Below are 144,179 nucleotides of genomic sequence, written 5' to 3' on the forward strand. Positions count from 1 at the left end.
CGTGAAATGTGCAACACAAGGCTAAGCTAATTGTGTTTATTTTTAGATGCAGTGTCCTGAAACTGCACTGATGTCGAGGTTACTGGCTCCAGGCTATTTTCAGCATGGATTTACATACATCTGTACCATAAAAGCTCAATCAATCCTGACCATGGATTTCAGAGGAGGGCAAAATATGTTGAAGAGGTTCATTTTGCCTACTTAAATACTTATATTTCACTGTTTCTTTTTAAAAGGCCAATAAACACGTGACACCTCTGATGAAGGCTACAGAGACAGAGTAGCCGAAACTTGTAAGGTAAAAAGTAAAATTCACTTTATTGGCCTTTTAAAAAGAAACAGTGAAATATAAGGCCAAAATATGATTTAGAACAGACGCTGTAGTTATTGACTGCTACCTGGACTTTATTTTGACTTCACAAAACCTCCTCAGTGCCCCAGTGAGCTGGACTGCTAGCTGGGGGCGGCCTTCCAGCCACTGTGGTCTAATTTTGTTCTTTTCTTACTAAGAAAAACTGAACGGTATGTGTGCAACCCCGTCATTTTCTCATTCACCATTTTAGCTGTATGTCTGGCAGCTAATGCTAACGCTACAAATGAAGTCCAGTCAAGAGAATGATTTAAATAGCACACAGATACACAAGAATCAGCATTATTAGCTCTAAACTGCTTTGTAGAAGATGCTATACTTCCAAAACATTAGCTAAAATGTAATAGCAAAAAAGAAACACCAGTACAATGGCTATCAATGTATAAACAGGGTGCCAAAGTGTATAAAGAGAGCAATTTTTATATGAGTAACTGAAGACGGATCAGAAGAAATACACAGTATACCTGACGGAGGAGGAAAAAAATTGTAGTGAGTGGGGATATCCACAACTCACACAATTATTCATACTGCAGGTCTCAAGAAACTTCACTGAAATGTAAATATCAATAAGTACTAACAAAGTAGCACAACAAAGTTGGACTCTAAGTTGGTGAAAACTCAAAGTCAAAGATTTGGTCCAGGGACTATCTGACCCAGGTGTGAACTGAAGGTAGAGCTTAAAATAAAAAAGCGGCCGTCTGAAATGCGGGGCAGAGCCAGAGGGAAATGCAAAGAGGATGTTAAATGTATGCGCCTCACTTACTGTGAACAGTGACCCGCTCCTGGGAGAAAGCCCTCCGCTCACCGTCAGATGATGTGCCGCATGAAGAGGAGAAAGAGAGGGCACACACCTGCGCTCCTTCCTGTGTCCACGCCTTCTCTCGACTTCCCATGCTGTCCTCTGGCCATGCACACGCACACACACACTCACACGTACAATAAAAGACAGAGGGAGACTGCTCACACCTTCTTCAGCCCCCAAAGTGTCAGGATGATGAGCAGAGGTAACCTCTCAGTGGAAATAAGATAAACAAATTCGGCATCACATCTGCCCCTCACACCTTCGTGTACTTTGGGATTTGTCTTATATGCAGTGACAAATCTTCAGCATACCATGATTTTGTAGATGGTGCTTTCCACAGTTTGGGGAAGGAGCTTTCTTGTTTTAGCATGACAACTGACCTGCTCAGGGCGCTGACATCCAGACTATGCAGCAGATTGAGGAGGCACTAGAATGTTGACTGTGACCCAGGTCTTGACTGAGACTTCACTGATGGCACCCCAGACGGGATCCAATGAGACTAAATCACAGAGACACAGCACAACCCTGCTGTGAGCTACAGTAAATGCTGGCGTTTACAGATCTTGTTTGCTTTGGAGGTGTGCTGTCAGCTGTTTAATAGAACCTTCATAGTAGGGTCACCTGTAGAGCAGGGGAATAGTGAGAATATGATTAGCTGCTAGCAAACATTCTGCACATGATGATGTTTAGAAGGTTACATTCACTACTTAAGCAGAGTTTATACATCTGCGGGACATAGACGCCGAAACCTACGCATGTAACACTTTCAGCAATGGCAAATGAAACTTTTGCTGAAATTCCGCCGAAATTTTGCCAAAGACGAGACATACTTTTGTACGTTTGTATCTCCGAACCTCCTCAGTTAACCCTTCCTCCATATTTATTGATCCAAAAGAATCGATTTGAAAATTGCAGAGACGGAGAAGCAGCTGGAAACACCGCAAAGCGTAGTTACATTTGTGGGGGTGCACGTCAGCTACGGCGCTCTGAGTAGGGGTCTGCGTTATCGCCGTCGTCTCTGCATCAACTTGACGCATTAGTATAAACCACCTGTTAGCTTACAGCCAGTTTGTAGTCATCTCATCATTAAACATTGGAAAAGATTGACCTGATGGTGTCACCAGATGTTAAGAAATGAACTCTTCTCGGGTTGATCATCTGGAGACAATGCATCTGTACTGACATATTTCACTTAAAAGTGGCAGGCTGATCAAACTAACGCAGCACGCACGGATTAAAAGCATTCTGTATATGGTGGTTTGTTTGGGTGTCCATCTACGGTTAGTCACGTACTACATCTTCACTGTACAACTTCAGCGCTTCAAGTCTGAAAATCCACCATCCCTCTGCGGCTCGTTTACCTCAGCCGGCCTTCTCTGCCTCCAGCTATTAGTCGTCTACAAAATCTCTCACTCCTACTAAAGGCAACACCGCCTCATCTCCTACAACGCTGACCTCACTATCACTTTCCTCTCCTCCCTCACACGCCGTGCAAACACACTGAAACGCCTACGCAAGGGTAAGCACACCCAGACACGCACACACAGCTTTAATCTTCACTAATTGCTGGCGGTGGGTATTTATGAGACTGGGTTGTTTTCAGGGGAAGCAAGCAGGTATGGAGGAGAGGGAGGGACAGGGGAAGAGAGCATTAGGAACAAGGCAGATGCAGACATGAAGCAGGAGAGGGGGTGAATGATTGCATCCATCGAGGCCTGTGTGGAAAGTGTCAAACACACCTCCTCGGATCGTAAAAGATGGAGGCGACGTGAATAGAAGCGTTTTATGAACCTGGGAGGAAAAACACTGCAACAGCTGTGTCGGTGGGAGATGTCTGAGTCGTGCAGAGTCCAGGATGGAGCCAGAGGAATCAGTCAAGTGCGTGGCGCTCGGTTGCGTCACGCTCGCTCCTTTCAAGGAGGAATAAAGGTGTTAAGTTGAGATATGGCAGGGAAACAGAAGCAGTTAAGTTTATGGTCTCACAGGTCTACTTTCAGTTGCCTCTAATGATGATTTATAGTACACTGGTGTCCAAACCTCAGCTCACTTTAATTTTGCTGGTCTTTGTTAACGCTGTTGGTTTGTCTTTGTCGTATATCTTGACTTCTGAGGCCGGCCTGTTCTGATATTGCTTTTATTGGTCATTTTATACCGTTTGCTACGGTTTAGGCTCATGTTTGCCAGAGCTCACTGGCAAAACCGACATTTGAACTTGTTTCATGTCCAGACTGAACACTGATTTTTTATCCTAAAGAGAAGACATCAGAAAATACAGCACAGTTAATCCAAGAGGCGTGCATACCAAATACCATTGATTGTGTGTGCGTGTGCTGATTATATAAACTATTCTCCCACAATGCAATGCTCAAAGGAAATGAAAGAGATTTAAAAGTTTAAAGAAAAATAAACTGTAGGTTGCAGTGAGGAAAAATAATATGGTTTTTAACTTATTATTGAATACAATAAAGGGTGGCACAGTGGCGAGGTGGTTAGCACTGATGCCTCACAGCAAGAAGGTCCCGGGTTTGAATCCATGGGCCGATTGGGCCTCTCTGTGTGGAGTTTGCATGTTCTCCCTGTGTCTGCATGGGTTCTCTCCGGGTACTCCAGCTTCCTCCCACCATCCAAAGACATGGTTGTTAGGTTCATTGGTGATTCTAAATTGGCCGTAGGTGTACATGTGAGTGTGAATGGTTGTCTGTCTCTCTGTGTTAGCCCTGTGATAGACTGGCGACCTGTCCAGGGTGAACCCTGCCTCTCGCCCGTTTGTTGGGGGCTGCTTTGTTAGCCATCTTCATGTTGTAGCTTTTTTTCTGTCCAACATCATTTTAATTTCATATCCATTGCTCTAGCTAGTAATGGATGAGATATCTACAGGATACATAGTATAAAAAACAGGTTTAATCTCCAGGCCCATTATTGAGTTTACCTTCTCTAGCACGCAGCTGCTGTGTTATATCCAAACACAAACATGACGGCTCCATGTTGTGAAAATGTGAGGGTTTGCTGCTTTTATAGTTTTATATCATTACAAGCAGAATACTGTTTGACGAGCACTTTAGATGTTAAAGTCAATGTGTACAAAACGCATAAACAGCCTCGGCGGAACAGGTGTAGCGGAAAGTGCTGATGGCTCGCAGCGAGAAGGCTTCTGGTCCAAACGAGTCGACTGGCTGTGGATGCGTGGGTTATCTCCATGTGCTCCGGCTTCCTCCCACCGACCAAAGACATGCTTGTTAGGTTAATTGGTGATTCTAAATTAGCTGTGGGTGTGCATGTGAGTGTGAATGGTTGTTTGTCTTTTTGTGTTAGCCCTGTGATAGACTAATGATCAGTCCAGAGTGTACCCTGCCTGTCTTTGCTTTATGTTTTTCCACGTCTTCAGTATTGTTTCTGCATTGAAGAAATAAGTAAAAGTAAAGAAAAACCCTTGAATGAGAAAGCGTGTCCAAACTTTGACTGGAACTGTAATTAATAACTAAGACTTTAAGACTGAGCAAAGTGAACTAGCCAGTGTTGAATATGTGGTATGGCCACAAAGCTCCAGAACATGCCAGGTTACTGCCGCGTGAGTCAAGAGTCATCTCCTGTTTCCACCGTCAAGATCGAGCCGTCTTTTCATTGAGCATGCTTCCTCTCTCATGTCAGTTTCTCTCTGCAGGACTGAACTCCACATGACACCACCAGATTGCACCACTATTACTGTACAAATATCTCATACTTGAGTCGTGTCCCGATTTCTCGTAATCAAGGTGCAGGCTCCTGTGCTTGACTTCAGGCTTGTTGTTTTTTTGGCATCAGGAAAATTAAAAAACCGAACTGCCAAACAAGAGTGGCTTCACTGGTTTCATCAAAGGAAAGGAAAGGGCTGGTTGGCTGTGTACAGTGTTCCCACTCATCAAAGGAAAGGAAAGGGCTGGTTGGCTGTGTATAGTGTTCCCACTGTCTCCATATGCCATGGGTATCACAGTTGTTGTCTCTACGTGTCAGCCAGGCTTTGCTCCTAATACCCTACAACATAGCTTATCTGCATGCAAATAAGAAAATAAGCTACTGCTTAGGTGTTTGTCAGGAGATCATTTGCAGAATACTCTGTTTATTATAAAGGTGTCCCAATATATAAGTTGAGCTGAAAACCTTGCAGGATACATCCTGACACAGTCACACACACAAAAGCGGTTTAGGGACAACTAAAAAAAAACATGAAGAACAGCACCTGGCCTCCAAATTCACTAGATCCCAAACTGATCAAGTATCTGTGGGATGATCCACAGAGGCCCCTCCTTTCAACCCATAGGACCCAAAGGCCCCCATTAACAACATTCTGTTACCAGACAGCAGGACACCCTCAGAAGGACCATGTCCATTCTCTGATGAGTCACAAATGTTTTGGAGGCACAAGGGAGACCTATACAATATTAGGAAGGTGGTCATAATGTTAAGCCTTATCGGTGTATTACCTAACACAGAAGCCCACTAAGATGCAAAAGCCTTCCTTGACATCGTCCATGCAGGGACCCACTTCACTTGTCAGGTTGTGTTACCTTATTGTGTGCTGCTCAGTCGGTGCACTGTGAAGCACACAGGCTCTTATAAACTCATTACCAGCCTTTCACTGTTGACGTGGCGAGTCAAATGGCTTGCTGCTGACCCATCTGCTGGTGCTGGAGGCGCACGGCACACACCTCTCTACAAACACTGCAGGCACAGATGAATGAGCACGGTCACACACATGCATACGAGTTAGTGCTAACCTCACACCATCAGAAAACGCATCGACAGGAATACCCTCGGATAAAAACGCAAGCGCACACACCAATACGTCAGGGGAGCATTGTGTGTGTGCGTGTGTGTGTGTAGGTGTACATATACTGTGATGAAACATTCAGCAGAACATATGGTGTGTGGGACGCCGTGTGCATGGAAAGACGGAGATAGAATTAACCGAGCTTATCTGTTGACCCAGTGAATGTGAATTCATTACACCTGGCTGTGATCTGTCTTGGCAGCGTGGGAGATCAGGTGACTGCATGGAGGGAATTAAAAGCTTCTCATTGTCTCGAGACAAACAGGCTCGTCATTGTCTGGAACCAGAATTACCTTCTCTTGTTTGTCTTCCTTCGCCAAACACACAAGTTTACATCTATGTGTTTCCAGACTTGTACACTGTATGAAGAGCAATGAAGACTTTGATGGGATGTAATAGCATATATTAAGCTTAGAAGAAATACCAATGAGTCATTTTTAGTGAGGAAAAAGCTGCCTCACACATCACATGGTGCAGCAACGATCACCTCACGACTAGGGACCTGAAAACAGTAATCATGACTTTTGACTGCGCTCATCTGAACATATTTACCAAACTTGAAATTACCTCCGAGCTTTCCTGCTACAGTCTATGCTGTTTACAAGAACGAGACGTGCAAGAGGTTATTGTCAATACCCATTGTGAGTTGCTTCCTTAAGTGAGACGCACATTGGGAACCCTAACCCTAATTCTGAACAGTCAAGGAACACTTGCACAACTAATAGGGTTTCTGGTACAGATCAATCACAGTGACCTTTGGTCAGTTTGGAGAAAATCCCTTCCAAGCTTTAACATTTATGGTGTTGACAAGAATGACATGTAAAAAAGGTCACCTGTGAGTTATGGTTTTCTAAATGTAACCCCTCGAAGCGTTCCCCTTGCTGCATATGGTGTTCACTGCCTGAAGTGAGTTGTGATTTCCTAACCCTAAGGCTGTAACCACGCTAAGAACACTCACACATGCATAGAACAAACTGGGTTTCTGGTATTGATCTGGTACCATCATAGTGACCTCACTTCATCCAAGAGTCCAGTGTGTGCCAAATACGAAGAAATCTCCTCCAAGCTTTCCTTGTACAGTTTATAGTATCAGTAGGAATGGGCCACAAAAGAGGTCACCGTCACTACCTGATGTGAGTTGTTCCTTGAACTGAGCCATGTCATGCAACACTAAGAGCCTTAACAAGTGAGGTACACTCGAGGATATACAGAACTACAGGTTTCTGGTATAAATCTGGCACTGACAGTCACTTTGACCTATGACCACTAAAATCAAATCACTTTATCTTTGAATCAAAGCAAACATCAGACCACAACTGTTACTGGCATGGAAGGACAAGAAGCTGATGAACCATCTAGACTGAGCTTCACCTAGATACCAAAGAGAGCACACATCATCAGCAATATACATGACAAACACAGGACTATTTAATGAACATTTTTGCCAAATTAGAGAAAATCCCCTCCAAGCTTTCTTGATACTGTCCCTTAGTCTTGACAAGAATGAGATGTAACATAGTTCAACATCACTAACTGATATGCGTTGCTGCCTAAAGTAAGTTAGGATTTCCTAAACCTAACACAAAGACCCTAACCAACTGGGGTACAACTGTGCTTGAACAGAACAATTTTACTTTCTGATTCAGATCTGGTACTGACAATTATAGCAACCACCAAAATCTAGTCACTTCATCCAGGAGTCCAATCTATGCCAGATGTGAAGAAACTCCCTGTGTGAAGAAAGCTTTCCTAACGCAGTTTATGATCATGGGAACAGGACACAAACAAGAGGTCACAGTCACTACCTTCCCTGAACTGAGTCAATCACCATTAACACTAAGAGGTGCACTTGCATATGCACAGAACTAATCAGGTTTTTGGTATGAATATGAGTCAAAGGGAACGCTGTGCCAAATTTGAAGATATTCTCTCCATGTGGTGAGCATGTAAAGCCTCTGGAGGCATGGAGGCATAAGAAGCTGATGAACCATCTAGGATGAGCTCACCTGTGTGCCTGACAAAGAGAGCATGGCTAATCTGCAATTAACATGACAGTGATAGGAGTATTTGATGAGGAGCATGCTTATCCTGTCAATTGCCTGCTGATCTTCCTCAGTCTGCCCAGTCTATTCCAGACATTCAAATGATCTCACCAGCAAAAAACAACATCTTAACAACTGTATAATCTTGCGTGTTCTGCCTTCATTACCTGCTGCTAGAGTCCATGATTACAGTAATGACGATGCATCACGACTTGGCAGCAACGTGTCACTGGAACTGTGATCCGGGGAGTTTCAGGCCAAAGGAATGTTCGGTCTCTGCTGCCATCTGCTGCCAACAAGCAGTAATAAAAAGTGTACCTGGGATCACATCGGCTATGTCTTTGCTGGGTCTTCCTGAGCTCTTGTGGATCCTACACAGAAATTATCACTATTAAATGTACACACAGAAAAAAATGCATCAAATAAATATAATTTCCAGTAATCTGTTTTTTGTTTTTTTTATGTGAAGTCAATTTTATTTATTCTGATTCATGTTTAGAAAATATACTCATTTCCAGGCCCGCAAAACCAGATTAAAACGATCCACTGACTGATTTAAATACTCTTGAAGAGATGGTGCATGGTAACACATTTATCAATCATCAATGTCAGCACACACCATAACATACTTACAAACACAATTATCAAATGATTATCACAAATAAAAACATGATTGTTAACTGGCAGAGTTACCACAATGGTTAGTGCAGTTTTATAGTCAATATATACATCTCATTAGAATAAATACAGTACAAACTCACTTTTGGTAGTCACGGATTGTCAGTAAAAGACAAGGAGGGGATGGAAACAAATATTTCAATACTAAATGGTTCTTGATTCATGAGCACACTGGAGAGACATTGAACTACTGTATGTGCAGGTTCCCTTTTGCCTGAGAAAACCATAACAAGTGCAAGCAGTTAAAACAGAAAGCGTAAAGTACATGCATTTTCAGCAACAAATGTCTACATGGATTAAATGAAGGAAAAGAGCTGCTGTTGAATCTTTGTCAGTTGAGTCCACAGTTTTAAAAGCTCGTCTCTCTCCAGTCCTCTTTGCTCCAATCGTTTCTTCCCAGCAAACTCCTCCCGGTCCGCAGGTAATGTCATAATGCGTCTCTGTTCTCAAGCTGAGGGCTTTCATAACCTAAGCAAATGTAATACGAGAACATGACGTTAAAGCTGCACTCATGAAATGTTAATAACAATGGATCAAATTGTTTGTGTGCAATACAGAAAGAGCCAGCCTCAATGACTAACACATGATTATCACTCAAACCATAAACAGTCGGAAAAATGGACAACACATCTCCACTTCTTTCCATTTGTCAGACCGACTGAGTATTCTACGGATACGGGCAGTACAATACTACGCCCTGCTCTACCTCTGACACTTATGATTACACACAAATGTTGGATTACACACTTTTGCTTGTTTGTTTTTCTACTCTCCCGTTCCTATGGGACCTCTTAGCATAGCGGTTGTTATGGAACTGTCATCATGCTGATGTCATGTCCTGTTTTTGTAATTTCAAATGATGACATTTTTTTATTTTAATGCTTTAGTTCAGCCCAAGTCCCAGTCACTAACACTGAGGCGGTGGAATTTCTAACCTATACTGCAGCCAGCCACCAGGGGGAGCTTCACATGCTTTGCCTTCACTTTTGAGGGGCTGTCATGGCAGCCACACACTAAGATTTAAGGAGCATTTATGTGTCTGCCCACAAACTCCTTCAATCAACCACATTTTCAACAAGCTTCCATTAATAGAGCACTAAAACCCACTATGCACTACCTATCTGACCCAAAACAGAGTTGGTAACAATTCCCAAATATAGCAGATACAGTATATTTTCCACAGCATCTGGTGAAGATATTTAGTTGAACTAATAACCTCAAATGAATGCTAATGCAGCTGTTTGTCTGCTAGATGTGTAGTAGAAGTAAAGTGAAATGCATAAGAGGTGAAATGTTATGTTGTGTCCCCCTGCTTGTTTTTGCTGCCCCCAAGTGGTCAGAAACCTGCACTTTTTCAGTATCTCAGTCAAATTAGTTTTAGAACCTCAACCTTGTTCTTAGTTGTGGCAGATGGCGGTCTTCAATAAAAAAGCTGTCAATTAAATATGTTAACAGATGGCCATCTCAATTTTAAAAGTTAAAAAATGTTCAAATACAACTTCATGTTTGGCAACTTTGGATCAGATATGACTCACCACATACTGAAACAATCCCTCCAACACAGCCCTTACAGCTCAGAGATTTCAGATTGTGGACAGGAAACAAAAATGGGACATATGTGCCAGTTGCCTGGAGTCTCTGCTGGATGCTTAGTCTAGCTAAATTCAACCAGAGAGGTCACAGAGGACCAGTTAGGGCTCACATATTCTGTACAGCTAGTTTTTATGTCACCATTTATGACATGTGGACCCTTTTATCATTCTCACAGAGATGGTAATTGAGTCCCCTGCAGCACATTTTTGATATATGCTTCTGTATTACAGGGGTAATTGGCAGCGGTTTTGCCGTGTTGTTAGTGCCCGCTGAATTCTACTGCCCCGGGGTTTTCGTCATCAGTGCCAAACTGCTCCGAGAAGGAAGTGATGATGAATCAGCTAAAACGAGCTGCCAATTATCGCAATAATAGAACACGGTATCAAAAAAAATGAATTGGTTCCAATTAAAAGAGCAGTGATAAAAGGTCCTCCATTCAAAAATGGTGAACTTCTCATCTAATAACACATTTATCCAGGCAATGTCAGATCCGGCTGCCAGCTGCAATGAGGCATATCTGGAAAACGGCCAAATGATGTCTTTAAATGTTGTTTCATGATCTCTTTCTTTGGTCAGCCATCTATCAAACAGCAGAGCAAGCATGCATTTAATATGTACGGTATGACTCATCCATGTAAAGTGTAAGGAAAAAGGTCTACACAAATTTTGTGCAAGAAGGGATTTAAGGATTTAAGTAATTTAACACAAATAATATTAGCACAAATCTATTGATGTGATTAATATATGTTGTGCACAAACTCAAAGATGATACACTGTTCCTGGTACGTGGTTGTCATACCACACATATTATCAGTAAGTGAAACAGATACATACACCTGGTCCCAGCAGGGTAGTCCAGAGATCTGTTTCTGTACTGGGGGAAACAGGGCTTTTTCACAGGGTATCTGCGATCTGAAGACCTCTCCAGATCGTAGGGGCTGTCCCGTTCCATTCCTGAGGGGAAATGGCATGAGACACACACACACAGTGGGGTGTGGGAACTCAAAAAGGGGATGCAGGATAACAACAGACAACACTGTGGACAGTCGACTCGGGAATTCTACAGGCTCACATCACTGCAAAAGAACATCGCTATGTGCATTTGTATCCAGGGGTATAACTGCATGCATACTGTTTACTGAACAGTATGGTCATAAAATATATTCACAACAGCAGGGGTGCAGAAACAAGCACAATGAGACGTACAGTACCTATGTCAAAGGAGTTGGACTTCCTGGTGTGATGTGATGTTGCTGGAAATCCATTATGGCCTCCCTCCTCATCTGTGGTCGTGACAACAATCATGATTATCACCTGTTCTGTCCACCTGGCCTGACTAACATCATTAAAAACTGAATGCTAGAAAGTTGGCAGTTTATTTTAACAATAGAACGTGGAGTTTACCATTAATAGTCACTATAAAAATGAAATTTACATACCACGAGTTATTATGGGTTATCCATTTCCCCCGACTGAAATCATTCCTATTAGAGATTTCAACTTACATGGACACTAAATCGAATAATCTAATGAGATATATGCATTTAAATGCCCAAAAACATCTATCAAAATATATGTTTTTCAACATTTGCAGAGTGGTTCTGCCCACCGTGGCTAGTCCAATGCGCTCAAAATTCACTGAATTGCTTCAAGAGAGGACCCTGACCAAGTACTGCTACCCAGCTTTTCTATGACAGCGCCCACTCAATTTGGGTTTCATTCGTCTTTTCAAACACTTAAGCAACCTGTTTTGCTACAGCCATGTTTCTGTCCCTCAAGAAAAATGTTACACAATGTGGGGAAGACCCACAGAAAGAATATTTGTTTTACCCCTACGGAAAAACAACCAAATGCTTATTAGTCGCTAATATTTTCCAATTGAATTTAGGCTTAAACAACACCTCTCTAACAGACTGAAAATAAAATTCCAGTCTGTATGAGGCATTCTTATTGTGACCAGGCTAGCTTTCTGATTATTAGTGGAATATGTAAACATATTGACTGTTACCGTACCATGACTAATGACGGCAGAATCTGCCGTTTCTGTCCCAGGTTTGGCAGATGCAGGTGGGCTTTCCCTCTCAGTGGTCCCCTCTTCTTCAATGATGGGCTGAGCTGGAGGCACACTCCTCTGACCACTGGTCTGATCTTCTCTTGGAGTGACGGGTGAGGTTTTGGGTGAGGTCTTGGTCTTTTCCGGGGAGGTCTTGTCCCTTGTGAGGTCAAGGCTGGGCTGATGGAGGAGCACAGTGTCAGGTTATGGGATGTATCACAAAAACCTAAAGACATTTTCTTTCACAATACAGCAGACACACCTTATTTGGGATGAGAGGACGCTGAGCCTCAGGATCTCGCCCTCTGTGCTTGTCTTCAAGCTTTCTTTCACTTTGGTCTTCTTTACCCTCCAGCCTTCCTGCCTCTTCTGGTAAGACAAAGACCAGTCAACACATACTTGCAATGATCTATCAAGACTTTGTTGGGAAATTTCAAAGTAAAAGCCCTGAATTGGGAATACTGACAAGAAGCAGGAGTACACATTTTAAGTGCACTTAGAAATATAAGCCTTGGCTCAAAGGACAAAGAAAAGTACAAAGTAAACAACAAACAAACCATCTACAGATATGGACTGGACTGTTATTTATTTTCTATGTTAAGAGCCTGCTGCAACTTTTTAGACACAAAAAAAAAGGATATGCCTTTTGGGATTGCCACCTGTTTATACGGTACGCTTCTACGTATGTGCATGTGCAAGCTGTCAGTGGTCGTCCACTTAATGAAGAGAAACAGCTGGAGCTTTAGTTAAATCCTCCTTGCTGTCCACACATTGCAGAAAGGCTGTCAATCACAGGATAAAAAAAGGTTCATTCCAGCGTCGTTCCTCCATTTCTAATATCGGTGGACTTTAACATTGATTTTGTGACATGACCAGTTTTGGCCTCTGGCTACTGTGTTGATCTCTTTATTCCCTTTGAATCAGACTGCGGTCTGAGCTACTGAGGAGATTTTGCTCATTAAAAAGTCTAGACTTGACTCTAACAATGGTCTTTTCTCTATAAAAGGTTCCTATACCTGGACTAAGCTAATCACTGTCCATCACTCCTTAAACTCACATTGACAGACAAATATGTGCTTTTAACAATGTCTGCCTCGGCATTAAGGTGCTTTCTGTTAATTGGCTGAATTTGTACATGGCTTCTTCTAAGCTTGTAAAACGCTGGCTACATTTACATAAACAATAGTTCTTCCACTTTAATTCTAATCAGAGATTCCCAACTAATGTATCAATGGAAATTAAATAAAACAACGATCTGATGAGATTAATTTGTGTCCCAAGACACCAATTACAATATAAGTTTTTTGAGTGGTTCTACCTGTTGTGGAGTGTGAAATCTCCCAGAAATATAACTGAAGAAGGTTTTTCCTCCCTAACCTTTCTGACAAGACTGAATTCATTCAATAGAAGAAGATGCCCATGACAGCACTGCCCAAAACAACTCCAGCCTCATTTATCTTTTCACTCTTGTACAACTTGTCGAAAATTTCCCACAAGTACAGAAAGAATTGTATTTAATCCTACCAGTGAGAAACAATGGGGTCATGTGTTTTAATGACTCAGATTAATCCACACAAAAATTCCTAAGATCAGGCCAGATGGGCCAGTCTTTATCAACTGAGATGAACTATTAATAGAATACTAGCGTCCAAGTTCGTTGCATCAAGTGATAGAAAAATAATTCACTGTAAAACCAATCCGTAAATGTATTTGTACTATTTGTAGAGTCCTTCATTAATGTAACATCATCATCTGAGGTCTCATTATAAAGAAGAAATGTTCTTCAGATAACAGTGTGTGATTACACAGAGACACAGCATCATTTGCTGCCTAAGTTGCAGTACCTAAACTCTCCTGCAGGTGTCTCTGCCTCATGACAGCCAGACTTGGCTTGCTGCTCTGTGGAGGCGGCTCTGGCCTCAGCCCGCAGGGTGACACGGTTCCACTGTCGCCACTCTGTACGTCCTCCTCCATCTCAGTCCTCGAGTCCGTCAGAGGCACGATCCTCTCCTGCCTGCCCGTCTCCATCTGTCTGTCCGTCTGTTGTTTGAAGGACACCACGTGGCCGTTAGTTCGAGTATCTGTCGGGGCATCTGAGATGGTGATCGATCCGTCAGCATCTTGGTCTGTCGCTTTGATGTCACAGGTGCTGCTGCCATCAGAGTCCTCGATTTCTGCCCCGATGCAGCTGTACACCATGCTGACCAGATCTGTGGACTGGACGAAGATAAATCAGTTGTTAGACTGTGTTGTTGATGTACTGAATCACATAACTCTTTACTCTGGTGGCAATAATGGTAATAATGGAGTTTTTCGTCAATTAAATTATGCCTCATTTTGCAGGGGAAATCTGTTTAACATTGAGAGTCTTACAAATCTGTTTGGTTCTCAGAGAGAAGTGAGAAGTGTTTGAGCACAGATTTAAAATAGGCCATATAGTCCTCCACACTTGAGGCGAGCCACATAATTCCAATCCAGAAAAGGGCTGGGAATAGCAGGTGGTGGGCACAGCATGCAGCAACACACCGTGTCATCGCATGTGAGACTATAGGAACTGGGAGCAGGATGCTCACAATTTCAACCCTTATGATTTAGACTGGAAGCACATGTAGGAAATGTGACTGAAATAGAAACTCCATTGCATATTATTTAATTTTAAATTTGTCTCAAGCAACTGTACACATGTTTTTAATCATACTGCTCAGAGAAATGTGATTCCATGTCACTGTAGCATGCTTGATTTTGAAAAGTAGACATGATACTGTGACATGGCAACAAGTTCTTGCATCCTTATGACCGTCTCTCTGCCATTTGCTGCTCTATTTCATAGCAGAATAATGAAATGTATCCCAAAGGAAGTTTTGGAAGTTAAATATACATTTCCAAAGGCTACAGCTCAGTTAATAAATCTCCAACAGCTCCAGGGCACCTGTTCTACAGACGTCAGTAGCTGCTTGAGTTGACCGAGTTTAATTTGGGATTCCAAGCGTCGCTTCAGTGTAGTAATTGTGACTTTCCTTGACACTGTACCTGTCTTTGGATGAGGCACGGGGGGCTGGCAGCTCTCATCCTGTGTACAGGTACACCCTGAGTTGGCCGAGGCGAAGGCATGGCGCCGTTTGCTCCAAGAACAGCGCTCTCCGGCCTCACAGCGTCTTTGGGGTGAATCATCGAGTAGACGTTCTCTGAGGTGCTGAGAGGGAGAGAAAAATTATTTTTATGTATGAATCAAATACTGACCCGGAGGCCTGTCTTTTAATTATACCGTACATTACCGTACCGTACATTTCAATCTCTTATCAGATTACAGTAGCATAAACTGCCTATGCCAACAGTGTGAAGACAATGCAGTTAATGGAAGCGGAACAGTCCAGATGCTGTCATACTTGCTGCATGGTGTGCTGTTCTTAGATGACAAAAGAAATGTACGTGGAGGTTATCCCAGTGAATGCAGCAGCAAACAATCTCTTTGATTGCTTAGCAACAATCTGTAGGTGAAACATCACAAAACAGGGAACTGTTTTTGAAAAGCTATTTCCATCTATGGCTGGCCTTCAGATGAGTCATCTGCTCTTCTCTTTTTTTTCTCCTCACACTGCTGCAAGCCTTGCTCTCTCGGTGTAACTGTGCATTTCGTGCGCCACGGCAAGAATGTTAAATAGCAGAGGCAATGGTACCATCGGTTTTGTCAGCACATCTATGTGCTTAAACACAAACTGTAGAGGAGTCATTGAGAGCCATTTTGCTTTGTTTTGAACAATTGTGTAGTTGTAGTGTAATTGTAATGTTTGCAAAGTTTGCCTACTGGGAGACATTCTCCCCTCGACTGTTAATCTGTTAAATTCCTTTTTCAAAATAAGTACTTTTTCCACCATTCTATAATGTCTGCTTTTTAACTATGGTGCCATTACATAACAGCAGCTCAAATGTATGCGGCGCCATAAATTCGAAGCAAGAGGAAAACAGTTGGAGATTAGGAAATATTTCTTTCCATTAAAATATTTATGAAGCTGTGAAGTGACATTAATGCCCAGCGCTGGATTAATTTAACAGCCATCTCATTCTGTGTCGGCACACTTAAACGTTACGTTCAGCTCCAGTGCTGCACACTCACTCCAAGTCCTGGCTAGAGATGGTGGAGTTGCGGTTCTTGCGGAAGCCGGAGAAAATTGACAGCACGCTGCGTCTTTTCTTCCTCCTCAGTGACTGGGCCTGATGGAGCGATGACAGCTGACTGAAGGAAGAGGAGGAGGGGGAGGAGGAAAGAAAGGAGGAGGGTTAGGTTATTTGTTAAGACCAATAAGTAATACCGACAAATACCAAATACAAGAAATCGGATTTAGTAGTGAGCACTTGACTCCCGCAAAATGCACTCTGAGATATATAAGTTAATCTCAGTGTTAACAGACTACAAAGGTGTGAGCCATTTGCCGCCAACAGGGACCGCACTTTTTCTTCTACGTTCCCAGTACAGATGCTTTAATATATCTGACAAGAAGGCATAGCTTCCGCTGCCTCAGTGAATCTTTTTTATGCCCGGCTGGTGAGCATAAAGCACACACTGTCATTTAACATTACAAGTCTTGGACGTGGTTGGAGGAGACACAGCGCCATCGGTTGAAATGTGACAATATCTTACAAAATTAAACCACCTTTAAGCCTTAACCTAAAGTGGACAATTATATATGTATCTTTAATTTAAATTTTTTTTATGTTTTTAATAATACAATTTTTATGATGTAAAAAAAAAGTAATTTGACAGAGATGTTAACATTACTAGCATTAATTTGGAATTGTTTTGTCTCTACCGGATGAATAATACGTAAATCCGGAATTCACTGGCTTTTTGGCTCTGTTTTTGGGAGCTATTTTCCTCCCGAGGGAATGTTTTTTGCAGCTGCTAAGTGCTCAGCTATGTACACTGTGTCTATATGCAGTTTGGTGATGCCAGGTTGCGTCCAGTACATTTTAAGAGCTTCGTCAAAAACACCTGCCTGTTGAAAGCTGCATTATAAGAGTAAATTAAATCAGCTTAAGTAATTAGGTAAGCTTCTGTGCCCAAAAGCCAAAACAATAAGCTGCAAAATGCCAATATGCAGAGTGGGGAGATAATTATCTGTTTATTGCCTAAAATGACTCCTTTCACAAGTAAGTGGTCTAAGACCCATCAATAATATGGAAATATTGATCATTTTAAAGATTGATGTCTCTTTAAAGAGACCCAGGGAAATCAGTTCAATAGCAGAGCACAAGATTAAATACAGTGTTTTTCTGGGATTGTATTGTTCATGTTTGATGTGTTTTTTCACATCATGCATAAACAACAAATTAACATAATGGTCGTGGTTCAATAAGTAATTTTAATCAAAAGACGTGCTGAAAGTTGCTAAATTACACAATTACACACAGTTACTAAATTATTAGTGGAAACAGCGCACCTCCCTGACTTAGTGTAGTTTGCTGTGGCGTAGTACTGAATTTTTCAATATGCATCTGAAATCAATGTTAAGCCCATGCTGTTGTACAATAGCTTTACCACAGAGAAGCTGTCTTTAATACAGGGAAAGAAAAGTTGTTTTGCACCACCACTGCACAGATTCAAGGAAATTTTGATTAAAAAAAAAAAGGGCTGTGGGCTGTAACAGTAAACAAGATGATTCTATCTATAATACATACTGTATAGGTTGGAACTGTTCTCATTATTAAACAAGTAGAGCTAAAAATTATGTTTATTCCCAGTGCAAATGTAACCCCTTCACTTTATTGGGGAACAAGTGCTTCAGGAGAATTCTGGTAATTCATCATTGATAGCACATGGCCTTAGAACGCAAAAACATTGCCCATCAGAACGTCTAATAATGCTATTTTTTATCAAGCAGTACTGTACGACCTTTCCGTGGCATAAAGGAGGGATCCTTGTTTTAACTAATTTCAGGAAATACGTTTCTATTTTTGGTGTGTTATTTTCTGTCCAGAGCACATGTTCCATAAGGTAAGACCAATCTGATTCTTCTTGATTCATACACAGTTCATCTGATGTATCCTAAAAACCCACAGGATTTATATCAGTCACTTCAGCTATGGTTAAATACTGCACACAGGATTCTTTTCAGTTCAGTGGAATGGGAATTGTACTGATATAATTTTGAATCTCCAAGAATAAAATGCAACACATTTTGCTCATATAAGGACTCTGAGAAGACATGACTATGATAACTACCTTTTTGCCACTATTTATGTGAAGGTTTGAGGCTTTTGGAGACAGTCCGTGACTAATCCACATGGCACTATTGACGTGTCAACATTGCCAGAAATATTGAACATGGAACTGCTCAGGTGAATAGCACAGAATTTACATAAACCTGCATTAACTGATATTCATTTCCCCTGCTTTGAGGCAGGAGTGAAAAATAGCATCACCTTCTAATGTGATGCGCAAAACTCATGAGCAAACAGTCGCCAATTTTGCAGACACAAAGAAATTAGCCTTTGATCGTCATTGTGTCTCTGACTTTTGCGACTCTGATATTTACTCAACTCTTAGCTTGGTTTTTGATCTCTACCAACTCCTAATCAAGTAGTTCTTAAACTGCTAAATTCCAGTATGTCCAGCTGCTATCTTTATGTGGTTAATGGAGTCCTGTGGAGATTTTCTGTAAACATCATTAAGGTTTTCACTGAGTGTAACTAAACGGCACTGTCTTTCCCCTCGAAGCAGTTTCTTATGTATTTGCAGAGCGCACTTTTCTTAAAGTCTTTTCTGCGTTGTTTTCTACCTTGAAGTCCTTCTTCCTCAGTTCAAGCCTTGCTTCATTTGGCAAATTCACATTTACATAGAGATCAGTGGAATAGTGTGAAACCATTGCTCATCTGTGCATTTGAAGGCAGCATTAGTGGTCAAAAACTCAACATGTTAGCAGGTTAGTATCTGGTTGTTACAATCCCTGTTCGTGTGAGTTGCCTAATAAAACCCCAGTCATTTAAAACGGGAAACTCTACAAGTCCAGTTACCCTTATTTCAGCTGTGTGGATGAATGAGAACTTTCACAGACTAATTTTAAGCTCACATGCACAACTAAAAAAAGCTCTCTGAGGAAACCTATTGAAAGTTTTCACACTTACTAGAGTGCAACGAGATTTCAATAGAAACGGAAGGGATTTCTTTCGACAGTGGTAGAGAAAAGATAGGCACTTCACAATTGAGACCGTTGTTCATCTGTTTGCCACACTAGTGTCTGCTCAAAAGCCTGCGAGCGGCATGAAACCAAGCAGCAGCGTTTCTTAAAAGGGAGCTGGTTCGAGAAGAACCGTGCCTCTGACACTGTGCCTCCTGTAGCAACTGAAGTCCTCTTGCCCTCTAGTGTGTATGAAGAGCCTTTCACTTTTCATTACGAGAATGAGTTTGGTTTCAAATGCTCATTCTGAATAATATCTCTATGGACCTGCATGCAAAACTAGTTGCAGGTTGTAAAACCCAACGAATGGACAGACGAATACTAAAACACTGAGAGCAAAGGTAACTGCATTGCTGGGGAACAGTAAGCTGAGGGTTCACCATTAGGAGTAGTCCTTTTCATCAATGATTCATTTCATCTATTGTTACTGTGAAAATACTGTTTGTAGCTGCTCTGAGGTTGCACTATAAAGCCAGCAGCAGCAGGTCCCACTCACCAACAATTATTTTGTTGTAATTATAGGATTTTGAAAGGCTTTCTCGGTTCTAGATGGATGTGGCTGATAACTACTACATAATTATCACATACTGTCTCACATAATTACAAGATGAAGTTCCAGCGTTTGTCATTGAATACGCCCCTATTAGACGCCAAATAACAGAATGTGAGGTTTTACTGATCCACCAGATGTGAAGTGCACTTCCCTCAATGTTTTAGGTATTGTCCTTACGGCCACAGTAATATGGAGATATTTACAGTACATTTTACTGACTGCAAAAATAAAACTGTATTCCACCTGTCAGGGAGAACTCTCTTGCTGTAGAAATCAGGCAGTCCATCCTCCAGCATACTGACTCCCCCGTTCTCTGAGCAGTGCTGCACACACAAAATAGGAAAAAGATTGAATAACAGAGCAACAGTGATCGATATGCCATGTCGACAAAAAGCTGAAAGACTGACAAAGGGTATTATCATTTCAAATGGCTGGCTGGCAAACCTGAACCCACTGCCAACAGGAGTCTGTTTGTAAAACAGCTAGCGATAGAGCTTGTACTGATAGAGAAAAAAGAAAAAAAAAAAAAAAAAAGGCTCTTACAAAGTCCCTAAACAAACACACCACTAAGTTAGCTGGCTGCCCTGCAGCCCCTGGGAGATGGTTGTGCATGATTACCATTTGAGTCACAGAGACATATGCGACAACTTCTTTCTTTAGAAGGAATATATCTTTGCAAAGTGCTGCTGGCAGTGAAAACAAGATGAACAACAGAAGTTCACACAAAGCAAGAGATTAAAAAAAGAATTCTATGCAATGCACGTTGGGTTTACTTTGTCACCTCTACCCTCATTTTTGAGTTCTTTTGTGGAAACACTGGGTCTGTTAAAACATATACAATAATGCCTCAGGCACAACAACTCACCAAGGTTCCATAAACAGAGCCCACTGGAACAGATCTTTATACAGGTCTCATAAAGTATTATTTCATGCGTTAGTAGCTGCTCTTCAGATGAAACCATTGGGCTGTAGCGGACACTGATCCTTGCTCACTGAAGTTCAGAATAAAGTTAAAGATCGCCAACTCACAGATTCAGGAGGAAGGTGTCCTGCTCTGTGTCTCCGTGGTGGACGTGGCCTGACGTGGGTCACGTGCCGCAAGGGTGAGCCGTTGGTGGGGAGGGTGGACAGACACTCCCATGAGGCCGAGTGGGTAAGAGGAGCAGAGTGCGGTGGAGCGGAAGGTGTAGGAGAAGAACTGGGCTCATCACCTAAACCTATAACAAGGTGGGAATGGATGGTGAAAATATTACATTTTCATGTCACATATGAACTGCAGCACACTGTATATTAAAATATTTTGAGTGCCATTATATGAAACATGAGCTTGAGCATTTTCAGATATAAACATACTATTAGCAAGAGCATTGGTGTAGGCTGAATAAAGTTACAGCTCGTTTAAATGAGTGTACAACATGATCACTCATTAAATCATGGCATGTGGCACACCACTTAAGTAGTTAATATTGTTTTTGGTCATTGAATAAAAATAGAAAGCCAATTGACCCTTGCCTTGTCTTAATTGTCTAATATTTTACACTATAAGAGCACTTGAGGGCAATTAGCTGCAAGCCGTAGCAGTCAACTCACTCAGTCTGGTGGAGACGGGACGAATTCTCCTAGTTCTGGAGCTCCGCTTCTTTATAGCCATGGTGTCCTTTTGAGAGAGAAGATAGAGAAAATACTTGAACATGCAGTAGATCCCTTTTAAACACTTAACAGTCCACATCAACACATGGGGACTACACAGAAAGCCAGTAACAGGACTAGAAATGTGGTAAGGGTAGTAGTATCCCATCATTAGAAAATAATAATCATGTAAATACTTATTATGATTATCACCAACAGTGACAAAATTATAGCAAGCTAAAAGGGGTGCATTTTACAGGAAATGAATCTGATTTGCTGGATGGGTCAGTTTTCCTTTGAAAAACTTAAGAAAGGTTTTCTTGCACATGCAAAGGAAATGAACAGCTGATGGAAAAAATGTTTTCCTCTTCAATAAAGAATATAATACACGGCACAGGTGTGATTCATTTTGTCAGACAGTAGCAACGCAAGTCAGTTCAATTCAGTTTTTTATGGTACGTCTTTAAACTGGTTTTACAGAACCCAGAGGAAGGGGATCTTGTTGACATTCATATAATGTTACAGTAACAACAGCACATATAAGCACACTAGTAAAATAGAATATTTATATAGGCCTACAAAAACTGTCAAAAGTGTAAATCTGTAAAATCTGAGAACGGTACCAAAGTCCAATGGCACGCTTTCAAATGCTGTGTTTCAGTTTGCAGAATACAGGAAAAATATGTTAAAATAAGTTCTGACATCGCTAAGTGATATTTTTTACTTTTGCTTGAGCAATTAATTGAATATTCATAACATTCTTAATAAATTTGGTGCAATTTTATTAAATAATTGCAAAAGTGGTATATTCACGTATGGTAATCACACATATACATCTGGGATAAAGGAATCTCATATTACTAAGCATAGAGATTATCCCAGCATCTGTCTCAAGCACTTACTATTCCCAGGCTGACGCCAAAGTCATCATCAGGGAATTCCAGAGACTCCATTATTCTGGACTGTCTGATAGTGCGTCTGCCCGTCCCCACGTCATCCCAGCGCTTTGCCTGAGACACCTGCCGCAGCTGATGCAACACAAACATCAAAAACATCCTTCATGGCATACACACAAACGCTCACTGTCATACAGCGAGGAGCAATATCCTTAAATGTAATCTCAGAGGAGAGGCGTGTTCGCCCTTGTGCCCACAAAGCTCACAGATATAACAAAGGGTACTTTGGGCCCATGAAGAATATGAATATAATCCAATTTCTTGATTATCAAAGCCTAGGGAGGCTGGATAGAGGACAAGCAGGCACTGCAGACAAACAGACAGGGGAATGAGATGTAACGACAGAGGCAGTCAATGGAATGCAAAAACAGAGCAGGGCAGGCAGTGTTATTGCTGGAAGTCTGTTTTCGCCTGCTTTTCCACTCGCAAACAATTTGATTTCATCAGGCGGAGAACCCGCAAGGTCCTTAACTAACTCAAATCAAGTTATGTTGTCTCTGAGGGCAATAGTCTCCTTAAAAAGATGTTGTATATTGTAAACATCCATCCTGATGTTGTAATGACAGCGGAAGGCAAACTTAAAATGACTGCACATATTTGAACATTCAGAGATCTGTATACAAAGCTTTCAAGACATTAGATTCTAATGGGTCACTGCACATACCAGGAGAAGCTTTTTATAAAGGACTGCAAATTATTTGCTATTCTTGATCCAAATGACACTTCCACAGTACAGATTTGTACGTTAAAGGAAATGTTTTCATTGGGCCGAGTGCTGACTTTACTGACATTTGAGTGTTATCTCAAGGCATCACTGACTTTACAGCTGGAAACCTCTGTTCTACACCGATGTGGCTGGAGGCAGAGTGTGGGAACTTGGCAACATTTTATCGGCTGTCTGATTTATTCTGTTTTATCACAGATCACAAACAGTAACATTTCCATTGTAAAAGGAACAAATAGTTTTAAAAACTGTTTTAGACAAACACCACAAAATGAAGAGAGCATGAGATCCAAAACACATTGCATAATCACCGAGTGTACACAGTAGTGAAAGGTTTTCTTAAAGCTGCAGCAGGTTACCCCTGAAGGAAAAGTCATTTTTGGTGAGCAGCAAGAAAATACATACACAGAAACACTGGAATGTCTTATCAAAGTGAGATTTTTTGGAAAGATTCAAACCAATTAGAAAAACTCTGAGGTCTAGTTTGGATCAATACACACTAGGTGAGGCAACATTGGCGCTTGTTTAAATTCCAGATTTGACATATTTCCTCCTGAAAGTGCTTCGAGCAGATTTGTGTTGACCCAATTAGAAGAATAATTCAACATTTTGGAAAAATATTTAGTGAAACTGTAATGAGTTACTGTGAGGCTGCTAGGTAACCAGCAAAGTCTTTAGGAAGTTGTAAGGCTAAATAGACCGACACCTCGCCAATCTGCGCCTTGATGTTGTAAAACTTTTATCATATCGAGCAAGTAAAACATCAGGGGGTAATTAGTGAGCTTTATAGGTGCTGGTTGGCAGATATTTTTTGCCCTTGGATAGAGCTGAGCTCATGCTACATGTTTAATAGACTGCATATCCCAAAATATAGAAACATTTCCTTTTATAAAAAAAAAAAGTGCTCTGAGTTTAAAGCAGAATATGTAATGCTTTATGAATAATATATTCATGTAATTTATTGTAAGAAATAATTATTGCAAAAACTTAAAAAGCTTTTTCCGTAAACTCTGTCAATGGATCACATTGGTTTGGTCATGAAATGTTACCATGATGTTTGCACTTTGTAACAGCACTTTGATGGTGGCTAACATTTGACTACTTGTTTTTCTACTTTGACAAAACAGACTCCAGCTTTAAACAAGAAGAACCACTTTTTTCTACCATCTACATGAAGGCATGCAGTAAAGGGATATTACCAGTACCAGGGTTTTATGAGTGGTGTAGAGCTCTTGTAGAATCTGATCCACTATGGAGTTGGTCAGATAGGAGACCACAGAGAGCTTCACCTCCCTGAGACACACAGGAAGAGAGAAAGAAACGGGGTGGAGAAAAGGAGTTTAATTAGTGTCTTGAGGCTGAAGTTCTGCCCACCGTTAACTTTTAAACCCGTTCTCTTTCTTACTCCAAGGCTCTGTTGATATCCTCAGCTGCTCTCTCCATCAAGGCGTTGCGAATGGCAGAGCGAGGGATTGAAACTTGTTCCGAGATAGACGAGAGAGGCGGACTGAGCCTCTCAGCGGCTGAACAGGACATGGGGCACAGCTCGCGGCATAGAGACACCATGGAGTCCACTACCACCTAGAGAAACGTGATGCAACACATACATTATGTACATTTAATGAATTATTTCTGTGTTTTCATCAGCTTGCTTTCGTTTTCTGAGCTATGCAGCTATCTATTCATCAGTCAGTATTCCAACAACTCATATGACTGGTTCACACCTTCCCGAAGACGTTCAAATCAAATCATTTCGTCTATATCTGTGACTGAACAGTATATAGTTTGTGCTATTTAATTGACCTTTTAAATTAGAAATACAGGTTTGTGAATAGCAAACGGCAAAAACAGAAATATAAATTATGCTCAAGTAAGTTGAAATTCAACAGAAAGTATCCCAGATTCCTCCTCAGGGTGTGCACATTTATTTATTTATTTATTTATTTATTTATTATATATATATATATATATATTATGGCCTTTGTAGTGCTACTGAATCCTGAGGGGACCAAAAAGGAACAAAAAATATGTTAAACCCTTCCTTCCCGTGAATGTAAATGCTACATTTCTTTTGAAGTCAGCAAACCTACACCACACACACAGTCACAAGCCATTAATGGGCAATTTAAATGCAACCACTCCAGAGCTCAAGCACTGTTTAAAATACGAATGCATCAGGGAAAGGATGCTTCCTCGATTACGGTCACGGTTCAAACCTCAGCCTACCTGCAGTTCTTTGTCAGCAGCTTTGGCCAGCTCTCCGGCCAGAGTGTCCAGGCGCTGTCTGACTGGACCGTCCACAGACAACACATGGGCCAGCTCACACAGAGATGGGTACAGCTGATTAAGACACACAAGGAGATTATTTATTCAGCTAAAAGCAACAAGACCACAACTGAAGAATATGCCATCACAAAATAACAGTCAAAATTGAAGGGTACATACCAGAAAATGCATGTCAAGAAAACTAACTCATTAAGTAGTTTATTATGTTGGCTATATATTATTATACTTAAACGCGTCTCAACTGGTTTTATTTAAACATTATACTAATTTGTAAACCATTAAAGATAAAATAGTTTACATTGGCTGTTTCTATGCAGGGAAAAGGTTAGTAACAAACTCAACTATGACGGTCAGTAATGGTGTTTCTCTAATAGTCAAATGACAGTTCTATAGTTCTGTATTTGTGAGGACAGTCATTTGACATAGTAATGCATTACTATAGCCTTGTGGCCTCAGCACTCTGAAAGGTTGTGAGAACACAAGGACCAGTTAATCAAAATCTGACGGTCTAAAACTCAAATAGTAGTAGATAGGTAGTTGTACAAGTACACTCACACACATACACACAGAGTCCACTCACAGCTCTTGAGTTCCTGGCTTCTTTGAGGATTTGTCTGGCCGTCTGGACCTCCTCTCCTTCCTCGCAGCCTTTCAGGACACAAACCTGCTGCTGCACCCGCACACACAGACGCTCCATCACCTACGCACATGCAAAAATGGATGAATAGTATTAGTTTTACAAATGCAAGCTATTCAGTCCACTAACGAAATAAAAAACTTGAATTTTCCATCCTCTCAAGCACAAACACAGACACCTGTTCAGCAGTGCTGGTGACGAGGCCTTGGTTCAGTCTGAGAGCCTGCTTCTGAGAAAAACGCTGAGTCTGGTTGTTCCTAAGCAGGGCACGCTGGATCTGTCACACATAAACCCACAGAAAACAAACAAGGAGACAGAGGAGTGGAGATGACAGGTGTTTACACAGTGGAGTGTGCTGGAGACAGAAGACAAGTCCATTTGCATGGTAATAAGGAGATTGGAGAGGGAGAGTTTTGATCCCCGGAAATAAATGGGATGCCTTTGATTTATTTTCTTGACTCAGCAGGTGGAAGTGTTCACTGCATCATCATCTTACAAAAAGAAAAATGGAATCAAGTGTTGCCCGAGGAGTGAAACAGGCAATGTGCAGACAAACAGAACCCCAAGCTAATTAAAAGCTTTATACAGTACATATACGCTTGTAGAAAGAAGGGCTTTGATAAGAGCCAGGAGATCAGCAGGCTTCTCTCACAGCAGTAACTGATCCAATGTTAGCAGAACCTGTAGGCAGAAATCCTGCTACAGTAAACACATGAACATATATACTCACTTGCCAAACATTAGTGAAAACGAATGCATTCTAACGTCACAGTCCTGCACTAAATTCACCTTCACGACTGATGTAATGTTCAGTTTATGTTGACGCACGAACAATAGTTTGGGGTGCTGTTAAATTGTTTTGAATTAAACAAAAAGTGTTTCTGTTATTTAGCCTCACCCACGGACTAAAATGGAGTTGTCAATATAATAGGAACATGTGTTAGTACAACATAACACACTTCAACAGTACCATAGACTGCAGCTTCCAGAATGAAAACACATCTGAATCAATCATTTCTCTCAGTTATTTGAGAATATTTATATGAGAATGCACTGTCACTAGTGTACCTAATGAACTTGCAAGTAAGTGCATCTTCACTGCTGACAGGTTTCTAGAGATAGAGTATCAGAAATGCTCCTTTAGTCTCCAAGCCACTGGGGAGAAGGGATGTTGTGCGTGACTGCATGTTGCTGCCAGCTCAGTTGCCAGTCAGTGTAAACAGACTGGATCTGTTAACTGCAGCATACAAACTGACTGACAAACAACATCTAGTTAGCATATACAAAAATGCATAGTCTCCAGTAACCTCAATTACATTAAGAAGTTGGCCCTGGCTGTGGCTCAGGGTGGACAGACCAGGTTAAAGCTAAAGCTAACATCGCTAGAGACATCCAGAGAACAGTGGAACAGTTAACCAACATACTATGTGTAGAGCAGAAATATAAAATATTTTATTGGTCATTTGCTCACCTAGAGTAATGATAAAATACATGTCAAGAGAGCACACCTCTGTTGCTATATTGCACCAGCTAGCTAAATCTTTGTCTTCAGTATGCATCTTGCAGGTTCTATGCATCTTACAGGCAGAGTGGACATATATTAACTTGAAGTTATGCCTACAGTTCGTTTATAGAAGGAAATTGTCTCTAGGTTTTGTTTTGTACACTAAAGACTTTGGCAAGTACCATTTGGCTTCCCTTAAAGGGGAGGTAATGTGGCGTAAAGGAATGACCATTTTGGATCTAAAATGACCGAGGAGACAAAGCAGCCTACAGGGAAGAGGTGGTTCAGCTGGTGTCCTGATGCCAGGAAAATAATCTCTCCTTTAACACTGAGAAGTCTAAGGAGATAATTATCGACCCGAGGAAGAGGAGAGACCAGCACGCCCCACAACACTTCAACAGAACTCAGGTGGAGAGGGTGAAGACCTTCAAACTCCTTAGCACTCACATCAGCTAGGATCTCACCTGGACTTCCAATATGCGGCAGATTGTCAGGAAGGCTCAACAGAGACTCTTCTTCCTAAGGAAGCTGAGGAAGTTTGGAATATCCTCTAAAAACCTCAGCAACATTCACAGATGCACAGTGCATTGCACCCTGACAAACTTCATCACAGTGTGTCATTAAAACTACACAATTCATCCATGTAGCAGCCTTCCTACCACTACAGAACATTTACAACACCCGGGTCACAAAGAGGGCACACATCATCAAGAACCACACCCACTCACGGCACACACTGTTCACACTTCTGCCGTCTGGCAGATGCTATAGGAGTGTGAGAGGAAGGACAACCAGACTAAAAACAGTTTCTATCCACAGGCCATCAGGCTATTGAATCACTGATTGACTGCAACTTTGAACTTTTTAACACACACCACCTCATTGCCACATCTGCACATATCAGTGACAATGTGACATTTGCACATACCTTTTGCACTGTCCTACCACTGTGATAGTATTGCACAACTAATTGCACCATGCACATTATACTCTTACTCGCAGGGCGCGGATGGAATTAGAGGGTGACAATTTTTCGGGACTCCCGCTCGAGTCCCGCGGTACGGGAGTGAAGATTTTCTTATGTACCAAAGGGGGGCCCAGCTGAGAAAGTTTGGGAACCACTGGCTTAGAGTAAGTTTATTTCCTTCAGTTCCATTTAGTTTAGTTTTTTTATTTTAGTATTTTAACTTGCAAAGTACTTGCAAAGTAAGAACTGCATTGCTCAGTGTAACCTTGCTGTGTGACAATACACTTCTTGAATGATATAAGACAAGTTTTGTGTCCACACGAAAAAAAAACACTAAAAATGAATTGTTCCACCTGAACCACAGACGCACATCAGCAGAGTTCTAGTGACACATGCAAACATTCAAACAAAGCTGTCTCTGCGGTGCCACCGATAACAAAAAACAGCAAAAAATAAGCATCTGTCTATTCCATGTTTCTGAACTCTATTTAACCCAAAACTTACATAATCCTTACAATCTTGCACCATCCTGGTTTCAAGCCTTTTACACCTGAAGTAGATAGTGAACCTAACCAACTGAGACATTCAGTGGATTGAAGGGTGCAATAACAGGTATATTCATCAGCGATCAAACATTATTTACAATGACAGTGATAGTCATCGATTGTAATTTGAAGTACTGTTTCCTGGTCTTTTAAACGGGAGGGAGCAGCAGCACAGTTCAGTTCAGTTATTCACTTGTGATCTCTTCTACATTTGCAACCAAAACTTTCTGAAGGCATTAGAAAGTTTTTGACTGCAATATCATACGCAGCAATATAATCATCTTTGAAAACTTCCACATCTAATGAGGACATCCTGTGCACAAGCAAATGAAAGTCATTCATCAAAGCCATGTCAATCAGTGTGACCCAAATTCTCAGGTAACAGAGGTATTAACCATCTGATCTACATGTTTATGACACGAAATCACATCCTAACATGACAAAGCACTTCTCACCTTGCTTAGGGCTTGGTCTGTCTTCTCCGGGGCGCTGCGGTATGCCTGAGCCACATCACTCAGTGGGAGGGGCATGTATTGCAGGGTGAAGTTGCTATGTGATGGTGAGAGAGGGCAGAGAAACAGGAAGGAAAGAAACGCAATATTACCCTTGTAATAATAAACTGGAGGAATTACGATGTTAACAAGAATAAACAGAAGATGCCCAGGGCAGTTATAACTGTCGTCTCCAATCAAACAACGTTCTGCACACAGACGCAGACATACGGGTATGAACTTCACACCCGCACACATATGACTGGCACACATGTCAGAAGACTGTGCACTGTTTACTATTACACAGTGTTTCATCAGAGATGGTTATCTGGCTTTCATACGGGTGTTTGAGTGGTCCGGTTTATGTGTGCATCCGCTCAAAGACGCTGGTGTGTGTGTGTGTGCGTGTGTGCGTGTTTGCCTTACTGCTCCAGTGCTCTCGCCACATCTTGGAAGCCTGTCGCTGTGGTGTTGTTGCGATCCCACGTCACACTCCTGAGAGGGATCAGACCAGCAGCAAATACGGTAAGACAGGCAGCGAGGGGAAAAAGAAGAGGATCAGCTGGGTATAATACCACAGTTTAAGTACTTCTCCAACAATACAGCTGTACAAGCACAGAGGAACTAAGACATTTGTCAGGATGTTCTTTTCGGTATATGCATAGGATGAGTTTGTATTACCGGATTTGAAAAGCATGAACAACTGCCATGGACCTAATGAGCTTCTGTTATTTCACAGTGCAGATTCTCCACCTACACTCGACTTTGTCCAGATCCTGTTTGTTTATATAGACAGTCATTTTCTCTTTCCTTTCATCCATTCTCCTCCCCCTCTTCCTTCTCCATCACACCTTCCCCTGACTCGTTTTGCCCTAGAAATTCAGTCAGTAAAACCTAAATCTCTCTCCTTAGGTGGTCTCCCTCTCCCATCTCTTCATAACTTTCTCTTTCTCTAGGCCAAATATAACATTTTCCTCATCCCACTTCTTCCTTCTTTCCCTCAGTCTCAATTCTGTCCTCCTTTGCCACTTTCTCAAGTTTCCTTCCATGCCTCCGCCCTCAACACATCTCCAAACCATAAATGTTCACTCAGTGTCTACTTTTGCCTTACTTAGGTTGGTTAATATACACAGTATGCCTGAAGGCTCTTTCCCTCCTGCCACCAATTTGCCTCGCTATCCCGCAGATTACACAGTACTAAAAATCTTACTGAAGTCTTACTGCTATATGGCTTAGTTCCTCTTCTCTGTCTTTGAAGCACTGCCTTATACTCACTGTTCCACCTTTCAGAAACCTCAGTGTATCCTCACCTCAAACCATACCCAACATATTTTTTATTTTTTTTCTCTCTGACCCTATTCTTTCATCCGTCCTCTTACATCTTCTTTTCCCGACTTCCTCCTCTCCCTCCTATGCACATGCGAGTGTTCTGATCTGAATGGATATCCCTCCGTTCCGCCCTCCTTTACTCCCATCAGACTACTCATTTAAGAACCCACCTGAGCGTTGTGTTGATCTGCAGTGCTTTGCTGAGCATCTTAGCACCGGAGTCCTCCAGGAGGTTGCCGCTCAGGTCCACCTTCCGTAAGCAAGCATTGGAGCCGAGGGCATTGACCAGCACAGTGCCCCGCTGGCGGAGCCTCGAGTCAGCTAGAGAGAGGGACTGCAGGGCCTGGAGGATGCAGGGAGAACATGGAAGAAGATAGATGAAAGAAGATTAGAAATGTAGACCTTTCAAAAACTTAAATAAATATGTACAGAAGCAACTGTGTTAAAGGAAAAGGTGTGTGCGCCTTTCCTTTAACAGAATTTGGGGAGTAAAGAGTTTTGGTCATTAAGAGATGAAATAAAAAAAATAAAAATAAATAGAAAACATCATCTATGTATGACATAGATTTTTCTTTCCAAAGATCTCTATGAGTTTACCCATGCTTATTAACGGCCATTAATTATGTTTAAAATGTTTTCTTTTTTTTTTTTAAATGAAAATCAATAATGAACCTGGATAAACATTTAGATTTTAACACGGTTAAATCTCAAACCCTCAGCAGTTTAATCACTTGTGGGTTTTTTTTAAATTACTGTAATTGCTATCATTTTTATTATTAAAACTCGTTAAAACCATCTTGCTAATCATACAAATTGGATAATTCCTGGGAAAATATAAAAAGATTTGCTGATTCTGATGCACTATGCTAACACATATTTCAAATGTATTCAAGATGAGCACCATGACGCCCATCTACCAAAGTATTTTCAGCCGTACAGTCTACTATTTGTAACCTAGCTCTTGACTAGGTTTAAAATAATATTTGAAACCCACTTTGTAAAATCCTTCTTCACAAATACTGACACTGCTTTCACGTGGGTGTGATAAATATAAACCTGGAACTATAGCAGGCAGTGTGCGAGGAACCCTATTATCAATTTCACATTTCAGGTTTAAACAAACAAGATGTAACAAGTCAATCAATGAGCTTTAGAGGTGCTGGTAGGCTCAACTTTTAGGCACAGTCAGCCTTTGTATTTAAGTGAGCTAAAGGTTTCCTGTAGCTGTAGTTTTGTTTTCAACCGATTTACTTTGTAGGAAGGTGGAATCCTCTCATCTCAGGAAGAAAGTAAGTTTATTTATAAAGTTGCCTATTCCCATTTTAAATTGCTGCCTTTTTGGCTGCGAGGAATTCTCATTTTCTCACCTATGCCGCCAGCAGCTCTCTATGACTCATACTTGAAAGTGTTAACATGGAGCTTACACCACTGCCAAATGTCTGCAGGGGACACACAGATGATTTTAATGTTTGTGTTGTCATCACTTACAGTAATGCATGAGCTGACTGGTAGGCTGACCTCTGACAAACCGAGGGTAATTCTTTTAAACGCACACACTTACGCCCGTCCTTGCCTGCATTAGCGCGCTTGCACACAAATCTGATCTCGGAGTGAGAGCATCGTTGTGAGCTATCACCATCAACTGCAGTAAATAATTGAGTAAGCTACTTGTCATGCTGAATTTGCAGAGCAGAGACAGCCTCAGGAGTCTCACGAATAAACTGAGACCAAAGAATCATCCGTTGGGCCCACAGACGACATGACACGTGTTTGCACCTTGCGCGTGAGGCAGGTGGGAGATTGAGCTTAAATGCACATGAATGAGGACGCAAGAATTTAAATGGTGACGTGTGTGTGTGTGTGTGTGTGTCGCCCCACAAACATTTTGAGCATGCACAAATCTGTGAGGAGCATGTAGGCGTGCATCTGTGCATAATACCACAGAGAATTTGTGCGTGCGTGCAGAATATGTTACATAATCACACTCACACACTCTTCTTCTTGCACCAAATGAACTAGTTTCTGCAGAATTTCATCCAGCGCCCTGAGGAGGCAGAAACAAGAGGAAAACATCCATCATGTGCATCATCTTCACGACCATCTGTACTGCTGCTTCCCCGCGTGGTCCCTACCTGCCCTTGATGTTGAAGTTCTTCCCTAGCATCAGGTGTTTAAGGGAGGGGTGCCGGGAGAATGCTGGGATGACAGCCAGCAAGTCTGCATCCAAACCTGCACACAACACACACATTGCTGAAGTACAAGTGCAGCGCCAGCAGTAGCATGCCCTATGGAGCTTTTGTGAAAACCCACTCCCAAATAGTTCTTTAATTATATCCTTCTTCTAAGCACTGGTCAAAGAACAAGCATGACACTTGGAGAGTTAAGATATTAACAGGTACTTGAAACACAAAAGGTTGTATTATTACTAAATGTCCAACTGATGATTTCAGGGCTGTCATACATGTGACTCATCATTCACTCTGCCAGGTGTTCATTTCTGGCCATCATAGATCATGTTTTATTTTATTTTTTTTCACATGGTTGAACAAAATCTTACTGCCCACTAAAATTCCAAAATACTTCCAATTAACCCCACCCTCACTCACACCCACTCACCCTTTCAAAAGCTCCAGGACGGAGGATGCTGCAGATAGGAGACGGTTTCCATGGCAAGATATTTCAACGGCACAGACCGAAACGCCTCATTCACAGAGCAAAAATGTCTGCGGTTAAATAAGCTTGCGCGCCTCTAATGCGAGCCGAGTTTATTGTATCACCGTTTCCTGTGACGTGACGGAGCAAGAAGGCAGTGGAGCTGCATTATGTCTTATGTTGAAGGAGACACACGTTTCTGTCAATTCAAGAGGTTTTATTAAAATGTTAAATTGATTAATGTTTAGGAAATGCTGGTCAGTGAGTACATTTGTTATACTTTTGTCAGTGCAGAATGGTTGGATGAAACACTTAGTTTTAATCACTGCAATATGAAAGAATGATCTTGAGAGGCTGAGTGTCAAATTAGTCGAAGAAAGCGTCATCTTCAACATGACAAGCATTCCTATACAATTATTTTCTACTGTATGGAAATCTAGTCACGCTTGCAAATTCCGATTAAGGACAATGTGCACAATACACTTATGAATGAATCATTGTTTTATGGAGCAACGCATTAGTTCAGGCACTGAACACTTTCTTGCATCAGCTGCTTCATTCATGTGTCACAATCACGTCTGATTCATCAGCTGTTTAGCTGACAAATAAATTTCAGTGACATTCACGCCAGTCATTATAACATAAAGCTTTTATTCTGCTGATACAATTGTGCCAAAACCATTTGGTGGCGCCGTTCCCTCCATTACTCCGACCTCCTACTTAAGTGATTAACTTTTAATCCCCAGAATGGGGCACTCTCCAAGAAACAGAAACAGATACTCCAACTTTCATAATGCAACTTAACTACAATGCTGAAAGTGGAAAAAGAATAAATATAGTTAATTTAAAGACTCAAAGAAAAATTGTTTTGGTAGCAACATGCCAGGTAACAAACTAGATAGAATGCAGAAGTCAGGGTTAACAGAAACATATTACGCAATTTGACTTCTGCTGCAGTTTTACACTTTTATTTTTCTTAGTTTAAAATTTTTCCACAGTTGCCACTGAACACAGCAAATGCTTAACTCTATGAAATCCCAAATCTCTAGTAGATAACACAAGCTGTGTGTTAAAAGTCCATGCTGCATAGTAAAAGGGAAAGTTGCCCCCAAAACAGACATGACATTTCTGCTTTAACAGAATGAGTAATGCTTCATGTGTAAAATTTGTGGAGTGCCCAATTACTAAATATGTGTTTATATGTGAGGTGTAGATAATGTCACTACTGACACAGCTGCTTCACTAGTTCAGTGTAAAAGGAAGCCTTTTTAAAAAGCTGTATATCCAGACCATCACAGCCAAAATCAGATGTGTTCACAACAGCGCAACACACATACAGCAGCCCCTCTAAGTGCATCCCTTTTGTTGAGAGCAAAAACATATCCCTTACCATTATCAGAGATGTCTAAAGTCCCCACGCATGAAACTCGAGGAAACAGTTCCTGAATCACGCCGGCACCTGCTGACCTCAACTGTGGGAGGAAGACAGAGAGGAGTGGAACATGATGGGTTAGCCACACGCTTTAATCTGTGAAGAGGATGGGTGAAAATGCCTGGAGCACAGACTGAAAGAACGTACCTCACAGCCGCTGATGTCCAGGTGTAAATCAGTGATATGAGGGTTATTGGACAAACCCAGGAAAAGAGCCCTGAAGGGAAACACAAGCAGGGGTGAGAACAAGGGAGAACAGGAATAAAAGAGAGATTAATGAGAAAGCCACCATGGAGGAGTGAGCAAAAAGATGGGTAGATAAGAAGAAATGGGGAGAAACGGAGGTCAATTAAGGAAGTAAGACAAGCGAAAATGACAGTGATAAAAATTAAAGATCAGTCCTTGGTAAATCCCATTGCTGCTTCTCCTCCATCTAACAACCTGAACGGATCAACCATCGTATTCTCTCCGCCCCATCCTGCCCCACGTCCTCCTCTGCACAACTAAAGGTTTTAGAGCCATCTTAAAGGATTTAGAGAAAAGTAGCTTAAAAAGAAGATTCATGGCTCCCCAAGTCCCCAACAAATAGCACCGCAAAAACCTTGACTACTACTCAGGAGAAGTGGCCAATTGTTGCACGGACACAAATGGAGCTGGAGGCACAAAGACCACTGCTTTTGCACATCAATGCTCTGCTGGCGGATGGTCTGGTGCAGTGCATACACACTATAAAGAGTTATGCAGCATGAGGATGTAATGAGGAGAAGTGTAAAGTGGGGCGTCCATTCTGACCATTTTGGCTCAGGTCCATCATGCAGCACACAATCATCTCGACCGCTGGCGGTTTGCTTTGTTTTCTCTGCTACTGATTGTGTTCTTTTGGCTTTGAAAAAACAGCAGGCGACACACCTAACAGAGAAACTGTAATGTTGCAATAATCCATTTATCTCCATAGGGAATCTCAATTTTTGCTTGGCTGCTCTGTGAACTATTTAGCTACAGATCTACTGATGAGGATACAGAGTCCTGCACAAAGACACGTCAGTACAGTGGAAGCTGGCCAACGCAGCTTCTGTCTGGGTCCTCTGATTGGAGGCCAGGCTACTAACATAATAGTAGGCTGGCTCTGGTGTCAAAGAAAAGTGTTTGAAACCTAACGTGTACCTTGACGATTACATCTCACTGATGGTTTGGATTCAAACTACACTCCATGTGGTGTAAGCTATTTTAGTATTCCGAGAAGTCTGAGACAATGAAAGCAGGAAAATACCACACTCGTACACTGAGCGGTTCTGCTTGAAAGGAGGGCAGATTATACTCCGCTCCTCTCAAGGCTACTGTGTATCCGCAATGCATTAGTGTTAGAGAACACTGCAATAATGCATGCCGATTCTTACATTTTAACAGTCTCCGCCTGGGTGTAAAGTTTCATGGTCTTTAGCAGTGATCCTCCATGGGCTCAGTTTACACAGTGTTTTAAAATAAACCCCCTTACAGTACCGTGAGTGGATACATTTTTAGCATGAGTGGCCCCAGTGGGAATTCATCCTTCACCCCTCCAAGGCTTCAAGTTTGACTAAACATTCTCATCAGCGTAAATGCTTGTTGACACAGAGAGGAGGCGTCACTCAAAACTGCAGATGACACCCTCAAAAGAGCTCGGGAGTAAAAAAATAATGAAAGTTTTATAAGCTCCTTTATATCATGAAACTCCACCAGAGCTAAACATTATATAAATTCAGTTCTGCATCATGCTCCATGAAAACAAGTCACATTTGCATGACAGCACAGCTGCTGGGCTGTAATCTGAAAAACTGGCTCCAATGGAAAAGGAAGGAAACGGCTCTCCTATACCTTCATGCTGGATCTTTTGTAGTATTATATCTCTTAATTGGATTGTGTTATAGATTCAATTAAGCTGGCCGTGTGCAGAATTCATTACAGGAGTGATGTTGTGTAAAGCAATACATTCACTTCATTTAGAATTTCAAGTCTATTGTAATATTATTATAATATCCCAACAGGAAAATATTTAGCAGGATTAAGTGTATTTAAAATGATTATTTACCTCCTTTTATCTACTTATCTATCTATATATTAACCCAAAAATGTACTTTCTATTTTGCCTCCCCAGAGGTAAGCAGATTACCCTTGCATATTATTAGCATAATTTTACTCGACCGTTTGATGTGTATATTAGGACATCTCCTCTGTGACTTGGCTTTCCTAGCTGTTATTTTTTTGCCAACTCAGTATATGCATCCTGCGCATAGATTTTCTAAATGAAGGGGAAGAGATCTGGTTGCCAGGTGGCTGACGCCAGTTAGTGATACGCTAGGCAGACATGGACATAGTCAGCAGAACATTCAGGTGTGGCTACATTAGGAGCACCTGACACTTCAGTATATGTATACAATATAACACTAACAGCTTTTAACTTAAATGAGTGAGAGCTGAGTACATCCACTATTTATCACTGTCAGTAGTGATGTACTGATCTATCGTGTTTGTTTCCCTAGTACTGATTTGGACTTTAATTTAGGGTGCTGACAATATCCAGCTGGTACTCTTCTTCATCCATCTTAATTAAATGCTTGACACAGAATAGTTAGCTGCAAACTAGCTCCAGGTAAAATTGAAAAACTCATGATTGCCTGTGACATTGTCTTGTCTCAAATTGGGGAACAAATTGAAAAGAGGAGCCTCAAGAACCAGTGAAGCCTAGGTGTTATGGACGACATTAGACATTCAACCATAAAAATTGGTTTGAACTCCAAACTTAGAGTGCTGACTATCCATGATGTTTTTTCAGACTGTGCAATATACTGCAGCAAGTCTCTTAACTGGGACCAGTAGAGGACTAAACATTATTCTGAACCTGCATTAGTAGTCAGTTTTAGAATGAATATGAAATTCTTGGCACCAACTTTTAGGGCTTTATGTGGACAAGCTCCCCAGTAAATATTAAACCTGTTAAAGCCTCCTTTCTCAACTCTGAGCCTTAGGGTCATCTGGTCTCAGACTGCTAATGGTTAGCCATAACCAGTTCAAAACCCAATGCGATCAATCTTCTCAAGCAGCGACACTATGGAATGCACTTTCCTTGCTGTTATATTGCACAGATTCTGCTGACTCTTATAAAAACATATAGAGCCATAAAATTCTAACTGCACCTAAAAGCTTGTCTGAATAAAGTCTTCAGTTGCTTTTTTTTAGGTCTCTTTTAGTGTGTCTTTCATGTTTGTGTGTGTTTTACAGTATTTTATTTTTATTGAGAAACACTTTATCTGGGAAAGGTGATATATAAATACATTTTACTGACTTACTTATTTGCCAGTCTGCCACTCTGATACCAGTGCTCTGTCTTTCCTCATTTTCAGTCTGTGTATTCTAATTTATTGTCATCTAAACTAAAACTGAGTCTGTGCCTGATGGCATACACAGTTCTCAAAATGTAGTCCTTGCCACTCTGTAGCTTAAAATTCAAGCGTGTGCTTTGACCCCTTTTGTACGTGGACTTAACATTCCGATTGGCTTCGGTTGGTGCACTTTGGTACCTTCATTACGGCCGTGACCAACACTGAAGTTGATTTATCTGTCATCTGAGAAATGATAAGAGACCCTTCATTTCACAGGTCACTTCCTCTGTCAAAACTGGCCTTTAAAAAAAAAAAAAAAGCTGCGTATCTTCAAAGTGCATTTTTGAAAGGTTGTTTTGATGTGTTTCTTGAATTTTATTCTTTTGTGCCGTCATGAATTACAATGCGATCAGCCTAGACACATAACAATGACGCAAGAGGAAGGGGCTGTATTAAATAACTGGCTTTTTACAGTTCAGACTTTACAAGTGATTCACATCTGAGACATGCTGCTAGATGCAGGGTTTTAAAGGTCACTACAAAGCCTTTCCTGTGACAGTGCCTCACCTCAGGGAATCCGGGGGGACCTTCATGGAGGCCAGGCTGACATGGGTCAGGCTGAATGCTGAGCTGAAGAACTGGCGGAAAGTTGGCAGAGAATCTCTCGCCTTCCTGCAAAAGGACATCACAGAAAAGAATAGAAATGTTCAAAACCGGACCGGGTAGGAGGACAGAGGGTGCACGTTAAAGATGTATCACAATCAGGAAGTTAGACTGAGAATGAAAGGTGGCAAGAGCAACCAGAACATAGAAGAGACTGATTGAGACAAGAGAGAGGGTGACAGAAAGATGATGTGCTGATAAAGAGTGACAGAGAGTTTGCAGCAGACAAGAAGAGAACTGACAGACAGAGAATGAGTAAGAGAGAAAGGAAATGCAGAAAAAGAGAGAGAGAGAGCACTAAAGCAGACAGATGCTGGCTGTGACATTTAGGTCAGTATTACATCAATGAGACACAGTGAAAAGGTGAAGTTGGTATTAATTACTGCCACTGGTTAAAAGGCAACACTGACCAATTATCCTACCATCTGCTTGGCATATACAGGACATTAGCCTGTCATCAGAGGAAGGACGCTTGAGTATTCGTCTGCGTGTACATACACCATTGCTCTCGAGTCAGAGAGGAGTCTACATTCGGCGTTCACAGAATGAATGCAGTGCGCTGGTTCAGATCTGTGTTAAGCACTTGTCAAAGCAGCCAATCCGTCGTTTCAGACTCCACCGTACAAATAATTCACCACGGGGGGGATGAGTAAGGGGGTCTGGAGAAGGCAGGATAAACTGATAAGTAAAAAGAAGAGAGAGAGCGAGGTGGGGTGGGGGGTGAATTCATCTTGCTGAAAGATGAGGTTTGTTTTTCAGGTAAAGATTACCTGCTACCTCTCTCCAGGCAGCTGGTATGTTGTTTAACTGTGCAGCACAGATGCCTCTGTAACTGCTCTATTTTTCACCCTCAACCTGAGGAAACCGTTTTGTTTTCACTGACAAGATACTTGAAAACACACACATGAACAGTTAAAATTTACTTCACGGACCACAAGCAGAAACGATTTGCAGATATGACATCTGTAATTTTCTGAAGACAAAGAATCCTGTCATATTAGTAAAGATGAAAAACCTAAAGATAGTGACATCCAATTGTAACGTGTCACTGGAAAGGTAAACGACAATGTTGCTCTTGTCAAGGGCAAAACACAGAAGTAGAACCAGGATATGCTCTTCTCATATTTTCAGGTAATGATGTTGCTGCATTAGCATTTCATGTTAACCTTTTCCATGGCAAACATTTGACTCATCAGAGCAGAAAAGCACTGGTGTGAGGTTTCAGTTCCATAAATGGAAAGCAGCAGTTCCTTCAAAGGCACATCAAATATCTAAATATCATTTACTTTCACTCTGATCGTACTAATTTTCCCAGGCTACAGAACCAGTTAACACCAGATTTGAATGAGCTGATTATTGCCTTTCAACATAAACGCACAAATCAACAGCTAATAAGGGAGCGAGAGAGAGAGAGACAGTAAAGAGTCTAGCCTAATTAGCGCCAAACACAAAGTGCAGCGGAGGCTGATGGGAATTAAATTAGTTCTGTAAGTAAATGGACATCATGAATCAAAGTACTTGCCAGGATATAATTTTGACCTGATGATGGCACTAGATAAACACTTATTCTTCTGAATATACTGTACGCAAGGGTGTTTTGTTTTTGGTCGTTTCTCACAGATGCCGCGATGAAATCATTTTGTACATAACAATGTTTTCGGTGCATTTACCATACAAACACATCTCAAACATGCTTCAAATCATTCGACAAGCTTCTCTTCGTATGATGTTTCTACCTCCTTTCGCAAGTTTTTTAAACTGTCCACTCAAATCCTTTCCACTGAACTACTTTGTGTTTTAACTTTGACTGGCACTTCTGTTAGACATGATACAGCTATGTTTTTTATGTTCAGCGAGTCTCGAGACAGGGATTCGAAGCGATTCATGTAAAAATCATGTTTACTTGTAAACTCTGTTTTGCATGGGCTTTGTTACCTGGAGTCTTTACAATGGATGTGGTGAGCGCAAATTCAGCTCAAACATACAACCACAGCAGCCTCAATTATGGGAAACATGCCGGGCCGAAATAAACCAGAATTATCCTTTAAAAGAGACATCGCTTGCCTCCAGCAGCGTATCTGCAATAATAGCTGAACCTCCAAGACGTTATAAAAGGAAACGCTGCTCTGCACTCTCCTCATTCTGATTGCTTAGCCAATTTTGTCATGTACCGTGTGTTTGGCACAGCTGTTTTGCAGATATGAGAGCAGTAATGTGACTGGCTGGGAATATAATGACTAATCACTAGAACCCTCCAATTTCTGTTCCACTTCACTGAGTTTCTTTGTGCATATTGCACTCTGAGTGTGAGCCCTCATTGTCGTTCAGCACCTGACCCAGTGCTTTACACTGATTGTTATGACTTCACTGTTAAAACAGGGCCGTGAGTGTTTCATTTAACACCAGGTTGGCCTGCGACTTCACAAGATTAGATATTAGTTCATTTTTGGTGGGTGTTAATTTCAAACACTGCATACGCTTGTGTACACACACACACAGATGCCAAGACAAAGGATGACTGTATTCGCTAGATCGCAGAGCATCTATACCAGTGATTAGGCTAATGAGCAGCTGACAGTTATATAACTTTCAGAATGCTCCATCATTCAGCCTTCACAGATAAAACCATGTTAACTCGGCTGCGTGAGACAGAACTGCATAGCGCGTGAGGAAATGAAAAGGGAAAATGCGAGATAAAGGAGGAGAAAATTAAGTTATGAGGGGTAAAAATGGAAAAGATCATGAGAAATGGAAAAGGTTGAAAGAAAAATAAAAGAAGATAAGGACACTGAGATAGCAGTGAGGGGAAAAGCAGGCAGCTGCGTTACAAGCTCCCGTCACTGCTAGTGTGATAACCTCCCACTGTGGGGAACGCCAGCTCTTCTTTGACCCATTTGTAATGATTAGCATATAGCCTGTCAAGACACCACAGATACAGGACGGCTTCTGTCGCATAAACAGATACAGTGTCACTGTCTCGCTCACGCTCTCCTGAGAGCTGTATCAGCGGCTTGTACCCACACTTGCATGCGTGTGTAACAGTATCTACATGGACTGCTCATTGTCTCTCAAGTGCCCAGATGTGTATGTGTGTGAGATGGGTGAATGAGGGGTCTGAGGGAGTCCGTTCCATATTCATGAGAGGCGGTCGGGCGGTTCTTATCAGCTTGGTTCAGCTTGGTGGCTCCAACACTGCTGCCGACTGACTGACAGCACCGAGCGTGCATGCATTTAATGCTAAGGGACCGGCTGGAGGTGGGACGAACTATGAACAGAAGGGAGGGAGGAGTTAGAGGGAGGAGAGAGGCGGGAAGATGTGAGGAGACAGAATGGTGTTCAAGATGATGGTTAAGATGATGAAAGGTGGAGGATAGTGAGAGGAAGAAGACTGATAAGGAAAGTTGAAGAGGAGCAGGGAATATAAATATAGAACACAGAGGAGAGAAGGTTAAGAGAGTAAAAAAAAAAAAAATAAATAAAAAAGATGTGAGAAAGGAAAGATAAAGCCCAGACAGAAAGATGAATGGAGCATGGATGACACAAGTACAAAGAGGGGGTGAGTAAGCGGTTCAGTCAGACAAATGCAAAAAAGTAAAAGATGGATGGAGAGATGGAGCAGATAAAAAGAAACAGATAGAGCAAAAAAAGAAAAAATGCAGGCATGGGAGCCTGGGGAATGGAACAATAATTCCCGTCTAAAATTAGTCTCATTTTTCACCAACTTCTTTCTCTGTAATTCTGTAATGTAATATGCTGAGCAGGGAAGCTCCCGGGCTCCTGTGGGACACGACATGATGAGAGCCGGAACTGCCTCTGCCTACCAGCTAGGTAAATAAAGAGACATGAATTCAACAACACGTACACACTGTAACACACAACGAAAAAAGACTTGTGGGCAGGCACACGAGCGCTTGACAGACAGAAAACTTGTTAGCAAACAGAGACATGTGTACGTTAAAGACAGCTGCGCAACACATATGCAGCGAGGCAGAATAAGTGGGAGATGAGATGCAGACGCTAATTCTGTCAGTGAGGTCCAGGCCTAAACACTAATCAACAGCAGAATAAAATTGATTATGGTCGCTTTGCTCCGCTCCGCCTGACTGGAATTCCTCCTGAGCTGTTTGGCTGAGTCAGAAGAAGAAAATAAATGTGTTTCTGTGTTGTTGTTTTTTTAAGAAAAAAAAATTACACTTGAGATGAAAGCCCACCTGTGAGAGAAGGAGTTCTTGGACAGGTTCAGGTAGGAGAGGTCAGCGCAGCAGCCTCGCAGCAAAGCCCCAAACAACTGGCAGAGAAACAGAGAGCGAAATGGGCGGTGTTATTTTTGGCTCTTGAACAAATTAAAGCACAAATGCAACATAAGCAGACTAAAACCACTGGACCTATGTTTGCTGGCGTAAGTCTCTTCAATAGAAATATAATTGGATGTATGACCCTAGCATTATTTAATATTGAAAAGAAATTATAGAAGCTCTGCATGTCTGTGACAAAGAACAAAATAAGATGTTACTGCTGGTCAAATCAGGACAAAACTGTCAACTTGTTTTGGGATTTATTTCATCCTCTCTGTGCCATATGGCCAGGATTTGTGCACAGTAATACAGTGTTTGTAATAAAGTTTCTACAAACACACACAAGTGCATTTAGCATCTGCTGTATGCGACGTCCAAGAAATATGGCATCATCAGAAATGAATGTCATAAAACCTCCAATATGGCAGTCTCTGCCGGGAGAACAGATACATATCTGTTACGATGACAAGATAAATATCTGCTTTGAATACTGATGAAGATTCTGCATTTTTTTTTTTGTTTTTTTGTTTTTTTGAGCAGTTGAGCCCAGCACATAATAAGCTTCAGCTCTTTTGGAGGGAAATACTAATTGGAGGATTTCCCTCAAGTAGCCATTGATTTGGTGTCTGCACTCTTAATTAGCTGCACACTGCAGTGGAGAGTTCCTAAGTATATACTCAATCATTCTAATGAAGCACAACACAAGATAAGATCCTTAAACACAATACATTTTTACAAATTACGTCAGCAGTCCACAACATTCTTGGAAGTGTTCTTTGTTTTGAGAACCAACTATCATTTTTCAGACTTGAGTTGCTATTACCAAACAGAGATTTTTCCTTTTAAACGTCTTGGAAGGTTCATTCATTTATGTGCGGCACAAATATATAAAACTATCCAATATTTCACAAGAAACATTAGCAACACGTCCAAAAAATGAATATGAATTTGTACAGCAGCACTTTCCCCCCTCCTACTCCATTAGTCATCTTATAACAGCTCTGATTCATCTTGCGGGCCCTAACCCCATGGTTTTGAAGCACTGGACCTAACTATCAAACTGCATAGAAATTAGAAATATCTCCTTGGATTCACTGGGGTTATAAAAGTAAGCCATTGGATTCTCAGCATAGTGCTGAGTCCTCTACAGCCAGGAAACTACCTAGAGCTTGAGCTGTAACACTAATTTGCTTGTGATTTAATTTTTTCTGACAAATTGCCATAGAGCACTTTCAAAAGTCTCTGTGCCTCTCTGTACCATTTAGGAAAAAATAGAAATGATAGTTGGAGTGGGATAGTTGGAAAAGAACACTGACTTTGACTTATTTTCCTTAGTTTATCCTATGTTCTTGCACATTTAAGGGTTAACACCCGCTAGCTCCAGCAGCTGAATGAAAAATAGCAGGCAGTGTTTGTTCCAATCTTTCAAAGCGTGTACGGAAAGTGCTCATCCGTCTACGAAGTCTACTAATTCCCGATAGCAGGACTAAATGGGCTGTAAGAAGTGTAATTGTATTGCACTGCATCAAAGTCAAGCTGAGCCCGAACCAGGAAAAATGATTTGCTTACAGTTCTTTAATTTTACTGTGTATCCATCAACCGTCAAGTTCCAGTATTAAGAATGGGAAAAGGCTACACAGAACTTGTGTGGATGCTACATGCGGTTTTCCTGCTTATAAGAGATCAGCGTAACATCTCACAGCGCTCGAGCCATCTACTATCCATCAGTGGGCGTATCAAATCAGTCTCAGAAGTTCAAAATAAAGAGCCTTGGAGAGTGTAACCCAGTTAATCTTTAAATAAAGGTGATTTATTTGTGTTTGTTAGACATGAGAGATAAACATGATTGGCATCAAAACTTTAAGCAGCATTTCATCACTTGAGAGGTTAAACTATCAGACAAATCCATTTTTCCCTGGCAGTGTGATCCATCACACAAATTGACTAATCGACCGCTGCCCGTACATCGTAGCAGATTAAAAAAGGAAACTTATTAATAATTCAATCCCACAAGCCAACACTAAAAAAGACTAATTCTCCCAGAGACCGCTCCTCTCACAAGGACAAATAACAATTAACAAAAGAGGACATGAAGCAGGTATGAGAGAGAACTCTTTACCGTCTATAAGTGAAGCGCATTTGAGAAGTTGCAAATAAAGCAGAACAGAAGCAATGACTTCCACTCAAGCACATAATTCAATACAAGATTCATGGCCCGCATTACCAGGAAGGAGGATTGGTTTCATAGGGTGGGCAAGTCCTCCATGAAACAGATTCCTCTCTGACAAGCTCCCTGCTTTTAGGTGTTTAAAACTGCTCAAGTGAAGTGAAGTGCAGCAAAGGAAGAAAGCAAATGTATCACAGTCATCTACAAGGTACGTAGTTCAAAGGCACCGGGAGTAAAAGATTTACACTGCAATTTAAAAAATTCCTTCACAAGTCCTGTATTCAAAATCTTCCAGAAATGACATGAGTAACATCTATGAACTGTATTTGCATAAAGCATAGGTTCTCATTGTACAGAGGAGCACTATATCCACATGAATTCATGTGTGAGCAGCCTTTTGGTTGTAGTTGGCCAAGATGAATTATAAAGTGGACCCAGTCCACAATGTGTGATTATGTTAGCCATCAGTGTATCTGCTAAAATGTGCATTTTATTAGAAATTCCAAATTCACTGTATATGCATAACATTGTTACCACTATGTGCAGAGGAGTTGTCATTGTTAGTGGTGGAGTCTGCAATCTGTTATTTTCTCTCATCAATATTCTCTGTACTAACGCTATATTAGAGGTGCTGATAGTTTATAGTTTAGTTTATAGTTTAAAAAATAGGATTTTATAAAATAGATTCTAGAGTGATAAGATTTTTTCACTGCATCCTGTTTTAGGGCCGATCCTATGTTTTGTAAATGAATATTTTAAAAGTATCCGGTAACAAATAAATACTGTATAGCTATTAATGAATAATAAAGCACCAACGTTTCCCTCTATAGTACAATGAGTGCAATTATAAAGATACATAAAGTTCAAGTCTAGGACCTTCAGATCGCCAATTTAATTTGTAACATAACAGAGTAAGAGCTTTAAGCTGAGGTGATGCTGACCAGCAGCAGAACTTAAGATGCTGAAAGCAATAAATGCTACAAAAGATCTGTTGCTGACTCTGACCTCTAACCTCCCTAGAGTGGAGGGACCAATAAAACATGGATATTTATGTCTGTTCTATCCAACCTTGCATGTCCGTACTGCACTGACAAAGCAGCAGCGATTCGACATAAACAATAAATGTGACCTCCCGTTCACAAACCTCTACATCTTCTGGAGGGACAGACAGTAAAAACATCCCGAGTCTTGTATATTCACAGTAAACCAGCGAGAAGTGCCCTAACAGCAGTAACCGGCAGGGGCAGATATTCACGCGTGGTCATTGAAATCTCAGAGTGAAAGCTCTGTCATCCTTTGAGCCATCAGTGTATCTGCTAATGCTGCATGACACTGCTTGCTTGCTAAATTTAGACACAGCAACAACACAGACAAAGTCATATTTCTGTGGTGACAAAGATGGAAACAAATACGCAATAAATGATTGTGCAAGCTTTTCACATGAGACGTCATTTGTATAATTCATAAGAGGATATACATTTCTGTTATTGTGATTCTAACAGCTTCCACACATCACTCAAAGCATTGTGCGCAGAGGAGAATGTAAGAAAGAGTGACTCAACAGAGGTTTAGTGTGGCAGCATATTCAGACTCAGAAAGCCAGCGCTTTTCTGTTTCTTGGCTTGAATCCCATCCTAGAGATGAGCTCAGGCAGCACTGGCTGAACAGTTACTGTAACGGAGACAGCAAGTACTAACCGAGTCCACGGTGCAGTCTGTCCCAGAAAGGTCCAAATGGACCAGGCAGTTGGGCTGGGCCAGGAACAGGTACAGGTTCTGCATGGGAAGAAAGGAAGGGAATTTTAGAGAATGTCTATGTGCTATGAGGCAGATGAACATGCAGTAGATAGAAGAATCAGTCAGAGCTGATTTAATGTGGCTTTTTTGACATTAATCAACAGAAAGTTACTCCGCTATGTCAATATGAACTGATCTAAATGTATTACTTATAACACAATATAAACTTTGTTATTTGACCCTTTAAAATAACAAACAGTAAACAACCAATGGTGGAGCCAATCGGTTTTATAAATTACACAACTAGTTAAATGGGGTTCACCTATGTGTGGTTTAAGAGACTGCATTGTGGCCAGTATAAATTTACCTGTATCTGCAACTCAACTAAAAAGTGCCTGAAAGCACAAGTCGAAGGAAAGATTTTTAGCATCCCTTGGAGTACAGTTAAATCAATTATTAAGCAATGAAAAGCGTATGGTACAGCTGCATCGGTCAGACCCCCTGCAAAAACTGGAGAAGCGAGCAAGAAGTAGTCAAGTGATGGAAGCTGCCAAGTGACCTAAGGCAACTCTGAACGAGTGCCAAGGTTCAGAGGCTCAGGCTGAAGTGATCATACAGGCAAACTAGAAGACTCAGGCTCATATTTGCCAGAAGGCTGGAGGTAGCCCCTCTGGACTGATGAGACCAAAATTTAGTGTTCTGACCTTTGATATCTGTGGCTGGAAAATCCTGTCCAGTGTTCAATAATAAATTCTAAACCTATGCAATCATAGCACGTATTTTATATCTATAATTAATTTTATATGTCTAATTAATGTAAAACTCTTTGAAGAAATCGGTTTTTACTTTTTATGCCCATATGTGTTAAAAATGTTTTATTTATTAAAAAGCCAAAGTTAGAGTTCCATTCAAAGGTAATGCAAAATAAGAGAATCTGTGTCCATTTCCATCCATAGGGGTTGGGGCAACCAGACTAATCATTAAAGAAAAAGATTTTTTTCTTATGTGCAATCTGAAAAGTGAATCACAAAAAGTCAATGGAAATGAACAAACACAATAATTTCCTGTTATGTGCGTTTCTTATTACCGTGGCGTCGTCTCCAGACAATACCCCTGGGTTTTTGCTGAGGTCCAGATGCAGCAGAGAATTAGAATAGTCGTCACTTGAACACAGTGCCTGGGACAACGAAACCACACCTAATATGGGGAAGGAAATGGTAAAAAAAATAATAATAAAATCAATAAGGAGCTTAACAATGTATATACTGTACACCACTGAGTCATTTAATTGTCTTATAATCATCTTTTTTTTTTCCCTCAGTGGGATAATTTAATCCTCTGGACATGACTTACAAAGCAACTAATGAATACACAACATAATGGCAGAGGGTAAGCAAACTCTGTGGCAAAAAATAATAATTGAGCAGACTTGTGAGGTGGCTGGCATGTATGAAAAGAGCTTTCAGAGGAAGCTTGTCACCTTTCCCCCCATCCCATTTTCCAAGTGTACCCTGAAAGCCAAACAAAAGAAAATGATTCTCTAAAATCAGATCACTACACAATTACACCCACAGGCCCGATGGAACCCCTCATTAAAATCCTCACTCTGCAACTCACTCTGAGGCAAAACACAGCACGGCAAGTTGGGGATTAAATATAGACGCCGTAACAACAGAGGAGAAATCTCTAGCTGCTGCAACAAATAGAAAACTCTATTAATCATCATCACTCTGTGCTCTATTCATCCTTCAATGTATATTATTGATCACGACCAGAAGTTGCAGGGAAGGTATTTCTCCTGTTCCCCAGCATTGGGCAGCGTGTGGAAGGAGGCAGCTACTGCATATGCCGCTCTGAAGCTGGAAAAGGCACTAAGCTTTTCATCCCTAATTTGTAGCGATTAAGAGGGAAATGAGGGGAAGAGGGGACAGGGCGTCTAATCCCCTCTCCATCTATTCATCAGCCGCTTGATTCTGCTGGAAGTGGAGATTTTAGAAGTCATCCAGTCTGTGTGACATTATCAAGTGTGTTGGAGTAACGGTGTGAGCGCACGTTTAATACATCTGCCTATTTCTGATCACATCCAAGACGAGGCACACGCATGCCCGCTCATAGCAGAAGGGAGTGTGTGTGCTTGTGTCGGCATATGTTTGGGTATTTTAGAGACAGAGGCAAGGAGGGGGAGTGGGAGAGAGAGATCTATAAATATTCAACAAAAAGTGCCTCATCCCCTGCAAAGTCATACCAACACGCACCATTCAAGGTCAGCACCATCGCTGCATTCTCCCTGAATCGCTGTGTCAAACCACTGGCTTTTAATATTGCACCTAGTATGGTTTTCCCATTCACACAAACTAATAGGGTATAAAGGTCATTGTCTGTGGCACATATGTTACACTTGTAGCCTTGTAATTACAGTCAACGTGTTCTCATTCATACTGCAGAGGCACTCAGCAGTAGGGCTTTGACTCCGAACTTCGTTATTCGAATATAATTCGATTATTTTAGATATTCAAACGAATTTTAGGGATCTCTTAATATTCAAACCTGTATGGGAATTATTTTTTGTAAATGTGTTTGCTTGTAAACGTTGTTTTCAATTCAGATTCCGAGTTTTTTTTTTCACGCCTGGTGTGACAGTGTTTTTCTTCCGAAAGCATCATTGACTTACGAAAGGTTCCTGTAAGCTTGTGTATTTCCGATGGAGCGTTAACTGTGTCGTAACAGCATCTTCTGTTATATTCTGCCCGTTACATCTTCATTCCGACACTGCATATCTTGTTTGCTTAATAATAAAAATTTTAACACGCATAACTGCCGGAATTTCCGGACTATAAGGCGCACCTGAATATAAGCCGCACCAGCTAAATTTTGGGGAAACTGCAGATTGTGCCATATATAAGCCGCACCCGACTAAACCGCTGGTGTTTTAATGTTTAATTATCGTAAGGGTTTCTTCTACCACGGAGGGGATTGTCGGGACAGAAATGACTGTTTGGAAACGCAAAGCCCATTTATTTACATTTGACAAACATAAATCTTTCGATCAATCAAACAAACAATCGATCAAACTTTCACATCTTTGACATTACAAACAGCATTCGTGCAGTGCACAAATAATACAACGGTGCGCTCCTAGCGCACTTCCTGCAGTCATAGTACCGTAGTAGTGCAGTATAACAAAAAACAAAGCTTACAACGCTTGACGAGGCAATAACGTTAAATGGCTAAATTTAATTTGTTTGTAAAAGTGCTTGCCTGTAACACGGCAGCAAAAGTGCAGTAACCCGGCTGCTCAACAAAATAACCAGCATCTTTTTCGAAAACAGCCAACACAGCAGTAAAGGTGCAGTAACACGGCCGTTTACTGTATCAAAATAACCAGCCTACTATACCAGAAAAGTCAGTTCTTAATCCTCGTGTCATCGTCTATGACATGATAGTGCGCCCCTGGTGACCGTTAGCTGTAAAAACCCATCTGCCGTTGTATAAGCCGCAGGGTCCAAAGAAAGTGACAAAAGTAGCGGCTTATAGTCCGGAATTTACGGTACTCAGCCTTTCGTGCACGTAGTCTATTAACATTGACTGATACACTGCCCTCTGGTGGACAGAAAATATAGAACTTAAGTTTGATACCAATATCAGTCTTACTGAAGACATTTAATGGTCAAAATATAATTAATAAATATTCGAATATATTCGAATTTTAATATTAATAAACAAACGAACTTCGAATATGATTTTTGGGCAAAAGTCAAAGCCCTACTCAGCAGTAACAACAGAAGCAGAGGACGTACAGGAAAAAATGTGTTTTTACCAAGCTATAGGTTGTGATGTTTATATAGCCCACAGAGGTTGAGTTTTCCCTTTGTAAACTCAATCAGTAATCCATAATATACCCTTAAAAAAGTATTTCAGATTTTTTTTTGTTGGGATTCGTAACATGAATAACTTGTGATTGAATAAATTAAAATAAGAGCCATAAAGGTAATAATGTGAACTCAACCGCACTGTTGCTGCCTTCAAATGGAACTAGTGATCTTGTGGTTATGACATGGGAAGGTGAACACAAATTACTTAGCGCTCAAAACGTAACGGCCTCCAACCTCTATACAACTAAACTGCAGCATAATAATTTGTCATTCACTTCTGTAATATCTGAAAATGTTAGCAAACACGTCACAACTTGTCAACTTTGACCTCATCAAAAATTTTCAGATACTTCAATAAAACGACAAATACGAACCCATCTGAAGCATAAGTCACATGAACAGCACTTCAGTCAGAGGGCTGGTAATATACTACTGCTCTGCATCTCACAAATAAACCAATCAGCTAAATCAGATGAACAGCATTACCCATGAATGCTACAGACGATCAGAATGCTTTAGAATAGGCTGTAATCGTCTAGAATGCTATCAAAATGGGGCTATACATGTAAGGATTTACACCTGCGTCACCATTATTTGCAGAATCTGCTCTAATGCTAGTGTATGATTTGTATTGTCTGGGATAAAACCCAATAGAACTAGGACACAGCACTAATGCCTATGTTGGATTTTAGGGGGGTAAAAGCAGATCAACTACTTATGATTCTGACCTGATTATTATTTGGCAGATAGATCACGCAGCAAATTCACTGGTCTGTTTAGATGCATGAGAAAACGTCAGCTCAGACCCACTGCAGCGGAGCGGCGAGGCAACATTGTGGTTTAAAGAGTGTTTCTTGAACAGACCAGCCTGAGTTCAAAGCTTCCTTTTACACAAAGCTCCCACTCTGCCTTCAAGCTAGACTCTTTTGTAGGCACTGAAAATATTAATCACATGCTTATTTATATTTAATAATAGCACAAATAAAGTGTTGAGGGTCAGCCACTAGGGGCTGCTGTGTCTCAGAGGAGCACACTTACCCTTGGAGGAGAGGGAAGTCTTGGAGAGGTTGAGGAGGCGCAGACCTTTGTTGAGGCGACACACCTGTTGAATCAGGTTGGAGACTCCTGGTAGGAGGAGAGGAGACAGAGAAAAGATAAAGACTTTCTACTTTTACTTAACCAAGTGAAAATATTATTTTTTACAATGGTTTACCAAATTCCAAAAGCACACTGTCAACCGTTTTCATAACCATCAATAACAGTGAAGCAAAAATCTTTTTCAGGACTCGACTAGATTCTAGGAAATGATTTAGACCACCATTAGATCCACTCCAAAACACACACGCAGCTAAAAAAACAACACACCAATGTACTTTACAGAAACACTTTCTCCCACATACAGTACAAGCTGCAAAAACCACCCCATGTGAACGCATTACGCCAAGCCAAATTACATAATACGCAGTTTCAGCTCAGCAGTTTTATTAAACACATTGCTGCCATGATGATAATATAAAGGAGTCTGCTTTATTAAAAATGGAATTTATTGTACTGCCAAACCTAGCCTGCTGGCTCCTGCATCACCCTGGCATTCTCATTTTTCCGTTGTGTGTATACAGAACTCTGTAAGGCACCAAAACCTGGAGCTGAAGGTCACTCTTTGTTGTGATGATGGGTATTATTGTGACAGTTAAGGCTGCAGCAGTTGTGTGGTCATAATCACAATGAAGTAAGTAAGCGGGCACACATGTAAACACACACACAGACAACCACACACACAGACAGGGGTTAAGAGTGAGCACAAAGAATTTATTGAGGGGAGTGGAAGTGACAAGTGTCAGGCGGGAGGACAGAAATTAGCTAATGAGGGATGCTGGCGTGCATGCAAAGCCTGACCCTGGCTCACACAAATGCACATACACCTCAGTCCTCCTCTCTTTCAATCCGCTTGCACAGAAAGCAGAAGGATGCATATTGGTGGATATATGACAGTGATTAATGCAGACAATTAAAACTCTGCAACCACTAATTGTATGCACAAGGAGAGTGGTAAGATATTCAAGTTGTGTGGAGTGTTGCAACACCAGAAAAACAAAAGACCACTCATACACATATAGCTTAAAAGACAAATGAGAGAGAACACGGAAAGAAATGAAGAAAGTGAAAATAAAGGTTCTGCGAGGACAGAGATTGATTTTGAATTCTTTGAACACAAACAAACGCTGTGGCGAAGTAATAGCAAAAGAACAACCAGAGGTGCCCTGAGAGAGACAGCAGCAGGAAGAGGAGATAGGGTTCTCAGAGTCCAAGCCCGGTACCTTGGTTGTCTAGTGTGTTATGAGCCAGGTTGAGAGAGTGAATCACAGAGGCTGGATTCTCCGACAGCGCCGATGCCATCTTCTGCGGGAAATCCCTGGAGACAACGTTGAAAAGGAAAAATTGAATTCTCTGGAAAATTGCTAATTCAATACTGGTCTCAAAGACTGAATAAATCCATCATGACTGTTCCCTAATTTACCATAGTGCACTTTATAAAGGCCCACAATTTCACCTAAAATTTTACTCAGGCTGAAGTTTTGGGAGGTCAAATATAAAGAAAATGTATCTCCAATGTGCCTGTGCTACTTTTAAGAAATTACAATAAGTATGTACTTAGCAATTAGTTGTTTTTGTGTACCAAAAGCTGATGCTTAGACATTTTGAATTAAATAATAAATTTGCTGGCTAAAGTTCTTGTATACCAGTTTTCTTCTAGAAACTCTCAGCAGTTTTATTCACCATTCTCATAAACCTATTTCCAGTTGAAGCAAGAATTAGAGGAAAAGGCTCTGCACTCAGCATCAAACTGCAGACAGACTAAGTCAGTTGGTGAACACGGTGCATTTAACTGCTAAAGAGTCAAATATTTCCCTCTGGAGAGATACAAGTAGGCATTAGACATTAGACTCGCCAACGTTGATTCGTGTCTGCTGGTTGCCAACACATTTGCACAGAATCGTCCACTAGCTGCAAAACATAGCCATAATACAGCAGCTGCCTTAAAGAACTCCTATTGGTATGTTTGAACATATAAAACTGCTCTGCTCTGGACTACACACCTAGATAACAGAAGGTTAATTCTCAGGATTAGTTCAACAGACAACTTAATATTGAAGACATTGCATTGAACACTGGCTTCCAAACATCTTAAATTCTTTAACTTTAGGTGAGAAACTTTCTACAGCAGTCTTCCGCTGTAGAATACGTAACATTCTGCATGGTGAAGATGAAAAACTCAAAACAACCACAAAGTGCAATGAGCAGTGAAGGACTTTCAAAGGTCAAGGAGCTCCTTTGTTGTGTTACTGAAGTGTTGCTAAAACATTGATGGGGACTGCAGGAAGTGTACCTACTGTTACGACCGACACTGTAAGTAATCTCACAAAAAACACATTGAAAAGGCAATTTACTGCTGTTCACAAAAGATGTGTTTGATTAGAATTGCTATTCACTGGAAGAAAACAAATCAACTGAAAGGTGTTCTGGTGTCAGCCTTTTTGTTAGGAAAAAACACACACACACACACACACACACACACACACAATTTGCTCACCTTTTCAATCACACATTTAAAATCACATCTCTGTACATTTCAGGGGGAGTATCTTACGGTATTATAATGTACTTAAGTTTACCATTTTCTTTTTGCTGTTGAAGGGTATTTTTGGTGATTTTGGTGATTGTAGAGAGCCCCTAACAAAGATTATCTTTTCAATTGAAAGTGATTGAATACAAGGATAAAAACTTCATTATGCTGCAGTAAATCATCTTGCCCCAAGGCAGCCAATTCATCTCAATTAATACTAAATGAGGACACTACTCTGCTAACTGATGCTAGCCATGCATGCAAGGTGAAACGTCCTCCCCGAAATTTCACTAATGTTTCAGTGGGGAAACAATAGGCCTGCCACAGGACGGACAGGCGGGAGGCTTTATTAGAGCTTTATTGGATGAAAGAGCGGAGGTTAAGAGAGGTGAGTGAGCGAGAGGTAAAGGCAGAGAGACAGAATTGGAAAGGTCAACAGAGGAGGGGACCAGCGTGGGAGGGTGAGGAGAAGTAGAGGGGGGACCAGCTAAGGTGAACAGGTGAGAAAAGAGGGGTGGAAGTGAGAAGAGAGGATACAAAAGAAGGAGAAAATGAGAGGGGAGAGAAACGACTTGAGAGAGTGAGAGGACAAAAGAGTAGAGGTGAGGTGCACGGAGAAGAAAAGGAGAGAAAATTAGATTTAACTGAGAGGGGTGTCAGACGGGGCTGATGATGATGTCAAGAAAGAGAACACCTACGATTTGAGTCCTGCATTCTCCAGAGTGAGCTCCTCCAGGCTGTTGGACTTGCTGACTGTGTGCAGAACCTGGTCCACCACCTCAGACCCCTGAAGACGAACACACAAACACAGGTCACCAGAGGTTTCCAGATCGAAAGGGAGAAGAATCTAGACGGAGAATTTTAACTCAGAGGAGTGCTGTGGCTTTCATTAACGACAAATCCCCAGATTATATTTCAAAAGAAACATCTAATTGTTTGGTCCCCAAAAGATAAAAGTTTGATTAAGATTAGATGAATCCATTTATTGCAAATTTATTGTAGTGCAAATCTGTATATTATGACAAAATCTCATTACTGTAGCATAAGTCTCTGGTTCAACCCTGGTTACTCTATTGCAGATCTGGCACAGTCAGGACAGTTTTATGAATGAGGTTGTGTATGGTATTGCCCTTGTGTGGATTCTAAATAACAGCTTTACAGACTAATACTAAAGTAGAAAACAACCATTCATTTTCAGAGATCTTTGAAGCACAACTAATTCAATAACCGTAAGCTTATCTGTTTAGGTCCTTCAGGTAATTCACCTTGGGCACTTATTCGAGTGCATATTATGAATATTTAATAAAGATGTCATGTAATGTTAAATAGATGCATAAAAGTATGCTCAAGGTAAACCTTGACTCAGCTTTCTCTTTCAGACTTGCTTTCTTCACTTGATTTTCAATGAGTGCATCTCTTCTCTCTGAACAGCATGCCATGGAGGCTTACACAGTATGCTTTATCTGCAAGATGTGCAGGTCCAGATCAATGGCAAACTGAGTCAGGATGACCTAGAAATTGTGAACCAGTCAGAGATCGTGTCAATCATCATTCCTTTTTGCACGTTATATAAACTGCCATCTGAATTCATGGACTATAAAGAGCAACCTTAAGAATGCATACAATAGATCTAAAATGTGGTGGATCTGCTTTTTGCAGTACTTCAAGTTTGTTTATTACTGAATATTTCCTATATAGTTAAGTGTAAATGAATGAAATAATAATTTAGATGTTTGTGAAAATCTTTGGACTGGTGCAGAAAGAGCAGGTAAACAAGCCGATTTAATAAAATCAATGCATTCTGCTAACACACCGGCTAGCAGAGAACACAAGGGGAGAAATGTTAAAAAGCAAATTGATCGGTAGTCTACATCTGGCAAGAAGGTTTATAAGGAAGTGAAAAAGACATTTAAAAAAAGAGATAGTTACTATTCGCATGTCTTTGCAGTATAGCTTGGTGAACCAGGTGTTGTACGCAATGGATGCCACGATCACTGCCAAGTCCCTGGAATGAAGAGACACACACACAAACACACGTTTATTAGAGGTAAAATTCAAACCTTTAAATTAGCAAACTCCATCTGCTCCAATCCACTTGATGTCACTGATCTATAAATTCACATTATCTCGGGCCAAACTTTTTTCTTTGCCCGCCGTTTGATAACAAGCAGTTTATCATTGTGGCAGGAAGAACACCATGGGCAGGGCTGCTTTCTAAAAGATGACTGATACTGCAGCCCCGCTGAGGAGCAGAAGCAGGGAATGAAGAAAAAGAGAGAGAGATGTAAAGATCGATGGCTGGGTCAGTGGATTATTCAATAAAGCCACAGTTTGATCCCAGCGACAGACCTCAAACACTGCCATATCCAGTCCTGTGCACACAGATACAGAGCCTCTGTATGTGTGTGTTTGGGAGGGAGCAGAGGAAAGAAGAGTGAAAGAGAGAGAGTTTTAGAATCCTCCAAGGCCCAACTAAAGCCATGCTGCTGCTACACCTGCTATTCATCATCTGACAAACAAGCAGCAACACAGAGAGAGGAGAGGCACAGAGAAAGAACAAATCCAGAGAGGACGGCAGGATGATAGAGAGAGCTGGGAAAATACAAAGTGAAAGAAAAGAGAGAGGAGGAACGAGGGTAATCTAGCCAAGGAGAGCCCTGTTGCCAGTAACTGCAATAGCCAGGACATTACAGTTTATCTCAGAGGAGTAAAATGGCCACAGGCTGTGTTCCTTTTTCATTACAATGCCAGCCATTAGACCAGTCCACTCTGACTAACACAGCTGAGTCGGCGTGTGTCTGTAAGCAGATGATGCACACGTCGAGATTCATCATCAACACCGGCTGATTCGTGTTTTGACAGCAGGACATGTAATTGACCTCTATGATGTCTCACTCAGTCATGCAGTGTGTTGGAGTGTTTGTCAACTTGTACTGTACATGTGGACATGACGGCGCAGCAGGTCAATCGCCTGCTGTTTACTGTCTTCACAGGGATCAATTCAGGCGAAGAACGGGGACATAAAGATAAGATTAAGGTTTAGTTCAGATAGATAAAAACAGAATTCCCTCTGCAGGAATCACAGGCAGGGGAGCGGACTGAAAGGTTAACAGTCATTAAATGTACGGCTTTGGGGAAAATACAAATCAATATCAACATGGACACTCCAGATTCGCTTGTTCTTTCACGCACAAACAGAAAATATTCAGGTCAGCGGTCTACGCCCTCAGGCTCATTTTCAGATTCTACTACTTTTCCTACTATGGAGAGAATAAAGTATGAAAAACAGGATCACCAGTTTGAGTGTTGTTGTCGAAGGACCGCCCCTTCCTTCAACAGTCACATGCCTGCTGGGACATTTTTGCTAAACTAGCCAAAAAGTGTAATAAAATATAAGTTCAGCATTAAGTTTCAAGGTCTGTTAAAGAGTTGCTTTTACTTGTGGACTTGCTATTGATTTTGGGAAACTTAAATTACTTTTGTAAGTGTCTTGGTCACAGGTTTTTATCAGTTAGGGTTGTGTCCAAGGTTAAGATCATAATTAGATTCAGTTTTCGGTAAGGGCAAAGGTTATGGTGGAACTGGAGTTTACAAAATAGATGACATAGATGGTAGTAAAGTAATAGATATAAAGCACAAATTCCCTACTTTTGTTTTGTTTTGAATGGACTTAGGTTGTTAACTAGTGCAAACAAAACAGACAGTTTACAATTTTGATGCTGAATTTTTCAAGTGTTTTCTTGCTGAGTTAGGTGAGAAGATTGGCCCCACTCATGTTACCATACTGATATGACAGTGGTAGCAATCTTCTAATGTAACTTTCAAATTATTCCTTTAAGCTGTGTCATCATCAGGGTTCAGGGTGATGCAAATGTTGGTCACCTCTGCGCATTATTAATCATGATTAGTAAAGCCTAAAATGACTGAGTAGCACTTAAAGAAGAAGAAGAAAAAAATAAGCGAGCACTGAAAACACCCTGTGGAACTGTGCTTTTGATCTTCTTAGATTTAACCAAAAACAGAGCTGATATTAAGTTTGTCCTGAGGTGGTTATGGGCTCACTCAAATCAAAATCTGAGTGGTAGAATTTAAAGGCAACAAGTAAAATTTATTTATTACAGTGGCTAGTGGACAAAACTGAGGAACTATTATGAAATGTAAGCAGAAGACAGGGTTTATCCTCTGGGGAGCAAAAATGTACCCAGTGAATGTCATAATGACATACAATCATTCGTAGTGATTGAGGTTAGCAGGGGGTCGCATTCATATTCATCCAAGGGGGGATTGAATATTACAGCACTTAATTAGAATCTCCTAGTTGTTAAGAAATGAGATATTTTACCTGATTGATAACACTAAAGGTCAAAGAGCAAAGACCATAAATATTTATGATGAACACCACAGCAATGTGACTGATGTGGAAGTGTGACAAACCAATCATTATCTTCATGTAAAAAAAATCCTGGATCTAAGGCATATGAAAGTGCTTCACTGAAATAAATCACCATCACAGAGTGCACTCTGTTCTAAACAGGAATAAGGTCCTGCAATTGTGACAGGTGAGGCAGATGGTAGCAGTGTAGTTATGCACTTGAGGTCCTACTTCAGTAACAGAATGAACTAAATCAGTCAGAAAGTCAGACAACAGTTGGATCCTGCATCTGGACTGGAGTGTCTTAGTATGTGTGTAAGCACATAGAGGATTGCCAAGAGGGGAGCCGGCAAGTTATCGAGGCAACAAAGCGTAACCATTCTTCTCTTTCTCACACAAACACATGAAATAAACAAATGTACACAAGCACAAAATCTCTGCCTTAAATTCACACACTTCCCCCTTCTGTGACATCATGTCACCCTGCAGCGGCCAGACAGAACCAACAGTGACAGGCAGAGTCTGAGAGCCTGCAAGTGACTCAGCTGAGGAAAATGAATGGGGAGAAAATAGAGGAAGTGGATGACAAGAGGATGAGACAGGGCCAGAGAAAAAGGTGTCCGCTTTCAGTCAACAGGAATAAGCAGAGACGTCCGTTCGGGCGGACAGCAGTCAGCAGAAAAAGCAGCGGCACATCGCTCTTGGTGACGGCGGATGCGCTCTATCAGAGCAGATGGAGGGAATAGAAATGTGGAAAGAAGGGAGGAAGAGTGAGAACAATAGTAGTCTACCACAAATAGCTTCAGGCTAAAAAGATCCTTAGCTTTTGGTTATTTGAAAACTTTGAATATTTCCCTGCATTGTTTTTGTGATTCTGATTGTACTTTTGGCAAATCTTTATCTCCTGAGAGTCAATTTCATACAGCCTAAGTGAGCACTGGATTGTGGGCTCAAACAATAAGTTAAAGAAATCTCTTAAAATAAGCACGGGCAAGCAGTCTCCTCTTTATCACACAGTATATAAAGACAAATGAGGAAAAACAACAGCAATGCAGTGATTCTGGCTCTCAATATGAAAGATATTAACATATTCATGAGCTGCTGCCACAATCATGTTTCTATGAATGGCTTTTTGATTTAGCATCAGAGTAAGGCTCCACTCCTATGATGAGATATGCATTTTTTTAGGCTCAACGTTTCCTCTTCAGGCAAGTGTTGTTGCTATAAAAGAAAGCAGAATCCATAGCCTCGTTTTTTTTTTTTTTAAGGACAAGACATTCCTCAAACAAAGGACTAGTCAGGTAGTTTGAATTCTCCATTTGCCGTCAAATCTTTTTATGATGTTCAGCGCTTGGGTACGCGCTTCCTCGATATGTCTGAGAAAGGAAACAGGAGATACCAGAAGGAAGACACAGGAGAACACACATGGCAGCTTACAGCTCTTTCAGAGGCCAAGATTCTGCCACTGACAAGTATATCAATCCCCTTCTGTATGATCTACCACACGTCTAACAACACCTAAGACAAGGAAAGGAAGCAAAGTGAGTACAGCAGCGAATACAAGACTTATGCACTCAACATTTTATCAAGGGAGGGTCTAGTTAGACAAATAGCCACTGTAACATCAAATAAGATGAGTAGTGACAGTGGATGAGACATACCGTACCGTCTGGGAAACATTTCTTTTTACAGGACACAATAATGCCGAATGAAAAGTCTTCCAGAACTACAGTGCAGTCAGAAACTATTATGACAAAGATATGTTCTCATTATTTTGGGTCTGTACTCCAGAGAAACTGAATTCACGCAAAAAAATAACGGTGATGTTTAAGAGCTGGATTTCAGCTTCAGCTACAGTGACTTCCGTTGTGGTTGACTTGGTGACCTGTGACAAATGTGTAATGACCACTTTATTATATCTGGGAATGTAATACTGATTTCATGATAAAATTACACAGGTACCTCGTGATCTTTCATATGCAAGGTGTGTATGTGTTTGAAAAGATGTGTTTTTATAGTGATAGATTTTCACTTACAGAGTTCAAAACGCTGTTCTTGCTTAATAATGTATTGGGTTTCCTTGACATGTCCACAAACAAAATGCCGAAACTGTGCAGACTGCGCAGTGTACACACACACACTAGAGTCAAGTAGACCAGTTTACAGTTTTCCAGAGAATGATTTCTCTGAATTCATTCATTCATTCATCAGCATAGACTGAATAATAATGGTAGAGTATTTGGGGATTTCTGTTCACATGAAGTGGCATCTTTTAATCCAGAGAGTAATATTAGAGAACTGTACCACTGACTCATGCAAAAGACAAAGAACAGTTTTACACACTCTGATTACACTTAGAAAGCAACTTGGCCAATAGCTTATTTCATTTCAAGACGTTTGTGCTCATTAAACAATGTGGATATGTCTTAGTAATGCAATTCAAGGACATGTAGAACTATTTCTGCTTCTACAGAAAAAACCTGTGCAACTGAAATGAATGACTGGCTTTGACATTATAAAGCTATTTTCTGTGTTATTTTGTTTGATTTCATCATAGTCTGTTTGGGGCGGCACAGTGGCGTGATGGTTAGCACTGATGCCTCACAGCAAGAAGGTTCTGGGTTTGAATTCATGGGCAGACTGGGTCCTTTCTGTGTGGAGTTTGCATGTTCTCCCTGTGTCTGCATGGGTTCTCTCCGGGTACTCCGGCTCGTTAGGTTCACTGGTGATTCTAAACTGGCCATAGGTTTGTATGTGAGTGTGAATGGTTGCAACAGACTGGGGACCTGTCCAGGGCTCTAGCCTGATGACAGCTGGGATAGGCTCCAGCCCTCCCGCGACCCTTCACAGGACAAGCGGTTACAGAAAATGAATGAATGAATAATCTGTTTGGAAGCTATGTAAGTATGATGTGACATTTAATCCCATTTTACTTAAAAGTGGTTGTATGTCTCTTTAAGTTAATCGGGAAACACACGCTTTCTAAAAATTAAACGTAGGCAGTTACTGTATATGTACATTGGGCTAACCCATGGAATGGTTTTGACTGGCAATGTAATTTACTTTATTTTCACTTTCTTCAGACCAGACAGAAAAGTAAATAATAGCCCTGAAAAAAAAAACAAAAGGTGGCTGCAGCACAGTTCTGGCAGAGCTTCACAGAGAGTATGCCAAATGTCTGGCCGATGTCCGTGGGTTACAGACATCAGCCAGACATTGACTGCAGTAGAACTGACAAATATTCATTATAATGAGTTTCCATTAACTTGTCCAATTACTTTCTCATTCCAAAATGTCCCCTCGTCCAGATGTAAACACGTACAAATTAATGTTGAAAGTCGGCACTGTAACCTCATTTCACATTTGAAATCCAATGTGCTTGAGTACAGAGCCAACACTGGCTGCACTATATAGCGCAGTAGTCTAAGTTTGGCACAAGTTAATTGAGTTTTTCCAAATAGTTCAATTTGCACACTATAATGAGCCGGGGTGGGGTTAGGATGTGTGTAAACTATGTCACCTGCTGTCAAGATGGCTGAAATCCAACAAGTTGAACTCCCTGTTGTCCTGAGAGTGGTAGATTGTGTCAACATCCTACAACAGAAAGCAAGGAAGACACAAAGCAGGAAAAAACAAACATGACATTAACATAAAAATAAATCTATATCTCCAACTGTGCAAAAGATAGTATTTGCCGAAAGTTAAAAAAAAAACAACAACAAACAAGAGGTGGTTCTGTACAACAAGCTACTCACCCACTGCACTTCTTCCTTGCAGCCAATTCCGTTGTAGTCACAAAGAGCGGCATAGGTCTCAGAAAAACCTCCTGAATATGACAAGAAGACAACAAATCAATCCAAGCCAGACCATAACAGATCAGAAAAGGCAAGGTCAGAATAAAGAAGGGGCGAGGACGTATGAGAGGGTGCAGGCTAAAGATCAAAGAGGAAAGAATGACACTGAGAAAGTCGGCTCAGAGAGATTAGCTGTAAATATTGAGGTGAGATGAAAGTACAGCACCATGAAAGAGCTCTTCTTGTAGATTAACAGGGTTACCAGCAGAAAGTGAGCGCATTCGCTACCTCTGGTCTTCTGACCCACTTAAGGTCGAGTCTTCAGAATGACTTATGTGAGTCAGTGGGTGGATGGACTCTGACTTGTCTGAATGCGTGCACGATGTCGTCAGAAGGGTAGCAGACTCACCACAGGTTTTCTGAGGCTCTAATGACGATTCAGAGCTTGGAGAAAACTTGTGACTCCCATCGGGCAAGTCTCCCTCTGCTCGACAGATAGGAGGACTGAAAGAAAGAGACGAAAAGGTTTCTACTTGTAGCGAATGCTACCAGCTCTGCAGATCTGCGCCTGTCCCTAATGCCAACATGCTCACAATGACAATACAATCATGCTGATGCTAAGCAGATGTAATGCTTAAAATGTTCAGCCATCAGGTGTAGGAGGACAGCTGAATCCTGGGCTGGAGGGCTGCGTCTCCTATGTTGAGCCATGCATTTGCGAAGGTGTTTTATTTTGTTTCCTCAATGTATAAGTCCACACACTCCTCACTCCACTGAACTGCATAAACTACATACTGCAGCAATGTCGAAGCTCTAAAAGAGCAACGTATTTTACGCCGCTCTGTGCAGTACATTGGGGAAACAATATAACACCCTTGCAAATGAATGGCTCAACAAAGGAGAGCGAGCTCGTCTGGCCCTGATTCAGCAGTCCTCCCACACCTGAAAGACAAGAGACACTCAAAAACACTTGAGGAAAATAACGTACACATTTTAAACAGGTGGTGTGAGAGAGGATGTCAAATTGGAAAATCCTTCTCTGAAAAGTGGAGATGGACTGAGCTATAATTTGCCATCAGTTTACAACACAGTCTCATAATCTCTGGGGGGCAAAAGGTTTCAGCCCTGTTCACCCCTTCAGACTGGAGCCTGTGGCCATTGACTGGCCATTCATCACTGATTGGGGCAAGAAAACAGGATCAATACAAATTCTTCCAATTACAGGTAAGTATACTTATAGGCCCTAGTCATGCGAGTTTTAGGTGGGCACCACCCACAGATGTTCCTAATAAATCCCCATCAGTCTTTCAGAACTCATTTAGACAAGTCCCGTTGCCTTTGCTTCAGCTTTACTTTTTGGCGAAAAATCTGATACTTGCCACATACCTGGAAGAAACTGGTCCCTAAAGCCAAGCTTTGGGCATATAATCAAAATGTTTAATAGTTGTCTCAAATCCACAAATTAGTCTCATAGTGTTGCTAGAGGAAAAGTAAACAATTCTCAGACATTACAATTGATCCTCTGGGCCCCATGGATATGGTAATCTATCCAAAAGTTGTTGAGACATTTTAGTAAAAACCCATAAAGCCATTCTAGAATATTGTTCTCACCATGTCTTTGGTCTGCAAGGACACAATTTAGGATTATTGATAAGTGGTGTTGTTATCAGAAGGCATCTGGTGTCAGTTACAGGTTAGGGTAAAAGTGGATAGTAAATATTGTACTTCCTCTGCTGCTACAGTGCCCTCAAGCAAGGCACTGGACTCCTAGCCATTTAAGAGCCCATGAGACTTAACAATGGAACTCAGCTGCTCTCAAGTGCGAATGATTGAGTGAGTACAACCCCACCCATCCCATTTCTCTGCAAGCACTCTTCCTGCAAACAAGAACATAAATAAAAACACATGGTCAGACTACTTCCTGTTAAATGAAAGCACCAACCGGGTATTTGTCGTACACATTCAGGGCTAAAATGATCCTGTGCCCAATAAACGAAGCACAGCTGCTTAGAATTTTTTAAAATGGTAACACCTTATTTTCACTGCCAAGATGCAGCATGGTTGTTTTTCATTGATTATTACGGCTCCAGTCAGAACTAAGATGTAATGTGAACGTGTGCAGTCTCCAAACTGCTTACTACACTGCCTCAGTAGAGCATAAACAACATGTAACTGTGAAAATTGGATCCCTGGGATGCTCCCCGCTGCATATAAGAGGCACATTCCTCAGTTACTGGTGTTCTCTTCCAAAATTTTCTTAAACAGAAAAGAGTAGCAGAAAGCAGAAAAGACTGGGATCACGGAGTAAATACTTTGTTCATACATAATACTGTGCTGTACCTGCTTTGGCTTCTTGACAGGATTACGCCGTTATACTGTTGAATTCAACACACACCATCCTTAATCCCATTTGTCAACAAAATCACACACAACACCTAACCACATCCGTGACCTTAATCCCTACCTTATCTCTACAATCATCCCCATCCGCCTCTAGAGCATGAGTGTAAGCGCATGTTGTCTTGATACTATCTGCATTGTTACTTCAATACAGCGGCACCAATCAGTTACAAGGCTGCACAATCAAACCCATAACAACATCCCTCCCTCCACTCTCTCCTCTCTCTTTAGATGTTCTCACTGGAGGCAAGCACCTACCATGGGCCTAAAGGAAAAGAGCCATTTTGAAACACGATATAGTGCAGAGATAGTCATGTGCAGGTCAACAGTCGGAGCACAGTCAATCCCATTCCTCTTAGAAGTTGTAGATGTGACCCAAGAGAGAGGGAAATGTACCCACTACTTTCTTTGCATGCTTAAACATTCAAGTGATCATGGGACAAAACTTCCCACACTTGAATGCACCTCTATCCAGACTTCTCTTTAACGTTGTCTTGTGTGCTTTACTTTTTAAAAAGTGCAGAGAACATTCAGTGCCCACTTTTGGATTTTCGGCTGTGAAAGAAAGGCTTTTTGACTGGAGGATTGAATCTACTGTAGATTTCCATCAGTGACTGTGTGTTCTGCTACTCACTGCCTCCATTACAAAAACTGATTTTGGAAGGAAAAAAGAACACAATGCCTTCAGGTAACAACCTACTCAGTGTCAGCTGGCTGATTTAATCCCAGTGATTGCTGAGTGTTAAAGTCTACTGAGACACGGAAATGGGTTGGATGCAACTAACAGCAAGACCAGAATGAATTTGGCCGTTGGAAAGGAAAGCGGCCCCCGAAGTGAAGCTGCCAACTTGCCAACGCACAGTAGAGTGCTGTTAACGTTGGCCAACTTGTCTTCATTCCTCAACACATACAACACAAAAACAGACCCATTTCTTTGCTTGAAGCAGGGATGTTTTGCGACGCTTACGCATAAATTGAGTTGTTGAAGACTCGGGAGAGGGCGTAGTTGATGTGGTTGACCACGTGATCCAGCTGGTCCTGGGACTGCAGTCTCAGTGAGTAGGTAGTCTTGTCTGTATCGATGACAACCTAAATACAGATATGTCAGTTTTTTCTACAGGAATACTTTACAACGATATGAAGCGTCGAATGGCAGGAAACACTGCCTCACCTGGTGTTCTGGGTAGGTGTTCATCGCTCTGATTTCCAAAAAGTTGAAGGTGACCTCCATCTGAAAATGACAAGCAAACATCACTGTCTATAATCACACAGACAAATGACTCATTCATTCATTCATTCATCTTCTGTACCCGCTTATTTCTGTTAAGGGTCGCGGGGCAGACAAATGACTCATTAAGGAGAAATTACTTCTTCTTTCAACCTGGGTCTTATCTTCTTGGTTTTTGTCATCATTTCTGTTTGATCAAAATACCATTGTACTAACTGAAGTCCCTGCTGACATTTGAGAACAGGCAGTAATAGCATACGTTTTAAGCAAAGGGCAAGGCAGCTAAACTTAAGAGGAAACATTTATTCACTTGTGCATGCAACCGTGCAATGACAGAGTATTAAAAACACAGCAAATCTAGTTTCAACTGTTGACTTGGTGGTTTCCAGTCAACAGCAACGATGGGCTACCGTAGGCAACAACATATGAGAGACATCTGATCAAATTTAGGTACATCTATGAGGGAATCTGTTAATCTGTTGCATGTGGTGATGATAATGTTTAGCAACCTGATGCTGGCCACATTAATGCTACCACCACCAGCCTCCAGAAACTGACTTGTATGACCCTGGCCAACATGGAGAAGGTAATGCAGTTTCTGTGACAAAGAAGAATAATTTAATCCTTTTGGGTAAGCTAACTAAATGGTACACTGCTTTGTTTCTGGTGTGTACAATGTTACCATGACTAAAGAAATATGGCAAAAACAGAACAAATAATCCTTCAGTAATGAATATAAATTTAAATGCATCCAAATAGTTCTTGAGCAAATAGTTTTTCATTTTCAAAAATCTTTATTTAATATTTACCGACTGTAAATTAGATTATATGAAAAGACGCTCCTCTCCAGTCCAAAGGGATACATATTTGAAGCAAAAGGACCGATACTGGGAGCAGGAAGTAACTCAGAATCCTGACGCTGTCAAAAGGCAACTAAATCCACCTACTAGCGCCACTAAAAAATATTAACTTGTTGAGCCTTACTCAATAAGTAAGAGTTCAAAACTTCCTGTATCAGTGTATTCAAAAATGAGAGTGGCACTGCTCTGATCACCCACTTCTTGCTAAGAAGGCTAATATTTCCCAAACTGTCAAACTACTTCTCTAACTTTATGCTACCTGACACATCATCTTCACTGCTATCATTCTATAACATCACCACCACAGTCGTCGTTATCTCTTTTTTCCTGCTCTGAAGAGTCTTCTACTTTCTTTTTTTTTTTTTTCTTTGTCACATCTCTTATGAATCACCATGAGATCAAGGCTGGCGAGTGAAAGCCATAAAATTCCACTGAGAGCGAGGGAACATTTACCTTGGTGGGCACTTTGACAGCAAAGAGATACAGTCTCCATGTTGCCAGGACCTGAGGGGAAGAACACATTTATTTTTCTGTCACAGAGCAGGAAATGCAAAATGCAAATGGCAGCAAAAATAGCACAGCGCAAACACGCCATAAAAAGAGCAAATCATCTCTGCAGTTGATCCAAATGGCTCGTAAGTCTTGCTAAGCACTCTAAACATTAGCTAGCTAATGATGATAGCTTGTGTGTGAAAGAAATATAATGGTGAGATTGCAAGTCACGTGACAGTCCAATTTATGATATGGCGTTGATGGAAATAAGTAGCACTTATTCAACTAATGCGTCATTGCACCATAGAGGAAACTACTGATTAGATAAGAAAGGAAGGAGACAGAGAAGATGGGTAGAGTAAGCAAAAAGAGGTGTAATTTGGTCAGAAGAAAGGCATTACCATTTAAAAGTGTCTGGGGTAAAGTAAGAGAGGGAAAATGTGAATATATTCACACCAGCCTATGCAATTAATCTCATTCATAATTCAAAAATCCTTAATTAGCATAGCCCATGCATGCAGTGTGCATCTCCATCCCTGCCTAGCTCTTTCTCTAACTCTGGCCACACTTTCTCTGTGCTCTTTTCCACACTTTCTCTGTGCTCTTTTCCAGTTCCATTTCAGCCTTGTCTATAATTCCTTCCCTTGCATCATGTCATTCCTCCGATTTCTCTCTTCATCTCCATGGAAATGTGCCCCCCCCATCTTCTCACTTAATCCCTAATCCCTCCATCTCCCTGTGAGCCACTGTGTCCTGTCTGGTTTGCCCCCGCCCCAAACACCTCACTCCATCCCCTCTTGCCCTCAGCCATCTCCTTTTCCTCCCTCCTCTCAATTCCCCTGTCTCCTTTCCCGTTTCAGTTTTTCTATTCTTTTTCTGCTCTGTCGCTTTCAATTCCTCAAGGCCTCTCTGTGCTGAATGGCTAATGGCGCCCTGCTGAGTGGCGGTGAGAGGAAGAAAGAAAATGAAACATACAAAGAGAGAAAGGGAGAAGAAGCAGTAGAAGTAGAGAGAGACATTAGATTTGCCTCCTGATAATAAAGTCTTCAGATTCTCCGCCACTATACTACAACAACTCCAGGATGCGCTGGCCTCACAGATGAGCCTTGTGTCTTAACTGTATAGACATCCATAACAGACTCCCACAGAGAGGAGACAGAGGACAGGGAAAGGAATGAAAAACTAACTGAAAAGTAGGAGACAGAGTGATACTCCCACCAAGAAAAAAGTCTCTGTACTGAGCTGGCAGAGGGGCCTTTGCAGAGCATTGTTTGTCCGATCCCAGCTCTGTGACAAGTTTGAAAACTCTCTTATATAAATCCATGGAGGAGTCAGGGACCTTGACGCACACAGAAGAAAACCTGAGGCGGTATTTACTGTATATAAACTATATACTGTATGTACTAGAAACTTGACGCCGCTAAAATAGCATAATTTGCATAAATTTAACCCCAACACGTGATTATCGCACACACGTTCTGTTTTTATGACCTCGGCCCAAACCCTAGAGATCAGGCAGTGATCAAAGCAGCGGTAATGAGGAAACACGATCTGAAGTACGGTCGTAGTAAATGATTTTACCCTGCGGAGGGCAGTAAAATGCAAGGTAGTGTCAAAACTGCCAAAAAAAAGTCTTTTGAACGGCAAGTTCACCTTCAAAGCCATGACAGATGCTTCTCTCAGCAAAGAACTTAGTTATCTGCATTTTCTGACGATATATATGGAGTTGTGTACTGATCCATGGGCCTGATCCATGTACACAATTTGCCTTGTCAAGCATCAACTATGGAAATCAGACGATTAATCATGATTAAATATTTGAATCTATTGACACCTCTAATGTATATATATTAGATATCATGAAAAAGTGAAAGTTGTGGGCATCATCTCCCCTCAAAAGCCCTGCTATCTGACAGAAGGTCTCCTCATGTAAACAGAGGCATCAATAATGCAGGTTCTCTGATGGGTGCCGATTTGATCCTCTGTTGCTGAACCAGGCCTTGTGCAAAGAATTTCTCCTGTCTTTGATATATCACTTACAGCATGTTGAGGTATCATTAGAGACAATCGATATCCCAGTTATTTTTTGCTTACTTGGATGGAGTGCTGCAGCCGTCAATGGAAAAAATCTGAGTGGTATTAATTCAATATATGAGGTATAGCATATCAGGGGTTGAACCACAGAATGGTGTTGCTGCAATTTCCCCCATTCAAACTTAAATGTCCCTTCACTACAACCTCCGTGCACCCAGCAGACCCCCATAAAATCAATGGCCAAAGACGTGCTCTTAGCAGGCATTAGATTTTATAAACCGTTTCAACATTTATTTTAGGATTTAGCCAAACTACAAAATGAACTTTTTTCTCTTACCATGTTTTTTTGGGAGTGAAAAGCCAATTTAATGTTGTTTTGATCTTTTTAATGTACTAAAAGACCAACAGAGAGATAGGCCTTTTAGTCAATTAACCTTCAAGTTAGCTTCCTCCATCATTTAACAGCCCAGCCAACTACATTGTGGCTAGAGAGCTACAGGATCAAGCAGAATATAATAGGCAATCATCAGAATTCCAACTTTAAAGGACGTCACATCAATATTTTAGTCACCTTAACCTGGACCTCCACACATTCAGAGCAGAGCGGCAGCTTGTCCTGTCAGTCTCCCCTTTTACAGCCCCGTTAATGTAAGTTATTAAGTGATTTCACAGACTGAGAGCTGTCATCAGGATCAATTTAAAAAATAACTGATAGCTTCTGTGTTACGTGACCTTGCAGTTAGTTTGTCATTTCCATAAGTGGAAAACCAATCCATTCTAAATGTACGGGAAAGTAGAGCAGCAATAGTCAACTAATCACTTAGTCAATCAAACTGATCCACATTCGAGAAGTATTTTGAGCAAAAACACTAAAAATATAGGACTGTTGGGTAAACATGGCACTTAAATACATCACCTAGGGTTCCCACAAATTGTGAAGGAGTTTACGAACAATTAAATGAGAAAATATCAGCCAAATGATGAGAAAATTAACTGTTGCAGCCTTTATATATTTTATCATTCTGACCTTTAGTATCACAGTAACTTAATTACTAAAATGACAATTTAGTTTGGTTTTAAAGACAGAGACAAACTTTAAGTAACTTTAGGGGATAATGGTGAAATGAGAGCACTCTATTGTTAATCTATGACATCTTTATTCTTATTCAGTTATGTGCATAAAATGACATCCAATGTAAACTCAACACTTATATAACTTTCACATGATGTAGTATTCTCACACTCACTGGATGAAGAGTATTGTTTATTGGCCTCCTTGAAAACTATTTTGAGAACTATTTTGTCCCTTTTAACCACGTCCTACACAAATCTGGCACCACACACACTGAAGATAAATGAGTTGTTTGAGGTAACAAGATATTTGACTCATTCTGAAGCATAAGGACAAATTAAACAGAAATTAATATTAATAGATACAAACAGCCAGGACCTGAAATTTTTCACCCTAATGTGATATTCTGGGAACTCTCTCCTCTGCGGATCAATCCAACATCCTAAAAGCTGCGTAAAGATTCGTGTTCCACTCAGGAAATCCTCTGAGATGAGATGGTCAACCTTTTTGATCTGGTCAGCCGAGCAGACAGCAGGTAGCAATCCGGAAAGGTGACAAGGAAGCGGCGAGAGAGGAGGACTGGAATGTGGAGATGATGGGATGGGGGGTACAGAGGTGCCCTTGCTGTGATGGCAGAGTGTCAGGAGCTCTAGTTCAAAGAGTGAGCCAGCCGGCCGGCTCCTGTAGCAGGCTGCGAGGGCAGGGTGGGAGTTGTGTCATACAGAAGGAGAGCATGTACAGTACGTGCACAAAAAACAACAAATGTGTCTCGCTCTCCATCTGTGTGCGTTTGCGCGCACACGCCACACAGAGGGCAGAGGGCGGGGGCTTATATTAATCATAAGCTGTCAGGCTCTGGGTCTTGCACTTCAAACGAGATGGTGCAAATCAAAGCGTGTCTCAGAGTCGTGTGTGTGTGTGCGCGTGCATTGCAGCGTTGCCTCTGAGGGCACAAGCGGAGGATCAGTGCCAGATTTGGACGCCTGCGGTATTTCTGGCTCAGCCACAAGGGCATTTTAAACACGCGTGCACACGCAAACTCACACCAGCGCACCAAATCAGAAACATTCCTATACAGGCATTTGCATAAATCCAGCAATCTAGCACAGTACACACTCCTTTTTGACTCTCACGCACGTATAATGATGCACAATAGCTAGCTAAGCTGGCTTTGGACTACACTTGTCTCTCCCTGTCTCTCCCTGTCTCTCTCTCTCTCTCTCACACACACTCACAGCAACCATCAGTCAAGTGAACTCAGCATCATAAGAACACAGCACTGCATTCAGTCAATCTGTCAGCTTACGTGCACGTGCGCAAGTGACAGAGGGTTTGAAAGCACAGATGCCCCCGGTCCTGCTTCAGAAGTGGACTTTTGAGTGGTAGAAAGAGGGAGAAAGAGATGGAGAGAAATGAAGTCAAATGATAGGAAGGAAATGCAAAGCTCCAAAACACTTCTTGTTCTAGATTCTTTCAAAAAACACAGAGCCCTGCGTCAAAGAGATCGCAAGCGACACCGTGAAAGCGAGAAAAAAAAGGAAAAAAGAGGCAGATAATGGGAGGAGGTTGCAGGGCTGTAATAAAGATGGGAATAAGTAATAAATGTGTAAGGGGAGAAATAGGGGCCGAAGTGCTGTAGCGTTTGAGTGAATAAGGTGAGAGAAAGAAATGGGAGGGGAAAATTAAAAATGAGAGCAAATGTGAGAATGTGGGATGAGATAGAGACATGCAGCCAGTGTGCGTAAGGGCAAATGATGAGAGAAGAGAGGGAAGAAGAGTGGTGGATGCAGGCGCATGAAGATAATGAGGGAGCAAAGAGAAAACTACTGAACAGAGATAGATAAAATAGAAGGAGAGATACTCAAGCTTTTTTTCAGCCCTGACAATACGCACGCAAACTCATTCACATTTCCTCTCCTTCTCATGGGGAGGAGAGAAGGTCAGCAGTCACACTTCATAGTCTCTCCGCCATAGGCTACCAACACGTGTTATGATTATCAAAAGAAAGCTCAGTCCTAATTACAGCACGGAGCGCTGCCACGCGCCGTCAGATGGTAAATCTAGATACTTGGAGAGAAAATTACTCCAAACTGACAATCTCTCAGGAAAAAGCCATAAAGAGAGAGCCACAGATGATGCAGATGTTCGCCATTACACAAGCATATTATGTATCGTTGGGAGACTCAAAGAAAATAAGATTCCCCCGCTAGCACAGACTGACTGTGCTTTACTGCTTTGTACTCCGCTTTCTTTCATAACCCAACACAGAGTTGGATTTTCTGTGTGCAACAAAGAGTCATCTGCAAGGCCCAGTTTCACTATGTGAAAGCGAAGGTCTCTTGCTTTTGACTTTGTTTACAGCTACACATGTTTTTTTTTGTAGCATCAAATACAAGTACTTCAGCATTGGCTCAAATATGTTCTCAGTGATAATATATTTACTGTCCTGAACCACATACAGTCCGTTCTGGACTGGGACTTTCAAGTGGAAAACATTCTACCTCCAGAGTTCTTCTTTCTGGTTTTATTGTAGAGTATTGGTGAATGCATAAATGCCACGATTAAATAGCCTTCGGAAATCTTCCTGGCTGTTTTGGAGGAGTTCTGTTACTTGGCATACTGTATTTCTGTCTGCACTAGAGCCCGACCGATATATCGGCCGGCCGATATTATCGGCCGATATTAGGCATTTTCAAAACTATCAGTATCGGCATTTATAATGGCCGATAAATGAATATTTCAAAAATAAAATAAAAACGAAACACCCTTCAACCATGTCATGAGTGTTGGCGTTATATAGTTTAGTTTGTCCACCAGAGGGCACTCTACACCGTCCCTGTTGGCAACACTCGTGTATAACTCGTGCTGATCCAGCCAGAGTCGGCAGAGAGAACCAGTTATCCGCGAGTAAGATCATCGGTGAAGTGTGTTCATGGTGAGTTGGTCACGAGACATACATTGCTTGAATAACAATTAAAAGAACATCCCCATCAGTTCTCTTAACTCAAATAAGCATGACAAAATTCGTGACTATCATGTCCAGTTTTGCTGCTGTTAAATAAGCCGAGAGTGAAGCGGAATTAGCTAATTACGTTACGTTGTTACAGTGTAGTTGACTGACTGTCCTTTTAACTTTTGACAATGTAACTGAAGTATTTCTTTAATAGCGTGACAGTTATATCAATGAGACGTATCATCTCTCCTTGGCCTGTTATATTGAAAATGTATGTTTTACAATTTGCAGTATGACGTTAGTGGCATTAGCTAGCTTTGTGGTTAGCTAGTCTATGATGAGCCATAATTTAGCAATGGATATCAGTGGAAGACCGCTAACGTTAACATTAATGAGCTTGGAAACCACAACGAACTTATTCTGCCTAAATAAAGTACTGTAATGATTACTGTATTTATAACTAGCATATCTCTAGTTACAGTCCCTGCATTGTAAAATGTAAGTTAGACTTGCGAGGAGTGAACATATAGAGAAAAAGTATCAAACGTAGCTTGTGCATAAAAGTTAGCTTTTCTTTTACACGTGTGTGAAATCCAATGACGCCGAGTGTGCGTTGCAGACTGTCGTTCAGCCGCAGCATTAACGAGTCACATAATGGATTTAGATCGCTAAATAGTAGGTTTTAGAAGGCAGGCAGCAACTGATGATTGAAAATGGTTTGATGTAGCTTGATGGAAAGAATTTAAAAAGTGCAGGTAAAGGGATGCATTTTCATATTATTTTAGTTAAAACTCATAAATAACTACAAATAACTAATGTTAGGGAAATCAGTTAATGTTTTGTTGCGCGTTTCTGAAAAAAAAAAATTATCGGCCGATATATCGGTTTTTAAAACCAACAAATATTTGTATCGGTATCGGCCTTCAAAATCCTTTATCGGTCGGGCTCTAGTCTGCACCCACAAGTTCAACATGCTGTCACATTCTATGGGAGGTGTCTGAAGGTATTCTGGGAAGTGATGCAAATCAGTAAAACACTTTGAGGCTGGAGCAGCTGAAATAGGTTCAATGAACAAGTAAATTACTAGAGTCTGGTAACAGTCCATTTGGATTTCATTATGGGGCGTGTTTCAACCAATATAGAAAAAATAATACCTCTGTCTGCAATGGGATAGCCCTACAACTAATCAGAATTATTTAGTTGCAAATATATTCAGCTCACCGCCATACAGATGACATGCATGACTACACAGCAATGCTCAACAGCACCACATAAAGCCAACCCAAATGATATGATTGGCCCGGCAGATCATTGCTGGAGCATAATCAGTTCCCAGCGGAGAGATTCCAGACCAACTTTCCAGCACAAAAAAAATGTAGGCAGAGACGTTTGTTTGTCTTTGCCTGCTAGTAAATTACAGCACTTGTTCAATGCAAAGGATTTCATCTTAAACGGCCCTGAGATCTGTCTTCAAGTAAATAACCCTGCAGACGCAGATCTAACCAGAGAATACCTACTATCAGGTGAGCTAGGAATTCACTCAAAAGTGAATTATCACAAACATACGCTTATTAATGTGTCTTTCTGTCATACTGTGCTCAGTGAAGTTGTTAAAGACGCTCATTAAAACAATGTTTAACTAATGTAGTTTAGCAGGTCACAATGCGTGTTAGCATTATAGCACACAACCGCTAAAACCTAAGCAATGTGGCTCCTTTTCATAAGCCACATACTGTACGGAATTTGTGAAGAGCTACCCACTTTGTCACATGTCCCGTGCCCACAGAACACACAGTGCCACTGAGCAAATCAGTGGGGTGCCACTTTGGCAGTGGTCTGGTATGAGAATTCTAACGTGTAACAGGCTTGGATCTGTCAATACATAATAACCTCAGGGTCTCAACAAGTCATTTAAAAGCAAGTCGGCAATGAGGTTTATGTTGGACAGAACACTGACAAACAGCAACTGCAAATTGAGATAAATAACCAAGACACACGCAAGAACATTGAACAAGCTAATTAATGGAGATAATGTTTAAAACAAAAAAAACAAAACACAAAATCTTAAAACAACAAATAAAGAGAACTGTGTTAAGTGAGATTCATAAAGTTGTTTTAGAACACAAAGAAAGAAGGAATCTCAGAAAATATAGACAATGATGGTTAACTGCTAACTTGAGGCAGACCTTACTGCTACAAATACAAAGTCGGATCAATTTAATTTACAGAACGTGGAATTAAAAGCAGGGTTTAACTGGGCAGGTATGCTACAGTAAGCAGTACCAGTATTTCTAAAATGTATCCTTTAGCATACTGGGACGAATAACACAAATCTGTTTCAGGAGACATTCAGTTCATATAGGGAAGATGGTCTTATTCCATGCAATGGCGTGGACAGAGGAAGCAATAGTTCAGAGCATCTGTCCAGTTTGTGGTGACACTTTCAGAACTAATTACGTTTTTTTTTAATTAAACTTAGAACAATGTAAATTAAAATCCTGCCACTTACATTTTTTTTTTTTTTAAATACAGTACATGCCCCTAGTCATGTTCTACGCCCATTAATGACAAAGCAGTTTTACAATCAGTTACAAAAACTAAAACACTACTATGGCATACAAAGCTAATAATGAATTATTGCCAAATAATGTGATTTTGTTGTATTGTAAGCAAAACATTTCCAATGAACATGTTGTACTTACAGCATTGGCAGTAATGGATTAACAACAGACGGATTGAGCACAAAACAGAGAACAGACAGCAGTTAAAGCACTGAGAGCACTGTCAGGCCTGATAGCTGATTGATTTAAAAAGTAGATAGATTTAAAACAGAGAAAAGCTACACAAAAGCAAAGCCATATGCAAGATGTGAAACTAGAGGTAAACTATTGTGGAAACACCACAAATCTCTGGAGCCAATGAGCAGTGATACAGTGCCCAAAGAAAAGCAATAGAAAATGCAAAACAACTTCACTGATCACTCAGGAGGTGCAACGGATGCCCAAAGGGTATCTGAAATACTTCCAGAAAAAGAAAGAAAGAAAACAAACAAACAAACAAAAAATGTTTCATGCTGACATGCAATAAGAGTTATTCTTTTCCATTCACTGTGCTTGTCTCTAAAATAAAGATTGCATCGTACTTCAGAAAACTAGAGATTGCTGAAAGCGTAAAGTTACTGTTGGGGATTATTTCTCCTGTTCTGTTCTGTAACCAGAAACGCAAAATATATACTGTATTTTCTTCAGTTGTTTCATTTGGGGTTGGTCCATTGAAGAATGAATCAGTTTTATGTATGAATGATTTATGCACAATAAAGGAATTTTTAAAGGGGAATGCTGACAGTAAACAGTCGTTTTATATTGCCTCCACCAATTTCATAAATTGAAAACATCACCCACATCGACATACCCAGTAAGCACAGCCAAATCTTTAAATGCCACACTAACTCAACCTATGAACACAGTCCTACTTGAGTCTATGAATGAGTGGGACCTCTATGTAACTGCAGAAGTGGGAATAAGCACCCAAGTGTGTTCAGGACTGTCAAATAGTGGCACTCTCAGCCAGTAATGGGCCCATTATTAGGGAGGAGCGAGGAGACCGCAGAGTCAACAGAGGATAAAACGGAGCGACCGATCAGGATAAATAAGTGGCGGAAGAGCCAAATCGTCAACTGGGGCGTCTCAAGACATCACAGACTTCCTTCCCCCTCTCTCCCCTCTCTCCTTCGTTCATTCCCTCTCCTCCAGAGGGATGCCCTCCTCCCCTCCTCTTCCACCACACCCACCCAACTCCTCCCTCCTTCCGTGGCTCTCACCCCCTCTCAGCCTTTGAAGATGCTTTGTTTTCTGAGTTGCCTCTAATCTTCAAATAGGGTGATCTAATAATGGGAGAGAGAGTGTATGTGAGCAAGTTTCGATGCAGTGAGCCGTGCGTGTCTGGGTGGATGCCTCCCGTACATGTCAAACTGCACGCATTAAGGGCGTGTATGCGTGCGTGAGCGTGTTTTGAGTACAGCCGGTGATGGAAACATGCGTGTTGATCCAATGCGTTGCCCTGGGTGCTGTTTGAATGTCATGCTGAGCCCTCCCTGTGTCTGAGATGGGTGATGGGGGAGACAACCCTGTGCGAATGTGTGTGCGTGTGTGACACAGCATGATGGCTGGTACAGTCAACACACACAGACAGTGGGATATCAGCAGTCTCCGGGGGGAAAAGGGGGCAAATAGAAACAGCGAAATGTAGAACAAAGACTTTAACAGATATAAGCGAATATAAACTTGATGCGTAACATTTTAAAAACTCCTTTTTCACAAAATAAACAAACCAGAGGAATCGAGATGAAAGCTGCGATCCTGTAGAAATTCAACTCACTAAATCTACTTCGCTAGGGGAGATCCACATGAAAGCAAGGATAAAGGTAGAAGAAGGCCTCGCCTCAGCCAACAATGATTTTCAAGACTGGACTCGAGCTCCTACTAGACAGCCATTCTAAAACATTCCACTTTCTCTAAGTACCATGTATGACATTTTCAAGCATGAGTGAATATTTTGTGGACAATAGCCAGAGAGACTAAAACAAACAGTCTATTTACAAACTCTCTCATCTGTTCACCCTTCATGCATCCAAACAAATGTGTCCATTAGAGTCAATAGATTGCCTTTTAGACGGGGGAGACCTTGACAACGAGCTAGAATGAATGCAGACATATATCCATCTCCAGCCTCCCTTCCCGTGAACGAATTTGGAGCAGTTACAGCAGCAGCAGCAGTAGCCAAGGCCCATTTGGATAGCAAAAAAAAAAAACTCTCGCAAGGCAAAGACCTAATTGAATTGCTTCTGATGGTAAGAGGAGCTCAATACGCTTTTACAGGTTTGAGTAAAGATGGAGGGAAGAGGGTAAGGGCATAAAAGGGGAGAGACAGAGAGAACGCGAGAGGCGACCGGCAGGGTGGTGGCGGTGGGGATGGGGAGGGGGTAGTGATGACAGGGAGGAGAATAATAGAGATGGACAGATAAGGAGGGAGGGAGAGGGGATACAAAGACGAGATGACAAAAATAGAGGGGCATGCGGTAATGATGGAGATAGATGGAAGCGGGGAGGGGATGGGGAAGAAAAATAACGGCAGAGATGTAAAATTGGTAGAAGTGCAGATTAATAGTTGCGATTCTCATATCAGCACGCCCTTTTTCTCTTTCGTCTTCGGGGGAGGAAATGAGCTTGCTCTGGCTCATAGCCATGGCATGTGAGTAACTGATAGGTCACTAACGTGGCTGACTAACTGACAATTTCTCAATAACAGCGGAGGCCTTGGCTCCCACAAACTCCTTGAACACATCACAGGTTGCCCACACACCCTCTGGCATGCACTCACACAGGCTCCTTCTCCGGTAAGACAAAACAATAAACGGTGCCCAAGTATGTACACACCATGTGGGGCTTACACACATGCACACACGACACAGTCTTGCCTGTGGCATTAAGGCCATCCTGCCACATCTAATAAAGTCAGAGGACGGACTCAGTAGGCCATTGCATGGTGTCCACTTTGCTCTGCTTAGACAGCATCTGTCTTAAGCCTAATTTTCAGCACGTCTGTTGAGTGTCTCAGGAAGTGTAATCTGTGACTTCTTATGGCACTTTCAATTTGTTGTAATTAAGTTCACTGATCCGTGATTACCATTTTGTCTGTAACAAGCCACCTACATGTAAAAAAAACATGTAAATAAATAAATAAGCTTTCACTTTAACTGCCATGTGTCTCAGGTGTCCTAGTGTGACAGAAGAATGATGGGGTGATGTGTTATGGAGTGAGGATGCTGGCGTCTCTCACCAGAATCCTGTCCTCTGATTTGCCGCTCCGGGTGTCCTGCTTGATGGCTCGCACAAACTTAACGGTCTGTTTGTCCAGCACCCTCCTGATGCTCTCTGGGAAGAAGAGCGGAGAAAAAAAAAAGGATGAAAAGGTAGAGCTAATTACATAACATAAATACATTACACAAAAAGCTCTGCACTGAGAGGCACTCAGGCCACTGTAAAAAGCTTTTAAGGGGCAAATCTGTACAATAAAATATACAACCTGGTGACAAATGAAAGGAGAAACGTGGATAAATGATGCACTAATTTTCTCTCCAGACACCGTTTCTGATCCCTGAAGTCAGCTGAATTCAAGGACCAGAGCATTACGAGGCTCTTACGTCTCCCTGACTGAACTGCACTGATCTGGTTATTCCTCTACGTTCAAGAAACACGACATTTCTACATTTCTACTTCATGATATCAAGAAGCTACTATTTATGAATCGACATCACCTCATTACAATAAATTAACAGTGCAGAAAACCAAGGTGGCTTCTACCACTACAATGCCATTTAAATCAGTCACCAGCAACTGATACTGATAACTAAACCCTTTTACTGTGCACAGAAGGGTGCCGTCGTGCTCAAAATTCAGTTGACAGTGTTGTGTGTAAGTGGTATCAGTGAACTGCAGTGAAATTTTAATGTTGACTAGGCCAATACCAAGTCAGCATCGGCACAAATAACAATCCAGCATATCAGGTAAAAAAATACAGACTGACAGACACTGACCGTATTTACTGTATTTAAGTCCTGGTCAGTACGACACCCACTTATTAAATTCAGCATTAGCACCAACACATGCAGTACAGAAATCTGCATAATGAAAATGATGATCATATGCTGTGCTCCACAAAGACCTCTAATCTCAGACGATCCAACACCTTCCAGGAGATTTTGGAGCAATTACTAACACACTGAGAATGGTTGACATTCATTTACATGGGCAAAATAATCAGATTTTTGACCTTATTCCGGAAAAGATATTATTCCTTCCAATAATGTTCACATGGCAAGAGAAAGCTAATATTCCACTAATACTACCATTTACACGCATCAACAGTTTACCACTGGTGACAGACTTGTTTAATCGTATGAACTTTTCCATTTTGTTTTTCAGCCACCTTATGGAAAAGGTCAGTGCTGGATTATCTGTGCATACCCCAAACCCTGTTAATAGCAAAGTTTTTCAGAATTAAAGCGGGTGTGTTTCTCCTTGCGACTAGACATATTGGCTATTCTCTTGGTCAGTTATCTTTATCCAAGCCTTACAAGCTGTAGGGTAATTTGATTGTGTAAAATACACAGAGCTAGTGGTAAAGAGGTAAAGTGTGTCACACTCTGCGGTAAACACCCCAAATAAGGCACACAGTCTGAATGCACTGCATCTAAAGAATGTGATTAGAGTGAATGTAACATACTGATCAATAGTTTAATCTTGACCTAGGACACAACAATTGGCAAAACAAGTGTACTTTAGGGGCTTTCAATTATTGCGTGGTCTTCATCAACAGATAAAGTTAGTTCTATATTAAGAATTGCCACCTTCAAGTGAAATATTTGAACATCTAAAGTGGAACCACAAATGAACACTAATAGGCTCATGGAAATACACTTAAATATGAAGTTTGTAGAATGAAACACAGTTTCTACACATATCTGAAATTCATTCATACACTGATCAGCCACAACATTATGACCACTGGCAAGAGAAGTAAATAACATTGACCATCTTGTGACAATTCAATTTTCTGCTGGGAAACTTTTGGACCTGGCATTCATGTGGATGTTACTTAGACATGTAGCACCCACCTAGACCAGACCAGGCACCCCCACCCCATAGCAATGACACTCCTTGATGGCAGCAGCCATCCCCAGCAGGATGCAGCCCGACACAGGCACACACACAAAAACGGTTTAGGAACAACTCAAAAAACATGAAGAACAGAACAAGGTGTTGACCTGGCCTCCAGATTCACTAGATCCCAAACTGATCAAGTATCTGTGGGATGATCCACAGAGGCCCCTCTCCTCAACCCATAGGACCCAAAGCCCCCCACTAACAACATTCTGTTGCCAGACACCACAGGACACCCTCAGAAGGCCCATGACACTATATCACTATGTCATAATGTTATGGCTGATCAGTCTATGTAAAAAGTTTTGTTGTTTTCTTATCCTTACATTATAGAAAATTTTAAATAGAGTTGAGCTGATAGGAGCTGATCAGATGCTCCTCTGTTGGTGCCATCATGCTGTTAGTTTAGTTTTTTGTTTTATCATAAAGTTGATCATGAGTGTTGAGACTTGGATTTAGGACACTGTCTAGAAATGGTGCCATGAAAGCAAAGTTAGCAGGATTCTGCTAACTTTGAGCTCTTGTTTGAAATGTCCCTTAAGAATGTGTCCTATTTGGATTTAGCTGACAATCAGGAAATATGCCCATGTGCCAGTAAAATCCCCATGTTCATCAAGTCTCATCTTTGATTTCCAGCTTAGGGAGAGGCCGGTGGATTATTCCTTTAAAGACAGCCACACTGGGGTGAGCAGTCCTAGAGACAAGCAGACAGCTACAAAGACACCAACATGAGGACAGGCAGACAACTTCTATCTGAAGAGGACTCATAACTGGGCTATTTTTAGCCTCAGAGAAAGAAAGAGGCAGCCCGGCTCATCTCCATGGAACCAACACACACGATCCAGAGCTGCAATCCTGAGGGACCTCTACTCCACTCCATGCTAGGTGACCCTGCTGATGCTCACTGGACCGCACCAGAGGCCTCTTCCATTTACATGTCCTCCACAACAACCAACACAACGCAACCTGCTTTCCACAAACACAATGTCAACCTACATCCTCAAACTGCTAACACACGCATATGCCTCCAAGCTGTGCGATATTCACAGCCCATATTTCAAGAGGGGCCACCCATGCTAAATATGCACTCATGGAGCCCAGCAGATGGAGATACAACGAGTCATGCTGTGTCACGACGCTCCACTGTGTCACAGTCTCCCAACTCTCTCACTATACCGCACACTTATAATTCTCACTTTCCTCTTCCTGCAACGACCATGAAGTTGGCTCTCACACTCGACTGAGCAGCGGCAGATGCAGGGAGGATGAGACAGGGATGGGATGGTGGAAGGGGGGGGCACCGCGGTGCATCGAAAGAAGGATCAACAGAAGACAAACAGAGAGTTATTGACATTAAGCTGGGTAAGGCCCAATCACTTAAACCTTTTAACACACTCTGCAGCCCCCCCCTCTCCAAAGCCTGCTGGTGTGACCTCGGCATCTGCTCCCAGAGGGGTTAAGAGGGGCAGGGGGAGTTGGGAGGAGAAAGACAGGGATGGGTCAACCCTCTTCCCCTTCAGCTCCCCAGCTTGCTTTTCGACAGTTTGATTGATGGGTGCAATCATCATCAACCCAAATCTCCCACCCTTCTCCCCTCCTCTTGTCCGCCACTGGCAGGTGTGTTAATGGCCTAATACTGCCTCGATCTTATCACCAGACCAGACCAGACCAGACCAGACAGACGGGGCTTGACCAGGTTGAGCTGGTAAACTAGAATTAACCTCAGGATAATTAGCCGTGAGAGACACACCTTCTTTAACGACTTATCACCCAAACATGTCGGTGTTTGTGCGCCCTCCTGTCCGAGAGAAGGTCAGCGTGTGTGCTGATGAACCCACGCTGCCTTCTCCCGTACGCAGAGCGCTCCCGGTCGCACTAACTCCCACGCACACACAGAAAAGATAGATATTCAAAGAGAAAAAGAAACTCGCAAATGAATGCACATGAAAGCCACGACGCGCTCTGACGCACCGCTAACACTTCGAAATAACTCTGACAACATTACAGGACCCATGTGCGCGATCAAATTGACGGCAGATCAGTATGGCAAATCAAAGTGAGCACTCATGCACCGAGATGTAAGGGATTACGATCCTCGCCAGCATGAACAGCCATTAGCCTAACTCCGGTTTTGCCTATAGGGAGACATTTCCTGCGGTGATAACTCCTCTCATATCAAACGCAGCGGAAAGCGGTTGTTTAAGGAGCAGCCGAGGAACGAAAAACTAACCGTGCTCATGCAAAAAACAGATTACCACCTCTGCTTTTCCTTCTCGGGGATCTCAAATAAGATCAGAAAGCACACTTCCACGAGAAAAAAAAAGTAATTTAAGAGCTCACCTGTGATTTCCCTGCTTACGTTAACGAAGCCTGCCGCCGTGTTCTCCTTTGAGGCCATGGTGCGCTCCTCCCGCCTGTCCGGCCCCTTCTCCGATCTCTCTCAAATGTCCCCCTCAGACCTCAGCCGCGCACACTTCTTATTTCCCCCTGTGTTCTTTTTCTCGTGTATTCGCGCCTGCAGGTGCTCCGGGCGCAACAGCAGTCCGCACAGTGTGGAGTGAAGCGATGCCGTGGTGCGCACTGGATAAGTGGAGCGCCTCCGACTTCTGCACTCAAGCAAAGTGTGAGGGAGGGAGAGGAGGAGAGAGGGAGAGATAGAGGGAGAGAGGGAGAGAGAGAGAGAGAGAGAAAGGCCGATGGTTGGGGGTAGCAGGAAGTACAAAGGGTTTGAGCGTGTGTTCATTATCCTTGAATCCACATCATTTGCTTGGAATTTTTCGTTACAAATTCCTTGTCAGCGGGGCCCCAAAGAAAGAGGGGCCCCACAAACCTGAAGCAGAAATGTAGGGAGAGTGATGAATGTACAGTGATAGTCCCTTTAAGAGTTCTAATAATCACTTGGCTTTGTTCAATAAGTGCATCAGTTGGTGACAAATCATGATGGTAATCAACAAGAAATCTCTGTGTACAGCATATCAAATATGAAGTATTTTCTCTTCATATTTGATGCAGCGGAAAGCGGTTGTTTAAGGAGCAGTATTGAAGTATTTTCTCTTCATATTTGATATGCTGTACACAGAGATGTCTTGTTGTCTTTTTCTTTATGCATATTTTATATGAAAGAGAAGACAATCAGTTATGAAACAGAATCATTTTCGGTTAATCTTGAGAATGAGATCAGCAGACATATTGCACTGATTACACATTGTCAGAAGAGAGAAAGGAGGAGAGAGCAAACTCAAAAGATTTCCACAAAGACTTCTCAGAGTGACAATAATTAATTAACAATGACGGAATCGAAAACAAGAGATTTAAGTAGCGATAACTGCATCCTCTGAAGATCAAAGTATCTATCGCTGACAACACTAAGTGGAGAGCAGCCCGCTTCAGAACGTAACGCTTTTATTAATGAATGGAGTAAATAAAACATTAAAGAACTGAATAATTAAAGTAAAATACATTGAAAATATAAAAACAACCCTGTCAGTGGGGTATAACTTACCAAAATTCAACTGTTTATCATGGAAACTAAACTCATCGTTATATAATGTCTTTCAAAGTATTTAAAAAACTTTTCTATTCTTTCATATATGCATTTTGCAGTTCTCATCTGTCCCCCTCACCAATTTGGCTCATAAACGGTTTTCAAAGCTAACTACCACTTGCAAGACAAATAACAATGAATCACCATAGATTATAAGTTGATACTGTCAATAATGTAGCTCACATTGTACAATAACTAATTTATTTAAATGACTATCACATGGCTCTATTTGCTACGCTTGCTATCTACCTAGCTAACCCACTAGCTAGCCAGGTAGGGTAGTACCCGGCAGAACCAATATTAGCAGCAGCTGCTAACGTTAGCTGGTTACCTCTGCGGTGCTATGACTGTTTTCATAGTTTATCAATGTGCATTCTTGTCTGTGCTTGTGTTCTCTTGGACTTGAGACACCTCACTCGCAGCCCAAGTACCGTTCCAGCCATAGACTGTATAACTTGTTCCGCCGTCCATAGCTTAGCGTTCCAACCAGTTCCAACTCATAATCAAACGAGCAAGCGGACTCCAAATACCCGGATGTGTTTTTTTTCCCGCCTGTTTTATCGCAGACGCATCGGGAGAATTAAGCTTATCGGCAGATCGTGGTCGATCGTGGGTGAGGGAGTACCGGGAGCAGTCAGGTATCCCAGAATGCATTTAGTCTGCGTCCTCTTGAGTCCATATACTTCAGAGTCGAACTTGTCAAGTCGTAACTACCAAGTGTATATGAAGGAGTTGCTTCCGAAATTGCATGACCTGAACGGAGCTGAAACTCCCTGATGAATAACATAAATTAAAAATTTAGGCGACATCTTGTTGGCTGAAAGGTGAGGTGGGAGGGCACTGCTGAATCAAGTATACTGACTTCCCAAAGAGTAAAATGAAGGTGCAAAGAAGAATGAGAAAATCAAATATGGAAATGTATGTAATCATTTTTATATAGCAAATGTAAGACAAAATGATTAATTAATTCCCTCTGTTACCTTTTGTTTATACTACTCATAGTTTTTTATTATTATTATTTAGCTCTAAATTGCTTGTTTTCAGTTTAATTCCAATGCTGCTTTACCTATAGCACACAACAATTAATTAAAACCGTGGAACTTTAATATATATATATATATATATTAAAGTTCCAAGGTTTTTATTATATATATATATTCTCCATTTATTCATTACATTTTAGCCTAATCCACACTTTTGTAGAACCTTCATTTAAACAAATCTTAACTGAAACAGTGTCTCTAGCCAAAACAGGCAGCAGTATCCCCATGGCATATTTTGAAATCAGAATTTCTAATACAGTCATACAAAATAGCATCATAAGAGCCCAACGGCAACAAACAGCATTATCTAAAAAAAAAAAAAGAAATATGAATCGAAAACCCAGAAACACGCGCAGCCAAAAGAAGGAGCCTGTGCTTTCCGGAGAAATGGTTTGAAGTTACAAATAATTGCAAGCAAGAAGCAGTTTCAGAGGGTTCAAAACAAGAAACAGCATATGTAAAAGCCCTTTAACATATTTCTGTAACAGAGCTTGATCACCAAATTGGAGCGCAAACTGCCTGATCTGGTCACGATGACACTCAGTCCTGCAGTCTGATGGGCAGAAAGGTAAATCTGAATCCATCTGGCTAAATGAGAAGAATCCTGATTTCTCAAAAGGAAGGCTTCCATGTGTCAAAGCCTTTTATGGATTCCTCGTGTCAGAATATAAGTAATTATTTATCTGAAGAATGTAAAAACTCCAGCCCCTCTCAGAAATGTAACGATTTTATTATGTCAGAGCAGAAAGCTGATTTGATCCTTCTGATAAATGTGTTTTCACGGCAATATTCCTGTAATGATGTGAGGACATTGAGGAAATAGAGCCATATATCAAACGGTTTCATTCAGGAGCTTTCTCCTCGGAGATGTGAGCTCACCACTCACGGCTGTGATGGGATTTGGGATGGAGAACTGGGAGGCCAGGTTGAAGCTCAAACTGTAAGTAACAATGATATATGATTCACCCACTCATCTGAATGGCTGCCACTTGTCAATGTCATCACTTATGCAACAACCATTCAGCTGTTTTTCATGGATGCAGACCATCGCTTTTAACTCTTTTCGTTCCGTATATCATTTCTTAATGTGACAAATGTGTTCATAAAAACACAAATGAATGGGCTATGGATGGTGCAGCTGTCTCCAAGTTGACAAATATTGGACCTTGAGGGACGCCGGAGCCTTGCAACAAAAGTGCACAGTCTTCTACATTCATGCATGCCTCTTTGTGTATTTGGCCCTGTGTATGAGAGACCTTTGTGTCTGTGTCTCGCTGATACTTCACCCTGATGAAAGAAGACCCAGTGGGGGGCATTATGCCTCAGAGAGAGAGTTGGTGGGGGTTTTGCAGGAGAGAAGAGCTGTGAGGAGGGCTTCCATAAGAGGTTTATAGTCAGGGGGACTATAGCTGTCTCCAGGTTTCATTGGGTTAAGAACTTGTTCAGCCCTGTTCAAAGATGCACTTGAAAGGACGATCCATTATTTATTCATCAGAGCAGCATCTCATAGATAGGAGTCGAGATGCTCAATATGCTCTCGATTACTCCTCTGTCTAGGTACCTGGTGTGCATGAATCTGCTTACGAAAAACAATGCTGGAATAAAGGATTTTACAGAGGCTCTGCTGCTCAGGCCACACACGTGTTTAAAGCAGACAAAACTTGTGCAAAAAAAAAAAAAAGCACGCATTCACTGAAACTCTTTTGTGCTCCTATTTGTGCAGACATTCAGTTGCTATTTGGCTGACAAGAACTACACAAGACAGCACAACATCTGCACATAGAAGCAGCAAAACGATCCACAATAGAGAAACACTTAAAGAGGGAGACAGTGAAGGAGAGAGAGCGAGAGCAGAAGAAGATGAAGAGTAGGAGGAGGAGGAGGAGGAGGAGGAGGAGGAGAGTGGACATGCACTAGAAAGCACATCCAGTGCATAACAGCCTGTGGATAAAAACTATAGCACCCTTATTCTCACTGTTCATCCTGATTTTAGAACGAAATCCAGAGGATGCTTCAAAGCGGGCGTTCAATCCTTTCCCAATATTCACCTGTGGTGGACTTGTCCTCAATGTGTAGGATGAGTAGCACACGACTCTCAGGCTGTGCAGCAGAGCTGTGATACACTGCCATCCTCTGGTTGAACACAGTAAATATCTTCCCCCCGACAGGATTTCATGTTTCACACGGGCATACTGACTCTCACACAGTATATAGACATATTCTGAACTGTGATGTGGCTCTCATATATTTTACATCATTGTGTCACTGCAGTGTGAGGACTGAGATCCTTCACGGAAGCTGATAACTGACATTTTAAGTCTGCCCACAGCCAGCAGCAGTGATGCCAGTGGGATCCTGCAGCAAGGTGAGAAGTTAAATCTTGTTTCTCGTGGAGGTAAACAAAACAATTAAAGGGGGTTTTAGAGTCAGAGAGTAGCACGAGCTGGAGCATCACTATTCTAGCCTATGTCGAGGGCTTCTGAGTGAATAAGATTATGTGGGCCAGTTATGATTAGGAGAACGGTACAGCCTGATCCTTCATACCTGATTGAACCAAAAAACCCCAAACAGCTCTTTGATAGGGTGTGAAGTTCCCTCAATTCAATGGTCTAAAACTCAAACTGGTTCTCACAAATATATCTATACAAGTACACACTCACCTTGCTTTGGTTATTAGATCACAGTGAGAAGGGCTAATAGGACTAAATAGTAATTGACACCTATTTTACAAAGTAAAATTTAAATGAAATGTTAAATGCTGAGTGAGATTTAAACACACACTTCTGACCCACTCTGCCAGCAGCCCACACTCCATCTTTGGTGAGGTACATTTAAGGTATACGGGAGCTCAAAATTAGTCAAATACTCAACTAGAGGCAATTTGATTTAATAATACTTGAGGATCACAGTGTGACAAATAAATGGAATATGAAATAAATGAACTGAGACCAAACCCCTTCATTTAAAATTAGGACCACCTGATAACTCTGAAGGGCTGGCAAGATGATTAGCTACACAGGAGAGAAGGAAACTAATTCCAGGCTTTCTGGCTGTAAGTTTCTTTGGTGTGTGACGTTGACTAATCTTTGGTCGTCAAATAGTAATTTAATTAAGGCATCTGATAAGTTTGAAGGGGACATCTGTTAGGGAAACTGCTAACAACACATAGACATCTGGCATGACAAGGTGTCAACACACTTTACGTTAAGGGTGCCAGTTTTTTTAATGCTGTTTATATTAAAAATATATACTCTGAAAGCCAACTAGTAACACTATTTCTCACAAATGTAATTCAAGCAAAAGGGAATTCACCACACAGATATGGGATGACAGGATTTTGGCACAGGCTCTAACTTTATGGAGCAGAGCCTCTGTCCTGGCAAGGAGTCCGGAGTCTTCTGATGATAAGGGGGAGTTAGGGCAGAGGTGGGTGCTTGCAAGATGAGCAACAGGGACAGAGAGCAAAAGGAGTTATTGTGAATGACATGAGACATAATAGAAGGTCTGAAAGCTGGAGATAAAGTAAAAAGGTTCACTATTTCCACAGAACTCAAGATTACTTATTAAAGTAGTACAGTATTTAAGTAAGTGTACTTACTTTCCAGCACTGCTAGCGCTCTAGCATCTTCACAAATACACTCCAGGGTTTGATCTATTTTTAGAGCTTCCCAGAGGCATGCATTTTAGTTGACCTTCACAGCAGCGACTCTGCTCGAGAAACTGATTCCACAGCAGCCAGTCGCTAAATGAACCTGAATACAGATTAAGAGGGAGTGTGAAACAGCTGGCAACGCGAAGGCAGCTTGACTGCCTGCATGTGCTGCTCTCGACCAGAGGCTATACAATCACTTTGTCAGTGTTCCCGCTGTTACAACTCTTCATTTTGTCTTATTCCTGTCTTTAATGCATTTTTGCCATGGGAAAAAAAAGTAGACACTAAGCCTGTGAGTTATTAGAAGTAACACAGAGGATCACTTTTAAGACTGGAGAGTGGATAACAGCATGAGCTGAACTCTCTGGCTTTCTATTTCATGGCTTCACTGATCTGTTAATGTCACACACCAAAGAGCTGAAAAGAGTATTGATTGGACATGATGCCTAAAGGGTCTCACTGTCCTTTTCCAGCCGTCTTTGAGCTCTTAGATGTAACATAACAGCCGAGATTTGACATCGAGCCAGAATGGGAGGACAGATGAGACCTTCGCTGGAATAAATTTCTGCCAGGACACTCACATCAGGATTTTAAACATTTATTCCAACAATCATTTTGAGTGTGATGCTACGGCTCTGCCCCTGAAATCCTCCAAGAGCAAATTAAAAAGGTCCTGTCTGAGTTCAAGGCTGCTCTGACTGAGTCTCAGATACAAAACATTTAGATGAACATGAACCCATAGATGGAAAGCATCCTGAAATCTAAATGCTAATGCGGGACAAGGCTGGAGAGCTGGACAGAGTACCAAGTGGCAGTGCAGCTGCAAAGATCAGTGCTGAATTTTGAAACATGCATGTATTGTGTGGTACAGTGCCACCCAACAGGGCATATTTACAACTCTTCTAGCATTACCAGATTAGCAAAGGTGCCACTAGATGCAACAAATTGTAAAACCCCTTCTGAGTCTCTGTTTAAAGGAAGAAGAAGAAGCCTGATGACAAATCCATTGATTTGTGGACAAACAGTAGCTGCTTTCCCTCGACGAGAGTCAATAATACTGCTGAGTTAATCTGCAGTCCTCGCACTGTGTCTCGGCTGAGCGATGGAGCACAGGCTTCTTCACTTGACCAAACAGCAGCCAGGCTTAAACTGTTGCAGAACGTCCGGGGCGTGTGAGAATAACTGTGAATTTACCTGGTCTAGCCGGTCACGGCTCACTCACCAGTCGTTATCAACAGGAGGATTTTAGTGGTCAGCCAGGCACAAAGTCTGTCAGTCTGCAAGATACAATACAGACCACTTACAATCTAAAGCTGCAAAATGTTTTTTTGGACACTGTAGTCTTGGTTATAAAAAAATCTTTAGGATTTTTGTCTATTTATCTGTAACATATTATAAAAACCAGTGTCATGATGTATACCGTGTACATTTGCACTCCTACCTGGAATCACCACCAATGGATTGGGCACCCTTACATAATATGAGGCATAACATTATGACCATTTTCCTAATATTGTGTAGGTCTCCCTTGTGCCTCCAAAACAATTGTGACTCATCAGAGAATGGACATGGGCCTTCTGAGGGTGTCCTGTGGTGTCTGGCAACAGAATGTTGTTAGTGGGGGCCTTTGGGTCCTATGGGTTGAGGGGAGGGGCCTCTGTGGATCATCCCACAGATACTTGGTCAGTCTGGGATCTAGTGAATTTGGAGGCCAGGTCAACACCTTGTTCTGTTCTTCATGTTGTTTTTGAGTTGTTCCTAAAGTGTTTTTGTGTGTGTGTCTGTGTCAGGCTGCATCCTGCTGGGGTCATTGCTATGGGGTGGGGGTGCCTGGTCTGGTCTAGGTGGGTGGTACATGTCTAAGTAACATCCACATGAACGCCAGGTCCAAAAGTTTCCCAGCAGAACATTGAATTGTCACAACATGGTCAATGTTATTTACTTCACCTGTCAGTGGGTTTTAATGTTGTGGCTGATCGGTGTTTTAGACTGTATTAGTACAATAAATGTGGCTGGAAACTATTATTAGTGGAGACCTACCCTCTGTTTCCTTCTTACTTTGACAGCAGTGGTCAAGTGTCTGATAATCCTACAGACTTTTTGCCAATAGAAAAACTAGTATGCAAATGTATTCACAAAAAATACTTCACCGTTTTAAATTGAGTAGCAGTAATATTTAAACTACTGCTGAATATTGATTACTTCCTGTGGAAGTGTGCGAGAGGAAATTCAAATCCTTGAAAAGTATGTGATAAAATGTGAATAAAGCAAGACACCAAGTGGTTGCTGTGGTTTAAAGAGTCAATAGCTGTATTCAGGATTCAGCTTTTTTTTTTTTCAAAAAGAGTTGAAACTACAATATTTGCTTTAATGCGTTAGTTGAGAGGGTAAGAGTTACACTGTTAAGCACACTCCATTTAATTCAACAGAGATTTTGAAACAGCTGAAGTGGAAGAGTGGGCAAATGTTTGTGCATTTATATTCATGACCGTTGGATCAGTGGCTGTTGCGGCACTGTCTGCTCATTAAAATGATCACCGTGTCTCCCTTAAAACTTCTGCTGTATTAAAACAGCCCTCAGTCTACGCGCTGTACTCACCTGTCTGTTCGGTTTTCTTGGAAAGTACAGAGGCTGGCATGTTGCTAAATAACAGGTTTCCATTATAAATATACTTTATATGTGCATAAATCAGAGGAAATAACCATGTAATGAATAATATGTGAGTTCTGCGGAGCAGTTGTTTAACATGGATTCAGGACAAATGCATGTTATGATGAATGTATTTGGGTTTGCTCTTGACCTGGTTTATGAAACAGGCACCTCAAATTAAAATGTATGACTTATGATTAATAGAAAAACACCATGTAGTGAGCGATGCTCGTGAAGTATTGTTACATACCTGACAGCATGTTTTTCATGTAAACAAATATAAAAAGAATAAGGGTTATTTAACAGTGCAAACCTTTATAAAACACTAAATAAATGATAGTGTTCGATTCATACCTAGAGTAAACCTGTTTCCAATAATCTCAGTGAGCAGCCCAGTCAGGCATACCTGCAGCTCCTTATTTACTCAGTCATTCATTTTCTTTGCCCATCTGCTCCTTCTCTAGGGGAGGGAGGGGCCGGGGCCTCGTCTGCATGCACTGTGAATAAAGCATGACTGGGAAAAAATGAGTCATGTTTAGTAGAAAAGGATCTGCAAGACATATAAATGTAGCCTTGAGAATCTGAACAATTTTAACAGACCCAGCCCCTTATTGCGTCAAGCATCGCACCAAGTTTGAAGGAAGCACAGTTAATGCAGCGTGATTCTCTGTGGATCTGAGTGTGCATTCTGAGCAGGAGAACTAACTAGCACAGAAATGAAAACTTAATTTGGTGTACAAAATGGCAAACTGAAACAATTTACCCTGCGTCACTAAAGAGAGCAGCTCCAGTGTGTCTCTTGACATCGCCAGACTGTTGATCTAAAGTTGTGCAGCTCTTACAAAAATGGTTACATTAGCAACTGTTTCATTTACTGTCTGAGAATTTTTGTCACAATATTATGAATTATGTGACTTCAAAAATGGGAATACTCATGTGGACTAAAAGTACTTAAGTACTTGGTAAAAGCTACAGTGGGGACTGTAAGACGTGTATATATGTTACAATCAACACATTAATACGCTATGTCCCATTCAAGGTCCTGCCAAATGAGTTACTAAAGAACACTTTCACAGAATACCGAACTATTGAATCTGTTGTCTGTGGCCATTGGTGCACAGGTGCTGATGCAATTTTACATCAGCAAGCAATGAATGGTGTGACAGAGCTGAAGAGGTGAGCAACTGTAACTAGCAGGATGTGGAAAAAGTTACTAATGCAACTCTGATTCTATGAATTGCAGTCTGGTAAAGAATGATGCTTCATATGAAGGATTACAGTTTATAAAAGACAGTGACTGATGTCAGTGACAAAAGTATATTATCACCGGTGTGGCTCTTCCTTCTAAGAGTGTGCTGAAATATGAGAAGGGACTGAGGGACTGTAGAGTGGAGGTGTTGGCAAGAAGAAAAATTACACAAACACTTGGGGAATTCTGGTGATAACAATCAGCTACAAACATATTAAATCCCCGCATAAAACGAGGAGTCTGAAACACATCAAGTGAATAGTTCTGTTTCGGTGCTTAGTTATAATCAGTACTCCTCCATAAATTCCTAAGGTGACTGATCAAATACACAAATAATAAGCCCGTAACACTGCCTTTAAAGTGTGATTTTTCATATATGGATTTTTATGAACAGGGAAACTAGCCGTATAAATGTATTACAAATTTTTATTGTCAACATACACAGATCGGGCATAACATTATGACCACCTTCCTAACATTGTGTAGGTCTCCCTTCTTCCTCCAAAACAGTTGTGACTCATCAGAGAATGGACATGGGCCTTCTGAGGGTGTCCTTTGGTGCCTGGCAACAGTGGTTTTAATGTTGTGGCTAATCTGTGTATTATGTGTCAGAGCTCCTCTTAAATTTCTGTGCTTTGTGGTACAGTGAATTCATGTGCTAAAGAAATAAAAATAAAGTATTTTGTAATAACTAAGTGAGGTATATGTGAATTAAATCTTGTGGGAGAATCACTACAAAGTAAGCTAATATATATATCCCTGACCTGTCTGCATATAAGCTATGTAAAACATACATCCATTAGAAAAAGAGCCATGTTTCTGGAGTTGTATCCAATATCCATTCTTCTTTCAGATCTGCTCCTGTAAAAAAAAATAAAAATGACTGAACCAAACATCAATGTTCGATAAAACCACAACAATGAGAAAATCGTGAATCAAAAGCTCCAGTTGTCAGTGGTTTTTATCTGCAAGCCTTCTCTTTATAGCCAATCTATGGAGTTTGTGAATGTAACTATGATGAAAGTCCAGGCCTTCCCAAGGTGAATTTCTCAGGAGGCTCAGAAGTCTTATGCAGGAAGCCCATTGTACAGTCCACTCAGGGAGAATAAAGATGGCATGACCATACACTGTAGGTTGACATAGGTATGGGTTGAACACAGATCAGTTCCACAGTTGTCTTTGTCTGTAACTCTCTGCATGGTGGAGTCAGCCTGATGCTCAAAATATTGACCGAGAAAGGATTTATCTCCTAAGATTGGTGCTCTGTGTCACTGGGCTTAAGACACTGACAAGGCCTTGCTGTATCCTTTCTAGCTTGGCACCAGCTTTGAGAGATATACATTTGGGAGCGCTGTGACCCAAGTCATAAACAGCCATCTGCCTCTGAATGAACTCAACATTTCCTCCACCATGATGTGTCTTTGTGAAAAGAGTTTGGAGTTAGACATCTAGGTCAGGAGAATGTCATTGTATTACTCATCATGTGAAAGATGCTCATCTAAGAGGTTGTCAGGTTACCCTCCTCAGGGCTAGCTGGCTACACCGTGACACTAGCCTATCAGAATGTTGGTCTGATAACACCCCATTGGGATTTCATTATGGCCGCGTTTTAACTGATACAGTGAAATAATAAATCTGGACACAACTGGATAGTCCTACAACCAATCAGAGCAACGAAGTATGTGACATTAAGCAACTGAGGAATTTCTGACTTAATCACTGTTAATGGCTTGTCCTTTCAAGTTATTTCACTGTCAATATCTTTCACAACAGACATGATAGCGAACTCTAAACAGCAACTTTCTGACACCATCACATCGCTGTGAAACCGCATTTTCAGAAAAGGTAGACTGTAAATCTTGTAGGATACCCGAGGATGAGATATTAAGTCCTTATCCACCATGATATAACAGCCAATTACTTAGACACTTCATTGTAACCGAGAGAACCACAACAGAAAGAAAAGAAGTGTTATAGTAAAGCTCCCATACTTGGTATCATGGTTGTCACTACTTTGGGAGACATACGGTATATATCCATATAAGAGTCACGATGAAAAATGACATTTTCTCTTTTAGGCACACAGACAATATATTTCTTTAACAATGCCATACAATAAATCCATTTATCTTTGGCAGCTGTAAGAGCCAAGCCAGGGTTGTTGAAACTACCAAAACCAAGGTTTTCCATTTTTACTTCTCAGCCACTAGTAAAAGAAAAAAAAAATATATCTTTGGATATGAAAAGAAAACCCCAGAAAGAAAGTTTCTGATGAAAATGAAACCTTCATCTTCTATGAAAAGAACTAACTCTCAGAGCCTGAAAACACAATCAGCCACTGGAATAAATCATTGTATCTGATTAGGTAGTCTGATTTAGCTTGTGCTTTATTCCACAGCATCACAAAACCACAACCTGTACTGCATCACTTTACAATCTCTGAATCAGTATGACCTTTGTTTGATCCATACAGCAGGACTTAATCTAATGGATTCTAGCTGGTATCATAGAAATCTCCATGGGGGAGTGTTGGCTACAGGAGTTTTGTTGAAGTAGAACTGATCAAAGTTTCTGTTGTTGTTTTTTTGTTTCTGAAGATACTTGTGCCGCAGACCCCTGCGATGATCTGCCCTTCAGACTGGTCTGATTCCGACAAAGAGCTCGGTACACTGTGGGTTTCTTCGTGATGTGCAGACAGACTGGTCAAGCTGAAAGAAAATGTGCTTGAGAGTGTAACAGAGATGTCATTCGTCAAGAATACGTCTTCTTCAGAAACTCAATAAGTCACTTTATCTTTGATTCAATCTAAAAATCTTTTCATATTTTCAAAAACCATCCGTGTCAGTCAGAAATGTCAAACTGGAGCTCATCACGCAATCTTGAACCAGTGGATCATCTATACAATTCAAAGTTACTTCACTCAAGAGGTCTGAAAAAAGACACGTCTTACAATCGGTTCACAGGCACCGAAAGGGGAATGTTCTCAAAACATTATTCGGGCTTGTTTTAGACAGGATTAATGATTTATCAAGGCAAGGATTCATATGCAGCAAAGCCTTTAACACTTAGATGAGCTTCAAAGTAAAAACATATTAGTAGAAAGTCTCGTTGACAATTTATAACCACTGCTAATACTGTATGTATAGTGTATATTACAGATAAAACCTAGTGATATATTTTATGACATTGTACTTGGGTCACTGACAAGCTGCTGGAAAGAGCACATTTAAACACTGCAAAAAACTTTAATTTGCAAACTTTCGTTCTTCAAACTTCTTCACGTCATAAACTGGTAGCAAAGCCAATTTGATTTGAAATGCTTATGGTTTCCAGAGGATGAGACCTAATCTCACTGGAATAGAGTAAATGTCCTTGACATTTGCTAGATAATACCATTGGTCTTTCTGCAGCCTTCCTTTTACTGCCATACCCAGACGATATTTCCAGGAAATTTATGGTTCCCAGTGGTAGTATGTTTTGGTGACCCTGTAGCATTTTATCTTTAAACCATAAGGTCAAAAAACTGAACACACTGTCAGTCCATTATAAAGTATCTCAAAAAGCTGCAGTTGATATTTCTTCCTTGTACTCAATTTCCATGGTCCCTATAGGATGAGTCTTAAAGGGGAACTACTGCTTTTTACAACCTGGACCTTATTTCTGGCATAAAATACAGTCGTTTACTCACCCATATAACTTTTGTGTAATTTGTATTCCTTCAGGAGATAATTAGTTCTGCGTATATCCATGTAGTGGGAGTGACTGGGGCACCGAAATGCAGCCTCTAAATAATGCATTATCTGCTGCAAAACTCGTTCATTTCGCCAATGCTATAGTTCGTCCACAACCTCAGAATCGGAAAAACATTCAGCCATGATGCAAAAAAACTAGCAGTAGCAAATTACAGGTAAACAAGCCGACCGTCGCGGGGGCGCGCGGTGCTCAGAGACGACATCATGCAGGTCAGAAGACATCATCCGGGGTCAGTAGGTCAATCTACAGACCCCGGATGATGATAACAGCTAACTCCGGACTCAACGGGGAATAGCACCAGTGTACGATAACAAAATATTGGTGAAATGAACGAGTTTCGCGGCAGATAATGCGTAATTTAGAGGCTGCGTTTCAGTGCCCCAGTCACTCCCACTATATATACACAGATCTAAATATCTCCCGAAGGAATACGAATTACACAAATGTTATACGGGTGCGTAAACGACCGTATTTTAAGGTCCAGGTTGTGAAAAACTGTAGTTGCCTTTTAATGTTTCTGCTATTTTGAGAAGTTTCATCTAGTTCCACCATCAGTTCAGAATTTCCTTTTCCTGTTGTAGACACTCCCCTCTTTTATGTAACATCTTCATTTCAAAAGTGTCTATTTTTGTGAAAACTTACTGATGTAACATCAGACAAAAAAGCAAGATGTTGAGGCCTCCACCTATCACATTCATGCTAACAGATAAATCAATCATTATAGCTTGAAAGACCTCATGGCTGATCCTCTAAATAGCCTACCAAGCCATTTTTTTTTCTTGTTCTGCATATTCTTTCTTTATCTGATCATGCTAATTGTCCCATATCAGACTTTTTATTTTGGTGTTGCGGGGTATAAAATGCATTATTAAAAAAGTATTCTTTAGTGTGGTATTTATTTAATTTAGCACTATTAATGGCATTGTGGCGTGCAATTAATATTTTGGCCTGCAGAGTTCCAGACTCTCATTTTCTCTTTTCTTAATCTGCTGAGATTACAGGTTAAGCGCGCGGCTAATGTCGTCTCCGTCTGAGGACACTGAGAAGAGCTGCTCGGCTTGGCATTCATCCACGCTTATTGTTAATTAATACAACACCCTGTCTCATTATGAATGGAATTAAGTAGGGGATTAGACACAGTTACATGCGCACACACATACGCGTCCAGATACACACTGACACACAACAACAGTGAGAATTAATTAGTTTATATTTATATTTTCATATTAGTTCCAAGGATGCAACTAATTAAAGTGGATCATTTCACAAAAGTCTTTTTTTGAAAACATGCTGAAAGAAATTAATACCACTGCAGGAGGCGAGTCCTTGACAAAGCTATTTTTTGAATACCTTTGAAAAAGAAAAGAGGTTAGTGAGAACTCCATAGACGTTAGCCGTTTGTTGTAAAGACACATCGATGATTCTTTTTTCACAACCTCTCTCCTTGTTGCTTAAGTCAAATACTTGAAATGGAAAGAAAAGAATAAAAAAGAATAAAAAAAAAAACACCAAATCTGTTTATTTTGTTTCCTGTTGGTTATTGAAGAGTGATTCGACTCAGAACCTGCGATCGATTAGTGACTTTGTGCGCTTCCACTGCAAGATGTAAAGGCTCCAAAACATGGGGCATGATGCTCATTCTTGAAAAAGCGCAAACTTCCAAAGCTTGTTGGCCAATAGGAGTTGTTGACCTGATGGTGTCACTTGATCATACTGAAATTATCTTTTGTGGGCCACAAATGCCCATCATGCAAGAGAGTAGCTGCTGCAGCATTAACACCTGCAGGCGATGCTGCAATGTGGTTGCTGTGGTATATGCAGATGAACTTGTAGTTTTACCAACATGCCACATTGTTAAATGCAGAGAAAGAATTTTCCCACAAGGGTCCAATGAAGGACTGTTATTACATGGCACTATCATGCACAGCATGTAGATGTTAGACAATGTATAGAATTTGAATAAAAACTGACAAATACATTGAATAATTAGGCAGCTGAAATGATTCAATTCTTGGGGCCGTCTGGAATTCACCCATTGATTCTTAAGTGTTCCCTTTTCCCCACTTTAAGAGTTTTTTACAGAAGATTTATTGCGGCTCTAATTGTAGACCAATTGCTCCTTTTTGATTCATCTCTGCCGTGTCTTTCTTGAAAGTCTCCCAGGACACATCCAGGGTTTCTTCCTTCCCTGCTGCCTTTCATTTTATCGACAGCAACACGTTTGGCCATCCTTCACAGAATCTATCAAAAAAGCAGCTGTGCTCTGTATTCTCCACCGCTGCATCAGCAAGGGACTGGAGAAAGCCATCAGACGGAAGAGGATTTGAGACAGCTGGGTTGTAAAACCAACTAAGTCTGTAAAACATGTTAAATTGTTATCTTGAGACCAAATGCTGTGTTGTCTTTCAGTCCTAATCTCAGTGTTTCTGTGCTAAAGTCTCTCATAGGGGTTTATCTTGACCTCTTGTTGCTTACTTGATGGGGATTTGGGTCTAATAATAGGGGGGAATGGAAAATACAATTATTCTGTATTGGAGGAAAGTAAATAGAAAACAGCTAATGGAATTAGAGATGATGCCAATCCAAACTGTAGTCTGCATCCAGAGAAGATTTTTGCATTAAAGGGTCACTTACGAATACCTCTGAAGTCAAAATGTTATTCTGGGTCAGAGACGCAGTCAGTAATTTACTTTGGTTTGAATTTGGTGTTTGACAGCAGCAAAACAGAAACATGGCAACAGAGCAAGAGATTTTTCTTCTTCATTCTTGCGCAAGCCTTACATGGTTGTCACTCAGCAGTATGTTACTCTGCACCAAATCTTGAATCGAATTGTGTGAAACATTCGCTAAAGCCATGGGTCAAATAGCAGGATGCAGGCAACTGGTTGGGGTAGAGCAGATTGATGGACATGTGATGAGAGAGAGTATGGTACAGTCACCGACTGGGAGGCTTTTAAAGGAGAGATGTCTGAGCAGAAAAAAAACAATAGGCGGTGTGTAAAATAGTCCATGGGCGAGCTGGAGATGAGTTGGAAAATTTAAGATGGGATGAATCAGTGCAACACCATTTTCAGTAAGCAGAGATTCCGCACTCAGCCTGTCACCTCCAGTAGTGGCAGCGGTTTGAATGTTGCTGTTACACGGAAACAGGAAGTCATTTAATAACGCCTGTCTGACGCCTGTTTGTGTTTGGAAAATCAGATTTACCCCTGCAAAAATTCAATTTACTTTAAGATTATATCAGCCCAAGGCTGCATTTCACCATTGCCACATTTAATCAGGGAGAACAGGAAAAAAAAAAAAAAACAAGGCTTGAAAGTGCCATGATCCAAACACAAAAAGAGGTCAGGAATTAAACCATCCGTGTGAACTGAAAGCACTTTCAAGAATAAGACCCAGACAGCAACAATAGCAAGCTTTTTTGAGGTTATCTTGTGTTTTTCAAAATGATCATGAATGTTACAATGAAGGAATACAAAATGCTGATATTGTCTAATCATATTAAAATATATGATGAGTTTAGATCCCTCAGTTCTGGGAACACTTAGTTGTGCACCACAAACCACGTTGCAGTTTTGCATTTACTATTGGCTCGATAAAGTCCCACCATCTTTTGTGGCTAATGTTAAGAGCTATTGATTTTACCATTGATCATCTTAGAAGAAAGGCCAACCAAGCAACTGCTTGGGTGTGAAAAAATGACAGGTGCAGCTCCAAAAATGGCTACCTTTTGACAAATTTTGCAGTGACAACTATAAAACCCCTTCAACCTACAAAGGCCTCACAGTGCATCTACAATACTCTACCACCTCGCCCTAGAGGCCCCCCATCTTTATATAGTATGACAGTTTTCTCTAGTTTAGACTGAGGGGATAGCACACCTAGTGTTAGCCTGGAGGTGAGGGCCCCAGGGGGGATTGCCACCACTCAAGGTTCCTCTTGTGCTTTGGATGGCAGATGCCTAAAAGTAAGAGCTAAAAAAAATACAAACCAAGTTCTAAGCATTGCAATCGATCTTAGTTTCTACAGTGTGGGCACACAAAAAAAGGTGGATTTTCTCCGACAGTAATAGGAAGTTACAGAAAAGTGATCCCTGAGTGTTTTGTGCATTAACTGCTCAATAAACATTTATTTTACCGCTGAACATGGTTTTCAATGTATGCCGCGCCTCAGACGTGTGCCAGCGAAAATTATGCATTGCTTCTATTTGAACAAAACATAACTCTTACTTTGTTATGGAGCAGTATGTATGCAAATGCCCATATTGTACCTGGTGTAATAAGAATACTTCATGAATATTTCCGTATTATGCTATCACTTGGGCGAGGCCAGTTTGTTAAAAGGGAGCGGTTGTCATTGCAATACATTTGTGGATAAGCATAAGGGTTTAGTGGAGCTAACAGGGAGAGGAGTTGGCTGTTAGTGTCAATAAAGAAAAGAGAGAAACTGTCTGCGTGCTCTCTGGCAGTTTCTGCAGCAGTTATTAATATAAACAGCGTCGGAGCCTGTGGGATCGAGAACAATGCCAAAGAAAAGCTAACAAAAGACAGCGATAGTCAAAAGAGACCAATGCAAACAGTGGCTAATGAGTCAGTGGTTATGTTTTCTAATTACAGTACAGACCAAGTCCACGGATTGCTCTCAACAGCTGCCTCATGAGGGGATGACTTAATGGGAGTAATGATCTGATTGAGGCGAGCGCTGATTGAAGTGAAGAAGCAAAGAGTAAAGAATGTGTGTTGGTCTCTTGAATAAACATGACATCTAAGGGAGAGATGGTGCTCATTAGAGACTTTACAGAAAGCCAATAAAACCTTCATAATCTCAGTAACTCTCTGTCAGACGCCCATCAAACGGACGCCAGAGGCCAATCATAGCTTCTTCATTCTGATCACACACATGCCAATTTCAAGATTTAAATAAATAAATAAATAATATAGACACTAGAGCCAATGGTGTCGTCTCCTGCAGAAACAGCTTACACAGTTTCAAACATATTTCATTTGTTTAACTAGCACAATCATACTCCAAATGATCCTGGAGGACTAATCCCCTTCCTCACATTTGATTTGATTCATGGAATAAATCATGTTAAAAAGCTATTTACCCAAATTGAAATTCAATACATCAGTTAGTCAAGGTGTTCTGGTGCCCGCTGAGTTAATCTCCCAACAAGAAGGTCTGATTCTCCTCTGAGCTCTTGCTCCGGGACATTTGTGCAAGATTTTCCTCAAATAACAAAGACGTGCAGGTCGGGCAGACTGGAGAATTTTAATTGACCAGAGGTGTGAATATGAATGTTAATCTGTACAAGCGAGTTAGCCCTGTAATGAGCAGATGATCTGTGAAGGGTGTCCCCTCTGCGCATGCTGGGATAAGCATCTGACGGCTCTGGAATGGATATAAGCACGGATGGCAATGCTGGATTTTTAGTGTTTATTATTCCAGCAGGTGGCAGCAGACACAAACCAATGCATGTTTACTGCACTTGGCCTGCTGGGCCTGTTTATGTCAGTGCGGTTGGACATGCTGTGGTTTCAGTTACTGTGGAAATGTGGATGCCCTAAACAAGTGCCCTACATTTACCAGAACATGGCAGAGTGGAGCTGTTCCATCACTGTGATGAATTTTACAATGTGTGGGTTTGTACTGCAAGACTGAAAGAGCTTCTACACATCTACGCCAGACTTTTGACATAACTAAAAAATAATATAAACTAGTCTGTCTTTATTTCTGCTGACCTATTTAATTGACTATTTATTGTGTCAAGTATATTTTGTGTTTCTGAAGACACGTTTTGTCTCTTCAGTCTCTCCGACAGTAGCATAAACTGAGAAAATTCAAAGTGGCACTGTGTAAGATGTCAGTCCTGGTAGGTGTGGTGACACCTGTAGTCAGCAAAACAAAAGTCAGACAATTATTGGCCTTAATTTTGTGAATGAACAATTGTCTGATTGTATTCTACACATTGCACGAGTCTGCAAACAGCAGGGCCCAGTGAAAGTAGATGGTTACTCCTGTGAGACGCTGGGGTGTTCAGCCTGTCGCCCGCAGCTCCTCATCTAAGAGCTCACTGTGACTGCACCTCTTTGTTTCATTCATAGACTGTATATAAATATGGACAATGCGTCCCCACTTCCTTGCACTGGCCAAACTGAAGCTATGTTCCTGGGGATATGGGCAGCGCCATCTTGCGAGTTTGGAGCCAGAGTCTGCGCAATCCAAGAGTGGAGTCACGCAGAGCCGCGTTATCAGTGACCCGCCCACACTTCCGCCAGACTCTCTTGCGTTTGAGCTCTGCTCTACCTCCACAAACTAAAACGAAATCTATCAGAAAAATGGACACTTTAATATGCATCAGTGTTATATTAACTACCTAAAATGACAGAAACCATCCTTAAAAAAAATTACATATCCTTCATTGTTTTAGCCCAAGTGCCATCCACTAACTTGGAGGGGGTGGAGCTTATGACCTATACTGCAGCTAGTCACCAGGGGGAGCTCTACTTGCTGTCGGCTTCACTTTGAGGAGCTATTCTGTCATCCATCTTTATACAGTCTCTGGTTTCATTACTTCCTGCAATATTTCTGCTTTCAAAAATGCCAAAATTGCTGTTGTGCTTTGTTTTGGCAACAATGCTTTACCCATCAGCAATCGGCTGATGCCGTTTTAACATTCTAGATTCACATTCAGATACCTGTTTTTAAAGGTTACATCAGCAGTAACTTGATACAACATTTTTGCCACGAAAGCGGCCGCATCCATCCAGATCATAAAATGCAAATATGTAAATGCTGAAATACTTTCACCAGTGGGTCATGGGCTCAGTCACCATTCAGTCACCCCGTTCAGCAATTGGTAGTGACTTGACAGACATTGCACAAAGGAAAAATTGAGTTTGCCACTTTAAATTCTAAAAGAGATCACAGAAGTTCCAAAGATAGTGCTCTTGAATTTTGGGAAAGATGATACCAAGCACTTCCATCTGATGAAGGCTGGAGGCATAGCAGTCAGGGAGGCCATGGAGTAAATAATTCAATAATAGACTGTAGCTTCAGTGAGGAACTGGAGAAGCTTGTACACGACATGCGATACTACAAGTGAGACTGGGATGAAATGACTTTGACAGATTTAAATAAGCTTGAAGGGAGAATGAAAGGAAACTGGATCTTAAGGACGAGTGAAGCCTGTGATTAAAGGTTTTTGAGTACAAATGTTCTTAGCAAGCTGGATCTGTTTAATCACAGTCTATTAAACATAATTAAGTAATTCTTGGATCTAAAACGTATAAATATTTAGGTTCGATTACCGGGTCAGTCGTATTATGACAACCATTAGTGTTACAGTGCTTTGGTGTCCCATGTGTCAACATATTGTTTACAGTTCAACTATTCAATTCAGTTCAGTTTGATTTATATAGCATCAATAACAATAGAAATTCTCTGAAACCTGAAACCTGGCCTGAAACCCCCAGAGCAAGCACAACACACGCCACATGTAGACTCTAATATTGATGCATACAAGATATATATGATACATGTCACATGACAGTTTGTTAACTAATATAATAAAGCTGAGTGACAGCAGTAGTTCTATCACAGGTGAGTTAGCTGCTATAAAGACTGAATATAAGAGGTATCATAGGCAGGTTGGAGAATGATGCATTCAGGTAGGAGTGGATAACTGCAGGCCATGAACACTGGGCAGGCTGATGAGACCAGGACCACAGATGAGTAGCATGGAGCTCCACGGATCAGAAATACACAACTCCAGGCCAGAGACACTCACAAGAAGATGGAGGAAACTAGCAACTTGAGATTTGAGAATGGTGTAGGAGTTAAGAGACAATGTCCCACTCCACTACAATGGCTTTGGTTCAGGACCGCTCAAATATGTTACTGCTGCTCAGACTACAAACAGAAACCAGAAAATATCCAGTCCCAAAACCTTTTGTCTCGTGCCTACAAATGCTGCATAATTCATAATGTGTTTATGGAGATTAATGGAGCTGATGAGTAGCATGACATCATAGGTAGTAATGTGCAGAGAAGCACTGACTACAGCGGCCCACGAGAAGCAAAACAAAACTAAAAAGTCAGCAAAAACCAAAATAAGTACAGGTCCTGGAAGAAGCACAAATCCAGTAATAGAGAATTAACAGTAATAGGAGCGAAGTAAAAGGCAGCACATTACATTACCAGCTGGGAGAGGGCATGACTCCAGGCAGCCTTATTTCCGGGCCTACATTATTAAAGCCGCAGAGCATAAACGAGTCGGGATAAAAGGAAGAGTTATGAGCCGAAAATAAACACAAAATGCAGACAATAATATGAAAATCAAATATGAAAACAGATGTCGGAGGAAGCAAAATATCTTTCAGAGTCTTGTTGTCACATTGAGCAGACATCGTACGTGCACTAGATACATCAAATCAGCGTGCAGCAGCAATTTTGTTCCTTTATTTTTTCCTAAGATAAACCACTGGCGTGTGCACTCAGATGGACAGATATGTTTATTTGGCGGAGGTCTAGAGCTGCCCAGAAAATCTCTCTCAGATGACAAGGGAATCATTAATGGCCACACACACTGTTTGAGTGTCTGTTGGCATTTACCAAGTGGGCAGTTGACCAGAGACTGGCTCTGCCTTGTCTTCTGCAGCCCTCAGCTGTTAGCATTTCTCCCTGATCTGTGTGGGACAATAAGAGGCCCAGCTGATGAGAATAAATCCCCATGAACGTTTCACCAAAGGCAACACATCCCCTTCAACTTATTATTCCGCTCACTTCATTGAACAATTAACCAATCTGACACAGAGGGCTAATGAGCATACTTAACTGTCTGTCTCTTCGTCTCCCTGTGTGTTTGTGTGTGTGTGTAATTGGTTATCATGTTCTCTATGTCTTTTTGTCTCTAATGATCAGCTGTGTAAATAGAGTCTGTCACCTCACAACACACACATCCACAGGCTTCTCTCCTGAGTCTTCAGCCGCCGCGACGACATCGCTGCAGATATGATCACCCTGCTCCGAGCAGTCAACCAGCCCGGCTCCCAGGAAACCTTGCAGGGGGAGATAAATAAAACGAAGGTCCAGACGCTATCTCCCGTCTTCACCATTTAGTAATATTCTGCAGCTACGTGTATCTGGACAGCCTCTGCAAATAAAGAAAAAGCTGGACAGCTAAACAAATAATCTATATCCAAATAAACCACGGAAACATACACGGCCTCACTCAGGGATTGTGTTAGTGGGCTTCCTCTCAGTGGATTAAATCCGGGGCCGGTTCAACTAGCCTGGTTTCCCCCTCAGGCAAAAGTCCCTCCCCCGCAGCTCATTGCTTCCACAAAGACGGCTGCAGAGGGAGTTTGATGGTTTCAGATAGGAAGGCCTAGAGTAGAAGTAGAGTGAGAGAAGACATCACTCACTGAAGAAAGTAAAAAGGCAAATTTCCCGCTTTCATTTTTAGGAACATAATGTATGCATTAATTGTGCCGGAACATAATTGTTTTGTTAACCAACCGGTCCCTGCACAGAGAAGCTACACAGTGTACTATGGTATGTAAATGTGGATAAGAGAGGGAGCACTGGTGTGCATGCTTAGCAGTGTCTTTGAATGATTACTGTCTGGTATTAGGCAAATTCTCCATGCTTATGGAAGCATGATAAGGGATTATGTCGCCTCAAGTAACACCATGTCACCAAAAAAACAAGACAAGAAGCAATTCCAGTCAAGATTTCTGACTAATAATGCCCTCCTTCTACCGCCACCCGCCACCCCCCACGCCCTACCACTGATCCCCAGTTCGCCAGCAGTGCAGAAAGGTGAATTTCACACTCACCGGCACACATCTCACACCTGCATGCCGTATCATTCCACTGTCCACCTCCAACCAGCAGGCAACTTTAATTATCCACTTCTGCAATCCATCCCCCTGCCTCTGAAGTGTAAATACCTCATGTGTAATTTACCCCAAAGTTCCAATTCACTAATTACCCCCTCCTCTAATCCCTCCACCACCAACCGCCTTACCGAAACCAGCTCCTGCTCCTGGTCTTCCCCGTTTCACTATGGATTCCCTGTCGGCTTGCTGTGGGGAGATCGAACTCTAATTAAGATTGTTAATGAAGATTTAATTTTCCACTTCAAATGAGCCAGCTCTGGGAGCAACCCAGGCAAAACGCATGAGCGAGAGAGCGCCAAAGAGAAGGAGGGAGGAGGGCCGGGGGTGATGAAAAAAAAGGAATGGGCAGGTGTAAACCACATGGACAGGTGGAGTTAAAAGCAACTCAGGCAGTTGTTGGACATTTATCCACGGGGCGAGAAGAACAATTTACACTCCCCCCCAACGATGTTGAAATTCACTGCATTCGCTTGCAGTTTACTTGTGTTTTAGGAGCTGCCTTTTAAGCCCAAATGCACTCGAAATGCAAAGATGCTGAACAAGAAACACACACACAAGCACTCCCACTTTCTGAATAGCTGGGGGCATTCTGTGTGTGAGTAAGGTTCAAACAGAATGAGGAATCTCCATGTACTTGAACTCACTCGACACACACACACACACACACACACACACGCACACAGTAAGTCGTGTGTCCTGTGATGTAATCCTGCAGCACACTGAGAGCATTTGTGCAGTCCTCCAGTACGGCGTACAGTCAGCCGTTCCCAGGTGTACAGCTTTAACACAGCTCATTTTATCTTCAGGTTCCCCATTATGCTACGATCAATTATGCATGCGGTAATTATTGACAGAGCCATGACAGCACATCTCACCTGGCAAACTGCACTGCGGTGTTGATGCTTGAGGGGGACTGATAAAATGCACACATAGAGGTTGTAAATCGATAGAAGACTTGTGTTGGTTACAGTTTGGCATTGGTTTTTATCAGTTTGTTGTGTTTTTCTTCAGACTGACTTCAAATCCTCTTGAGGTACAGGGTGTGACTTCTTCAGGGGACGAGTGAGCCTCATGAATCTCACAATTATGAGAATGCACGGACTAGGATGGCAGGGGAATTTCCACAGCAGTCTGCAAAATGAGCTCTAACTCAATCACAAACACAATTTCACGTAACGCAACAGACTTGCATATTAACTGCTAATATGGTTCCCTTCCCTCACCCTCTGCCTCTATCTCTTCCCTGACTTGAGGCGGGTATTATCATTGTAATCAAGCGAGGACCCAGCTAACGCGATCACTCTCTAAACCGTCATGTAGAAATAATCCCCTCCTTCATATTTGATTATTGTAATAAATCTTTTTAACCAGCTATTCAGTCACACGGCGACGGTGCAGATCTGCCTGATTCATCATTCAGCAGGACAAGCGCTGCGGAATCACGGCGAGCCGCAGAGGCTGGCGAGGGGCCCTCGTGTTGTTTGGACGAAGCTGTCGGGTTTGCTCTATTTGCTTCAGCTCTGGAGTTCAAAATGTCCCTTTTCTTTTCTTTTTTTTTTTTTCCTTTGGCTAGCGAACAAACAGAGAACTCTCCCTCCTCTGTCTGAAAGCTTGATTGCTCTGCACAATTCTCCGCCTGTCCTCTATTACTGACCTCGCATCCCCCCATCGGGGTGGATGAGACCAGACAAGGTGTTCCTTCATGCTGCAGTCGAGCACACACATACATTGTCTGTGGTTTGGAAATTTCAAGGGTCCAGTTTGACAAGGCACACCCACCTACTCACAACAAAACACATGCTCACAAGGTGCTCACACATTGGTATGCACTGCCCAGCACATCTCTCTCTCTCTCTCTCTGAGACGCCTATCCACATGCACACACAAACAGAAGGCACAGAGGAACAGAGGTCTGATCATACAGAAATTTGTGAAAAAGTTAAACGGAGCACAGAGCAGGTCTGACTCATCTCTTTGAAATAGTTCCTTTTTTATTCAAATTTACAAAAAAGAAAAAGTACAACAGAAATAAATACACTTTATTCAGCACGTAATTGTGAAATTGTATCAACATCTTGCAGGAGCAATGAAGTCGCTGAGAGGAGGGGGGTTGCAGAACAATCTGGGTCTACTTGTTTTGGCTAAAGAGGACTCCCAGGGCCAGAGGTCCTGACCTTCACCCTGCACCTGTAAGCTACGTACAGGGACATGCAGGTACTAAGGAGCCTGCTCTTGTCCTCTGAGTGGGACTTAACTCAGTATCCAGGCCCTTTTCAACAGAAGACATGACGAATGGCCTGACAGGACCGCTTTCATCTGCTGGTGCATCTGAATGCTGCAGAGACTGCAGGCTTTTCTATTTAAAACAACTGATTCAACTAATCACGCTTTTGATTGAACCAATTTGTGTGGCTCAGGAGGTGGGATAATCAGCTCTGTCGAGTGGTTTAGTCGGCACAGCACTCCAGAACTCTGGAAAAAGACAAATCAGGAGATTCATCACGTTGATTCTGACCAATCAGTCAGGGCAGAGCTTTGAATCGGCAGAGATGAAACACCTGGAGCCAATCAAGACTGTGGAATAAACCGTATAATTAGAATGTCATGAAAGGTCACTTATTGGAATACCACTCTAATTGCTTTTGCGATGGCTGCCAAAGAATTGGTAATGCTGTTATGAAAATAAGGATCATTGTTCTTTGTGTGTGTGTGTGTCGAGAGATTCAGAACGTTGGCACATTACACATGGATGCTAGGGCAACACTGCACAGATAACGCACTGGCAGAGCAACACATTTGTGTTCATGACAATACTTATCCTCATCACAAAACGGTTCCAAGTTCTTTGGCAGTCATCGTAGGTGTAGCCCACCAGCGGAATTATCATTCAAGACATCAAGGAGATCAGTTCAGTCTAAATTGTCAGACATTTTGCGCCAACAAAATAAGAATAATTGCACTGTATTGTAGTTGTGACCATCCTTTTACACAGAAACACTGCTTGGTTGTTTTGCCGTTTTGGTGTTGCTGGTTTATATATGCAAATTCTAAGTCAGTCATCCTCCAACTTAGAGTTGGTGGAAATGCACCCAAAGCTCTGTAACAATCAAAATTGAAGCATCATTTTGGTTACAACTATGGCTGCCAAGAAGCAGCTGATCCCAAAGGATCAGTGTACAATAGTAGACCTTGGTGCTAAAGTTGTTTAATTCCAATTCAAATGCTCATCAGATGCATCAACACTGTAATCCAAATCAAATCAGCTTTATTTGCCATGTATACACGCACACAAGGAATATGTTCCCTGCTTTTAAGTGAGCACACTTGGAACAGCGGGCAGCCATGCGAGGCGCCCACGGAGCAATTTGAGTTTTGTTTTTTGTTTTTTTGGCGCTTGCTTAAGGCGCCTCAGCCATGGACGTAGAGTGCAACCACTGACCTCAAGGTCCCAAAGCTGCTTCTCTAATCACGAGTCCACCGCCCTCCTTTACATATATGTATGAAATGCATTTGACTATTTTTAGCAGCGTTGCCGCTTCCAGTTCTCAGGCATTAAACTTGCTGTCTGCAGTGTTAATATCACTGACGGAGAGTACTGCGGGAATTACGCAAATAAGACCTAGATTGTAGACAACAGGCCGTAGGTAGTCTCATTCTGTATGAATATTTCACAGCTGACAAAAGCTTTAGGGTGGTGAGGTTTTGGTCGATCAACCCAAATTGATAATTCCTGTGACCCACTGAGGTTCCGCACCCCCCTTCTCCCATTGTTGTGCAGTACTTGTACATTGGTCCTGACACCGTCCAGTCTGCACAGTGGCACTCTATGGACAAGTCTGTGGCTCAGGTAAAGGGTATAGATGTGAATATGGGTTTCATTTCAGTCAGCGAGCACCCTGACTTCCTGACTGGCTAACTAAGTGTTGACAGCAGAAGACTCTGACGACAAGATTATGGTGGACCAACTGTGGGATGAGCTCGACTTGACTTGCGGGTAGCTTTACAGTGAACCAGTGACAACAGAACAGTGGCATTCCTGTGACGGCGCACCAAAGACGTCCACATTCAAGTTAGGGTATGTAGCAAAACTCCTCTCTGGACACTGATAACTTTCTTAGGAAAACTCAGCAAACTTAAGTCTTCAGTTATTACTCCAAAAAAAGTAAAGTGGAGCTAGATTCATTATTAATTTGAGTTTGAGCACTGCCTGAAAAGCATGAAAGATACAAAAGACGAAAACCTCCATACCTGTCAGGCAGTGCAAAACTAGTTTCAGCTTCTCATTTTGGTAACTTATTTCACTCGTGCAGACTAGTAATACACATTTTACGGAAAACACTGACTGTTTTGTTTAGTGTGTTTTCTCCTCTGTCCCTTGGATTTTCGTCCAATTGCTTCTTCACTGGAAAGGGCGAGCTCGCAGGCCTCCTGTAAATAATATTTTGCACAACAAACTTTTGCCAGAGGCCACATGTATAATTGAATCCTTGGCTTGTCCACCATCCCAGACAAAAGCACCAAATAAAAAAAAACAAAAAAAAAACGAACACAGATGTTGAATACATGACGTTATTTTGAGTCCAGGAGGATGTTAGATCCAGCTCAGTTAATCCATTTCTAATCTACAGTACATACAGAGAGTCCCAACAGTGCTCCATTTGGACTTCTAAATAGTTTTTTTTTTTTTTTTTAACTCATTTTTCCTTTTATATACTCTCTTTTAGCAATAATATTCAGTGGTATTTACATTTGAAACGCTTGTACATACAGTCAAACATAGTATCTTTTAGTTTAATTGACATCTTATAAAACGACAGTAATCTTTGACATTATTCGTCATCTATTATTGAACATCACACAGTATAAAAGTGCATTCCGGCTGAAAACTCCAGCTCCGTCGCATCTTGACCTTTTAACAAGAGCGAAAAGCCCGTGACGGGAGTCTCTGTGGCGTTGTTTCCCTTCAACTTCATTACAGATCTGTGGAAATTTTCATTTGGGCAGTATGAGTGTTTGAAGTAGGAACTGATTGCCGTTTTAGTTTTTTTCTGTTTTGTTTTGTCTCTCAAAACTCATGCATACTTTGTCCCTAAGGTGTGCCAAGTGAGACTAGTGGGGCCGGTGTGTGTGGGGGGGGGGCTAGAAATAAAAAACAGCAGACATCTTCAATAAAAGCATTTAAGCGATCAATAATGGAGCCATCACCACTCCAGACAGTAGATGGAACACTGGATACGTTGGATGGTTTGGTTTTTATAATTTACTCTAGTACAATCAAAGCCTTATGGTGTTAATCAGTTCTTTTGTGTCAGTGTGTGTGTGCGTATTTGTGTGTGTGTGTGTCTCTGTAAACATACCAACACTCAAAACTACAAAAAGCTGTGGGAGGGGGATGAGAGGGAAAGGGGGGGTAGGGGATCACATCCCTAAATCATTTAAATTTTTCACAATGTCTGTTTTCCTCGTGGGCTGAGAGGAGGGAGAATCTTTTGCAGGATTTAAATGATTCATCATTTTCATTTGGAATGGAGTAGCAAGCTGAATAATTCACTTTTCTGCCACTGCAGATGGAATAAAAAGTAACAGTTTCTGTACAATCATCTCACTTCCAAGACCATTCCTCTCTCAATACATCCTCGCCGCCTCACTCTCCTCATATTCAAATATCATTTTCTCACCCCGGTGTGTTATCCCAGTTTCTATACTTCCCCGTTAAATGTTTGCACTCGCAAAACCCCCAAACTAATGTCGCAGCTTATGCAGCATTTAGTCATTAGTCTCATCTTTAAATTGTCTCTGAGCATCATGAATTCTCCCCGCCACTCTTGCACTTGCTTTCCTCACATAAACACAGACATACACCCGCACAAGTGCACATGAGCGCTTGTCCTCGCACAGATTTCAGACTTTTCCCACACGTAAACACACACGCGGACACGGAGATCGGGCCAACACACAAACACGAGAAACGTCCTCCTTCTGGTTTCCTGCTGTTCCTCATCCCGTACGTGAGAGCTGAATTAAATCGAGTCTTGGATGTTTGGGTTGTTTTTCTTTGTCCAAAGCGTTTAACAAATTGTTGCTGCCCCGAGTCGACGCAGCTTCTGCATTGTCTCAGTATCTGTGCTCAACCATATCAGCGTTTCAACACTTATTGCTTTAAATTACATCAATCACTCCCTCCCCTGCCCTCGCATTCTCCATCCTCCCTGGGCTCATTTTTCTCTGTCTCTTTTTATTACTTTGCCTCTTCATCTTTCTCCCCTTTAACTTCTCTTCACATTAGTCTAGCTCTAGTTGCCTTTTCATCATCCTCCTGTTCCCTCCCTTCCTCTCTTACCCCCTTTGCCCCTACTTGTTTCATATTTATCCTTCCTCAGTCTTTCCCTTCTTCACCCTGCACACCTCCCTCCTTTCTCTCTTTCTTCTCACGCTCTTCCCACTTTTCCCTCTCCTTTTTGGCACCCTCTTCGACTTTTTCCAAATCCCCCTTTTCTTTCTCTCTGTCTTTGAAGAGCTGGGCTAATTTATGGAACTGGGGACCCCACTCCTCCAGCCCTGCCCCCCAGTCCTCCTTCTCGGCATCTTTCTCTCCCTCGCTCTCGAGGGAGCTAAGGGATCCCGCCCTGGACCCTGTCCCCTCCAGGCCGTACACCTGCACAGAATCATACGGCGGCTGGGAGGGGTCAAAGGTGACCTGGGCAAGACGCAGACGCAGGAACTCACCCACCCTCAGTGCCAGGGAGGGACCCCCAGGCCCTGGCGGCCCTCTCGCTGCCTCCATTCCTGGAACCCAGCTGGCCCCAAAGCCCATCACTCCTCCGCCATATGCTCCCCGTGGCTGGCCTGGGAAGGGTAGGAGCTGAGGGGTCATATCCCTCCTGCCCAAAACATACCCTCCCAGACCCACTCGATCACGCCAGTCCCCAATAAAGCCAGCTGCTTCTGGGTAGACAGATGGAGTCCCTGTCAGTGATATTCCTCCATTCTCCCTCTCCTGCCTCGCCACCACAAAGTTTCTCCCCATCTCCAGCCCTCCTCTACCCAGGCTACCGGGGTAGTCCCTCTGTCCAGATACCTCTCCCTGCAGGACAGTGGCATAGTTGCGTCCATTGGCAGGTTGCTGTTGTCCATCTGCTGAGGTGCCCCCATTTCCATTCCCACCTCCATTCCCCCCTCCTCCTCCTCCTCCTCCTCCTCCGCTGGAGTCAGATTCAGCCAAACCAGAGCTTGTGCGTTTTGGAGACAGTCCAGAACGGGAGGCCCTGCGTCCCGCCATGGGGAGGGTAGCCGAGTCACACATCCAGCCTCCTGCGCCGTGACCCTGGCCAACCATGGAGCCGGATCGGGTCATGACAAGGTTATGCTCCCTGGGCAACGTCTCCGACTGCACCTGAAGGGAACGTAGGCGAGCACGAGCGGATTCAGTTCGGGGCTGGGGCTGGGTGTTAGGAATCGGTTACAGTGACACAAAATGGGATGAGACAGTTTGCCGAAGCAGGAGGGAGAATTTAATAAGAGGCACAGTAAAAGGCAGAAAGATGGGGGAGCATGATGACATAGGGCCCAAATGAGGGAAAAGCAGGAGATGGTGATGATAAAAAATGATTTAGACGAAGGAACGGCAGGCATTGAGCAGAACAGAGTGAAAGAAAAGCAAGAGTTGAAAGAAGGCATAGATATTAATTGAACACTAGAATGAGCTAACACTGCACAGTGAGAGGGAGATGGAGAGGGAAGTGATAGAAAGGTAAAATATTTGAAAATTAAATAAAGCGAGGGCCAGAGAGCCTTGCTATGGCTTAATAAATAAAACAAAACATAGAAGCAATAATGAACAGTGGGATATAAATGTACTAATATGTTTGACTGCCATCATGTCGGCCAGCAATGGCCTTGCCAGTTCTGTTAGATTAAAAACGTTGTTGCGATCCCTGCCATATTCGACTATATTAGGCTGAATGCAAACCTAATGATTATATTTGCTTAATTACTTTCTTACTCTAAGGTTTTCTTATTTAACTGAATTATTTAGTCATTCGTTCAACTTTAATGACCTCTCCAGTGCAGCCATCTATCATTAGAAAAGTGACTAATTCATTTTTAATTCACAATTCAGTGGAACATCTATCACTCCTTCTCCCTCCTGAAACATTTAACCATCCATCCATGCATTAAACAGAATGTGTTCAAATGGCAGTTTCACACCATAAGCGCAAGCATGTATGAGTCGCAGATTAGACTGGAGGACATCAGAGGCTAAATCACTGCAGTACATCCAGCAAAACAGACAACTCTCCGAAGACCTGGTAAACTGGATCAAAATGTAGAGTTACATAACGAAAAAATGAAAATTCTCTGTTTATCTTTCTAGTAGAATTGTAGCTCCCGTAAATTCAGCACCACAATGGATGCAGGTGGGTCCAATCGCATAAATTCTAGTCTCCAAATTGCGCTTTTGGTGTGAAAGCATTCTCACTGCAGTCCTTACCCAGTCCACATCTTGACTGTGGTTGACTTTGTCCTCGTTGCTCCCCTCGGTACAGTTGCTCCCAGGCCCCGTCCCTCCCCCTCCTCCCCCTCCTCCTCCTCCTCTTTCCTGGCTGTCGCTGGTCCTTGGCGTCCCTCCATCCGACGTGCTCACCCCACTTTGCGGCGCCGTCCCGTCGCGGCTTCCAGTGCGACTCCCCGTTCGGCTTCCCGTGCTGAGGTCTGTGGGAGCTATGTACACTGCCCCGGACTCCATCGGCCCCACCATGGCCCCCTGGTTCTGGATGACCAGGGAGTGGTCAGGCTGCCCGCCTGGAAAGCGGTATGCCATCTCTGCCAAGCCTGGTTCAAATGTTCCACCTGGTGCACGCCGCAGAACTGGCAACGTGTGGCTGCTGTAGCAGAGGCGACCGTAAAGGGCTCCTCCTGGTGCTGAGTAGTTTTGGTCCACGCCTGGATTCTGAGCCCAGCTATAGGTACGACCTTTGTCTTGAACACGATGTGTGTAACGACTGTAAGACACCACACAAAATATCAATTTAACTCTAGCTAAGTCTGATTTTTCATTTATGACGTGCTTAACTTTTACAGTATGTGTAGTCCCATGCCTCTGGTCATTTTGAGAGAATTTCTGAGATCCTGACTTGGGGTGCTGTTGCACTATTTGGCATCATATCCACACAACAAGGTATTCTGTTCAGAGATTTGTCCACATTGAGAAAACATGACTCCATGGAGTATATAACTTATTAAAGCTGCACTCTGGGGATTTCGTTTTGAATTCCGTAAAGTCGGAAGACTTCTGAAAACAGAGTATTAAAAGAAAACAAACTTTGATGCAGTGCAGCCAGGATCAAGATAAGCGTACTTTTATTCCCTAGAATACTCCAAATGAATCCACACTACAGCTTGAAATTCGCCATAAAGTGTAGCTATCAACTCCTCTGTCAACAAAAATAAAACATTTAAAATTCCACAAAGGTGGTATTATTGCGGGGATATTGCATCGGATTGCATTAGATTTGGAGACTTTCCATGCTGCTGTGTCCACCTCCATAAACGGGGAGAAGCAATTTTCGATAAATTAAAGGCAGCCTTTGTACTTGTTTATGGCCCCTCCATATGGCTCGCATGAATTCAGGAGCTAATTATTAGTCCAAAGGCAATAACAATGTTTCTCAGAAACATCAAAGTGGGTGCAAACAGCTCTCTGATGTAGCAGAACATAAATGAGCTTTAACAAAAATGAGCACAACAAAGTGGCCTCCGAGGACTGCCAAGCTTGATAGCCTTCTGTCTCAGCATTTTTGATCGGTGGCTGATTATGACCCAAGAGTTTCGGCTCGATCGGTTACTAAAGTGGATCGGTTAAAGTTCTGGACTGTGATGAAAGCTTTGACTCTGAAGTGTTGAGTTTTTTTTCTCCTTCCTTTCAGGATACAACAAGAGGCCAGCCATGAGGTTTGATGCAATTAGAGAAACACCCTAATATGTGTTTGTGAAGGTTCTCAGTCATCCAAGTCATGGTATATCCAAAAGGAAAAGGCAACTGGACCAGTGTCTGTTACATACTTATAACTCGTGCAAGTATCTGGTCGTTAACAGACCCTAGTCAAGCAAGATTCTGATGGGTTACACCCACAGATGTTCCTACTGTATGTAAACCTGAACTTGCCACCAGCCCTTTAGAACTGAAAAAGCTACTCGGATGAGTGGCAAAACATCTTTAAGACACTCTACAAGTCCAGGGGATCAGATGTATCAAGAGTGAAATGGCCGCGAACATGTGTGTGCCTCACGCCAACCTCATCTACAGCTGTTGATCCTTTGGCAACACTTCGAAGTGATGCTGGGAAACTGTCATAAATGTGAAAACAATTAGTCCGACCAATCGGGACTGTGCCGGTCGACCCTGAGCAGAGCCATACTAGCCGTGTGGGACGGAATTATCCGCATGTCAGTCAGTTATACCAAGTTCCGATACAATGCATCTGAACAGGTCAACGTTAAAGCGCAATTTGCAGCGAGAACCGGTTTTCCGAATGTAATCGGAGCTATCGACTGCACACACATTTATATAAAAGCGCTATCACATGATGAATTTGTAAATGTCAACAGGAAACTTTCATTCATATGTGATGCGCAAATGCAATTAACCAACATTGTGGCACGTGGAAGACAGTGTGCCAAAGAGGACATTTTTGCGCACCTCCACTCCAGTGATTAGCGTCTCCAATTCGCTTTCTGTGAAGTTCTTCTTTTTTCCCGTCTTACTCATTCTTATGTTTTCATTTTCTGATCGTGCAGAGGGGGTGCAGGGTCAATTTAAAAGGGGGCGTGGACAGGGAGGGGTCGGGTACATCGTCTGGATCTGAGTGTGCGCCACTTTCAGTAGGAAACCCACGCAAGTCTTTGTACATGAGGCCCCAGTTGTCTTTCTTTAACATTTTTGGATATACCCTAACATGTGTATCACCACATGTAAATACTACTACTCACACGTTCCTGCTGTCTAGGGTGCGATAGCCACGTGAGCGAGAGCTGTGCGGGGCACTCTGGAGCGCGGCGATGTCGAAGGCAGCTGTGTCGGCCTCGCCTCCGCCCTCGTCGTCGTATGTTATGATGTTCTCGCGTACGTCGTCCTCCTCCAGTGGCGACAGGGAGTCGCGCTTTTGACGCCGCAGCGACAGTGACAGGGCACTCACAGCTGGAAAACAGAAATAAAGGATATTGAGGCATTGGAGAAAAATTGGAAGAAGATTGATGAAGAAGGGAGACGGGGGCAGAAGTCACAGGGGAAATAAAATTGAAGGAGGAAGAGTGGAGCAAAGGAGGGGGAAAAAAATCATCCAGACAAAGAGGTGAAACACACAGAGACAAAACAAATACAGAAGAGGCCTTGGGTTAGGGGGCTGGAATATCATATCAGCAGGCTGCATGCCTCCATTCTGTAATTGACTTTGAGCTAAAGCCAGGCACTTGGGCGCTTTATTCTCCTATGACTCCATGACTCTTATGCCATATTCCCAAAGCAGAAAGCTACATTTGACCCTGAGCTATGGAACAGAAGCAAATTACAGTTGCTACACAAAAACTGTTCAACATAGACAAGTCCACCCAGAAACAAGGAACTGGTCTGCTGTAGTCATGCTATGAGAATTGATCGGTGAAATATTATTTATAGTTACTTTGTGCCCTTGTCAAGTCATCTGTTCTGTTACCTGGTTGTGCTTGTTGTGTTTCTGTCAAGGTCCTGCATGATTCCTAGATTTCCCTGGGTTGCTTGTATTTTTGGCTTCATTTAGTTTTTGGATAATCTTTTGTATGGACTGCTCTGGTCCAAATGTGTCTCGTGTATTCACATTAAATACTTTAATTTGTTAATTCATGATTAGATTTATTTAATATTTAGTTAGGTAACAGCTACAAGGACAGACTATTTTAAAGGCTCTTACTAATTACTATTACTAATGAATAGACATCACTTACAGTGCTTTTTCCTTTTCGATCATTTATAATAGCTCTTGAGTGTTTTTTTTCTGAATGAATGGGGCAACACTCCGCTGGCAGTCTTCAGTGTGACTCAGGACACATTCACATTGCGTTCACACTACCAATATAATGTGGGCACATGTGGACAATGTGACCCAGACCACCCAGACCACCTCCAAATGCAATCTCAATGCTTCCCGGGGGTGTTCACACCTGCCATTTGCAGTTGGATTGCTCAATTTGGATCTTAATGCAAGGTCTAGCTGTTAACTTAAAAACAAATCTAAACAAGAATGAACAAGTGAAATGATTAAATATTAGTACATTGTGTCTAATTCTGTCATTAAATAATATAATGGCATATGGTTAATTATTTATGGGATCATGTTGATGTGAAGGAGCCTCATGGATCATTGGTGTCTTGATTTACCATAATTGGTGATTAAGGTGCATATGGAAACTTCCAGGGTTGGAGTTATAATCTGCATTTTGTGCAGGTTTCAGAAATAACTAACAGCAGGGTGTAGATCAAAAAATGACAACATGATGTGTGTGCAAAGTCCTGACACACACACAAAAAGAGTGGTGTTCCTGGTTCTGAAAAAGCGGTAGAGATCTATCAGAGACTGTAGCTGTTAAAATATTGTAGATAATGTCAGTGTTTATTCGCATACAGAGCGCAGAACTGAGATCGGATCAGGAGAACTGGCTGGAGACGCATGTGGAGATACATTTTAATTCTAGGTGTGAACATAGGCACTAAAAGCCGGCTGTTTGCAATTGGACTGCCCAGGGCGGATGTTAATGCAAGGTCAGAAAAGGGCCTATGACGCCAGAACTAAATAAATTAAATGGACCTCTTTAGTTACTACTGGTGTACCTGTCAATCTTTCCATTCTGGCATACTTAGAATTCAGGCACACGGCTTAGGTTTTTACTGCTGGGATATATTTAGCTTGGCATTCTAATGCTGGCATCTTACATTACAGAAGATTAACACATCCATTCTTTTCTCTTACCTCTTATGCTCTTATGTCTATGAACTGTTAGCTCATGCAGAAATCCGAACCATGACAAACCTGCTGTGATGCTTGGTTACAGTTTCTAGGCTGTGATTGGACAATGAGCATTTAGGGGAGGGGTATAACCCAAAATTACAAAATTATCAGATCCCTGCTATGTGCCTGTGTCTCCATATGCCTGTATCGTAGGTGGTTTAGATGCTGCAGTAAGTAAATCTACAGCTTTAATATTGTTTGAGGTTGCATTATTTGATTTCCACAGAACTAATCCAATGATCCTGAAAGGAGTGAGAAAACTCTAACCTTTCATAACGGATTGAAAAATCACCTTCATGTCATGATGTCCGGGTATTTCTTTCTCATAGGGAGCCTCTATCCACGAGCCATGAGCGGTTACCAAATGGCTCAGTAGCAACCTTATGCATGCCAAGCCCCTTTTTAACAACCACATGGGATCCTGATTGAGTTTTCGTCAACGCTTGTGTAAAAACAAGTCTCATTCTGTGGAAGGCCCAGTTCTACTGCACTGGGATTAGTCTCTTACATAGAAGGAAAACAAATTGTGCTGGAACAACACTCTAGCTCTATTTGAAAGCCACTAACTTGATGCGAGTGCTACAAAGGTTTGTGTATTTCCTTGTGTAGTTCATGCCCTTGTCACTTAGCGAACTAAATTCCACCGAAGCCTCCGTGCATGATCACCTTCACGCCGTGTTGCGCTTCTTTCTTGATTGAACTGGCCTCTTCCTGAATGATAATGCCTCCATCAACAAGGCATGAGTAGTGATCCAACAGACTGAGTAGAAATGACAATGATGCTGGCCGCGAGCCAAAGCCTTCTCAGCACCTACACATTATCCAATTGAGCGTTTTCTGCAAAGGTGGCGGTGACATTTTATTATGCCGCTATCAAAAACCGGAGGGCCAGGATAATCACTCAGGATTGTTATTTTAGCCGTGATTAGCGCTGACCTTGCCAGAGGAAATAGCTGGACCAAAATTGCGAGGAAAAGTAAACCCCGCTATTGAGCAGCTGTGACTAAGAGAAATATTTACGCTGCTGCTTTGATTATTTTCATATGCAGATTAAGCATCCAGGGATGTGGTGGAGGATAAACAGCCCTAAACACTATTTACCCAACTTTTTTATTCATAGATTAGCATTAAACTCCTTTTATAGGCAGTTATTCTTGATGATATGTAGAACACTGAGCACTGAGGTAAAATCATGATGTCAGTTGCATAAGTATGGGTTTTTCAAGGGATAAATAAATAACTCCCAGACTTAATCTCTGTGTATCTTCACAAACAATTAGCATATGTATTAAAGTATTTACCCAGAAGTGTACCGACACAGGCCAGGATAGCCAGCAGGGCGGCAGTACTGAGCCCAGGGGAAGGCAGCGAGGACTGCTGAGGGAGACACACCGCTTCTCTTTCCCAGTCCCATTCGCCCTCCGTCTGCTTGTCCTTGTCTTTCTCTCCGGCTCGCGCCCCTCCTTTCAGGCAGGGGCAGACGGACACGGTGACCGTCCCCGTGCTGGTGAGGCCCGACGTCCCGTCCCTCAGGACCAGCGGCACGTAGAGCGTCAAGGTGGAGGATGGGGAGCGGGACAGCGGCTGGAGCTGAGACAGCAGCACCAGGCTGGCTGTGGGGCCTGAAGGAAGACACACAGAGAGGAAGACACTTGTAATTAGTCCACTGCATGCCGCAATTTACCATTTTCTGAGCTGAATGCCAGCAGGAGGTTGCCCTTTGGAAAATTACGCCCCAAAATACAAATGCAAATTTGTGATTCCAGTCAGCTGGTGACTGATTTACACAAAGTAATGAAAGGAATGAAGGAGGCAAACATATCTACATTTAAATGCTGCCTGCTCTGTTATTTTTACTATTTTATTTCACGCCGCTTATAATTTGACAACTTTCTCCACCACTGTAGCTGCAGCGTTTCACACGAGAATAACGGTGATACTAATTTGAGCTAATAGGAAGAATCTGTTGCAGTGGGCCGATAACATCCTCCCCTCTGCTGCAACCTCACTCCAGGATTTATAGCTCCCAAATGGTTGAAAACCTTGATTACAAAGTCTGATGTGCTTTCACATTTCAAACCATCTTCCTAAATATTGTATGAGTAATGTGTTGCCATTATATCCATTTGCGCTGGAGTACAAAGACCCTCAACATGTCAGCTCACACTGATCCTGGTTAATGAGACCATACAGCAGGTGAAGTCCATGCTTTCAAAGCATTGAGTTTTATGTTTTAATGAATGGATCACAAGTCCGTTTTTTTAATCAATAAATAGAGACTCACATGCAACTATGTGAAGGACACAGACAAGAAATAACTAAGAGGAAATATTGGTTGGACTCCTCTTCATTGTTGGCTGAAGTACTGAGGAGTACCTGTGGGCGAGACGTTTTTAAATTTCTTCTTAAATGAATGTTCAAGGCTGCAAAAAAAAAAAAAAAGGCCACTGATAAGTCGGCACCGTAGACCTGGATGGACAATATTTAATTGTCATGAATGGCTCCGCAAAGTCGTACAAATGTCACGAGCGTGATTAACAAAAAAGTCGCCTGTGATCCAAATCAAAGATCAAACCATTACCTTTTTTTTTTTTTTTTTTTTTTTAACAAATCAAATAATGGAGCGTCCTTTCATCAGACAGGCTGTCCATGTGAGAACAGAATCGTATTGTTCTTCTGTTCTGATGCAGTTCTGGTGACACATCAAAGACGCTTTTGATTTCACAAGTCAGTGACTTTTTGCTCCTGATCCATGATCCAATCAGTGCAAGTTCACTCCTCGTGGTTCCACCAGGTTAAAGAATAATTAGCGGGCTGGTCACCTGCTTGGTTTCACAGATATTCAAAGGGCTGTAATGAAATGCATTTAAAATTCTGCAGTTTAATGTGATAAATTCATAGGGCATTGGGTTAAAAGTGGGTCAGAAATGCTACTGATGAAACCACAGAGACTGATCATCTTTTCTACCACGGTCAACCATGGTGTTTGGCTAGCTTTTAGAGACTGTCAGTGTGGTAGACTGTCTGTGTGTGTCTGAATATAGTCCAATTAGCGCGCTGAGTACTGCTGGCCCTTTGTGTTCTCCCATATTACAGCATTTTTTTTGAGCTTACATCATACGTAACCTGCTTTTTTATAGTTTGAGCAGGCAGTTAGCTAGCAATTAAGCTAGCAATTATATCTCTGCAAAATGCAATAGATCAAGAACATTTGAAAGCAAAGGCCAGGACTCAGCTGTCCACCTACATCTTTGAGAACAACAAGGTACACATTTTAGCCAGAGAAGACAGATGGTGGAGCAAAGGAAGCCGCCTATGTCAAATTGGAAACCCCTCTCTGAACAGGGGAGATGGACTTTAAAATAATCTGCTATCATTTTACAACACAGTCTTAACATCTGTCCCCAAAAAGTTTCATCGCTCACGCCTCGACACTGGAATCTCTGGTCAATAATGGGTAGTTAGAGTACCATCCATTGGGGAAAGAAAACACGGTTGGAACAGATCCCTCCAATTACAGGTGAGTATCTGGTTGTTGCAGACCCTAGTCATGCAAGTTTCTATTTAAACCCCAGCTCTCCACCAGTCATTTAAAACGGAAGAAGCAAGCTGGCTGAGTGGTGAAACACCTTCAAGTAACCCAACAAGTTCAATTGCCAAGCTTGTTTTTAGGATTTGAATGCAGTGGCAATGCCCTCCACAGACAGGGAACCAGTCAGGTATTGCTACATGAGTTAAACATCAAAAACTAATTGTTGCAACGTGACTAGTTAGCCCGTTGTTAATTCATCCACTGATTGATCACCACAGCCTCCACAGCAACAACTGCCCCTCTGAGAGGTTTAACAGATTGTACAGGTTGAGAATTTAACAGCTAAAAAGATATCTAGAGGAGTTGGTTATTAAACGTATAAGCGAAAACCCAACTAGAAATGAATGATGGTATTGCTTTGTGCCTGCTGGGTGTGTTAATGGGTCAATGTTATGCTTAGAACTGTTGCCATGAACTGGACACTTCAATGCCTTCACTGCTGCAAACATGAATTCAAGAGATTTCAAACTATTCTGTGGTACACTGCTTTCATTTGCAATTTCCCAATTGCAAATGTGAAGCACCGACAAGCTTCCTCAGTTTCTATTCAACAGTCGCTGCTGGTGGTAGCGTGCCAAGAAAAAAAAATGTAGCAAAAGATGCGGAAAGAGGAAGAACGCTAGCCAGTGTAATCAGGGCTGTACTGAGCAGTTAATACTGAAGCTTTCAAAATATTCAAAAACTTCAGCTTTGCATGTTTTATTCAGCGTAACTGTGAGGCCTCAAGGATGCAAACATTGTGTCCTGGTGCGAAACACTGAGTGAAAATACAACAGTTTGTTTACAAGAAAACTCCCTAGGTGATGCATAATTGCCAAAAAAAATAAAAATAAAATAAAAAATTTGTGGACCAATTATTTTGTTTTTGTGTACAGAAGTGCAAATATAATCCAAGAAAGCACACGGCATGTTGGTTGGGGAATGAAGGACAATTTCTTATTTTTAAGTTAAAATAATTTGATGCACAGTTACATCAACTCTTTGATTTGATTTGCTCATACCAAAACATTATGTCCTTGAATTATTACGGTAGAAATTAGTAAAAAGGTATGTTTCGTGCTTATATACGTCTGTGGTGGCATATATGTAGGGTGTATTTGTGCAGGACAAAGGGACAAAGAAAGCAGCAGCCCACAGGCAGAGAATGTACCAGAAACAAATACTAAGTAGCCAAATTCAATTCAGCCGAAGTGAATTAAACGAAGCAGCTCTGATCTCCTCAAAAGCTTTTCAGCGGAAACAGTCGGAGAACGTGGTGGTGGAGAGGAGAAGATGGATGTAGAGGATATGGGAAGGCAAACAAGAGGGACGAACAAAAGAGAGGAGGATAACAAAGCAAAACAATGGGGCCACCGGAGTTGGGAGATGGATGGCAGAAGAGAGAGGGAGAGACAGAAAAAAAAAGAGAAGTGGGAGTTTGGGAGGCAGAGGGTTTGAGAGGAAGGAGAAAAGACTAAGATGGAAAGAGAAAGGCTGGAAAAACATATATATGGGATTAAGAGCCTTAAAAAGTAGTGGTGTGCGTGGGGGGGCAGTGTTAGCTAAGGGAACAGAAAAAAGGAATTAACAAGAAACACACAGAGGGGGAGAGATTGAGTGCCTACCGCCACTGTCCCTGACGCTGAAGTTGAGGGCAGCACTGGACTCTGGAGGGATGCTGAAATACACAGTGCTGTCATTCCCTCCCTCATCTCTATCAATCGCCCGCAACACCTGCACCACCTGAAACACAGAGATAGAGAGCAGAGAAGAGGGGGTGAGGGGTGAGCGTGAATGTGTTTGTGTGCAGAAGGGAAGAAAAAAAATAAGGGAATTTGGGGGGAAAAAAACACTTACACTGAGATGCTTTTAGCTACAAACCATTAGCCGAAGTCGGCGGGAATCAAAACAAGTCAAACAATTAGTACAGAGACACAAGCGGTCTGTGTCTGATACTCACACCACATAAATAACTGACAAGAATTGGCTTCTACAAATACAGTTCAGTGTGGCTTTTCAATTTAGTAATGGCATCCGTACGAGTCTTCGTTGGCGGCCGTAACTAAAATTAATCCTTTAAAACATCTCCCGCAGCCTAAGCTAATGGGTAATTTCTTTCTTATGTGAGACGTTCTTTCAGGAGCGTTTTTCGAGTGCTAGTTACGAGGCTGAGAGCACGGATGAAGGGCGCAGCGTACTCTCTGAGTTAGTGTCTCTAGGCCTTGAGAAGATTTGCTGCGTACAGTCGCATTAGGTTATCAGCTGCCACGTGTGAATATTCAAACGCGCCTCTACGCCTAATGACTTGTCGTACTGAGACGTGCACGCACAACCACGGGCGCGCTGGAACATATCATAACCCTTTTTATTTTTTCTTGAACCGCCTCCCGCTCACTCACATAACAGCACACACAAGACACCAGCATGAACATCACAGGCGAAAAAAAACAAATCAGCGTCGCTGCCACGGAATCACAGATTTAGTGTCGAAAAAACAACAAAGACACGAGCGGAGAAATGAAAACACCGGCAAAAACAACAGATGGGCCAAGGCGCCAAATTACAGTGATGGGAACCAGCGTGGAATACTGACGCTGGAGGAGAGGAAAAGAAAAGACAGAGCGGAGCACGGCTTCCAAGGAGAGATTGACGAGCAAAGAGATGATTTCTATAATTGAGATGGGATCAAGAAAGAAAACTGTGATGCAGAAAATGAGACAAGAGCACAAATAAAGCATGAAGGTTGGCGGAGAAGGAGGGAGACAGTCTGAGAGGAGGCTCCAGTTTAATTACAACGTGAATGGCCTGCAAGTTCTGATAAGGATTCACCTGCCTCTGTGTTGAATGCAGCTGCCATACAGCTTTGTACGACTACACTCTATATGCTCATCATAACCACGAATAGACCACGGCGCTGTGTATTATGCATCCTGATTTAAATGAAATGCGTTTTGAAGTTCTTTGTGTTTCTTTGTAGGCCACATCTCTGTTTGACATGAATTAATCTGACAACATGACCTTCCTATCTAATTCCTGGGTTGACAATGTAATGATGTGTTTACAGACTGGCCGTTTGTGTTACATGATTTGCACACATGAACATAAAGTGTAATATTTGCATATGAAATATATTATGAGTGTTTATACGGTATCTGTCTTGTTTATGGAGGTGGATGCATGCTATATGGCAGAAGTGATGGTTGTCGTGGTGATAGTTTCAAACACTAAACAGTTCCAGCACTGAGTCCCATTCATTCACACACACACACACCGGTGGGTGTATGAAATCACTGCACTATTGGCATTTTATTAAATTAACCGTCATTTCATGAATATGGTCTGCAGGGGTATTTTACGTAGCCAGCTTTAGTCAATGTTTATCCCAAGTTAATAGCTAGTTAGATTCTAATTGCATTTAGCCAGCGTTAGCATTCCCTCGCTAGCCACCGTTACCATATCGTCGGGCTGTCGTCCATTTTCCTCACGTTAATTGCACTTTTTGATGTTCGTTGGCACACAAAGTTCATATTCGGTTGTTGCTGTTTGATTGATTCATTGTTAAACCAAATACCAAATGTGACCAATTATTTCTTCCTCTCCCTGTAGGGGGTTAAATCAGTTTCTGCTAAGACTGCACACTCAAAGAAAAAGCGGGATAAATTATTCAATAAAATTACTTGACTGCATTTGGTTCCCTTGTTTATTGTGCCCTATTGATTTTGTTATTTTCATTTTTTTCTTTTACTGAAATCCAGGAGTTTCTTGCATTCTTCGATATTCCCGTGTAGACCATGTCATGAGAATGTTTTAACATAAAATGACATTAGCATATGAGTAATTATTACAAAAATAATATTCATGTATTCATACAGTAAATGTATTTTAGTTATAAGGGCAGTTACATGGGCCTTCTGTGGGTGTCCTGTGGTGTCTGGCAACAGAATGTTGTTAGTGGGGGCCTTTGGATCCTATGGGTTGAGGGGAGGGGCCTCTGTGGATCATCCCACAGGTACTTGATCAGTTTGGGATCTTGTCAGTCTGGAGGCCAGGTCAACACCTTGTGCTGTTCTTCATGTTTTTTGAGTTGTTCCTAAACCGTTTTTGTATGTGTGTCAGGCTGCATCCTGCTGGGGATGGCTGCTGCCATTAAGGAGTGTCATTGCTATGGGGTGAGGGTGTCTGGTCTGGTCTAGGTGGGTGGTACATGTCTAAGTAACATCCACATGAATGTCAGGCCCAAAAGCTTCCCAGCAGAACGTTGAATTGTCACAAGATGGTCAATGTTATTTACTTCTCCTGTCAGTGGTCATAAGGTTATGCCTGATCGATGTATATATGTTACCAGTCTCTCTCTGTTCATCTCAGTTCTCAACCCCGGTCCTCCCCATCCCTCTCTTTTCCTCACGTCCTCTTCCATGTTTCATTATGGGAACCAGGGGGACAAGGAGCCAAAGCTTCCTGGTCTTCCGGCAGGGATCCATCTCCTCATTCCACGGCTCTCATCCCCTTCCCTTTCCCTTTGAGCCCTCTCAACCCTTCCCTGTGTTCAATGCCCAGTGTGTAGAATTTGATAATTCCCACCGCCATCATTCCTAATCTAACCTACTAATGCTAACATGAATACAAGAGCATCGCAACAACTAAAAAAAATCTGAAATGTTAGACTTTGACAGCCCATTTTCAAGAAACTTGTGAGGCTTTGGTGCTAATGGCGTGTCTACACAGAAAGCGTTTCAGCTGTGGTTTTCAGTCACTCACATCATGCTCGTCTGACAGAACAGATGCATGCCTATTTTAATCAACCCAGCTGTCTACATTGGCGTGCGCTTTACACGCGCTGCACCCGTGCTGGAAGTCTACTTTACTGCTTTTTTACGTTTTTAACTGCAGCGGCTGTGCGCTTGGCTCTGAGCCCTTCTAAAACGCCACTGACCGATTTAGTAATGTGCCACGAGTGCCTCACAAGTGCACACACACACACACGGAGCACAGAAACTGCAGCTGCGTAGACATGACTTAAGATCTTCCTGACAAATTACAGTCTTAAGCACTGCTGACAACATTTGAAAGCACCTGAACTGAGAAGTGAGCAGTGCCAAAATGTATTTGCGTGAACTTGTCCCAGAGGTGAGTGGGGAAACAAATGCAGAACGTGTGACACCTCAAAATAAGTTTTAGGGTTCTGTAAAGAAAAGGGACAAACAGGCTTCGCTGCCTTACTCTGGGTTTGTCACATTGTATTCAAACGAAAGCTTTTCCCAACATCTGAATGGCACCATAGCTCTGGAGAAAGTATTTATGTACACGCACAGGCTTTAAACTCTGGTTGTGAAGCAGAATTCTTCAATCGTCAAAGTTCACTTAACACACTGACCTGCCCGATGGAGGAAGAGTCGCACATGGCCGTTGTGTACTGCCTGTCCAGCTCGGGTGCATTGTCATTCAGGTCTAAGGTCTCCACTGCAACCAGAACCCTGGACACCTGGCTGGGATTGTCTGAAAGAGAGAGCCAGAGAGTTAAATATCAAAATATAGCCTTCAAAGTCTCACATACGCAGCTGTCCCTGGAAAAGCACATGAACACAATTGCAAAAAAAACACAAGTTTGTATACTACACAAACACACACACACAGTTTGCACCCCATTAATTCTATTCAATTGTCCTCATAGGCACAATCAAGCATTTCAGTTTCCGTCCAACAAACTTCAACAACGCTCAGATCACATTAGCGAGCACACAATTGGCTAAACAAACAGTAGCACATTTGGTTTCATTTGGCTTATGTTACAGCTCACAGGCTCCCAGCTGGAGTGCAACTGATGCTCCCATAGCAGTCAGATTTTTCCACATCAAACTGTTCCATTCTTAGCCAAGGCGCCTCGCTGTGTCAAGAGTGTGTGTGCATGTTTTTAAGAAAGAGAGAGAAGAAGCAGAGGAAGGATGAAGAAACTCAATCTGCGTGGCGTTGCACAAGGGACGCAGTTTAACTGGATTGGAATAAGGTCTCCCACCCCCCCATTCACATGGACGCTAAGTTCCCACAGCCACGCTTGAACCGCATGAAAGTCATCCTCAGAGCATTCTTCTGAACACTCACAAGTACATTTTAGGTGGCTGGGACACAATCCGGGCTCACCAGCACATATCATTTATCTAGGCAGGCAACAGTGCAACACAGTGGACCACACTATCTGCGAACTAAGACACACATGCACGCACACATTTACATACACTCCCACACCATGTTCGCAAACCAAGAGCAGTAACAGTGTGTCACGGATGACAGCAACTGGTTCCCCCTCGTCGAAAAGCTGAAAATGAGCTCTTGCTGTAATGCCACTGGGTGAGCTGGCCTGCCTGTGGCCATGGCAGGGCTCCTACTGTGCTTTATGTCAACACAGGCTCCAACAGCCTGTTTATTACATAGAGCTCATTATTCAAGACAGGCACTCACTGTGCCTACCAACACACTGCTGCCACAACACACCGCTGCCGCGAGGAGCCCTGAGTAGATTCTAAGTAAAGATGAACTTTGTCCAGAGCAAGATTTGGCGACAAAAACAACTTCCCCATCCTTGCACACAGCAGACACTGGACACTTCTCCAACAATACTTCTGACTTCTACACCGGTTGGATTTATTATTTATTTATTTAGCACTCTAATGACTTGTCACCTGCCAAAAAACTAATACTGGAGCCTAGCCATGACTTAACAGGAGGCCGGTGTTAATTTTAATACGTGGCCCACACTAAACAAGACAACGAGTTGTTTGTCATTGCCTTCCGAAATTAGCCTCACATGTTTGAGTGCCGTCTGAGCCACCACCTGGCACCAGCGGGAAGACATCAGTTGTAAAATGCTTTCAGAAACGCAGCAAGATGATTCCTTTGACCGGTTTCTGGCGTGTCACCGCTATGTGGCACGCCACGTGTTCAGATTCATTTAGGGCAAACAAACGAAACAAAAACAAAACCCTGATGATTATTATTATTATTATGGTTAAAAGAAAAGATTACTGATAGCAAATGACATGAAAATCAGATTCTAAAATATCATCACACTTCTTCCATCTTTGCATCTGAAAGCCATGTTGCTTAAAGTCATATCGTGCAAAGCCACAGGAAGGTCAGGTGAGCTTAAATATAAATGATTTGAATGGACATCTAATTATCTTAGCTGAAGGACATTTAATAAATATAAATGTGCCGAGGTTAAATATTTGATTTATTTTCAACAAATCTCATGAAAAAAAAAAGCAACGTCTCTGCACTATAGGCCTTCACTGAAACAAACAACAAATAAGTGAGCCACATGTTTGCACTGGTGCCATGTAGCTTTATTACAACAAACATGAAATGTCACGCTGCTGTAAATACTCACCGGAGCCCCGCAGTCAAAAATAACAAATTTGGTATTTACTATTACTATTGAGTAGCTAAAAAACTGCGGTACCCAGCTGTTTAAGGAGATGATCTACTCCTTTTTAAAGATGAACATCTATTCTTGTGCAAACAGAAACTGATGAGCTGCAGAGTTAGAGCCACAAATATGATGGGGAAGTCAGAATCGATTGAGACACTGTTGGTTTTGGGCTTTTCACAGGATTTGTGGATAGTATCAGAAGTACACAGTATCGCCAGCCTTGTACTATAAACCAAATCACCCTAACCCCAGCACGTTAGCTGTTTTGTTGTCACATTATCATTGCAGAGTGAACCGATCAGTCATAACATTATGACCACCTTCCTAATATTGTGTAGGTCTCCCTTGTGCCTCCAAAACTTGGTTGTGACTCATCGGAGAATGGACATGGGCCTTCTGAGGGTGTCCTGTGGTGTCTGGCAACAGAATGTTGTTAGTGGGGGCCTTTGGGTCCTATGGGTTGAGGGGAGGGGCCTCTGTGGTAAGTAACATCCACATGAACACCAGGTCCAAACGTTTCCCAGCTATTCACTTCACCTTCATCATCAGTGGTCATAATGTTATGCCTGATCGGCGTATGTTTTCTAACATCCCCCAAGCACCTGTATCAGAGCCGAAACAATGGTTCCCAAGGGAATTCCCAAATGAGGTTTTTGACCAAATGAATCTGCTTCACGGGCTAAACCGGCCTCTCTCAGTTCATTAAAATTAATTAAACTATTGACCAACGACGACTAAAATCTCCAGAATAGCCATTCAATTGTGCCTTCAGTGATCCTGTTTTATTCACTCGAGATGTCTTTCCTAAGTGATAATGTATACAACCTGTGAAGTGTCTCGGTGTTGGCTGTAACTCACTGAAAGGTGTTTACCATTCCTCTTCCCCGATCACATTGGGCTTGTAAGGCAATACTTGTCGATTTGCTGCTCTTCCAGTCGAACCCTTATGAGAATGGATCTATCGCAGCATCAGATAACTCTCACAATAAACAGCAATTGATTCTCAGGCACGCTCTAACAAACTGTCCGTGGCGCCAAACAGCATTCCCCTCGTGGCTTGGCGACTCCAGAGCTAAGCCGCTTAGTGGACTGCATCGCACACTTGATACTGTGCTTTTCAGACAGTGCACAAGATACAGTTTAAACCTCTTGATCATCGATGAGTGGAGGTGTTAGAGGTGTTTGTTTCATTATAAAAAAAAAAAATAAGAATGAAAGGAACAAGCTATAATGACACCTTAGTGTTAAGCGTTGTGCAAAAAGAGACCTCTGACCTCTCTGGGTGGCTATGACCGTGATGTTGTGCCAGTGCTCGCGTTCCCGATCCAGTTCCATTGCCGTGGTGATGAGGCCGGCATCCGGGGTGATACGAAACAGAGCCTCGGGGTCTGACTGGGGGTCAATAGAGAACCTGAAAGAGAGAAAACGGGGTGAGAGGACAAAGATGCTTTGAGAGAAGGGGGGTTCGTGAAATGAGGGGCAGAGGGGCAGAGAGGAGTACAGAGAGAACGGGTGAGGCAAGCAGGGATGGCAGTGGGGCGCAGAGTGAATGAGGCAGACAGGGCAAGTGTGTGAGGTAGCGATAAGGAAGTCGGCATTCAAATGGCCAAAGAATTAATATAGGGAGATTATCGCGGGCGATAGGAGCTCTTTTGAAGTGCTACCGATTATCTAAACATCTCTGTGAAAATACCAGCTATCATTCCTCCCCACACACTCCCTCTTAGCAGTTTTGTTTTTAATTGGGACACGTTTTTTTTTTTTCTTTTTTTACTTTTTTTGTGGTTGTTACGGGCAAATCGCTTGCCTCCTTCCTCAAACTATTTGAGTCAAAACCAACTGCAAACACAAGTGAAAGCACAAAACCTACAAGAGTTGGTGGTTACTGTGTAACACTGTGTGGGCATTTGGTTGGCTTATAGTTATTTGGTTAGCCCTTAGTGCTGTGTTTTGTTTCTTTTTAGCTCAAGAGCCCAGTTCGAAATTGAATCAAAGATAGACTGTATTGTATGTCTCTTGCTTGGAAAGGTTTGAGCTAGGAAACAGAAAAAGATCTCCTCTGAAATGTTAAATAAATCAATGCACACTGAATGTTTAATTCGATGCTTGTTGTAAATGAAGCAAAGTTGTCATGAGTTCATGAATATGGAAATAGGAAATAGGATTATTTGCTGTCTAGCTGAGTGTGAGATGATAACATTGATACCACCCTCCACTGAATATTAAGCTATAGCTACTGGCCAGTTAGCTCAGATTAGCATAAGGTTGGAAACTGTAGAAAGGTAAAGCTAGAGCTAAGCTTTTCGTTACCATAAAAGTCCGTCTATTCATTATATATACATATATTCTATTATCTATCGCCAGTTGAGGTAACACAAAAGTGACTGATGAAAGTACTGCAATATTTAAATATTTGCATTATTACAAACAGGGTGTTAGTGGTGACATTCCTAAGAAAAAAAGTGACTGAAGGTATTATAAAGTTCAGGAACAAGACCACACTCTCCCCATCCCTTTTTTTCCTCACTTCCTCTTCCATCTTTCATTACAGGAACCGGGGCGCCACAGAGCCAAAGCTTCCTGAGATGTGCCCCGCCCCCCACAACCCCCACCCAGATTCTTGCTCCCTGGGTTCCCCTGCGTCTGAAGGCCATCATCCATCAAGGCGTTCTACCCCTCTCATCCCTTCCCTTCAACCCCTATCATCCCTCCGTCTATTTCCCTCACATCCTGTCTACCAATATACATCCTTGCATCAGTTGTCAGATGATAGCCTGTGTGTTCAGAGATTGCTGCTATAGCAAACCGAAGATTTCCTTCTGCTGCAGCTTCATATTTAAAGTGTTTAACTGGCGAAACAAGGCTTTTATTAGGAAGCACATTCAATGTGTTTTGCTTAGAATGCTATGCTATCATTCATCAAAAATGGCTACCAAGCAAAGACAACGGTCATTGTTTTCATTTTTGACACGTTTGAAGTATCACAGGGAGTAATGGAACCAGAAGGAGCGGCCACAGTGAGCTGTTAGATGAAGAGCTGCAGGTGACAGGCTGCACACCTCCAACTTCTCAGAGAGGTAACCAACTCCTTCCACAGTGCCCTGCTGTTCATTCTGTAAGCTGCAGTATTAAACTACATTTAGTCTTACCACCCTTTACAACGGTGCCACCAAATCAACCAGAACTGTCTCTTTAACAATGATGAACATTTGGTTGGACTTTGTTAGATAGGAGGACTGAGGCTTCACACTGTACCTGATATTATTAGTCAGACCAGTGTCAGGGTCTACGGCGCTGACCCGGCCCACGGTACAGGCCGGTGGGCAGTTCTCAGACACATCCATGTGGTATCTGGCCCTGGAGAACCTCGGCGGCTCGTCTGCATCCAGGACTGCTACTCGGATCGAAGCACGGTCTTTAAAGGGGCCTCGACGTAGGAAGCGGGGGTCCACTATGGGGTTCAGGACCTCGACGGAGAAGGAATAGGAGCTCCGACTCTCATAGTCTACCGCCTAGGAAGAACAGAGCAGGAAGGTGAGTGGGTAGCATTAAAATACTGTGGAAAAAAGGTTTATTGCTGAAGTACATTATCATCTAAAGCTTAGACATTTACATACTGTGAAATGAGTAATGCTGGCAGTTCGTAACAGCAAGAAATTATGCAAATGCCCCAAACATCAGATCCAATATTCAGTTTTTGTGCTTTCATTTGGTCTAATTCTCACTCTACATTTTCCACAGATGACTGCTAAATTACATATCAAAAGATGAGAGACAGCAAATAATGAATTATTCCAACAGATAACAGCTCGCAGTCTGGAGAATGGTCACATCCAAAATCAGCTAAGAATAATTTGGAGTAAATAATATCACGGTTTCCTTCCATGTTGTTTTTTTGGATTTTTGAAGTGATACTTTTTGAAGGCTGCTGTGGGCGGATGCTTGGATGGTGGCTTTTGTGTGAAGTAGGAAAAGACATTCATGAGGTGTTGATGTTACAGCATTGCCAATGAGCTTCCTGACGCTCAGAGAAGTTGAAAGGATTCTTCAGAGCTCAGACACTGAAGTACCTACATGTTGGGATGTTGGTTTGACATTGCTTGGAGATGACGTTTGGAGATTCTTGACATGCTAAGACTAAAGGATGTATAGCTGCACAGTTTACTGCCAGGAAATGAAATGGTGCCGGTCCATTCGTGGGAGTTTTAAGATTAGCGTTGCTCAGTGCATGCAGAACAGATAGACGTACGCATGTGCTATAAAGAGCTGGAATGAGGATTTTATCCATTTCTCATATTGTTCGGTGTTGCAGTGCAGTGTTGGCAAATATACCCAGGACCGTGTTGGTGGCTACCTGGAAGCTACCGTGCTTTGTTTAAATGCTGCAAACATGTTGGTAGGAGTAGTTTCAGGCAGCATGATATGTGGGAATAAAAGTTGTTTTTGTGAACATGCAGCGTGGAGATGGAGATGGAGTACACTCAGAAATGGTGCAAATCGTCGGCTGCACCGTATATCTGTCTGTGATCCCGACAGATCATTTCCATAAACAACAGAATTTGCCATGATGAAAGGGAAAACAAAACCATTCTCCCGCATTTTCATAAAAATGTTTCCCTTGTTTAGAACATCTTCTCCATCACCATGGCGACCCTTCTATCACCATGGAGACTTGCACCTGGCAATGAGGAGCATCAAAAATTCCTTTGTATCCTTGCATCTACACAGGTGCAGGAGATTTCATTTGGGATAGGGGCTCATGCCCCAGTGATTGTTTGTTACAGAGAAGTTATGAAGCCTATTTGTCTGAGGGGTCCGTGTGATTGCGTGCCGCTCTCCTGCCGGCGCGGCGCCTCTGAAGCGAGGAGATAGCCTCTGATCTGGTTTGCCGAGATGATTGTTAGCGAGGGCACAGGCGCACACGAGTAATCACATACATCAACTGTCTCACACGCACTCTGACATACACCTTCTGTTGATTAAATTTCAGAAAAGCAACACGTTTGGGTCTGGTTCAAAATACCTGTTTGAGGCATCGTGTGTGTGTGAGTCAGTGAGTGAGTGAGTTTGTGTGTGCAAGTACAAGTGGTTCCTTTGAGCCTGTGTGTCCTCAGATCCTCTGTCAGGATGTGTGCGTCCTTAAAGTATGAATGCATATGAATCATCACTGTGTGATTGGCACAGAGTACCATGTTGGACGGAGGATAAATGGGCTCTCTGGCTATGCAGAATTTTTGCCGTCAGATTCAAACACAGAAGAAAAAAAAAATCCACGGATCCCACCAGCAGAGGGAATATTGATATCCTCTCTTTCTTTCCTTTCTGATCTCTCTTTTTTCTGATCCTCCTTCTCCTTTCTTCTCTCTGAGCTGTAAACCAGGGTAAACTGCTTTGCAGAAAATCAGCAGTTTTAGAAAGAGGTTGCGATTGATTGAAAATTATGCAGAGAAAATGGTGGATTGAGAGACGCTGAAATGTTGGCAATTTGGGCGAATATTCTGCAGAAAAATATAAATAAACAGGAGGAATCGTCACGGAGGACAGGGAGATGGAGATCGTGACAGAGTGTGTGTGTATAAGAGGGGTAGATGGAGGGAAAAGGTGCTCTAACGGGGTCCCCATTACAGAGAGGGAGAGAGACAATCTGTCTGAGGAGGAGAGGTGTCACTTACACTGTGAGCACACACTCATCACCAAACCGCCCTGCCTCCATCCAGCACTCCATCACTCCACTCCCCCTCCTCCACTACCTCACACACTCCATCACCAACTCCCCAACCCACCCGCCCCTATTTTTTTTTTTTTCCCCCCTCGGTGTATGTGTGGGGCTGAGCACCGGCTCTGACAAACCGCAACGCACACACACTCATTCTTCCCCCTCATACGCCCTAACAGGAAGCACTTATCACGCGGGACGACGCGATCGTTCTTCAATTGTTCTGCGTTTTTGTCTTTTTCTTGTCTTTGCTCATTTTTATTTTTTTTTTGCTCTACTGCTCGGTTGGCTCATGTGGAGCGTGAACACATTAAAGGCCGACTTGAAGTCATGCCAAGAGGACCTTTGTGGCTGCAGGTACAATCTCTCCCAACAAGACTGTAGGTTCAAATCTTGATTAAACAAATTCACTTGTTTCAAGCCTAAGAAAACTGCATGTTGAAAATGATTTCCCTAAGATTTAATAGGACAGAATTTAACAGTAGTTACGTAAGCAATGTAGCCACTACTCACCTCCCCACCAGCTGAAACTGAAAGTAACACTGACTTCATTTACCCTGGATCTCCACCTCCACTGAAGGCTAAGTCTGTGATTAGGAGCTGTTTGAAGTGTTAACAGTGTGTTATCAAGGCTGCATCAGAGGTAAAGAGGGCTGACAGAATAGGAGATATGAATGAATGCTTAACACTGACTAACATCATCCACTCCAAGCCTACAGTCATATTCCTACGAGTGCAGTCTTTCTAGTTTTGCTGGTATCACTGCACACCCTCAGCCTGTCACACTCTTTACTGTCCGCACTGTCTCTCCGCACCAATACTCCTAAGAACACTTGCGCACTGATTCGACTTGGCAGGTGGGTTGTTCAGCATCTTGGAAAACTTGCCACAGTTCTTCTGAGGTTTTAGTCTCTCTCGGAGTGTTGTTTCCCTTGACATAATCCCAGGCTGAGTCTATAATGCTGAGATCGGGGTTCTGTATGTTACATACCATTTGTTCTTGTCACTGAAATTAACGCTTTATGACTCTGGATGCATGTTTGGGGTCATTGTCTTGCAGCAGAATGAATTCTGGACCACTCAGTTACCTCTCTCTCTGATGGTATTGTACTGCTTAACATATAACTAGCCTAAACCTTTTGCACGTTAATGTATGTCTGGGTGGCGTACAGTAAAGTTGTCCCATATAATTCATGTTTATCCTAGAATGCGGTGGCAGCAATGCTACATTTTCTCTGTAAACATGAGTACATCTCCTGCTGCTGCAATCAGGCTGAACAGGTAATGGAATAAGGAAATGGCACATGTAATTTACTTGAATTAAACCTCCATAATAGTGAATTAAGCTACTTTTGAAACACACATTCCTCTTGTGGTGTCCTCCACCTCTACTTCACATTTCATTTCCTACAACGATTAAAGTAATTATCTGTTTGGTCATTCAGCAAAACTGAATCTTCTCTGGCTTATTTTCTCTGGGCAAAGCAAGCAATTTGAAAACTTAACCTTGGGTTCTGTTTTCAGACGTTTTGCTGATATTCTTCCACCTATCAAAAAACAATTAGCAAAAATACACTGATTTTAATTGACAGACTGTGTCTCTGTAGCCCTTGCACACTCGTTCTCCTCTCAGCATTATCGTCCTCTCGTCCCCCACCACCACAGTTCTTCGGTAACCTTCTCGTGTCCTGTGATGCGATGCTCTAATGGTTCTTTCTGAAATTCAAATTTCAGTACAATTTCCCTTTCAAATTTGCTTCACAGTTAGCAGAAATTAATTAGCCAACCTGCATGCTAGACTGGCAGTACATAATACATTCCTCCTCAGAGAGGTCGACCCATAGGCGAACAGGCTCAAATGTGAAAGCGTGTGCGTTAGGTTGTGTGCGCATTACAAGAACAATACATGTACATGACTGCAGGGTGAGTCTTCAAATCACAGAGGTGGTGACTCTCCTTCAGTACTGTAATTGATTGAAAGTCAGATTCTACATGCACACCTTCGCTCACAGCGGCTGTGTGAGAGGCACGGTTTGGATGTGGCTGCTTGTGTGTGTGCAGCGCCCTGCTGTCCTTGGCAGCTTGAGCTCTTTTTTTGATTTTGTGCATTCTAAATCAAGATCATACATCACATTTGTCTGATGACAAAGCTTTGGACATTTCTGCCAACAAGCACAACTGCCGAGTTGAGAGAACAAAGACTCCTTCTAGATCTCCCTTTTGACTTTGTTCGTGGTCTACCTCCTTTGCTTCCCTCTGTCACTTGTCTCTTGTCTACTGTCTCTGTATTATTTCACTCTCAGAGGTCCCCTGTCATCTTCTTCTTTTTAAAAAAAACAACAACATATGAGCAAGACACTGGTCTCTCTCTTTCTCTCTTTCCTCTTTCTTTCCATCGCTGTCTCTTTCTTTCCTTTCCCTCTGAGGAGATTAACACAATCTCTCCTCCGCGTGAGAAAACAAACACAGATAATCCTGGGCGCGCTGCTGGCGTGTGACCGAGGATTAGCCAGCCGTTTTAAGTGAGAGCATATGGAAATAATAACGGCAAAAATGACACATGCGTGAGCGGGCTTGTCCCCCAGGTAAGAGGAATGAAAGGCACACAAATAGCAGGCTTACACAGCTCACAGCACCCCGAAAACATACCACCTCAAAAGGGAACCTCCTGAGCTGGGATGCCGCCAGATTTATATTAATAATGCTGTGACAAGACTAGTGTTGCGTCTAGTGATCCCACTTTGTTAAACACGTGCTATTAAAAACTGTCTACATGTGTAAAGAGGCGTTTGGAAATAGCTGAATTATCTTCGTTTGTGGGTTCTAGTTTGCATCAGTGGTTATAAATGCAGCTGTAATCCTGATACTATGGGCTTTTTCACTGAATAAAGGACCTGTGTCCACATCTGACGACACTATTATTAGTCATTTTCTGACTTTATAATGGCCCCACTTTGTAGGAGCTGTTAATATTTTGATGTTTGAGGAAACCTTCACCAGCAGCCACCAGTTAGGGTCGCCGTGAGTGGTCCCCTCTGGCCATTAGAGGGCACTGCAGCAGAGCAATGTCAAGGAGTTTCTATGCTGCGGAGAGCGTTATGCTAATGCTTCAATTACCTGCTACTTACACTGTGGACTTGTTCACATGCTGTATCAAAAATCTATTAGCAGCAATATGTACGTTCATTAACAGCAATATGTAATAAGCAAACAGGTGGAGTAGAGCAAAGCCTATGAGTCAGGGAGAAGAGAGGAACCAAATAAAGACCATAGAGTAAAAGAGGGGAGAAGCTAGAAAGAGGGAACTAATTAAAACAAATGCATGGGTTGTTGGGTTTCAGCATGTGGCTGCTTGCCTCCCTGCTTGCGTCTTGGTTTGTGTGTTTTCACATGTGCACGCGTGAATGTGACCATGAATGTGAATGAGGCCGAACCTGAGCTGAGTCAGAGCCACAGACAAACAACACGCACTGTCTGACATGGCCTCCAGACACAAAACAGAGAGAGGACGAGGTGAGGGGCGAGCGAGATACGGAGCGGGGAGTGTATATATAAATATATATGCGCGTGTGTGTGTGTGTTGAGCTCGTGTGCATCTCCCCCTGCAATTGCATATTTGGATGGGTGGGGAGATCAGACAGGGGGAGAGGGAGGGTAACGAAATGCAGAGAGACAGCAGCTGATGATGAGAGGAGGGGGGCGGAGATAGAGGAAGGGGAGAATGGGAGAAGGAGAGAAATCTTTTTATTGCTGGGGGTCTCTGCGGGACTGACAGTAAATAAGCGGTGATAAGCAGCAGGCGGCTCCAGTCGGCACCCAGACTTGCAGGCTGTTAATGACCCAGCTTCTCTCCCGTGTCCCTGCCTCACCCTCGCCCTTCCGAGGTGGAAAAAAAAACGCATTCTTTCCCTCCCTCCGCTCACAGGCACGTCTTCCTTGGTCTCCATCTGTCTTTCGGTCTTTCTTCTTCTCCCCCGTTTTGCCATCACACATTCTCTCTCTGTCTTATCTCCCAAATCCTTCCTCCAGCTCTCTCTTGACTCTGCTTCTCCCTAATCTGCTGTTAACCCTCCTGCAGCTCCCACCCACCTCCCATCTGACACATCATTCTGAGGTAGAGACGAGCGCCGCATCCCTCTCCATCCTTAGACGAGCAATCATGCCTCTTCGTAACTCTTTTCCCTCATTCCCCGCAGTTTAAACACAGGGATGGGAGAGGTCAAGTGAGTTATATTGATGCGTCCCTGTGTGTATATCTCTAGCGTGATTTATTGACGCTTGTGTAGGTTTGCGTCCCAGTTTCTTTCGATCCCCGCCTCCATGTGTGTCGTTGTAGATCAGCATTTAAAGAGAGTCAGCTCACAGCAGTGAGATGACCAGCAAGGTCAAGGCCAACTCTGTGGCAACGCAAATTGCTCCACTCTGAAATCCTTCCTCCTCCAGACGCGCACAGATCATCTCGCTCCCCTGTTAAAATTCTCCACAGTGCAAAATACGTCTGACTCTGAAACATGGACACTGGGGCATGTGAGTCATTATTAATGCAACCTAAACATATTCACGCATGCATACACACACACACACACACAAAATGGCAGGGCTGTGTTTTTCTGTTTGTTTAACAAAGTGGAAACTGAGGGGGAGCTTAGTGCTAATTTTACGCTTCATTTGTTTTAATTCTATTAGAGTTGTAGCCTATCTTGCATGTTTTACATTAGTTGTGCGTGGATTCCCTGAAAGGCTAAATCCCTTTTAACCTATCCAAGTTGATTTCTTTCAAGTGATGTCAGGAGTCTGCTGTCGCACACCTACCTGCACCCCACAGCTGCACTACAGCTGATGAAAATACTTGGAAAACAGTGCGTCGCAGCGTATGTAAATACTCATTTTAGATGCCACTTTGCTTGCAAGTATCAAAAACGAATTCACATTTAACCCCTCATTCTCCACATTTATTTAACATTTCACATGTGAGCACCAGTCCTGTTCTAATCTATTTCCTGGCTCTCTTGGCACCTTTGTGGAGGGATTAAGGCAGCGTGAAGGAGGCCATGTCGAAATACTAACTGCGTTTTGTCTCTGAGAGAGCGCTGTGGCTGAATCCGGTGGGAGGAATTGTGTGGGTGGGAGGCGTTTACTGTATTTGTTTACATGTAATTCTCCCACCAGTTTCGCCAGGCGCCCAGCACATGCTGAATTGATTGATTCTCCTTTTACACACAGCAGGTTGCTCTTTTTTTATCCCTCCCCTATCCCTCTCTCCACCTTGCTCGCTTGTCTTCATTCTGTCTTGTTGTTGCAGTGCTGTCTACCTCCTTTTCTTTTAAATACATTTTACCTCTTTTTCTTTTTAGTATTTGTTTTTCATTTTTTTTTGGCTTCCTGTATGGGTATTACTACTTCCCTGTGCTTCTCAGTCTCTAGCTGTGCTAATTTCTCTCTCTGCCTGTCACTGATTTCACACCGCTTGCTGTCTCTGCATCTCTCTCCATGTGTCTTTGCACATCTCTCTCTGGTTCGCTCTTACTCTTACTCCCTTGTTAGACTGCACTCTCTGCTGTCACTGCCTCACAGGACCTCATTTTAGCACTCCTCCCTCAGCGGCCCTGTCTCCCCTTTCCCTCTTCATCCGCACTCTTTCCCCTAGTTCCTGGGCCCTTGCCTTCGATTTCTTTCACCTTGCATCTCTTACCGTATCCACTCCTCTCCTCTCCCTTCCTCTCCGCTCTTCTTCAAAGCGGCTCATACCAGGCTTGGAAATCCTGCTCTACACGCCACCTCCAGGTGCGGATTGTTTTTAACGAATCCTACAAACCCAAGGCTGAGAACTGACACGGTGATAAATTCACACACCGCGTGCATGTACTACAGCAGCATGTGTGCCCACATGACTACATGAGCACACACCAGCACCTGTGCTCTCAGGTGCTCCCCAGTAAGAACACACAAAATCGAAATCAGAATCTAAATATCTATGTTTTTGGCAGATTTTAGCAAATTTATGTTTTGTCTCACGGTGAAAAAGTTTCTCCAACATTTCAGGGTCTTCATGTGCATTGTGATGTGATGTCTTTATCCTGGGATTTGATGAACATATTTATGTGATGTGTAAGCATACAAGAACTGAATGGTTTATCTGATGACTCACTTCACTTAGGTATTGAAAGAATATCATTTTGTGGAAAAATGAATCAGTCAAACAGATGATAGCTCATTGAGGAGGTCCTGTATTTATCAGTTCATACCTTTCGGAAATTGAATCTCTTTGTGTTCCTCACTTTGAAGATGTAACCATGAACTTCTGGGAAACCACAACAGACATGTTTCCACTCTTTTCATCCTTTTCCTTTTAAACTAAACTATTATTTAACTGACAGCTAATGGAAAAACTGAGGAAACAATGAAGTAAACTCTTTTATCTCTAGGATATCTTACCTACATTGGATCATTAAGTGGAGATTTTCAACATTTTTCTATTTCAGTTGTCATTCAGTTCCATGAAAAGACCAAAAGGAATCACATGTTAGTCCATCTCTCAGTGCTTTCTCTTGTTCTGTATGCTACTGAAGAACATGGGAGCTCATTTCCTGAAACTGCTGGACGCTGTGGTTTTTAGCTAACTATCTACAGCGGATTTTTTGTGCTAGCACTAATTCATCCATGTTTTTTTCCTTGCTGCAGCATATGTGGGATTGTGTGAAAATAAACCGCGGAGAGGACACGTCACCTTGTGCACTGGTGTGGCTCATTGATGGGATTTTAATA

At 42.0% G+C, this 144,179-nt stretch overlaps 1 protein-coding gene across 1 annotated transcript; it reads right to left on the reverse strand.

Annotated features, from left to right (window-relative positions):
- Positions 1-8,499: 8,499 nt before the first annotated feature.
- Positions 8,500-84,475, reverse strand: carmil3 (capping protein regulator and myosin 1 linker 3). The gene is made up of 40 exons (XM_084546860.1): positions 84,209-84,475; positions 79,986-80,080; positions 68,050-68,100; positions 66,680-66,739; positions 66,476-66,597; positions 63,518-63,612; positions 63,070-63,140; positions 62,835-62,908; positions 56,872-56,947; positions 55,641-55,729; positions 53,636-53,730; positions 52,356-52,442; positions 48,533-48,642; positions 47,407-47,484; positions 43,459-43,535; positions 39,152-39,256; positions 35,373-35,442; positions 35,184-35,265; positions 33,274-33,370; positions 33,131-33,185; positions 31,312-31,484; positions 30,239-30,307; positions 29,777-29,870; positions 26,484-26,582; positions 26,249-26,368; positions 25,609-25,722; positions 24,788-24,963; positions 24,588-24,675; positions 22,605-22,730; positions 21,664-21,730; positions 21,103-21,290; positions 20,317-20,396; positions 16,460-16,579; positions 15,376-15,538; positions 14,190-14,562; positions 12,608-12,714; positions 12,306-12,525; positions 11,504-11,575; positions 11,127-11,246; positions 8,500-9,167 (listed from the first exon to the last, which is right to left on the reverse strand). The coding sequence occupies exons 1-40, from the start codon at positions 84,264-84,266 to the stop codon at positions 9,127-9,129; spliced, it is 4,257 nt and encodes a 1,418-aa protein (XP_084402986.1). The 5' UTR covers positions 84,267-84,475; the 3' UTR covers positions 8,500-9,126.
- Between the last annotated feature and the right edge of the window lie 59,704 nt (positions 84,476-144,179).

This window comes from Chelon labrosus (assembly GCF_963514085.1).
Source record: "Chelon labrosus genome assembly, chromosome: 6".
Lineage (NCBI taxonomy): Eukaryota > Metazoa > Chordata > Actinopteri > Mugiliformes > Mugilidae > Chelon > Chelon labrosus.

What these genes read in the sequence shown, in the direction of transcription:
- carmil3 (XM_084546860.1), bottom strand. Translation starts at nt 84,266, where the DNA reads ATGGCCTCAAAGGAGAACACGGCGGCAGGCTTCGTTAACGTAAGCAGG. An exon ending in TGTCTGGAGACGACGCCACG is followed by an intron (nt 47,485 to 48,532) that starts GTAATAAGAAAC and finishes CTTCCCATGCAG; the next exon opens with AACCTGTACCTGTTCCTGGC. An exon ending in GATATCAACAGAGCCTTGGA is followed by an intron (nt 24,676 to 24,787) that starts GTAAGAAAGAGA and finishes TGTGTGTCTCAG; the next exon opens with GGAGGTGAAGCTCTCTGTGG.